General features: G+C 27.4%; 8 protein-coding genes and 2 pseudogenes across 8 annotated transcripts; 5 read left to right on the top strand and 5 right to left on the bottom strand.

Moving 5' to 3' along the window:
* Positions 1 to 34968: 34968 nt before the first annotated feature.
* On the bottom strand, positions 34969 to 35591 carry LOC113561120 (annotated as a pseudogene).
* Positions 35592 to 62097: 26506 nt separating this feature from the next.
* On the top strand, positions 62098 to 65441 carry LOC113549912 (lamin Dm0-like). The gene is made up of 3 exons (XM_026951428.1): positions 62098 to 62655; positions 63111 to 63235; positions 65325 to 65441. The coding sequence occupies exons 1-3, from the start codon at positions 62261 to 62263 to the stop codon at positions 65369 to 65371; spliced, it is 567 nt and encodes a 188-aa protein (XP_026807229.1). The 5' UTR covers positions 62098 to 62260; the 3' UTR covers positions 65372 to 65441.
* Positions 65442 to 66850: 1409 nt separating this feature from the next.
* Positions 66851 to 70713, bottom strand: LOC113561113. Its single transcript, XM_026967340.1, has 6 exons — positions 70633 to 70713; positions 68871 to 68964; positions 68663 to 68775; positions 67978 to 68137; positions 67528 to 67899; positions 66851 to 67024 (listed from the first exon to the last, which is right to left on the bottom strand). Exons 1-6 carry the CDS (start codon positions 70711 to 70713, stop codon positions 66957 to 66959), a joined length of 888 nt encoding a protein of 295 aa, XP_026823141.1. The 3' UTR covers positions 66851 to 66956.
* Positions 70714 to 78936: 8223 nt separating this feature from the next.
* Positions 78937 to 89210, bottom strand: LOC113548922 (erythroid differentiation-related factor 1-like). Its single transcript, XM_026950025.1, has 19 exons — positions 88842 to 89210; positions 88397 to 88608; positions 88218 to 88323; positions 87840 to 87986; positions 85639 to 85779; positions 85384 to 85559; positions 85048 to 85307; positions 84755 to 84978; positions 84475 to 84688; positions 84280 to 84404; positions 84021 to 84226; positions 83726 to 83961; positions 83045 to 83224; positions 82728 to 82960; positions 82523 to 82660; positions 82298 to 82452; positions 81978 to 82147; positions 81651 to 81912; positions 78937 to 79466 (listed from the first exon to the last, which is right to left on the bottom strand). The coding sequence occupies exons 1-19, from the start codon at positions 88842 to 88844 to the stop codon at positions 79343 to 79345; spliced, it is 3312 nt and encodes a 1103-aa protein (XP_026805826.1). The 5' UTR covers positions 88845 to 89210; the 3' UTR covers positions 78937 to 79342.
* A 4152-nt stretch (positions 89211 to 93362) lies between these two features.
* LOC113560392 (inhibitor of growth protein 5-like) lies at positions 93363 to 94970 on the top strand. The gene is made up of 6 exons (XM_026966245.1): positions 93363 to 93664; positions 93721 to 93953; positions 94016 to 94118; positions 94187 to 94288; positions 94357 to 94607; positions 94788 to 94970. Exons 1-6 carry the CDS (start codon positions 93628 to 93630, stop codon positions 94887 to 94889), a joined length of 828 nt encoding a protein of 275 aa, XP_026822046.1. The 5' UTR covers positions 93363 to 93627; the 3' UTR covers positions 94890 to 94970.
* A 1973-nt stretch (positions 94971 to 96943) lies between these two features.
* LOC113550221 (small ubiquitin-related modifier 2-A-like) lies at positions 96944 to 99997 on the bottom strand. Its single transcript, XM_026951930.1, has 3 exons — positions 99861 to 99997; positions 98902 to 99024; positions 96944 to 97079 (listed from the first exon to the last, which is right to left on the bottom strand). The coding sequence occupies exons 1-3, from the start codon at positions 99876 to 99878 to the stop codon at positions 96954 to 96956; spliced, it is 267 nt and encodes an 88-aa protein (XP_026807731.1). The 5' UTR covers positions 99879 to 99997; the 3' UTR covers positions 96944 to 96953.
* An 8037-nt stretch (positions 99998 to 108034) lies between these two features.
* On the top strand, positions 108035 to 109609 carry LOC113560243 (inhibitor of growth protein 5-like). Its single transcript, XM_026966013.1, has 6 exons — positions 108035 to 108279; positions 108336 to 108568; positions 108631 to 108733; positions 108802 to 108903; positions 108972 to 109222; positions 109403 to 109609. Exons 1-6 carry the CDS (start codon positions 108243 to 108245, stop codon positions 109502 to 109504), a joined length of 828 nt encoding a protein of 275 aa, XP_026821814.1. The 5' UTR covers positions 108035 to 108242; the 3' UTR covers positions 109505 to 109609.
* A 2101-nt stretch (positions 109610 to 111710) lies between these two features.
* LOC113549851 (small ubiquitin-related modifier 3-like) lies at positions 111711 to 114689 on the bottom strand. Its single transcript, XM_026951331.1, has 3 exons — positions 114342 to 114689; positions 113383 to 113505; positions 111711 to 111867 (listed from the first exon to the last, which is right to left on the bottom strand). Exons 1-3 carry the CDS (start codon positions 114357 to 114359, stop codon positions 111742 to 111744), a joined length of 267 nt encoding a protein of 88 aa, XP_026807132.1. The 5' UTR covers positions 114360 to 114689; the 3' UTR covers positions 111711 to 111741.
* A 315-nt stretch (positions 114690 to 115004) lies between these two features.
* Positions 115005 to 116695, top strand: LOC113561103 (annotated as a pseudogene).
* A 5532-nt stretch (positions 116696 to 122227) lies between these two features.
* Positions 122228 to 123822, top strand: LOC113560321 (inhibitor of growth protein 4-like). The gene is made up of 6 exons (XM_026966107.1): positions 122228 to 122500; positions 122557 to 122789; positions 122852 to 122954; positions 123023 to 123124; positions 123193 to 123443; positions 123624 to 123822. Exons 1-6 carry the CDS (start codon positions 122464 to 122466, stop codon positions 123723 to 123725), a joined length of 828 nt encoding a protein of 275 aa, XP_026821908.1. The 5' UTR covers positions 122228 to 122463; the 3' UTR covers positions 123726 to 123822.
* Positions 123823 to 144179: the final 20357 nt, after the last annotated feature.

The following is a 144179-nucleotide window of genomic DNA, read 5'->3' as shown; positions in this document are numbered from 1 at the left end:
TATCATTTATATTCGATTATATTTTTAGTCTTATCGAGCGGTCGAAGCACCGCATATTATGTCATGAGACCCTGGTAGTCAAGACGCGGTTTTGTTACATAAAACCCGCGGTGCGGCAGAGATCGAACTACAGCAGTTGTCGAGCGAAGTAAGTCATATCAATGGCCATACTAAGAACTGTATTGTTATTATAATGATGTAGTAACCACGGTAGCCTAGAACACGATAGAAGCGACAGCTATCAAAATCCCATTATTCACCGATAAATGTTTCATTCGGCCGTAACATCATGCCGAGCCACCGGCAAAATGAAAACAAATCGACCAGCCGTTTGACTGTCACTTCTATTGTGTTCTATGAATGATGATGATGGTGGTAGACTTAAACTATACATTACGCGCGTGACTACGAGTGTGCGACATTAAATAAACCACAATGTAAGTATCAGGATTGTATGGGGCACGGTGGTTGGAATCCGCGTTCAATATCAAATCATTTACTGTGTGCATATTCCAACGCTTTCGTTGTACGTACGATTTGAAATAACCCCGGGAACTTGTCCTCGAAAAAATAACCAATATAATAAATTGTGTTTTGTGGCGCAACCGTGGGGAGGGGGGGAGGTGCGAAAAGGTCTTTAGCGCCCCTTGTTTTTTAAACCTAACTATTATTATTTGATTGATACCATCAATTAGTAAACTGTCAACAGTTTTAGCACCTCGCGTTTGAGATTAATTTGCAAGATCTTACAAAATCTCATTTGTGGTTATTTTTTTGCGGTACCACTACATACAGCCAGTGGTCTAAATGGCTTCGGCGCATCCCAAACGGCTCCCGTCAAAAAATATATGATTTTTTAATATAATTTTTATAATTTACTTAGTGTACACTAACACATTTTTATCCAAACCTCTTTTGAGACAATCCTGAGTCTGTATGAAGTACGAAGGAGTTTGTGTTGTAAAAAACAGGAGGCATTTGGAAATTTACCTTTTTGTAAAAAGGAATCCGAATAGGCAGGCTACGTCCAATGGCTCAAAATAAGCGGAATGATGCCTAAAAATTCAAATTTTCTCATAACATTCTTCACATTATTTAATATTTTTTTTTTTTTATAAATTTAGCAATTGATTACTCACACATCCATTTATCAGTTATCAACAAAATATTGCTAGAAATTAAGTTTAGATATTTTAGCATATAGCTACGTCCTTTATTATCATTAATTTCGTTATTGTTCTGTGATATTTTATTTTGTTTTTATTTGTAAAAACTTAATTTTTTACATTTTAAACGCCAATCGGCATTAGTTAGAATATATTTATTAATCATATTACAAAAAAAAATTAGTTACACTGTAAAAGTTATAAATTATAAAAATATGCATTTAAAAGGTATTAAAATAAGTGAAAAACTTCATTCTGGAGTCTGGGTTAATTTAAATTTTATAGAAATACTATTATAATATTCAAATTAAAATAGTCACAATTTATGATAATCTTCAATCGTACAAATTATTATTATTAAATATTAAATAATATATAAAAACTAATGAGGTTCTAAGAAGCCCGCTATTATTCAATATAACTTTGTGGGCTCATAGCTATTGATATATTTTATATGGTCATACGGGTGACTAATTGTCAAATTTTTACTAAGTACCTCTATATTGTTATTTATTATTTTATTAGTACTTAATTAATATAAAATAAAGTTAACATAAAATATTTGACTATAATTTTTTAATTAATTATTTAAACCAGCTAGATAAAATTATGAATCAAGACATTTTATTCAAACAGATACCTGGCACGCTGATTATATAACGTTTTTATAGATAAAAAAAGAAAACAGATGACCTAAGATTTCAAACTTAAAAATAATCATAATAATTTCCACTATAGATAACTATAAAACATTGTTAAAATCTAATAAGAGTTACATAATCTTGTGAAGTTCTAATCATAGATACATTTTATAAGTGGCTTTGAACTATTTCTTTAAAATTATAAACTAGTTTAGAAGTATTCAATCTTTTTTCTTTTAAAAATCTTCTAATATTTAAAAATTACATGTTGATAAAAATAAAGAATTTTATAACTAGAAATTAAAAAATATTTTAAATAAACGATATTAAAATATTTAGTACATACTAAATAAATAAAAAAGGCCTCAATTGTTGAAAGGTTTAATTGTGCATTAGATGATAAATTTAAAAAAAAATGTATCATAATAAATCATGGTTTATTAAGTTACCCAAAATGCATTTAAAACAAAACCATCTGAAATGAATAAAAACAATGAAAATAAATTGGTTACAACCATTTATAATTATGATATTATAAATTGTAAGTCTAAATTTTAAATTAACAATATAGTTAGATTATCTTCATTCATAGAAGTGTATAGAAATATTTACAAAAACTTAAGTTATTAAATCAAATATTAATTATAATAAATTAAAATATATTATTGGAGGTATCAACAAATAAGAGTTACAACATAAGGATTATATGGCCACAGAAATTGTAATATTAGTTTTAATGTTGTTTTTAAAAATAATTTTATATTAATTATATATATTATGTTTAATTATATGACCATAAGAGTGTTATTTCTCAAAAATAATTTTTTTTTATCATTATTAATGGATGGCTCATTGAGTGTTAAAAATCCTGTATAATGATTAATGACCATCTATCTAAAGACTATCCCGTGTTTATAGCCACATTTTTTAGGAACTTCATGACATTTCTGAAGGAAAACATAAAAAATTATCAAGAACTCCGTATTTTATGTAATAATCAGTTAGGTGTATTTAACCATATAGAGAAAAATATTGTGATCCATATATTTTTCAGCAAAATCTACTATATTCATACTACTGTGAGGTAATAATAGAATCCTAAAGGGCTTTAGGAAAAATAATGATAATGTATTCATCTATTATTACTTATTTTATAACAATTGGTTTTACATACACTAGCATACATTTTAAACCATTTTCCATATCAAAGTGATAATATAAACTAGAATGAATATTGAATAGTTTGAATTTCCCTAGGTTGATTTTGGTTATTTGTTTTTAAAACTGTTATTGAATTTACAGAAGATTTGTTGAAACAACTATGCCTTTTTTAATATTTTTAAAAAACTAGAAAAATATTTTGATGTACCTAGTTGAACAGGTGTAGTAACACATCCCTTCAACCGTGGTATACTCATAGATTTACATTTCTTTTTTTATTAATAATCATAATATTTGAATTTTTTTTATTAACCATTATCTATTCACTTGTAATACGTTTGTAAGATAAAGTATACATAGAGTTATTGATTTTATGTGTATAATTTTTTTAAATTAATTTTGAATAACACCCCCTCTCCTTGTAATTCTTAGCTACGGGCCTGACACTATTCACAGTTTATCATGTTAAACAATTTAAGTATATTAACTTTTGTTATATTTAAAAATTAGAATCAGAAATTATTGAAAAGAACCATATTTAAATCATTTTTCTTTGTAGCATCATCAGATTTATTCAAAATAAAATTTTCAATGATAAAGATATTATGTTGGAGGAATATGTAAATAGCATTAGTAATTATTAATTAAACGATGATAAACTAGACAAAGAATTAAATCATTTTCCATTAGAGAATGGAGAACATTGGTTGCAATAGATAATTGAAATCACACATAAGATGAAATCCCATTTTTATCACAGTTAAGTAAATGAAATAACTTTTAGTACTTTGGTTAATAAATGTTGAAACAAATAATGTAAATCAATACCTATTAAATTTACTAACCTATACTTATTAAATATTTACAGTTCTTATCAACTTCTCGTCAAAGCCAGTTGTGCATTATAGCGTGTTCATTGTATATTCGTATTATTATGCCGTGTGCTAAATTTAATATCATCGTATCACCTAAAAAAAACCATAATTTGTAAAATTTCATGTGAAATGTACAATTCTCGAATCGCTTGCTTAATATAATAAGATTAGTACTAAGTGGACTTGTGAATATTGTAATTATAATACTTAAAATATTACGCAAAGAAAGAAATTTAATAATATTGAAGATATGAGCCGGAGTGATAAGGAAGATTATGATTTTGGATCAATAAAAATTGATATGAAAAAAATGTTCAGAAAAATTTAATTACTTACTACTAACGTCACATCAATAGAAAGTTCATTAAATTCTATGGTTAATCACTTGATGAAATCAAGAAGAAAACGGACACTGTTGTAAACATTGTTAATGGTATGGAAAATAGGGTAGTGGAAACAGAACTTAGATGCTCTAAACTTTAAAAAGAAATTGATTACTTCAAAATTATGTTAAATAACAAAGAACAAGCTTCTCTAAATCAATATGTTGAAATTACTGGTATTTTAAAAATTTCTAATGAAGATATACCTATTATAATTATATCAATAGCTAATATATTTAACATTAGTATTAAAAATGTAAATATTGCTGATACTTGAAGGTTGATACCATACTAAAACACTGATAGCAAAATAATAGCTTAATTCAATTCCACGACCTTAAAATACTGTATTATAAAATCAATAAAATTATGGTATAAGAATAAAAATCCGATAACTGCGAAAAATGTACATACTAACTTTCCTGATGTTAAAATATTTATCAACGATCAATTTACTAAGGAAAACAAAAGATTATTCTAGTTAGCAAAAGAAATTTCAAAAACATATAGTTACAAATTTTTCTGGTCAAATTCTGGCGGTGTTTACATAAAAAAACAAGAAGGGAAACAAGTTATTAAAACACAAACTGCACAAATTCTTCAAAATCTTGATACAGATAAAAAAGTTAGTGCACTTTGGGAATAGTATAATATTTTTTATTTTGTTTTGTTTTAAGTTGCTTATTTATTCATTTATTTTTTTTTGTAATATTAAATATTTTAATGTCATTTAATGTTTAAATATAAATAGTTATAATGAGTCTCATAATAACTTTGATCTAAAATTTTTATATAATGATAAAAATACTAATTATGAAACGTTTGTTATTAACGACCGTAACAATTTTAGTATACATAATAATGATCTTACTGTCTTTTCACTGAACATTAGAAGTGTCAGAAAACATTTTAATAAATTATTAGTGGTTTTAAGTTTAGCTAATATTAAATTTGATATTATTATGTTATCTGAAACATGGTTTGATGATAACATTGGTAACTTTGATATAAAAGGTTATAATTGTTATAATCACTATAGCTCATTAAATATATTTGATGGAATAAATGTTTACATTAAAGACTCAATTATAGTAAATGATGTCGCTCATTAGATTTCTCAATTTCCTAAAATATAATATTAATTAAATTAACATGCATTTATAGATCACCCAGTTTGAATAAAATTGATTTTATTAATAATCTAGAAGATTTTTTAAACAATTACTTTAAATCCCAATCACATATAATCTGTTGAGACATAAATTTAAATATTAAGATCAAAGACATGGTTTGTATAAAATACCTTAATGTACTTAGTAGCTATAGATTTAAATTATGTATTAATACATATAGCTTTGGTAATAGTAACACATATATTGATCATTTATTCATCAAAAACAAACTGCCTTTTAATAATATTTATGGATACATATACCAAATGCTATTACGGATCATTACAGTACTATTATTGTATTATCTACAAAACAATAATATAACTACAGTTGATAATAATACTGATAATATTAATTATAAATTTGTTAATATAGATAATTTAAATAATATCTTAAAAAACATAAAATGAACAGAAGTTTTAAAATCAACTGATGTAAATGTAACTATTGACTTATTCACAAATGTTATTGGAAATAGTATAAATAAATCACAAGAAGCTAAAATAATTAAATTCCAAAAAATAGAAAATGATTAAAACACTAGATAACACTAGGTTTTATTAATTCTATGTGACATCGAGATAGATTATATGCAAAATTAAAAAAATCAACCATTTAACATTAAATTACAAGAGATATATGAAAAATATAGGAATCTACTAAATGTAACCATAAAAATAGCAAAAGACGCATATTACTATAAACAAATTTCTAATGCAAAAGGTGGTACTAAAAAAATATGGGAATTTATAAATGAAGCCTTAGATAATTAATGTAATAAAACAAACTATATACCAACAATCCTAAATCATCAAAATCCAATTTTAACAGATAATATTAGTATTACAAATGAGTTCAACTCTTTTTTTGTATCTATGGGTACTAATATCTCGAATAAACTGAAATCATCTCTTAGCATATGAAAATGTACGTTTTTAAATGATATTCTAGTAAATTATAAAAGTATATTCCTAAATCCTATTACAACTGACGAAATTAAAAAGTATATATTAAATATTAAACCAATATATTCATTCAATAGATGGGAATTAACAAACACGATTTTAAAAGCTATTATTTTTAATATTCTTACTCCATAACAATATATTTTTAACCTAGTTCTTACTACTGGTGTTTTTCCATATTCATTCAAAAATAATATCATTATTCCGTTACATAAACAGTTTAATAAAAATGATCGACAAATGATCGACCAATAGCTCCTACAATTACACTATCTAAAGTCTTAGAAAAGTGCATCAAGGATAGGCTTTATAACTTCTTAGAAACATGCTCAATATTTTCTAATAACCAATTTGGTTTTAAGAGAAACAAAGGTACCGATAAAACTTTAATGGCTGTAATTAGTTATACTTATAACAAATTAGACAAGAACAGAGTAGTAATAGGACTTTTCTAGATGTTAAAAAAGCTTTCGATTCTGTTGACCGATCAATATTGCTAGCCAAATCAGAAAAATACTGTATCAGGAGCGATGGAAATAACCTTATATGTAATTTTCTAGAAAATCGTATTCAACAATAGTTAGAGTAAATGATAGTTTAAGCGATTATCTGATTTCAATTCATGGAATACTTTAAGGTACTGTATTGGGTCCTCTTCTTTTTATTGTTTATATTAATGACTTATTGAGTATTAAATGTAACGGATCAATTTTCAGTTTTGCTGATGACACAACCTTATAGATGACATAAATAAAAATCATAATCATAATAAATCTACTCATGTATTAAGTACCGTCAAAACATGGTTTGATAATAACACCCTGGAACTTAATTTAACAAAAAAATGCTTTATAAACTTAAGTATAAACAAATTGTCACTTACTGGAAATAATTATCTTATGGCACATCTCAAAAATTGTAATGAATTTAATATAAATACAGTGTCCGCTATTAATAATGGCAGTCAATGTAATTGCACTTCTATTTCTTCAGTACAAAAGGTAAAATACCTTGGTGTTACTATAGATGCTAACCTTATATGGTAAAATCATATTATTAATACAACTAGAAGAATCAGATTATTGTTCTTTAAATTTAAAACTCTATTTAATTCCTATGTGGAGAATGGAATTTGGAAAAAGAAACCCCATTAATGTTGGAATTAAGATAGCAATGGAATTAAATATAGACGTTTGTTTAAAATCTTTAGATTATATAAGAAAATGGTAAATGAAAGAAATAAATTACTAGTATAGATAATTTTGTTAACTGTATTCCAGTCAGATTGTTATTTTTATTATGTAATTCTAAAATATTTAAAAATATATAGTTATGATAAGCTTATAATCACTTTATCATCCTCGATCGACTTATGTGTTAATTAAAATATAATTTAATTATTTTTAGTAAATGTATTAGATATAATAAGAACCCTTGTCTCCACAACAAGCCTAGCTTACGAAGACAATCATTTATGTATAATAAGTATTAATATTTGTATAAATTTACATGTATGTATACCTTAGATTTTTAAATGAAAATAAATAATAATAATAAGAATTTATAAGAATTAAAATCTCAATTAAAATTAAAACAAAAAAATAAATCTCAGAATATAATTATAATATATTTAGTAATAATTGGTGCAATTATATAATCAATAAAATAATTAGTTCAATAATATATTTATAACATTAATAATGAATATTATACAAACAAAATCATACATAATTAAAATAAATTAACATTATTTGAATTTGATTTATATTTTTAATCATAATAGCATAATATTTAAGTTTAATAACAAATAACAAATATAAATCTAAAATATCTATTACATAATATACATAAAAATTACTTATATGATTGATCAGTAGAGTCCGGATTTATATTCTGTTAAAACTTTTGAAATATTATGTTTATATGCGCTTAAAATTGATAAAATATTCCCAAAAATATTCTTAATATTCACAAAATATTCTGAAAAATATTGATAATATCAATTAAAACTAATAAGTAAAAAAAAAAAAAAAATGCAATATGAATAATATTGATTATTGATTATGATTATGAATTTATAATTTATTATTATTTATATATAATTATATCTTATTGTACATTATGCAATACATTAACATAAAAAAAGAAAAATATTATACAATGTTTTTAAAGGAATGTACAATAATATTCCAAATTTTTCGGAGTAAAGTGAGTATGGCAGTCTGTGATTATTGTCTTATATATACTGAATATCCTTAATATAATCTAATATAACAGAAATATGCTAAAATATTCTATAATATGTACCATAAATTAAAATATTCTGAAATATTCTCTGAAGTCATAATATGCACTAATATGCAAAAAAACTATTCTACAGGTTTTGAAATGCAAACATTTCTTACTCCCATCAAACAGTATATGCTTGTTAAAAATATGTTTTTGCATAAAAATCCGGACTCTATTGATCAGTATTAAGATCTAGTACTAAATCAAATGTATACTTAGAATGTTCCAGTAATTTATTTCCTAATTGTAATATGTCCAGTGTTTCTTTGTTGTTTTGTTTTTCAAGTCATTCTACTTGAAGTTCCAATTTCCAGCGTTTTAATACTTTTATTGTATCCATATCACTATATTGATTCGAAGAACTGGCTTCACCACTCTTTTTTTAGCTATAAAAAAACAATTATAGTGATGCAATATAAGAATAATTTAGATTACTTAGACTTGGCTATTAACCATGATGCAAACTTACATTTTTCAATATTTTTAACATTATCTTTTGGTGATGCATTTGTAATGACATTTATGGTTGATGTGTCTACTGGTGAATTAGGCTGATCGAAATTCAACAGTATCATTAAATGTATTTGAATGAGCCACCACACTCATCTAGACCCTGTACAATTGGCGATTGTCGACCAATGATGTCTAAAACCGATTCATCGGTTGTGGTAAATGCAATTTTTTCCTCTTGCAGGGCCAGTTTTAGGTCCAATTTTGAGCTACAATAAAAAATATGTATAAGTAATCATCCAGACTTATATTTCCATAAATAAATATAGATAAAACAATGAAGTAGGGAATACAAATATGCAAGTTTATTAAATTGTATAATAGTGATGCACAACCAAAGTTTAAGGGTCATCAATAATTTAGCACCAAATAAAAAAGTAATATAATATGTACTATAAATATTCGAATACCATTATGTTTTCAAATAAATCTTAACTTTATAATGTACCTAGATATATAACTTACCATTGCTTTTTTTTTATGGTTTTGCCAAAAATGTATCACATACTATAGATCCAATAATTTTCTTTATTTTCAGGTAATTTGTGACTCACATTTTTAGCAGTTTAAAACTTTTTTCCAAGATTTTTATTGTCTTGGTGAGTAAGTTAACTTGAAAAAGCATCAAACAACACAACTTTTTATGCTCTGTAATGCATTCAAGAAGTATTTTATTGGTTATTTTGGTCATATTAAAAAAGTTATATTAAAAAGTTTAAATATTTTCTTAATTATAATTTTTTGTTCCAAATTTTGGATTGATAAACCGAAATATTATCATACATTGCTTATCAGTATATAAAACAGATAACTTGTAAAACGCTATTAATTTGACAAGTCATTTTCATACTTGATTACATTTTTATGAAACACCTATTCATTGGACTTGTCTGTTTTTACTATATGTTACTTGTCATTTATAATTTTACAACTTGTTTTTTTTTATGAAACAGGCCGTAGGTCCTATTCCCATTAATTCTTGCTCAAAAATGTTGTCTTCATATTTTTCCCTAATGAAATGATAACGAACATTTTTTTTATCGGCATTTCAAGAAAAAAAATGTAGAAAAATCGAAAATAAAAAAAAACATACATCATTGAAAAATCAATACATTCTTCACCCAGTTCAGAATCTAAAATAATATATTTTTTAAAACTTTAATTAGTTTGGCGGGCTTATTCGAAAACCTGGGTGAGCCTGAACCACCTTGTGGACCGTAAGTTGGAGACCCTGTTGTAGGAGATAATAAAATATTCAGTATACGCAATACGCAAATCGGTCATCTTCAGGGGAAGTTAGGGTCGTATCTAGGCTTGATAAGGTAAACCAGAGTCTGCTCATTTCCACATTTGAGCAAGTTGAGTGCTTTCGTGGAATAGTTGTTTTGTAGTATTTTCATCTACATAGGCATCGTAACCGTTCGTGAATAAGTCAAAATGATCCCAATCGAACAAGTAAGTTTTTATAAATTCGCGTTACACGCGCTAAACCAAAACAAAAAAAAAATAAATACCGTGATATCGGTCGCGTCTGATTTTCTTCTGTGTGGCTACCGGAAGTCATGTCATCTAGCATAATAATACCTACTCTGACATTGTGTCTCAATCTGTAACGTGCCCATGGGATTTTTTGTCGAATTTTCCGATTAAAAAATTAGTATTTTAAAACATCGACTCCTTAACTGGGTTTTTGACGGGTTTTATTTAATTTGGGTTGATGATCGTTTGTTTAATAAATCTTTTGTAAAACAATCAACATTTTCTAAACTGCGGCAGAGCTGTATAAAGTATATCCATTGCGTCTAGTTTTATTGAAGATCGTTATATTTATGGTCTTAAAATTAGTTTTATTATAGACCTATGTGCCAATGAACAATATTTTTTACTTAAACCTGCCATTAATCGGTTGGATCTATGTTGGGATAATTCCCAGCATTCCAAATCCATATTATGCGTGTGCCAGAATTTAAATTGTGAGAACATAGTTCCTTATAACCTTATCAATGTTGTCTATACCTATCAAAGTTTTGAAAAATAATTATAATAATTTCACAATATTATTCAATATTCCTATTTCATTAGTAATAAATAAACATTGTACAATAATACAAAAAAAAAAAAAAAAATACAAAAATACAAAATAAAAGGTAATATGTATAATAAACATAAAAACGTGATATACTAATAAGAGCTCTCTTAGTTACTCCTATGCTTGAAATGGTGCAATAATAAATCAGTAATCAACATTGAAACACAATTTTTTCATTGATCGTAGTTCTACTGTTTTTTATTACTTGATATTTTATCTCTTTAACTCCGTATCGTCTCCAGACTCATCTCTCTTAATTTTTCTTGATAAGGTATAGGTCATAAGTTTATGGATGGTACCATTATGTATCACTTATGAAACTACCTCAAATTTAAAATTTACCACCATGAGTGACATATTTAAATACTGTTAATAGTTATAGTCATTAACATTAGTTATGTTTAACACGATAAATTAACAAACTTAAAGCGACCACTTGACCAACTGATATTATTATTATAATCATTAATTTGATTCATATAAATATATATATATCAGTTATGGATTCAATAGAAAAAAATGTTTCAATATAAAACAATGTCTTGATAATATGTTTATATCATTTAACATTCATCAAGTCTATATGCAAAAATAGAACATTTGATTAAGAACTTATTTGTTACAAATTTTAGTTAGTATTTAAGCTATAATTAATAGGTATTTAATACTTATAAATTTATTTTGTATTACAGGATACTATATTAGTCATACACGTTTTAACAAAAAATAAAATGTTAACATTTTATCAAGGAAAAACTGCAAAATTCAGTATATTAATGGAGATGTTTAGTATATTAACTGTAAGTATAATAAGCTATTAAAAAGTATTTTTTTGTAATTGTAACCATTATAGTTCTAATGACTGAACTTTAGATATAATAACCTTAAAATTATTTACAAATGAGATTTATTTAATCAAAAAATTACTTAGACATCAATTATATTGTACAAATTTACTAACTAAATGTTAGCAAATTAAGTCATCAACTTTATTTCTGTCCAAAAAGGCAATTACATTAAGGAAGTTAGGTAGCAACGAATAGCAAGTACATTTTGTCCAAGGTAACTGAGGCTTAATATTTTTTTGGAAAAAATAAATGTATTAAGAAGTAGTAAATATAAGTATACTATAAGCAATATTTGTATACTTGTATCAATTATATTTTTAGTACTTCCACATTATTTGAAATAAATACCAAAAATCAATATTAACGGGTACTTTGCTTTACTTTGTAGTTTTTATCTTTAATGCTTCTACCATAAACAACTGTTCTGTTTCTAAAATAGTTAACAAAGTATAACTTTATAAATACATTTATAATTTAGTTAGGTTAATGGTAAATTAGTTCATAATATTTTTATATAAAATTCTATTAATTTGTCGCATTCTTTAAATTGTTCACTGCCACTGTATTTATTGCTTATAATTAAAATTTGTGTAACATTGTAACATTTAGCAGTTCATATTTAGTTTTTATTGTTTTAATGTAAGTTTTGATTGACATATTATTTTAAAGGTAACAAACATTGTTTATATTTTGCTGAAATGGTTATTTTTATAATATAGATTTAAAGAAAATATTATGATTATTTAAAAATGCATTATAATATTTTGATACACTTATGATTTAGTTTAAAATTAAAATATCAAAGTTAAGTGTAATAATATGTTATTACACAATTCACCAACGTTAAAACTGAGTACATTATAAGTAAATTGCTAAATGTAGTATAGTTCCTATGTAAAACAACTTTTTGACGAATAAATGCGGTAGTCTGGCTTTTTCTTAAATAATGTACCATAATAAAGTAAACATTATCTATAAAAAACAAATTAATAATCATATTTAAAGAATATATGTTATTTCGGTTCTAATTATTGGTATAGCTGTTATTCTAAACTTATGTGCTACTTTAATATTTGTATTTTAAACATTTTTAATTTATTCAAATTGTAATATTTTAGGGTATTGATTTGACAAATATCAAATTTGTATTTGGAAGAATAGTCATTGATCCTGATGATACACCAGAACAATTTGACATGCATAGCGGAGATATAATTAAATGTTATGAATTCCTCAATGTTGGAAATATTTTGTCATAATTGTATACATTTTATTGAATTTTATATTTTATTATTAAGGTTGTATTTGTAGCTTCTAAGCAGAAGTGATAATTTAATAATCTATAATGTTACATATCATCATTTAATTATAAGGATTTAAATGTAAAGATGTTAGAATAGTTTTGTGAATTTATATCATAACTCTTGATTAAGGTTATTTTTGTTGCTCCTAAACAAAAATGATTATTTAATATGAAATAATATAACTGTATGTGATAATTAAAATATAAATATTTCAATATAATGCTGTTACAATAATTTTGTTAATTTATCTGTAATAGTTGGTACTTAAACTTAAGAATCTAAAAACCTGTATTAATTCCTGTTAATCATTATAATATAGGTACAAACTCTTATGTCGTTGGAGTTTTTATGTTTCTTGGGCTTTTCTTGGAAATATTTAGAAAATTAATTATATTATATTTAATAAATTTTCATTCATTTTGACTCTGAACTGCCTTATGTTATATGTTTTACATAGATTCTAAATATGACAAACTATGTACTCACACATGCAGTCCCATATATTATGCCTTTATATTTTAAACGTAATTTCACATTATGTGGCATATAGATAAAATTTAAAGTCACTGTATATTCAAATCGGTCAAATGTTGTTAAATTTTACGAACTAGGCAATAAGAGTTTATGCAGAAACTAGCAAAAATAAGCAACATATTGCCGTGATAATAATTGCCAAAGCATATGAATTGTTACCAGTACATACAACTCACTTGAATGTTGTTATAATGTTATACACTTGTTTACACCGAATTGTAGAAAAATTAAATGCTTATGTAGTCCTTACTTTTTTTTTTAAATAACCAACATGTTGAGAAATTATCTACATTTTATCCATTAAGTGACTATACTGAATATAGCAAGTAATTTACCTCCTTTATAAGTTATAACACTCTTTAATCACAATACATATACTAAATTACAGTAAGAATTCATCAATACACCAATATTTCAAACATAAACCAAAATAAGAATAATGTAAAAAAAAAAATTATAATTTATTAATATAATAGTAGTTCTTGTTGAATATTATACAACATCATTAAATAAAAGTAATAAATACATGTGCTTAAAACAGTTAAAACCAATAAAACCAAACATAATATTTAAATGGTAAACAATTTACTGTTTAAAGTGTTTAAATTTCTAGTGAATAAAATATTAAAAATTATGATACCAGTCATATCTAATACATACATTCCTGCATATACAGATATAGGTAAGGTAACATAAATCATCATTGAAAATGTATAAATATTTTTACAAACATTTAAAGATGTGTATATATTCTAATACAATTGTATTGATAAGAATTGTTCTCCAAGCACAAGTATTGCTTAAAGAGAGAGCTGCTTTATAATTTATACTTACTTTTATGTAATCAATGTATCACTTTGTTAATTTTGCAAAATATTATATTATTATTATTATTACAATTATAATAATAACAATAATTATTATTATTATTATCATCATATCTAGCTTAAAAATTAATGCATTGAAAAAAATCCGACGCTACGATACTGATAATGTTCTATCTTTTAACTATGATAAAAAGTAAATTCACTGTTATATTGAAGCTGACGACGCACAATGGATTGTATTGAATGCTGAATGGCCATTCAATATGTATTAAAGACTGAGAAAATACACACAGCCGTGAATGCCTATACCAGTAGTCGAAACAGCCCACAGGCCATGCAACCCTGTTACATAGACAGCGGTTTATAAAATGGTATGGTCCTAATCCAATTGTTTAAATTGTAAGTATATTCTCTTATTATAATAACAATATAATTTATATTATACTTTGACTTCGCTCGCGCATCAACTGCGGTTTGATCTCTGCCGCACCGCGAGTTTTATGTAATATATCCGCGGTTCGGGTACCAGGGTCACATAGGACTACTGCTCTGTCGGAGAATAATGTATTGTGCCATAGCGCGGTTAACGTTGTAAGCATTTGACTACTTTCGTACTACTGTATGTATGCTACACGATGGTGTAAACGTTTGGAAATATTTCCAACCCCATCATAGTATAGCGGTTTGTCTGATTAGTTTAAATAACCTATATCGTGATATGTAACAATATAATATCATAGTTATTATTTTACTATCACAGACTTATCGCAGAGAATAATTATTTATTAATTTTTTTTTATTTATAAACGCCCACAGCAAGTATAAAGATCTGATATCTTATGGTATTTTAGAATACATAATAAAAATAGGTTACAACGAACAATGTTTGTGGAGGGGGCGGGGTTATTCAATGATTTTGTCCATGTCTCTTTAGCTTACAGTTTATATTTTTTATTTGAGGTGACTATAACCTACAATGTAAAGTTACACTTACCTAACATTACACCATAATATATGCACTTCTTTACTATTATTCTAATATCCATAATATCAATGCACATGGGCGCCACAAGTGGGTGCATTTTCAATCCATGGCCTATCAAAAAAAAAAAAATAATAAATAAATAAATTAGGTATTGAAAATATTTAAATTTGCAAAAGTATCTATAAGTGTTAATTCTATTATGATATTTATACTATATATTTCTTTAATCGTAGCCACTAGCCTACATTACTTATTAGCCGTTGAAAAAAACTAAAATAACTTTTTATCGTCCTATAACAAATATTTCTACGTATTGAACTAAAATAATTTATTTATGCGAATGTATATTATATATTTAGATATGATTATTTAATAATTAAACAAATCCAATTAGTTTAACCTTTTTTAAATGTAATACAAGTATTGTGTAATCGCCAAGGCTTATGAATTGTTACAAGTACATACAACTAACTTGAATGTTGTTACAATGATATACATTTACATTGCATTAGAAAAATGAAATGCTTATTTAGTCCTTATTTTTTTTTTTAAATAACCAACAAGTTGAATAATTATCTAAATTTAAACTAAGAAGTGATATTCTGAATATAACAAGTAACCTTCTTAATAATGCTCATAAATCACAATACATATATTGAATAACAGTAAGAATTTATCAATACACCAATTACTCAAACATAAACCAAAATAAAAAAGATTGCAAAAAAAAAAAACATTATTATTTGTTTATATCTAATAGTAGTTAGTGTTAAATATTGTACAATATAATTAAATAAATTTATTAAATGTAATTAATAATATGTGCATAAAACCAATAAATCCAAATATAATGTAAATTGTTGGAAAAACGCGTTCGTTCTTATTTAAATGGCAACAATTTAATATTTAAAGTGTTTAAACTTCTACTTACTAATAAAATATTAGTATATAAATAAAATTTGAAAAATTAAAAACCCTCATATCAGTTATATCTGAGTAGTAACTATTAATTAAAATATATCTACTTATAATTAATATCATTAAACTTAATTAGATAGGTACTATATATTTATTCTATAGTCTTTACTTTTTTATGTATTTGACAATTATTAAAAAAAAATGATGCATTCTAATAATATTGTATTAATAAGAAATGCTCCTTTAGAACAAGCTTTGATTATAGAGATTGCTGCAATATAATTTTCACTTAATTTTATATATATTTAATGTATCATATTGTTTATTTTGCAAAATCTTTTATTATTATTATTATCATATCTAGCTTAAAAACTAATGCATTGAAAAAAATCAAACGCTATGATACTGATAATGTTCTAACTTTTAACTTTGATACTAAGTAAATTCACTGTAATATTGAAGCTAACGACGCAACATGGATTGTATTGAATGCTGAATGGCCATTCAATATGTATTAAAGACTGAGAAAATACACACAGCCGTGAATGCCTATACCAGTAGTCGAAACAGCGCCACAGGCCATGCAACCCTGTTACATAGACAGCGGTTTATAAAATGTTATGGTCGTAATCCAATTGTTTAAATTGTAAGAATATTCTTTTATTATAATAACAATATAATTTGTATTATATTTTGACTTCGCTCGCGCATCAACTGCGGTTTGATCTCTGCCGCACCGCGAGTTTTATGTAATATTTCCGCGGTTCGGGTACCAGGGTTACATAAGGCTACTGCTCAGTCGGAGAATATTGTATAGCGCCATAGCGCGGTTAACGTTGTAAGCATTTGACTACTTTCGTACTACTATATGCTACACGATGGTGTAAACGTTGGGAAATATTTCCAACCCCATCATAGTATAGCGCTTTGTCTGTTTAGTTCAAATAACCTATATCGTGATATATAACAGTATAATATCATAATTATTATTTTACTATCACAGAGAATAACTATTTATTACTTATTTTTTTATTTATAAACGCCCACTGCAAGCATAAAGATTAGATATCTTAGAATACAAAATAAAAAAAAAGTTACATCGAACAATGTTTGTGGAGGGGGCGGGGTTATTCAATGATTTTGTCCATGTCTGTTTGGCTTACAGCTTATATTTTTGATTTGTGGTGACTATAACATACATTGTAAAGTAACACTTACCTAACATTACACCATAATATATGCACTTCTTTACTATTATTCTAATATCCATAATATCAATGCACTTGGGCGCCATAAGTGGGTGCATTTTCAACCCTTGGCCTATCAAAAAGAAAGAAAATAATAAATAAATTTTAAGGATGCAATGAGTGCTTATAAAGTGATACGCTTACATGGGAGACGTAAGTAGATGGCAGTACTTGTAGTGTCAAATGCTGTAGCAATGCTTATGTATAAGGGCCAATTATGTGATATCAATAAAAAAGCATTTGAGCTTCTGAAAAAACATTATACCCACTATGCACCTATAGCATCCCGAGTGGTAGTTCGACTATTGCGTCCGGTCTCGGGGACACCCAATCATTATTTCCTATATACAACTACTAAGAGGGCCAAACGTGACACAGGCCATGCAACCCTGTTACATAGACAGCGGTTTATAAAATGGTATGGCCGTAATCCAATTGTTTAAATTGTAAGTCCATATTCTGTTATTATAATAACAATATAATTTATATTATACTTTGACTTCGCTCGCGCATCAACTGCGGTTTGATCTCTGCCGCACCGCGAGTTTTATGTAATATTTCCGCGGTTTGGGTACCAGGGTCACATAGGACTACTGCTCTGTAGGAGAATATTGTATTGTGCCATAGCGGTCAACGTTGTAAGCATTTGACTACTTTCGTACTACTGTAAGCTACACAATGGTGTAAACGTTTTAATTTAATTATTTATTATAAAAAATAATTCATACATTCCTGTACATACAGAGGCAGGTAGGGGTTACATTATCATTGAAAATTTAAAGCTGTGTATATGTTAAAAGTAACCGCTATTATAAGTTATTATAGAAGAAAAGTTATAATTTAAGGGGCCGCTGCACCAACATTTGTTTTCTCTGTTTATCTCCCACATAACATAGGAATAAAGATATTCCGTATTTCCACGATTACGACTCTGGTTTTATTAAAAATAATTTTAATTTTTTTTAACCATTAATAATTTTTTCAAAATTGTAAATATTAAAAATCTTTCGATCAATACACAGAAAATACTCTTCTTTATAAAATATATTATAGGGGATTTCGCCCTAAACTGAATCAGAGAGTCGTTATCGTGGAAATATGGAGTATTTTTGTTCCTTTTTTATGTAGCAAATAGACAGAGAAAACAAATTCTGGAATAGCAGCCCCTTAATACGAAATAATATCACCACATGTAATTACTAAATTATAAGAGTTTCAATAAAACATTGTGAGACTAGTTTTATTAATTGATGTTTAGACTCTTAATTAGGATCATTGTTGTGACTCCAAGTAAAAAAGGTTATTTAAAAATATATAGTATAACATATTATAACTAAATAAAATGGATTTATGTTATAAAATTACATTTATCCTGCCTACAAAATTAAACTTAAGTGTTTAAATACCAGTGTTAGTTCCTTGTCTATTATTTTAATAAGTGTACAAACTTTTATGTCAATGAGGATTTATGCTTCTCAGGCTTTTCTTGCCAATATTTTTAAATATCAATTGTATTAAATTTAATAAATTTTCAATCATTATGACTCTGATCTGTTTTATTTTTAATGTTTTACATAGATTTTAAATATGATACACCATATACTCACACATGCAATTACATATATTATGCCTTTATATTTTCAATTTTTAAAGGTAATTTCATATTATTTATTGTATAGATTAAATTTAAATTCACTGTGAATTGTAATCGGTCAAATGTTATTAAATTGTTTGAACTAGGCAATTATATTTAATGCAGAAACTATCAAAAATAATCAACTTATTGCCGTGTTATTAATTGCAAAGATTATGAATTGTTACCAGTACATACAACTCAATTGAGTGTTGTTACAATGTTATACACTTCTTAACACTTAATATTAGAAAAATTTAATGCTAATGTAGTCATTACTTTTTTTTTAAGTTACCATCATGCTGAGAAAATATCTAATTTAAACCAAGAAGTGATTATTCTGTGTATAGCAAGTAACTTACCTTCTTTATAACTCTCATAAATCACAATGCATTTGAAAAATTACAAAAAAAATTCATCAATACACCAACATCTCAATTGAGTTAATTATTTATTATTAATTGTCACAAATCCGCGAATGAGAGCGTGGTATACGTAGTTTATCAAATCACTCAACAGTTACTGCTAACCTAACCGAACCTATTTTATGTTTATTTTAAGTGGAATCACGTAATTGTATTTATATCCTGTGGACATTGCACCAAATCGGATCGACCACATGGCCCTTCGTTTCCATAACATAACCAGGTACCATCCTAATTACCTTATCCATATATATATAAATTATGTCTCATTCCCTCGTGTCGTAATCGATCATAAATAGTTGCCTACCTCCCAAAAATCAGGCGCGCGTAAAAGTTTACTTATCCATTATAATAGACCTACTGTTATAGGACTAACCTCGTTCTCAGCCTTTCGGGCATCCCGAGTGGCTGAGTGGTCATTCTACTGTTGCGTCCGGTCTCGGGGACACACAATCATTATTTACTATGTACGACTACTGAGAGGTCCAACCGACGCTACAGGCCATGCAACCCTGTTATATAGACAGCGGTTTATAAAATGGTATGGTCGTAATCCAATTGTTTAAATTGTAAGTATATTCTCTTATTATAATAACAATATAATTTGTATTATACTTTGACTTCGCTCGCGCATCAACTGTGGTTTGATCTCTGCCGCACCGCGAGTCTTATGTAATATTTCCGCGGTTTGGGTACCAGGGTCACATAGGACTACTGCTTTGTCGGAGAATATTGTATTGTGCCATAGCGGTAAACACTGTAAGCATTTGACTACTTTCGTACTACTGTAAGCTACACGATGGTGTAAACGTTTGGAACTATTTCTAACCCCATCATAGTATAGCGCTTTGTCTGTTTAGTTCAAATAACCTATATCGTGATATATAACAGTATAATATCATAATTATTATTTTACTATCACAGAGAACAACTATTTATTACTTATTTTTTTATTTATAAACGCCCACGGCAAGCATAAAGATCAGATATCTCATGGTATTTTAGAATACATAATAAAAACAGGTTTAAACGAACAATGTTTGTAGAGGTGGCGGGGTTATTCAACGATTTTGTCCATGACTGTTTGGCTTACAGTTTATATTTTTTATTTGAGGTGACTATAACCTACAATGTAAAGTTACACTTACGCAACATTACACCATAATATATGCACTTCTTTACTATTATTCTAATATCCTTAATATTAATCCACATAGGGGCCACAAGTGGGTGCATTTTCAACCCTTGGCCTATCAAAAAAAAAAAAAAAAATAAATTTTAAGATTGCAATGAGTGCTTATAACGCGATACGCTTACATGGGAGACGCAAGTAGATGGCAGTATTTGAAGTGTCAAATGCTGTAGCAATACTTATGCATGAGGGCCAATTATGTGATAGCAAAAAAAATACATTTGATTTTCTGAAAAAACATTATACCCACTATGCACCTATACCATCCCCAGTGGTAGTTCGACTATTGCGTCCGGTCTCGGGGACACACAATCATTATTTCCTATATATCACTACTGAGAGTGCCAAACGCGCCACAGGCCATGCAACCCTGTTACATAGACAGCGGTTTATAAAATGGTATGGTCGTAATCCAATTGTTTAAATTGTAAGTATATTGTCTTATTATAATAACAATATAATTTATATTATACTTTGACTTCGCTCGCGCATCAACTGCGGTTTGATCTCTGCCGCACCGCGAGTTTTATGTTATATTGCCGCGGTTTGGGTACCAGGGTTACATAAGGCTACTGCTCAGTCGGAGAATATTGTATAGCGCCATAGCGCGGTCAACGTTGTAAGCATTTGACTACTTTCGTACTACTGTAAGCTACACGATGGTGTAAACGTTGGGAAATATTTCCAACCCCATCATAGTATAGCGCTTTGTATGTTTAATTCAAATAACCTAAATCGTGATATATAACAGTATAATAGTTGTTATAATAGTATATATATAATAGTTATTCTGTTAGTATCACGATCTTATCACTGAGGATAATTATTCATGACTTATTTTTCTTTTTATAAAAGCCTGTTCGGCATAAAAACAATTATTATTATATTATTTCAGAACACATAATAAATACAGATTACAACCTGGTTTTTGAATGGTGAACTGAATATAATAAAATAATAATAATAATGATAGCACAATAGTAATAACAGTTAATAATGACAGAATAATGATAACAGATAAGTTGACTGTAATATATATATATATATATATATAAGTGAAAAATGTCCAAACAACAATTTAAATGTACACATATATTATGGCACATAAAAAATAATACATACATTCCTGTATATACAGAATTAGGTTGGGGTTACATTATCATTGAAAATTTAAAGTTGTCTATATGTTATAAATAACTCCTAAAATAAGTTATTATAAGTAATTATCTAAATTTAAACCAATAAGTGATTATGTTGAGTATAGCAAATATCAATATAGATAACATATATTAGGAGTTACTTAAAAACATATATACAGCCTTAAATGTTTGTAAAAATATTTAATATTTAAGTTGAACTTATGAATGTTACACGTGTTTAATGTATCTCCAATTTTATTAGACTACCTATATAATATAAAATATAAATTAAAATAAATGTTATAAAACATGCATTAATGTTATATATTTAATCACAACATATAAAATACCTACCGAATGCTCCTTCTATACAGCGGAACACTTACAATATACAATGCGGTGTTATACATATTACAAAACAAAGAAAGAACACCCAACAGCTACCTCGTAATAAGTGACTCACTCAGTAGCGTTACAGGAATCCAAAACACTAAACATCCATCAGACATATCTAAACTAATCATGATGTTTGCAATATTAACCCTCGTTTACAATCGTTTAGCATACAGTAGTCCAAAAGTAATCAAACGCTTACAATGTTAATCGTCCTATGGCGCTATACAATAATCTCCAACTGAGCAGTAGCTCTATGTAACCCTGGTACCCGAACCGCGGCAATATTACATAAGACTCGCGGTGCGGCATAGATCAAACCGCAGTTGATGCGCGAACGAAGTCAAAGTATAATACAAATTATATTGTTATTATAATAACAGTATATACTTACAATTTAAACAATTGGATTACGGCCATACCATTTTATAAACCGCTGTCTATGTAACAGGGTTGCATGGCCTGTGTCGCGTTTGGCCCTCTCAGTAGTTGTATATAGGAAATAATGATTGTGTGTCCCCGAGACCGGACGCAATAGTCGAACGACCACTCGGGATGGGGCATAGGTGCATAGTGGGTATAATGTTTTTTCAGAAAATCAAATGCATTTTTTTGCTATCACATAAATGGCCCTCATGCATAGGCATTGCTACAGCATTTGACACTTCAAGTACTGCCAACTACTTACGTCTCCCATGTAAGCGTATCGCCTTATAAGCAATCATTGCATCCTTAAAATGTAATTATTATTTTTTTTTTTGATAGGCCAAAGGTTGAAAATGCACCCACTTTTGGCGCCCGTGTGCATGGATATTATGGATATTAGAATAACAGTTAAGAAGTGCATATATTATGGTGTAATGTTAGGTAAGTGTAACTTTACAATGTATGTTATAGTCACCACAAATAAAAAATATAAACTGTAAACCAAACAGTTATGGACAAAACCGTTGAATAACTCCGCTCCCTCCACAAACATTTTTCGTTGTAACCTGTTTTTATTATCTATTCTAAAATACCATAAGATATCTGATCTTTATGCTTGCTGTGGGCGTTTATAAATAAAAAAAAAAAGTAATAAATAATTATTCTCTGTGATAAGTCTGTGATAGTAAAATTATAACTATGATATTATATTGTTACATATCACGATATAGGTTATTTAAACTAATCAGACAAAGCGCTATACCATGATGGGGTTGGAAATATTTCCCAACGTTTACACCATCGTGTAGCATATAGTAATACGAAAGTAGTCAAATACTTACAACGTTAACCGCGCTATGGCGCTATACAATATTCTCCGACTGAGCAGTAGCCTTATGTAACCCTGGTACCCAAACCGCGGCAATATTACATAAAACTCGCGGTGCGGCAGAGATCAAACTGCAGTTGATGGGCGAGCGAAGTCAAAATATAATATAAATTATATTGTTATTATAATAAGATAATATACTTACAATTTAAACAATTGGATTACGACCATAACATTTTATAAACCGCTGTCTATGTAACAGGGTTGCATGGCATGTGGCGCTGTTTCGACTACTGGTATAGGCATTCGTGGCCGCATGTATTTTCTCAGTCTTCAATACATATTGAATGGCCATTCATCATTCAGCACAATCCATTTTGCGTCGTTAGCTTCAACATTAGAGATAATTTAATTTTAAAAAATCTGAATACAATAAGACAACATTAAATGAAAAACGCCTAATTTAATAATTAATATTTTTTAGTCAATTAATTTTTCTATTAGATATTATTTTTCATTCAACTTGTTTTGTTATATAATCGATTTTTTTTTTTATTAAATTTCAATTGTTAAGTGAATAAATTTGTAATTATATTCATATTTCATTTTTTTGTATTCTGCCTTTCGATTAGCCAGTTTAGGTGGATGAGATAACGTTACCAATGCTACCCCACACAAAAATGAATTACGGCGTTTACCACTATGGCACAATACAATATTCTCCGAATGAGCAGTACTCGTATGTAACCCTGGTACCCGAACCGCGGCAATATTACATAAGACTCGCGGTGCGGCAGAGATCAAACCGCAGTTGATGGGCGAGCGAAGTCAAAGTATAATACAAATTATATTGTTATTATAATAAAAGAACATACTTACAATTTAAACAATTGGATTACGGCCATACCATTTTATAAACCGCTGTCTATGTAACAGGGTTGCATGGCCTGTGTCGCGTTTGGCCCTCTCAGTAGTTGTATATAGGAAATAATGATTGTGTATCCCCGAGACCGTACGAAACAGACGAACGACCACTCGGGATGCCATGGGTGCATATGTGTATAATGTTTTTTCAGAAGCCCAAAAGCATTTTTATCGCAATCACATGATTGATCCTTATGCATAAGCGATTCTACAGCATTTGACACTTCAAGTACTGCCATTTGCTAAAGTCTCCCAACAATTTTTAACCAATAATATTTTACTTTAATGTCAGCGTATCGCCTTAGCAGCACTCATTGCATTCTTAAAATACATATGATACACTTGTTCCACCATAACCAACAAAACTATTTAATTTAACATATATTTTAAATTTCTAATATAATATGCATATGATAAATTTACTCATCTTAATATATATTACATTAAAAAAATTATTATATTTTAACCTTTCCAATATGTGCCTATGTAATCATTTATTTAAAATAATACAAATTTCAACTTAAAATTCTAAAACAATATTTAATATGTTTTTCTTTTAATGTTACATATTAGTTTTGTTAAATGTAGATAACATATGTTAGGAGTTACTTTAAAACATATACACAGCATTAAATGCTTGTAAATTCATTTATACATTTTCATCAATGATGATGTAATCCCTACTTACCTTTGTATATACAGGAATGTATGTATTATATTTTACCTACCGTAATATTTGTGTACATAATAATACTTGTATTACATTTTTTAAAGATTGAACTAATTTGATTGGTTAAATTATTGAATAAACATATACATATAAGTATATACACATATATTTAACATATTATATGTACATGTGTGTTACAGGTGGTGTATAATACATCCTTAAATAGTAAAATATTATCAATTACCTACATTATTTTTTTAAACATAATTCGGTGATATTATTTTTATAACTTTTGGGAGGTCTTAAATTTGGAAAACCCTTATAGTTTATTACGATAAAGTACATAAATCAAGCATGACGCTATGTCGGAGTTCTTGATGTGCTATAACCCACCACTATAAACATGTATAAAAAATTATAATACAACAGCAGTAAATTCAATTCTCGATTGTCTCTTTATAATAATTTATGATATTGTTGTTAAATTCCTGTGTGGTATCGGCTAGTGGAACGCGTCCATGTTGGACGTAGCGTTGTTCATTGTTGCTCGCCGTGGCGGGTGGTATGAGGCTGGAGTTTCATATGCACGATCCCCTAACTTTCGTGGGTAGCGGTCGACAGCGGTAACTGCAGGGACAACCGGACAGAGTAATCGAACGGATTCAGGTACAGCATACTGGTGACTGATGGTCTCCTTGTAAGGCATACCGGAGGACACCGTCGCGGTGATGGTGCTACGGGCGGATACGATTTGGACCCGAACAGCGAAACGCTGTTGGCCGTACGACGTCAATACTCACGTTACACCTGTGCTGCTAGGATAAGTGTATCACCTTCGTCGTCACCCGTATGATACAGGTAGGTACTGCTGATACCTGCGGAGGCCGGAGAGAGACAGAAAAAAGATTTTGAAATGCGCGTTTCGTGGAGAGGCGTTATTCGGGAAAAAACGTGTTGGGGTCGCGTTATTATTATATTATATTTTTTTCCCCCGGATTCTGAACAACTGGCACAATGCATCCATCAGGGCCCCGTTGAAGGGGGGACGTTATAGTACATACATATATCGATATATTATATTGTTACATATCACGATATAGGTTATTTAAACTAATCAGACAAAGCGCTATACCATGATGGGGTTGGAAATATTTCCCAACGTTTACACCATCGTGTAGCATACAGTAGTACGAAAGTGTCAAATGCTTACAACGTTAACCGCTATGGCACAATACAATATTCTCCGACGGAGCAGTAGTCCTATGTGACCCTGGTACCCAAACCGCGGAAATATTACATAAAACTCGCGGTGCGGCAGACATCAAACCGCAGTTGATGCGCGAGCGAAGTCAAAGTATAATATAAATTATATTGTTATTATAATAACAGAATATGGACTTACAATTTAAACAATTGGATTACGGCCATACCATTTTATAAACCGCTGTCTATGTAACAGGGTTGCATGGCCTGTGGCGCTGTTTCAACTACTGGTATAGGCATTCACGGCTGTGTATTTTCTCAGTCTTCAATACATATTGAATGGCCATTCAGCATCCAGTAAAATCCATTGTGCGTCGTTAGCTTCAATATTACAGTGAATTTACTTAGTATCAAAGTTAAAAGTTAGAACATTATCAGTATCGTAGCGTTTGATTTTTTTCAATGCATTATTTTTTAAGCTAGATATGATAATAATAATAATAAAAGATTTTGCAAAATAAACAATATGATACATTAAATATATATAAAATTATATTGCTGCAATCTCTATAAACAATGCTTGTGCTCAATGAGCATTTCTTATCAATACAATATTATTAGAATGATCATTTTATTTTATTTTTTTTTTTAATAGTTGTCAATTATGAAAAAAGTAAAGATTATAGAATTAATATATAGTACCTATCTAAATAATTTTAATGATATTAATTATTAGTAGATATATTTCAATTAATAGTTACTTTTAATATATAACTGATATAAGGGTTTTTAATTTTTTAAATTTTATTTATATATTAATATTTTATTAGAAAGTAGAAGTTTAAACACTTTAAATAGTAAATTGTTGCCATTTAAATAAGAACGAACGCGTTTTTCTAACAATTTACAATATATTTCGATTTATTGGTTTTATGCACATATTATTAATTACATTTAATAAATTTATTTAATTGTATTGTACAATATTTAACACTAACTACTATTAGATATAAACAAATAATAATTTTTTTTTTTTGCAATCTTTTTTATTTTGGTTTATGTTTAAATAATTGGTGTATTGATAAATTCTTACTGTTATTTAGTATATGTATTGTGATTTATGAGCATTATTAAGAAGGTTACTTGTTATATTCAGAATATCACTTCTTAGTTTAAATTTAGATAATTACTCAACATGTTGGTTATTAAAAAAAAAATAAGGACTACATAAGCATTTAATTTTTCTAATGTTAAGTGTTAGCAAGTGTATAACATTGTAATACCATTGAAGTGAGTTGTATGTGCTGGTAACAATACATAAGCTTTAGCAATTAATATCACAGAAATCCTAATCACAAAGCCATATAATTTAATTATAATATGTAATATTATATATTTTTAATTATCTATTTTGCTTGGAGCCACAACAATAACCTTAATTATGAATCAAATCATCAATTAATAAAACTAGTCTCACAGTGTTTAATTGAAACTTTTTTAATTTAGTAATTACATAAGGTGATATTATTTCGTATTAAATTATATCTTTTCTATTGGATACAAAAAATCAATATTAATAAAGAGTTATGACATAGATTAACAAAATAATTTTAACAACAGCTTTAAAATTATATACTTAAATTATTACATGTTATATTCCATAGCAGGGTTACATTTTCAAATTACATCATACAATTTCAAATTCAATTGTCTACACTCTATGCTATGTCTATTCTAAATAAAAATGCATATTTTTTTTTTGCTCTCTATTCTTTGGCCAGCTAAATTTTAATTTTCTAAAAATTGGCCCTCTAATAACTTTCAGTTGCTTATCCTTATTCTATAGTATTAAATAATAACTTTTACTTAAAAGCCACAAAACCTAATTTAAATAAGAGTTATGATAAAAATTAATAAATTCTATTCTAACAACATTATATTATAATCCTTATAATTTAGTTATTATATTAGGTGTTATTATTTTATTTTAAATATACACTTTTCATTAGGTGATACAAAATCAATTTTTATAAAGAGTAATGGCATAAATTCATTAAACTATTCTAACAGCTTTACATTTAAATGCTTTTATAGAAAGTATTATGTGTAATGTTATATATTATTCAATAATTACTTATGATTGTGAGACACTAAACCAACCTTAAATAAGAGTTATGACATAAATTAATTAAAACTATTCTTACAGCATTATATTGAAATCCTTCTAATTTAGTAATCACACAAGGTTATAATTTTTTATAATTAACTATCACATTTGCTTAGGAGCCTCAAAAACAACATTACTTAAGAGTCATGACATAATTTAATAAAACTTTTCTAACATTATTTTATTCAAATCCTATAGTTGAATTTTAACATACAATATAATATATAATTAAATAGCCACTTTTGCTGATAAGTAACAAAAAAACCTTAAATAACTCATGACATAAATTTACAAAATTATTCTAACAGCTTTACATTTAAATCCTTTTGATTTAGTAATCACATGTGGTGATATAATTTCATATTTAAGTATAAGTCTTCCTTAGGAGACACAAAACCAACCTTAAATAATAAGTCATGACATAATTAAAAAAAAGTTATTTTAACAGTGTTACATTTAAATCCTTATAATATTATAAATTATTAAATTATCACACAAAAAAATACTTAAATCTGAATTTTACAATATTAATTAAAATTCTCAATATGTCTTGAGTCATAAGGATTTATAATTGTTTATAGTTTAAGTTGTTATGGTTTTAGAAAATCTGTTAAAATACATTATATGCACCTGACATAACTTTTGAAATAAGTCTATTTGACACAAGTTAATAGTGGAATATCATGAAGGTTGGCATTTAATTATGAGGTTTGGTATCACTAAGATGTTTATGCTGTCATTCTCTTTATAAATTTATTGCTCCTATACTTATGACAAAATACATATTTTTAAGCAACACAATCAAACTTACATTATTTTTTTTTTGCCTATTGTTTATATACATAATTAAAATTAAAAAATGTAAGTTGATTGTTAATAATTTTAGAGAATGGCTTAATAAATTGTAATTTCAGGTATTCCAAAAGTGTTATGTTTAGCTATTCTTTAAAATTATCCCTATATACATACATAGAATGACAAAATACAATAACGTTTTTACAGATATTAACTATTAATTAGATATCTTTCTATCTTATATTGTTTTAATATTAATAATTATTACAATTAGCTTAATACTTAAAACCTTTTACAAAACATAAAATCATATTTTTTTTGGATAGTACATCATATTATGAATATTATATGTGTATGTATTGTTAGTGAATCATGGAGAATGATTTTATTTAATCTTAAATAGTTACCACTTCTCACAGAGATTTTGATCTACCTGTATAATTACTTATTCATCATTATACTTAAGAAATAATGTAGGTTCATATGGTATGAGTATCTATTAAGTGTAAAATATCAATGTAGTTTGTACATATAGATGATTCATATTTAATTATTGAAATTATTTTAGAAAAATCAGTTAAAATAAACTTAAAGGTAAGAATATTATCTATACAATGATATATGATTTTATTGATATTATCATTTTAAAGTTGTAATATTTTACATAGCTGTAACTCACTTTAAAATAATAATATCTTTAAATGCATATGTCATTGTCTAGATAATATTTATTTAAATCAAAAAGATTATTATAATATTCTTACCTTTACATTTGATAATAGGTAAATTTACTCTAATATTAAAGCTAACAATATAACATCACAAAATGTATTCTACTGAACGAATATATGTTATGATGTACGTTAGTAAGACACAGACAGCACATGCGGGTATGGCGTCCTCTTAAGAAAATCTTAAGATATATTATTGGTGATTACTGATTAGTATCAAGCGGGAATAATGTAATACAAAGCACGCGATGTATTATTTTCTAGGAGACAACAATAGAAAAACAGAAAAAAAGGAGAATAAAAAAAAATTACGAGAAAAAATAATCGATCTCTTATTTAAAGGTACCTTTATAGTCTATGGCTATATTCATAGATAATATTATTATAATATACGTGAGTGAAATACACATTTGTGTGATCTTCGTCGTCGGGACAGCAGATGATAACGTGCCCCGTATTATTATTAATAATATAACTAGTATAAAATGAACCTACGGGTAAAGTGCTCAACGCAGAAAAACGTGTCCGACACGATAAAAATCTCGGCGAGAGAAACATTGTTTATCACTCAACTTGCGGCGGCGGCCGCCGGCCGGGTAGATGCCGAGGAGACGATTTTATTTTATGTTTTTCACACATACTCGAGCGCGAATCGCAATCGTATATAGTCGAGCACGCGTGTGTGCATGAGAGAGAGTAAATAGCAGTGGATCGTGCAAGACAGTGCAAATATAATAAATGGAACCACTATAATCCAGAGACGACGACGGTTGTATACTGCGTATACACAATAAGCATTATTGGCAAAAGAAAAAAAGAGACGCTTAATTATTATCGTCACGCACAAACCACGATGACGATCGAAATCGGATAGAATCGTTGCGATTCGACTGTTCGAGTGTAGGTTAGTATAGTGTCATGCATAATAATTGCCGTGTATTAACACATTTGTGTTGTAACTTTTAATATCGCCGTTTAAGGAAATAGGACTCGCTAATATTATAATATGCCGGTGACAGATGGGCGCGTAAACAAAAAGCCTTATTTATTAATTAAAAACAGTCGTAAGGGACTCGAGAACGAATGTTTTCTACTCTTATTATGCTTCAAGATCGCGTAAAAAAAAAATTACAATATTCTTCCGTACGAGCGGATAAAAACGTTTCGATAGAACACAACCGGTGTAACATTCTTATTCGAACGTCTGCCGCCATCATAGCACAGACGACGATGCGAGTGTACAATATTATGTGACCTATTTCCTGTATAAATTTACTCACGGTCAACACACGAAACACACCGCCTCCGTAATAACATGGAGCGATAGTTATACGGTACGCGTGTGTTTGACTAATACCCGTTAGCCGTTAGCGGTTCGTCATGCATACACACATGCGTACATGGGCGGATAGGCCCACCGGGAAATCGGGATTTCCCTGGTAGGCCCTCACCTATGTTTAATGTTGAGGCCCCTCCCTGACTTTAGCTCCATGATATACTACTTTATACAAATTACAAACATAACCTTTAGGTACTGTTAAATGTAACTACTATTTTAGTGTGTATCTACTTTTTATAACTTTGTTCATAAAAAGTTTTATGATAGAAATTTTAACCACATACAAAGAATATGACAATAAGTCAATGATCAATCACATTCTAAATCAGCTGAAAATCAATTGAATGAACTCAATAGTGGAACAATTATTGTAGAAAATAAACACCCTACTATAAACAGTAAGATATAAAACATTTTTACCTACACAAATTAATGTATAATACTTGGACAATTTTTAACTTTCAAAAGCATCTAAAAATTAGGTGCATATATTTAATGATGATTCAATATTTGAATTTCAAATAATAATTGATCGAAGTAGTGTACATCGTTTAATTAGATTTTTGCTAAATCAAATAACAGTTATCCAATCTTCCTATTTTATTTTATTAGATATTTTAACCACAGACAAAGAAAATGATAGTGATGATTCACATTTTAAATGAGCTGAAAATCAATTTAATGAACTCAATAGTGGTACAATTTTTTGTACACAACAGCTTAATGATAATAATTAATATTGTATCAAATTTTATTAAGTTTCTTATTTTTTTTAGCATTATCTGAAAACTATTTTAAAAAACCAACACTAGCAAATTTTTCAAAATTTTGGTCATTCCATCATATTCAACCGAAGATTAATGTTCCTTTTGCACCAACAAAAGCTTTTAATCGAAATGATTGTGGGAATCGTAAATGGATATTTTATAGTTTCAAACATAAAGCTTCATTTTGTTGTATTTGTATTTGTTATAGTGATGGAACTGGTCCATTTTCCGAAGGGTTTATCAATTGGAAACATGTTTATACTCGTATAAGTGAGAATGAAAATTCAAAAAAAGCATAAGAATAAAGTGTTATTTGGACTACATTAAGGCTTGGTAAAAAATTGTACATTATAAATTCTGTAATATAATATTTTAATAGATTATTTGAAATGTATTTTCCAACAAAAGTAAGAAAAGATTGTTTGCTTAAAAAAAATACCTCTATATATATATATTTCATTATGTATATTATATGAGGCCCTTATAAATATTTCCCGGTAGGCCAAAACTCGCCTATCCGCCCATGCGTGCGTACAATCATATACCCAAAAAGTCTACAACCCTTCTTAGCCATATACGACTCAACGGTGCGCCGACTGATCGAACTCCGCTGTAGTCGCTATATATTATGTTAGGTTAAATCATGAGGATGAGGTTAGGGTCAGATTCGTTGGCACTTATTTATTATTATACAGTATCCGCTAGCTATAGTGTTTCGATTTTTAAATCTACATTTTTAGAGCTAAAAATATCGTTACCTATGACCTTATAAAATAGTTAAAAAATGATAATTTTTATTTGTTTGATTAAATTATTGTTAATTATTGTCATTAGGCCTCCAAGGGATGTGGTCATGTTGGGTATTACTGGTATAAGGTACCTAACCTCTATATAATAGGAATATCGATTGTTCTACGGTAAAATAATCATCCTGCCGTACAAATCGTATAGCCAACATTTCGTGATTCTACGAAAAATAAAATTATCACGCGCCACGTTACATAATAATTTTTTTATATCGCGGGTTATTCTTCTTAATTTTCATTTGTTTCCGTTATAATTCACGGCCAATGAGAACTGTGTACGCACGTATATACGCGATAATATAGTGAAATAGGTACGCTTTAAAGCTTATTTAAAATGCAAATTTGCCAAAGAGGCTACACTACACACATTTATACATAAAGTATATTATATATATATATATATAATACCCACATGCACTCCTTACGCGGTTTTTTCTCTCTTAGTTCTTATCCACTCGCATCCAATTATGGTTTTCGCATATGCGATATCTTTTTGTATGCGTCTGTGTGTGTATTTGGACAAATTTTGTTTTATTATATGATAATAAAAACGAGCCCATAAATCGTGTGCACGACCGAGACACGTCTCGCGTTTCCCATTAGTGATGAATTAAAAAATCGAATAAAACCGTGCTGGCGCGCATAGTAATTATAAATCGCGACGGCATAATTAAAACGCTGCGTCGATGATAATATTATATTAATCTCGTCGCTGCAGCTCGACGGTTTGGCTCCCGCGCACTATACATATTATTATAATAATATTCGCATATATAGGTACAGAGGAAGTGGGGAATATTATTAAATTATGTATATTTTTTTTTACACCGAAGGACGACGGCGACAACGGTAATAAATGCCACTTTACTCGCGTAATTAAAATTATTATTATGACTCAAACTTTAATATTCTAAAAATGTACTAAATATAGTAAAATATGAATTCTGCATTTATATTCGTTTAAAATATCAAATATATATATATAAGTATTTAAAATAAATCAAAATTTACAGGTGATCAATTAATTTTTTATTTCTTGATTTCCGTAGTGTTTGTCATTGAAGATTACAAAATAAAGTTATAGGTACCTCCTGAGTTTATTTTACATTTCGGTATGGTTTAGATAATATCAATATTTACGCTAAGTGTCTAAGCACAAATTTATTTCAAAATATTTACATTGAAATTTGACATTAAATGACATTTTAAACTATTATGCCGCACAATTTATGCGTGGCCAATTATTTTTTCGATACGCTTAATGGCATAATAATATACAACAATAATCGTACATGTAATTGATATAATATATTCGTGCGTAATGTGGTGCAGTAGAATATAAATACACGAACAGCGTTGCTTCCCAGTTTTGGTTGTTATAATGTATAGATATTATTTGTGCGCATGACCGTATTATAGACGTATCAAATCGGTCAAAAGCGCGTAATAATGGTAATAATAGTACAAAAACAACAGTGATAGAGAAGCGAAAAGAAAAATGTATTTTTTTTTTACATAGTTTAAACAAACAGTAGTCAATGACAATTAACTAAATTACTATCGTTATATATATTATAAGAATGAACATAATTTTATATATTATTATGTGTATCTATTATGATTCGCGTCTTGAACATTGCTGTTCCACATTATCATAGACATCAATTTTTTTGATTAATTGTCGTACAAAACTAAGTCCGGATTTTTTAATTTCAGGTGAACGTTTGCAATCCTTGCTACTCCACAATTTACTCGTGTAATCTAATCTAGTTGCCTTTTTATCGAGGTCACAGTTGGCGTTGTTCGCAGTAGCTTTATTGCAGTTACCATAATTGGGCGCACGATTAGGTAAGTAATGAAGATACATAACATTTAGCGACTTTAACTTCTTTTGTAAGTTTTACTTTTATGATACGTTTAAACTGCGAACCCATTATTTCCGGGACGAATATTTTCTGTAAAATATATAACATTAATATTGTTATATTATTATATCGTTAAGTCCTATATAATGAAACAGTGTTTCGTTGTTATGCTTTGTTTCCTTACATTTTGAATACCGTTAACTTCTTTGTCGAATGATTTTTTAAGACAATTATGACTTTTTGAAAATTTAGGGATTTCATATGAATCAACAGTAATATCATTAGCGTTCCAATGAACACGGACATCACGTTTAAATGTTATTACAACAGTAGGAGATGATATATTTACATATAAATTATCATTTACTGCCATGTTACCATAATCGAATCCGTCTTACAACTGCAACATAACATAACATATACATATTTTTTGGTTAATATTGAGTAGACACTTACATTTTTATTTCATTCAGTTTCGAATTACCTTGTCATTTATTGAATAACCGCGATAAAAAATTTTGACAAAACCCGTCGAAATCTTGCCATTTGTTGCACGCCGACTAAAAACGACTTATTACAATAAATACAAACGTGTTATTGTCTATGATAAAAATGTCTATACTATAGATGTCTAATCGTTTGTAATTTAGACATAGTACCTACTCCGGACCGACACTGATCTGCTACAGATATCTTAGGGTTACTTTTTGGCGACCCAGGAATCCATGATTTAATCCTCATACCTCTGATATAGTTTAAGTATTTTTTAAGTTCATCTAAAAAAATAATACCATTATATCGATAAATAAAATAAAATATTACACATGACGTTGATATGAACCATTTTTATTTAAAAAATAAATAAACATTACTGGCATACAAGATTTGCAACCATAGTGATTAATATCAAGTTAATATCAAGTATGAACATTTTAATTAATTTATAAAAAATTAAGTCATACAAGTATTACGTAATACAATGTATTATCTTTACGTAACAACATATAAATGCATACGGCTATAATGCAATAACAAAGTATTAAGATTATATCACACCGAAAAATACTAGTTAAGCTTGAATAATAAAAGTCAAGCCGAAGTCAATGAATTCCGAACTTATTCCTGATTCTGTGTGACAATTAATTCAAAGTTTTGACGGCTGTGAGAATGCGGAATAGCAAAAACCAAGCCAAAAAACGCTATTAAAAATGTATTTATTATTATTAATAAACATAAATATTATAACTGATTGGATATTTGGGTCTATAATAAATTTATTTTTAATTTAGTATAATATTAATTATTTTAAATGATTATTGGTCGAACCCCAAATGTTTAAACATAACACATGTGTTAACAACAATGTTATGAAATATTATATTTAAAAATATTCTACTTACTGGCAGCAGATTCAACTGGAAAAAAATTAATTTAAGATATGTAGTATGTAGAGTAGATCAACATATATAACACAGTGTAACTGTATAATTAAACAATGGATAAGTTATTCTAATTTTTGTAATTAATGGAGTATTTTTTTTTTATGTATAAAGCAATATTTAATGATAATAAGTGCAAAAGTGTTGAAAGAATTAATAAATTGATTTTCGAACGGTTATTGGGTATTTAAGTTGAAATCAACTGAGAAAACTTAACGGATGATAGGTGTCTTTTACATAATTTTACATGTTTGATTCTGGCAAGACGTCAAATTGAATTAGTTGTACGATGTTCTCGTGTTGATGATGTTCGAATATAATCAATTACTGCACGGTATTCTGATACTGATGATATCAAGCATAGATGTTTCTCTTACCAGTGGCGTAGCGCGGGTTTCAGCTTAGTGTATGCAGTGATGTAGTGGAGGGTATACGCGGGTATACGGCGTATGCCCAAAATGCTAAAATTCTTAAATGCGTATAGGAAAGAAAATAAAACAAATACGCGGATATACGGTCATAGCTTTTTGGATGATAACCATATTACCACAATTTATTAATAATATACTTATAATTTGAACATTTCTAATTATTTTTTTTTTATTCTCATAACTCCAAGAGAATCGGTGTACCAGAATAATTAATTATGATTAATTATAAAATGATAAGAAATAGGAAAATTTAAAATTGTCCAAACGTTAAAACAAATATTTAAAATTAAATTAATATTATGAGTTTTGACGACGGCAATATGGTATATAGATATAAGATATGAGTAAAATGAAATACAACAATTGGGCCGTAGATTTTTATTAAATACTTCTGTACTACTACAAGGAATGAGAAACTTTATTCATAATAATACAATGAATGAAGAAATACAGGAATTAAATATACTTATAAAAACATTGCTAGTTACTATACAGCAGAATGTGAACGGGGATTTAGTTTAATGTTTAATGAACATAATATGTTCAGATCTAAGATCTAAATTGACAATAAAAAATATAACAAATCTTATGTTTATCAATATAAATGGGCCACCTCTTAGTATATGAAACCCAACCAAATATGTTGGAATTATAAGCTCGCTGTTGCAGCACAGATCGGCCGATGATAACTGTTCAAGGAAAGTGGAGCTATTAGAAAAACAAAGTGGAAAATTTTTTGAATTATAAATAAATACATATGCTATAATGGAATTATATATTGTTATGTATTTAAATATATTTGTAATAATAGATAAATTTAAGTTAATTAGTATACGGGGAGTGTGGGGGGCTCTACCGCCCACGTATTACATATTTCTTAATTTAGGTGTATACCCAAAAAAATTGGCAATCACCAACGTGCATACTGCGTACATAATGAACATGATAGGTATTAGCCATTAGATATAACGGACTATAGCGCGGCGCGGCCGTAGTGTTGCGGATTAATCAATCCCAATGAACTTAGAAGAAAATTCACAAAATATTATATTATCAAATACTAAATTAATACAATAAAAAATTTTTTTATAAAAATATTACATTATTGATACAAAAAAAATTATTTTTTCAATTTATGAAATGTATGCTGTGCATACGAGTACACAGCATACGCACACGCTACGCCATTGTCTCTTACCTTCCAAAATATCCATTTCCAAAAAAATATTTTTAGTTAAGTTATAATATTATTTATACCTACTGCTTACTTAATTTTCTTCTTTCGCTATTATTAATTGAACAACCTGCAGCATATATATAGATTTCCAGTGCATTTTTAATTTTAGTTACACAAGAATTGTTGCGTTTATATAATTTGAGGATTATTCTAATGATTCGTAAACATTTGCATCCAGTCACCTGATGATGATACCATAATATATACCAATATCCAATAAACTTATTGCTATTAAACTATCGTATTAAATTATTGAAATAAATTTGTTAAAAAATATATGATCATATGTCATAAATATATTTTTTTTAAAGAAGTTCGAATATTAAGTACCTTTTCATAATATTTATGTAATAGTGGATTTTTTAATAATTCTGCATGTAGTGACTGTGATTCGAAATATTAAACACAGTTGACTTGATTTTATACCATTGATTAAATTTCATCGAGTAAACACAATAAAAAATGTGTTCCTATAACTCCTTTTCTCATTAGTGGAAACCGTTGTTTCAGAACCAGATTTTTTTTTATTCTTGTTTCAGATTTTAATCTATAAAGATCAGATGAATGTCTATTGGAATAACAATGATATTTAATTTTTACTATATTACAAACAAAATACATACAATTTTTATACTTTGTTCCTCGAGAATTATTTGTTTCTGTATAATTTTATTCTTGAAAAATGAAGTTCTATAAAGGTATAGTTTTTATACAAACAACACAAATAAAGCATTTTCTAAAACAATTATATTTTATACTTAAGGGTGTTTTTAATTTTAAAATAAATGAATAAACAACAGAAGGAATGATTGTTTATAATACTATACATACATAGTAGTTTATAATTTTAATCGACACTAAAATAATTTTTAAGATTGAAACAAATGTTTTAAATATTTTATTTATTTTCGTATAGTTAACGTAAATATATAATAATATAATATAATTATGATATCCACCGCTAATAATGGTTAAGGAACAATCATATTATAAGTCAATCAATTTAAATAATTTGAATGTGAACAAGTTAATTTTTATTTTATATAGAACTTTTGTAAATGGCCCATTGCAGATTATAATATGGAAAATAGTAATAATTAAATAAATACTTTTTTTTAGTATACAACGTTTAAATAAATTCCAATATGCGTGATAATTGGATTATTAATGCTAGTCATAAAATATATTTGTAGAATATGTATGTAAATTGAAATTGAATCGATAATTGCCGTTAATATTTCATGATTTTACGTTGCATTGGTATTTTGAAAAAACAGGATTTAAATATTTATGATCGTATAGGTATTTGATTTTATAATTATTTTCATTTATAATAGTCAACTATTTGTGAAATAGTGTTTGTCATTTTGTATTACACTAGTTGCTTTAATAAAGTAGTATAATACCAAATCATATTTGCATTTATTTACAACTATATAATATTATACATTTTTATTAATGTTTTATTTAATTTAGTTTATTGACATCTGCTGTAGGATTACACTTTAACAAGCGTTTTAGATGCGAAATCAGTGAATAAAATAAAAAAAAATTAGCACTATGAATGCCATTTATAAATATAAATGTCTACACATAGCTTATGTTAATATAGTCTATAGTATTTGTAGACTCTACATAATACCATTAATACGAGATTGTACGATACGCGCCGAGAGCTAGACGTGATGTGTGCAGCGTGTGATAGAGTTACAGATATATAGGCTCAAGATATATTATTATTATTGTTGTTGTTGCCAGCAGTCGAATTTCAACTATGCCAAAGAAACAAAAGGAAACTCGCGCGTCGGGTAATGTATATACCTGCATAATAATAATAATAATAACATAACGAATACAAACGCGCATCCGGAGCCGGACCAATGGTATAATGCTTATGCGTGTGTGTGTGTGTGTGTGTGTGTGTTTGTATTATAACACATAGGCACCGACGCCGACGACGCGGTGTATTGTTCGGATTCGAATAAATAATAATAATAAAAAAAAATCGAAAATGGTTCCGACTGAGAAAAAAAGATAAAGAAACGACGAACGATAGGAATTCACCACAATCCATGGCGCGAGCACATGACGCCTTAATTACATTTACGTTTTCGACGGCGGTAATGACTTTATTAGTAGCATAATATTGTTATAATATTAGTTCCACATGCGCGTACATTATATATGTATTCATTTCATATTATACGTCCTATTTTATGACCGCGACATACCTATAGATAGATATCTCTATACATAGGCGAAACTAGTCAGATCCCCCCATTGGATTTTTATTATATTTTGTTTTTGCTTACATTATGCAGTATGCACTAAAATGCAATATTTTGTGATATTATAATCTATTGAGCTATTGAATCATGAAAATTTTCTCAATACTAAATACCATTATAATTTTATTTTATTTTATTTGTAGCAAAGAAATGTTTATTTAGTCGGAATATTCAATAACGACTATGTTTATACTTTATTATAGCTTATCTTATTATTTATAAAGACAATACTTTATACATAATAATATGTATGTATGTTCGACTAAAAGGGCTATGCTTCCACTGTGAGCCTGTGTTTAAAATATTATCAGATATTATCGTTGTTTTACATTATGAGAAATAACTAATGAGATTATTATTGCTTTGGGTTTAGTTCACCCCGTATACGTAGTACCACTAGTACATAGTACGTACTACGTACCTACTATTATTTTTCTGAAATCTAAAAAAAAGAGACTCACGGAATTGTTGAAAATGTGTGAAAATGTATTTGTTACAGGAACGGCTAAACGGCCTAACACTTATGCCAGTTTATAGAAATATTTAATTACAGCAGAAGTTTTAGACTAACTAGCAAAAAAAAAAAAAAAAATAGTATTTTATTTATACATTTAATGATGTAGCATTTTATAGTACAGAAATTTACAGATTTTATGAAGTATTGGAGTGAATAATCTACCATATTATGTTTAATGTGAATTTTGAATCAATTTAAATTATATTCATTCAAATTTCATTGTTCATCACTTGTTCTTATATTTTACTATCCGAGTAAAAAGTTTTGGGATGGCGGGAGATTTTTCAATTTTCCCCTCTCATTTAGCTTTTTTTTTCGATTCCCCCCTTTCAGAAATCATGTCTACGCCACTGAAAATGTATGGGAGTGCTAAAACCTATAGTACAACAAAAGAGCCCCCCCATTATTTATGATAAGCAAAATTATTATACACAAAAAAATTTTTAATATGGTATAGACTATAGAGTATAGCATATAATATCATAATACTCATCTATTGTTATAATAAATTAATTTTTTCTGTTATTAGTTAATGCAAATTTATTTAAAATGTTTTCAGTATTTATGTTATTTGTAGTTTCTCTTTCAATACATATTGAAGCTAGATTTTTAAAACGATTGTTAGAAGCCTATTCTTCATTCTTTGCATTACAGAAAAAGATCTTTCACAGGCAATTGTTAATTGCAAGGATCTAATAGTTATGATCATTTTAAAATGTACAGTTTCAAAAAAATCATAACTTACTTAAAAATAATAATATCATTAAAAAGCTACGTGGGGCTCTGGATAATAATCTTACCTTTAAATTTTATAATAGGTAAATTCACTGTATTATCAAAACTAATAGTACAATACTGAAACTGGTGAATAAAAATTTGCCATGTCGTACGTGTGTAAGACGGAGACAACACATGCGGGTACTATGTCCTCTTAAAAATAAAACCTAATTCTACGTATTATTGTGTATACTGTACACCTTACAGCCTACAATAATAAACGTATATGAAGTTTCCATTTATAATATTTTGATAAATTATCAATTTTACTGGTCAATACTCGTAAATTATTAATTATCAAAACAAAAATTTTACAAATATTGTAAAAAAACAGTATAGAAAATTTGGGAGTGCTAATTTTGATATTGGGAGTGCTTAGCACTCCCAAGATCCTCCCTAGTTGCGCCCATGGTATTAGGTCAGGCCATGGCCTAACTGGCCTGACCCGTAGTTTCGCTTATGTCTCTATACAATACAATATAACCGTAACCTACCCACCTAACTCTACATAATGTACAAATACATTTTATGCATCGTGTATAATATGTATACGAGGTTATGACGTTTAGGGTACTATCACATAATATATATATATATTATATAACGAGTTGGTATATATATATTTGTAAAAGGCCATCGATATATGTATGTACTATAACGTCCCCCCTTCAACGGGGCCCTGATGGATGCATTGTGCCAGTTGTTCAGAATCCGGGGGAAAAAAATATAATATAATAATAACGCGACCCCAACACGTTTTTTCCCGAATAACGCCTCTCCACGAAACGCGCATTTCAATATCTTTTTTCTGTCTCTCTCCGGCCTCCGCAGGTATCAGCAGTACCTACCTGTATCATACGGGTGACGACGAAGGTGATACACTTATCCTAGCAACACAGGTGTAACGTGTGTATTGCCGTCGTACGGCCAACGGCGTTTCGCTGTTCGGGTCCAAATCGTATCCGCCCGTAGCACCATCACCGCGACGGTGTCCTCCGGTATGCCTTACAAGGAGACCATCAGTCACCAGTATGCTGTACCTGAATCCGTTCGATTACTCTGTCCGGTTGTCCCTGCAGTTCCCGCTGTCGACCGCTACCCACGAAAGTTAGGGGATCGTGCATATGAAACTCCAGCCTCATACCACCCGCCACGGCGAGCAACGATGAACAACGCTACGTCCAACATGGACGCGTTCCACTAACCGATACCACACAGGAATTTAACAACAATATCATAAATTATTATAAAGAGACAATCGAGAATTGAATTTACTGCTGTTGTATTATAATTTTTTATACATGTTTATAGTGGTGGGTTATAGCACATCAAGAACTCCGACATAGCGTCATGCTTGATTTATGTACTTTATCGTAATAAACTATAAGGGTTTTCCAAATTTAAGACCTCCCAAAAGTTATAAAAATAATATCACCGAATTATGATTAAAAAAATAATGTAGGTAATTGATAATATTTTACTATTTAAGGATGTATTATACACCACCTGTAACACACATGTACATATAATATGTTAAATATATGTGTATATACTTATATGTATATGTTTATTCAATAATTTAACCAATCAAATTAGTTCAATCTTTAAAAAATGTAATACAAGTATTATTATGTACACAAATATTAAGGTAGGTAAAATATAATACATACATTCCTGTATATACAAAGGTAAGTAGGGATTACTAAATAAATGTATAAATGAATTTACAAGCATTTAATGCTGTGTATATGTTTTAAAGTAACTCCTAACATATGTTATCTACATTTAACAAAACTAATATGTAACATTAAAAGAAAAACATATTAAATATTGTTTTAGAATTTTAAGTTGAAATTTGTATTATTTTAAATAAATGATTACATAGGCACATATTGGAAAGGTTAAATTATAATAATTTTTTTAATGTAATATATATTAAGATGAGTAAATTTATCATATGCATATTATATTAGAAATTTAAAATATATGTTAAATTAAATAGTTTTGTTGGTTATGGTGGAACAAGAGTATCATATGTATTTTAAGAATGCAATGAGTGCTGCTAAGGCGATACGCTGACATTAAAGTAAAATATTATTGGTTAAAAATTGTTGGGAGACTTTAGCAAATGGCAGTACTTGAAGTGTCAAATGCTGTAGAATCGCTTATGCATAAGGATCAATCATGTGATTGCGATAAAAATGCTTTTGGGCTTCTGAAAAAACATTATACACATATGCACCCATGGCATCCCGAGTGGTCGTTCGTCTGTTTCGTACGGTCTCGGGGATACACAATCATTATTTCCTATATACAACTACTGAGAGGGCCAAACGCGACACAGGCCATGCAACCCTGTTACATAGACAGCGGTTTATAAAATGTTATGGTCGTAATCCAATTGTTTAAATTGTAAGTATATTCTGTTATTATAATAACAATATAATTTGTATTATACTTTGACTTCGCTCGCCCATCAACAACGGTTTGATCTCTGCCGCACCGCGAGTCTTATGTAATATTGCCGCGGTTCGGGTACCAGGGTTACATACGAGTACTGCTCATTCGGAGAATATTGTATTGTGCCATAGTGGTAAACGCCGTAAACGTTTTGTAAGCAGAGTAATTATTCGGACTACTGTTTACTCCTTTGTTAGGTTAAAACATTTAGCAAATGTTGCACTTAATCATGATAAAGTGTTTCGTTTGTTTAGTTCAAATAACCAATATCGTGATATATAACAATAAAATATCATATATTTGTTACTATCATGGAGTATAATTATTTATGGCTTATTTTTTTATTTATAAAGAACAGATATCTTATGTTATTTCAGAATACATATAACAACAATTCACAATTAAGCAGTGTGTGTGTGTGGGGGGGGGGGGTTAATGTGTATAGTCTAATAAAATTGGCGATGTATTATACTATACACCACCTTTAACACAAATTAACGAATATGTTAAATATATATGTATATACCTATGTATTGTCGCCAGGTTTTAAAAAACATAATGGATGCCTTGACAGCCTTGGTATAATATGCATAAATACATAATTTGGAGGATGGGGCTTAGCCCCTGGTCAATAAAAATGCCCCCTTAAAATTTAAAAAATGCTTTGAAATCGCTTTAGGGACTAGTTACAATTTAATTTTCTAAACTTTGAATTTTGGCTCTCCAAATTGCGCCTATTGATGTTATGATTTTACTATTTGACTAAAAACGTTAACATTTTTTTTATTGATTTTATTACTATATATAAATATTAAATAATACAATATAATAATATTAACCATGTTGTACACTGAAAATGCAATTTAATTATTGATAGTAAGACATTATATTAATTAATTATCGTGAACAATATAAATGTATACCAATTTGATAGCTACTTTATAAATAATAAGTTAAACAAAAAAAAATATGATAATGTTTTCAATATTTAATTGCACTTCTTGAAAACTTAAAGATATTCTTTGAAAATTGTTGAAACTTGAATATTTGGATATAAATACACGTTATAAATATCCAATATTCTAATGTGTGCCACACCCCCCCCCCCACTAATAACTCAAATGGGTGCCATAGCCCCCGGGAATCCATGCACATAGCGCCTATGCATATATGTATATGTTTATTTAATAATTTAACCAATAAAATTAGTTCAATTTATTTAAAAATATAATACAAGTATTATTTACACAAATATTAAGGTAGGTCAAATATTATACATACATTCCTGCATAAACAAAGGTAACATCCTCATTGAAGGTGTAACAATATATTAAGAAACATTTAAAGTTGTGTATATGTTTTAAAGAAACTCCTAATATATGTAATCTATAGAACGAAGTACCAAACCAATATTCATAAATTACGGTTTTTAATATTTGTTTACTCCCTTAAAAATTTAATTAGTTACTTTTGTTTTAGGTTTTTTTTTTTAATTTTACGGACTTGTATCGACAAAATAACCTTATTATTTGTTGGTTATGGTGGAAGGAGTGTTTTATATGTATTTTAAGAATGCAGTGAGAGGTGATAAGGCGATACGCTTACATAAAAGTAAAATATTATCGGATGAAAATTGTTGAGAGACTAAAGTAAATGGTAGTACTTGACGTGTCAAATGCTGTAGCAATGCTTATGCATGAGGGCCAATTATGTGATAGCAATAAAAATGCATTTGATTTTCAGAAAAAACATTATACCCACTATGCACCCATGGCATCCCGAGTGGTCGTTCGTCTGTTTCGTACGGTCTCGGGGACACACAATCATTATTTCCTATATACAACTACTGAGAGGGCCAAACGCGACACAGGCCATGCAACCCTGTTACATAAACAGCGGTTTATAAAATGGTATGGTCGTAATCCAATTGTTTAAATTGTAAGTATATTTTCTTATTATAATAACAATATAATTTATATTATATTATATTATATTTTATTATTTATATACTTTGACTTCGCTCGCGCATCAACTGCGGTTTGATCTCTGCCGCACCGCGAGTTTTATGTTATATTGCCGCGGATCGGGTACCAGGGTTACATAGGGCTACTGCTCAATCGGAGAATATTGTATTGTACCATAGCGGTAAACGCGGTAATTCATTTTTGTGTGGGATAGCTTTGGTAACGTTATCTCAACCTCCTAAACTGGCTAATCGAAAGGCAGAATACAAAAAAATGAAATATGAATATAATTACAAATTTATTCACTTAACAATTGAAATTTAATAAAAAAAAAAAATCGATTATATAACAAAACAAATTGAATGAAAAAGAATATTGAATAGAAAAATTATTTGACTAAAAAAATATTAATTATTAAATTTGGCGTTTTTCATTTAATGTTGTCTTATTGTATTCAGATTTTTTAAAATTAAATTATCTCTAATGTTGAAGCTAACGACGCAAAATGGATTGTGCTGAATGATGAATGGCCATTCAATATGTATTGAAGACTGAGAAAATACATGCGGCCACGAATGCCTATACCAGTAGTCGAAACAGCGCCACATGCCATGCAACCCTGTTACATAGACAGCGGTTTATAAAATGTTATGGTCGTAATCCAATTGTTTAAATTGTAAGTATATTCTGTTATTATAATAACAATATAATTTGTATTATACTTTGACTTCGCTCGCGCATCAACTGCGGTTTGATCTCTGCCGCACCGCGAGTTTTATGTAATATTTCCGCGGTTTGGGTACCAGGGTCACATAGGACTACTGCTTTGTCGGAGAATATTGTATAGCGCCATAGCGCGGTTAACGTTGTAAGCATTTGACTACTTTCGTACTACTATATGCTACACGATGGTGTAAACGTTGGGAAATATTTCCAACCCCATCATGGTATAGCGGTTTGTCTGATTAATTTAAATAACCTATATCGTGATATGTAACAATATAATATCATAGTTATTATTTTACTATTACAGACTTATCACAGAGAATAATTATTTATTACTTTTTTTTATTTATAAACGCCCACTGCAAGCATAAAGATTATATATCATAGAATACATAATAAAAAAAAAGTTACATCGAACAATGTTTGTGGAGGGGACGGGGTTATTCAATGATTTTGTCCATGTCTGTTTAGCTTACAGTTTATATTTTTGATTTGTGGTGACTATAACATACATTGTAAAGTTACACTTACCTAACATTACACCATAATATATGCATTTCTTTACTGTTATTCTAATATCCATAATATTAATCCACATGGGGGCAACAAATGGGTGCATTTTCAACCCTTGGCCTATCAAAAAAAAAAAAAAAAAAAAATAAATAAATAAATTTTAAGGATGCAATGAGTGCTTATAAAGCGATACGCTTACATGGGAGACGTAAGTAGTTGGCAGTACTTGAAGTGTCATATGCTGTAGCAATGCTAATGCATGAGGGCCAATTATGTGATAGCAATAAAAAAGCATTTGAGCTTCTGAAAAAACATTATACCCACTATGCACCTATAGCATCCCGAGTGGTAGTTTGACTATTGCGTCCGGTCTCGGGGACACACAATCATTATTTCCTATATACAACTACTGAGAGGGCCAAACGTGACACAGGCCATGCAACCCTGTTACATAGACAGCGGTTTATAAAATGTTATGGTCGTAATCCAATTGTTTAAATTGTAAGTATATTCTTTTATTATAATAACAATATAATAATATTATACTTTGACTTCGCTCGCGCATCAACTGCGGTTTGATCTATGCCGCACCGCGAGTCTTATGTAATATTGCCGCGGTTCGGGTACCAGGGTCACATAGGACTACTGCTCCGTCGGAGAATATTGTATAGCGCCATAGCACGGTTAACATTGTAAGCGTTTGATTACTTTTGGACTACTGTATGCTAAACGGGGGGTAACACGATTTCCTTTTTATCTGAAAAAACACTACACGGTTGCACACTTTTTACCTTTTTTCTTTGTTTTCTTTGAGTAAACACAACTATTTAATTTAAAAAGTTTATAAATAATTAATAATAACATAATATGTAGTCAAAAAAAAAAAAATAAATAAATAATAATAACACACAGCAATAATTTATTATTAAGACACGTCAAAAATATAACAAAAAATTAGTTGTAACTTAAAGGTTTCTAACTTTTTAGCATCAAAACGTAGTTTTAGGTTAAAGGTTACGATTATAAACCATCCAATCCCGCGTTTCTACCAATTGTATGGAAACTGAACCTTCATCAGAAGCAAGATCAAATGCTCAGTTTTATAGAATGTCATCTCGTATATCTACTTACCAACTTATGAACATTTTATTTGATATGCAAAGCGAATAGTTATTAAAAAATATATAATATAAAACATCAAGTCAGCAAAATATTAAAAAGACAAAAAAAGAAAATATTACATTTATAATAAATACTCGGAAAAAAATATAAAAATAATGAGATGTTTAAATAATTATTTTCTCTTATTAAGACAATGTTTTTGTGATAAAAAGTTATAAGAACTTGATTTCTGGTATATCCATGTATTTTTTTTTACGCATTGTTTTAGGTTATTTTTTACTATTACAGACGTTTTTCGAAAAATTATTTAATATTATTAATTTTACAACTAGAATATTCAATTATATTTTTGTTATACTCAGCATTCTGTCAATATAAGTTGTTTTATGATTTTTTTATGGATTACATCTCAGGTAGTCAACTAGTTTTTTTTAATAAATATATATGTTTAATAATATACTTTTGTATGTGGATATAGTAAAGCACTAAAGCTATATAGAAACATTTAACAAAACTAATATGCAGCATTAAAAGAAAAACCTATTAATTATTGTTTAAGAATTTTAAATTTTAATTATGTATAATTTAAGAATAATATGATTACATTGGCTCATATTGGAAAGACTATTATGTTATTATAATTTATTATGTTAATTTAATATCAAATTAAATAATTTTGATTGTTATTAAATAGTGGCACAAGTGTTTCATATGTATTTTAAGAATGCAATGAGTGTTGCTAGGACGATACCCTCACATGGGAGACTTAAGTAAATATCAGTAATTGAAGTGTTAAATGCTGTAGCAGTGCTTATGCATGAGGGCCAATTATGTGATAATAATAAAAATGCATTTGATCTTATAAAAAACATTATACCCACTATGCACACATGGCATCCCAAGTAGTCGTTCGACTGTTATGTCCGGTCTCTGGGATACACAATCATTATTTCCTATATACAACTACTGAGAGGGCCAAACGCGACACAGGCCATGCAACCCTGTTACATAGACAGCGGTTTATAAAATGGTATGGCCGTAATCCAATTGTTTAAATTGTAAGTATATTCTTTTATTATAATAACAATATAATTTGTATTATACTTTGACTTCGCTCGCGCATCAACTGCGGTTTGATCTCTGCCGCACCGCGAGTTTTATGTTATATTGCCGCGGTTCGGGTACCAGGGTTACATAGAGCTACTGCTCAGTCGGAGAATATTGTATTGTACCATAGCGGTCAACGTTGTAAGCATTTGACTACTTTCGTACTACTGTAAGCTACACGATGGTGTAAACGTTGGAAATATTTCCAACCCCATCATGGTATAGCGGTTTGTCTGATTAGTTTAAATAACCTATATCGTGATATGTAACAATATAATATCATAGTTATTATTTTAATATCACAATGTTATCACAGAGAATAATTATTTATCGCTTATTTTTTTTTTATAAACGTCTACAGCAAGCATAAAAATCAGATATCTTATGTTATTACTTATTTTAGAATATATAATAAAAACAGGTTACAATGAACCATGTTTGTTGAAGTGGGGTTATTAATTGATTTTATTCAGGCTGCTTGACTTACAGTTTATATTTTTATTTGAGGTTCTTAACTCAGGTAACCACAACACACAATTTAATAGTTACACAGTGTAACTCCTGGTTAAATTTTTTTCATTGATCTTTGTACAAAACATTGGAATTTTTGGCCATTAGTTTAACATTAGCTTAATATTAATTTACATTAGTATGTTTATCTTATATTATTGTATAGTTTAGATTAGCTTATATAGCTAAATTTCTTTTATGAATTGTATGATGTTGGTAGTTGATTGAGAATCCGAGCACTTCTCCTTTTTTTTGTAATTTTCTTCATATTTTTGGCATTTGGTGATTATGTGTTTGACTGTACACTTAATTCTTATATGGGTGGGTCATTTTTTCTACGTGGTGCCTATGTGTGATGAATGTGTGCCATATTCTTAGTCGATATAGTATGGTTTCTTCATTTCTCTTAAGTCCTGTGATATGCCATGTATCTATGGGGTTAATTATTTGGGTTAACTTTGTGTTCTTGTTTGTTCATTGTTTGAGGAGGCTGCTTTTGACTTTTTTAAGCTGCTTTTTTGTTGCTAAGTATACCTCAGTATTCGGGTGATAGGTACCCATAAACAACATGTTTGTTGTAGTCACCTAAAATAAAAAATATAAACTGTAAGCTAAACAGCAGTGGAAAAAATCAATTAATAACTCCCCCACCACAAACATGGTTCGTTGTAACCAGATTTTATTTTGTATTTTGAAATAACATAAAATGTTTATACTTTAGGCTCACCGGGAATTTATAAATAAGAAACTAAATAATAAATACATATACTCCATGATAGTAAAAGAATATGTATGGTATTATATTGTTCTATATCATGATATTGGTTATTTGAACTTAACAGACAAAAAGCAATATCATGATGGAATTTACAATATTTGCCAACATTTACACCATCGTGTAGCTGCTAAACTTAACCTAAGCATACGGTATTCAGAGTTATTACTTTGTTGTCAAACGGTTACAAAGTTAATGGCACAATACAATATTCTCCGACAGAGCAGTAGTCCTATGTAACCCTGGTACTCGAACCGCGGAAATATTACATAAGACTCGCGGTGCGGCATAGATCAAACCGCAGTTGATGCGCGAGCGAAGTCAAAGTATAATACAAATTATATTGTTATTATGATAAAACAGTTTACTTACAATTTAAACAATTGGATTACGGCCATACCATTTTATAAACCGCTGTCTATATAACAGGGTTGCATGGCCTGTGTCGCGTTTGGCCCTCTCAGTAGTAGTATATAGGAAATAATGATTGTGTGTCCCCGAGACCGGACGCAATAGTCAAACTACCACTCGGGATGCTATAGGTGCATAGTGGGTATAATGTTTTTTCAGAAAATCAAATGCATTTTTTTTGCTATCACATAATTGGCCCTCATGCATAAGCATTGCTACAGCATATGACACTTCAAGTACTGCCAACTACTTACGTCTCCCATGTAAGCGTATCGCCTTATAAGCACTCATTGCATCCTTAAAATTTATTTATTATTTATTTTTTTTTTTTTTGATAGGCCAAGGGTTGAAAATGCACCCACTTATGGCGCCCATGTGCATTAATATTATGGATATTAGAATAATAGTAAAGAAGTGCATATATTATGGTTTAATGTTAGGTAAGTGTAACTTTACATTGTAGATTATAGTCACCTCAAATAAAAAATATAAACTGTAAGTTAAAGAGACATGGACAAAATCATTGAATAACCCCGCCCCCTCCACAAACATTTTTCGTTGTAACCTGTTTTTATTATCTATTCTAAAATACCATAAGATATCTGATCTTTATGCTTGCTGTGGGCGTTTATAAATAAAAAAAAAAGTAATAAATAATTATTCTCTGTGATAAGTCTGTGATAGTAAAATAATAACTATGATATTATATTGTTACATATCACGATATAGGTTATTTAAACTAATCAGACAAACCGCTATACCATGATGGGGTTGGAAATATTTCCCAACGTTTACACCATCGTGTAGCATATAGTAATACGAAAGTAGTCAAATGCTTACAACGTTAACCGCGCTATGGCGCTATACAATATTCTCCGATTGAGCAGTAGCCTTATGTAACCCTGGTACCCAAACCGCGGCAATATTACATAAAACTCGCGGTGCGGCAGAGATCAAACCGCAGTTGATGCGCGAGCGAAGTCAAAATATAATATAAATTATATTGTTATTATAATAAGAGAATATACTTACAATTTAAACAATTGGATTACGACCATAGCATTTTATAAACCGCTGTCTATGTAACAGGGTTGCATGGCCTGTGGCGCTGTTTCGACTACTGGTATAGGCATTCACGGCTGTGTGTATTTTCTCAGTCTTTAATATATATTGAATGGCCATTCAGCATCCAATACAATCCATTGTGCGTCGTTAGCTTCAATATTACAGTGAATTTACTTAGTATCAAAGTTAAAAGTTAGAACATTATCAGTATCTTAGCGTTTGATTTTTTTCAATGCATTATTTTTTAAGCTAGATATGATAATAATAATAATAAAAGATTTTGCAAAATAAACAATATGATACATTAAATATATATAAAATTAAGTATAAATTATATTGCAGCAATCTCTATAAGCAAAGCTTGTTCTAAAGGAGCATTTCTTATTAATACAATATTATTAGAATGCATCATTTTTTTTTAATAATTGTCAAATATGAAAAAAGTAAAGATTATAGAATAAATATATAGTACCTATCTAATTAAGTTTAATGATATTAATTATAAGTAGATATATTTTAATTAATAGTTACTACTCAGATATAACTGATATGAGAGTTTTTAATTTTTCATATTTTGTTTATATACTAATATTTTATTAGAAAGTAGAAGTTAAAACACTTTAAATAGTAAATTGTTGCCATTTAAATAAGAACGAACGCGTTTTTCTAACAATTTACATTATATTTGGATTTATTGATTTCATGCACATATTATTAATTACATTTAATAAATTTATTTAATTATATTGTACAATGTTTAACAATAACTACTATTATATATAAACAAATAATACATTTTTTTTTTGCATTCTTTTTATTTTGGTTTATGTTTGAGTAATTGGTGTATTGATAAATTATTACTGTAATTTAGTATATGTATTGTGATTTATGAGCATTATTAAGAAGGTTACTTGTTATATTCAGAATATCACTTCTTAGTTTAAATTTAGATAATTACTCAACATGTTGGTTATTAAAAAAAAAATAAGGACTACATAAGCATTTAATTTTTCTAATGTTAAGTGTTAGCAAGTGTATAACATTGTAATACCATTGAAGTGAGTTGTATGTGCTGGTAACAATGCATAAGGTTTAGCAATTAATATCACAGCAATCCTAATCACAAAGCCATATTATTTAATTATAATATGTAATATTATATATTTTTAATTATCTATTTTGCTTGGAGCCACAGCAATAACCTTAATTATGAATCAAATCATCAATTAATAAAACTAGTCTCACGGTGTTTAATTGAAACTTTTTTAATTTAGTAATTACATAAGGTGATATTATTTCGTATTAAATTATATCTTTTCTATTGGATACAAAAAATCAATATTAATAAAGAGTTATGACATAGATTAACAAAATAATTTTAACAATAGCTTTACAATTATATACTTAAATTATTACATGTTATATTCCATAGCAGGGTTACATTTTCAAATTACATCATACAATTTCAAATTCAATTGTCTACACTCTATGCTATGTCTATTCTAAATAAAAATGCATATTTTTTTTTTGCTCTCTATTCTTTGGCCAGCTAAATTTTAATTTTCTAAAAATTGGCCCTCTAATAACTTTCAGTTGCTTATCCCTATTCTATAGTATTAAATAATAACTTCTACTTAAAATCCACAAAACCTAATTTAAATAAGAGTTATGATAAAAATTAATAAATTCTATTCTAACAACATTATATTATAATCCTTATAATTTAGTTATTATATTAGGTGTTATTATTTTATTTTAAATATACACTTTTCATTAGGTGATACAAAATCAATTTTTATAAAGAGTAATGGCATAAATTCATAAAACTATTCTAACAGCTTTACATTTAAATGCTTTTATAGAAAGTATTATGTGTAATGTTATATATTATTCAATAATTACTTATGATTGTGAGACACTAAACCAACCTTAAATAAGAGTTATGACATAAATTAATTAAAACTATTCTTACAGCATTATATTGAAATCCTTCTAATTTAGTAATCACACAAGGTTATAATTTTTTATAATTAACTATCACATTTGCTTAGGAGCCTCAAAAACAATATTACTTAAGAGTCATGACATAATTTAATAAAACTTTTCTAACATTATTTTATTCAAATCCTATAGTTGAATTTTAACATACAATATAATATATAATTAAATAGCCACTTTTGCTTATAAGTAACAAAAAAGCCTTAAATAACTCATGACATAAATTTACAAAATTATTCTAACAGCTTTACATTTAAATCCTTTTGATTTAGTAATCACATGTGGTGATATAATTTCATATTAAAGTATAAGTCTTCCTTAGGAGACACAAAACCAACCTTAAATAACAAGTCATGACATAATTTAAAAAAAAGTTATTTTAACAGTGTTACATTTAAATCTTTTTATATTATAAATTATTAAATTATCACACAAAAAAATACTTAAATATGAATTTTACAATATTAGTTAAAATTATTAATAATCTTGAGTCATAAGGGTTTATAATTGTTTATAATTGTTTTTGATACATGTGTTAATAATTATTAACATGGCCTTTTTAAGTGTGAGGTGAAGGTCTTCAATTTTAATGACACTTTTTTATGCTTAATGTAATTTAGTTTAATCTGCCTCCCATTATTATTCCTTTATTGCAAGAAAACACATTATATACAAATATTATGATGGTTTATCTTTTATTATTTAAAATTTAAGTTGTTGTGGTTTTAGAAAATCTGTTAATATACATTTTATGTACCTAGCATACATTTTGAAATAAGTCCATTTGACATAAGTTAATAGTGGAAAATCATGAAGGATGGCATTTAATTATTAGGTTGGGTATCACTAAGACGTTTATGATGTCATTCCCTTTATCAATTAATTACTCTTATACTTTAGCTATTCTTTAAAATTATCCCTATATACATACATAGAATGATAAGATACAAAACGTTTTTATAGATATAAACTATTAATTAGATATCTTTTTATCTTATATTATTATAACATAATAATTATTTTAATTAGCTTAATACTTAAAACCTTTTACAAAACATAAAATCATATTATATTATGGATAGTACATCATATTATGAATATTATATGTAATATGTTTGTGTATTATTAGTGAATTATTGACAATGATTTTAGTTAATCTTAAATAGTTATCAGTTATCACAGTTATTTTGATCTACCTTTATAATTAGGTACTTATTCATTATTATACTTAAGAAATAATATAGGTTTATAATGTTTGAATATCTATTAAGTTAATCTCTTATCAATGTAGTTTGTACATTTATATATAGTTTATATTTAATTTTTGAAATTATTTTAGAAAAATCAGTTAAAATAAACTTTTTTAATTAATTAGAGATAAATTAATCATGATTTTTGGAATATATTTGTTCAAGTATAAGTTAGTTTTTATTTTCTATTTATTAGTTCATAGTTGGTAATTACAGAGAATGGCTTTAATGATGTTAAGTATAGTAAAAAATTTTATCTATAATCGTCCTCTATAAATTTTTTTATGAATGTTTAATTAATAAAATATAATTTATTAAGCATTTATTTACTTATTTATATTTTTATATTTTATTATCTTGTTGCTATTTTTTTTTTTGTGTGTTTCAAATTATTCAAATTAAGTTACTTAAATTTTGAAAAATTAGTTGAACTAAATAGTATGTACTTATGATTGAAGAATCTATTAAATTGTTAATTTGAGTATAAATATATTGACTTATAATGTTGATTATTATAGAGAATAGTTTTTACAATAATGTTAGATATCACAGTGCTTCATGTTCAACCATTCTCTATGATAATTTTTGTTATGAATGTATACCAAAATATGAACTTTGAAAACATTTAAGTACTGTACTTTTTATAGTGATTACTGTAACTAATGTTTATTATTATATGATTATAAATAAATTAAGTTTTTTTAACATATATATAATTATATGTGTGTGTGTGTATTAATTAATTAATAATTTGCTAACAATTGCATAACATGCATATTAGTATTTTATTACCTATTTATAATTATCTAGTTAGGTATCTATGCGACTAAGGTTACATGATAAAGAAATACAATTGATAGTTTGTATTACCTATGAATTATCACATACTAATACATTAATTTGTTAATACATTTTTAATGTCTTACTATAATTAATAATAAAATATTTCTAATAATACCAATTCATTATACACTAGTTATTTATATTATTCTAAAGAAATTAGAACAAATTAATTTAACCATGTTATTTCTACCATATTGTGTATCACTAATAAATAATAGTTATAAGCATAGACCATTATTTTAACTCTATATTTTATTGTGTCCTAAGCATTTACATGGTCAAGCGTAATTGAACATGTTTCTGTTTATCAGTTTCATTCCCATAAAATAGTTTGACACGAAACAAGAATTAGTACGCCACTGCAAAATGTGTTGTATCGGAGAAAACCGGCCAAAGATTGTCATTGTTCCTTCTATAAAATTGCAAAAAATTATCATTATGAAATAGGTACTGAAAACTGCACCTTATCATCACAACACCCAGTAACGCAAGACTGTAAATATACATTTGTGTGTCAATACAGCTACTCTACTTTAAAATCAATACCTTGATCAGCTGAATTGTAGTTAAGTGTACTATGCTCAAAGCTTGTATCATCGTGTACTTGGTTGAGAAATCACAAATTTTGACACCACTAAAAGTGAATATTTCTATATATCTTCTATCGGTACATTGATTGTAAAAATCTATGGTTGAGCCATATTTTCGATAAGGTTTAATCCTTACATTTTTCCTGCTGTAGGTTCTCGATTCACAAATACTTGAAACAGCAGACTTCATTGGCGATGTTTCAGTCATGCACTGTAACTAGGCAGGTATCTTAGAATTTAGCTGTAAATAAATAGAAAGAAAATTTAATATGATTAATTTTTATGCATATTTAAATAACCTAACAACCTGAATATCTACTTAAATAATACGCTATATTCAAAAAAATCCCCCTGTATTTTATAAATATCATATATGTAGAAATTCAAGAATACAGCCACGATACAGAGTGTAACAACTATAACATAAGAATTTACACATGACAGAAAAACACCTTCTTAATTACCAAATTGTATTATTAACCACTTATGTAAAAATGTATTTTAAATTTAATTATTATATAATTTATTGTTAATTATATAATTAAAAAAATAATTTTTATTGAAAAAAAAATGAGCTATTGCTTATAGTTAACGCTTGTCATAATTTACATTTGTTAGTCATTTCAGTTAAACCCTGTTTATCTACTATACCTAAGTATAGGTAGGTAATAAATATATAACAATTTAGGTTTAATTTATATACCTAGGCTGTTTTATTATGAATATTAAAAAAAATTAAATTCAGGTATTTATACTAATTGATAAATTATCAATATACATTTTAAGTATCTAAGCCAATTATTGGTGATCAAATTACTATGGTTCAGTGGCGTATTTATCGGGAAGTTTTCCACCAGGGATTGATGTTTAAGCAAATAAGAATAGAAAGATTGGTTTCATTTTATAATTTGACTATATTTATACATATAAATATTTAATATAATAAACTTTTCAGATCATCCTCCTACCACAAAAAAAACTAGTTGTAAATACGTCACTGATATGGTTTATTATTTACTACATTTCGAAAACAAATGAGTGATGTCATTAAAATTATTGAAAAAAAATAACAATATGTACGATTAATTTTATACTCTTATCGTAAAATGCTAGTTAAGTGATGTGCCTATTTATATGTTTGATGTTCAAATTAAAAGGATTGTAAAGGACGTCGAAAAATTATCTTGAAAATTAATAAACGAGGTATATATGATCTATGTGAAGGGTTGTGTGTAAATTATCTTCATTGTATAATAGTGATATTTATTTAATAGTTATTTCTAAAAATAAATTATTTTACAATAATTTAAAATAAAACATATTAATATTGGTGGGTGGTCGTGCGGACACCTGGGAAAATAGTATATGCACTTGTATATAGGTTTGATGATATTTTAGTTGGTCATTAAATCAGGCAATAGCCATAGAAAAAGGATTCTCAATAAAGTAACGCGTATCTATAAATAAGGTATTATCACTGCGTCTAAGTTTGGAGGGTGCTGTAAGAGCGCATGTCCGAAATGGTTGGCTGCAGAGTGGTATTGCATTCTACAGTATGTGAAATATATAATATATATATTTATATATATTCGTATATCTACAATATATTTATGGGTATTATGTAAATGTAATGTTATTAAATGTTTTTATCGTTTATATAATTATTAAATAATATTATTATGCAGACATAGGCGCAATACTTTCATTTTAGCTCAAAATAAGCCGATGGTGCTAGTTTAAGACTTGAGGTGATAAGCACCCCCCGTATGTGCGCCAATGTATGCAGTCATGCAGAGTAGTTATCTACACTTCTACCTACACTTCTCGGTGGTCATTCAAAAACAAATGTATCTCAACGCACTTCTATCGTCCTACCTGTAGTATACATAATATGAGTCTCTTTATAGATTATTATACTTTCTAATAATATTTTTCTCCGTATTATTTATTTAGGTATATTAATTATTAATATTATAGATCATACATATTATTTAATATTTATCTATTGTAATATTACTTATTAAAAAATTATAATATTATATATATCTATTATTTATGAACACTAAAAAAAACGAGTGGCGATTAATTTTTTTTACATTTTATAATATTGATAAAAAAATAAATCATATTTTTACAAAGATACTCACTACAGCAGCTGCAGCAGTTGTAGTTCACCGAGTCCGTGGCAGTCGTATTATATTATATTGTTATCGCGCTATAATATATATAAGTAACTCACGTCTTTAACAACCGTAAGTTTGTTCGGACGCAAGTCCGATTCCCGATCGATGTATCTGTTTCAGGCATTGTTGACACGCTCTTTGAGCAACGTCTCTGCGCGAAACGACTACATTTTCACTGATGGCGGTGTTAACGTGACGGTCAAAACCTAGGACGACGGTAAACGAATGAGTAATGAATCGCGAACTAGGTCAACACTACATGAAGTACTTATTACCTACGGTCCTTGCGCATACGTTTTCGGTCGCGGTATTTGGTATCCATAGCAATGAACACACCCGGCCGTAACGGACGGATCGATGGAGCTTTTGCAAGTGGTTCCAGCTACATTCTCAGCCGGTGCCAACACCTCAATATATTCTCGTGTTAATAATAATAACAGTTCTATACCATTATTACTTATAGCTGTACATATTAACTACTATTATTTTTTATTATCTCAACTGGGCTTGCTGAAAAGTATACACCCAACTTCCTCGAGGATAACTAAAAAATTATTTATGTATAAGGTAATCATCTACTATTAGTGACTATTCCTCTGTCTACTGCTTGCCTTAAGTATGGCATATCCAACTCAACAGTTCCATGGTTATGTCTTTCGGGACAAAGATCTAAATTATTTCCCTCATAATTTATGTGGACAATATTACTCCACTTTTTTATTTCTTTGTTTTTCACAAATTAAGTACCTATTTTATGAATAAAATATAACTATTAAAACATACAAAATATAAAGGATTAGTTTAATAAACTAACATTTTATTCCTTATAACACTTCTCTTATAATATTTATAGTAGTAATTATCAATGTATAATATATATATTTGAGTTATTTTGTACTCCTGGTATGATTCTATATGTACGATTGAGTTCTAAATTTTCTAAAATAAAAAAAATTAATTAAAATTAAATACCAATGTCTAAATAAATAACAATTGTTTTTATAACATATAAATACAAATTACTAGTATCATTATTAATTTTATTCATCATATTCTTAAATTACTAAAATAAATTATAGTTATGTATAGTATTTTGTAGTAAGGACAATTATATTTATTACTTACTTTCATCCAACTCTGAATTTGAACTATCTTCAACTAAAAAAATTTAGTTTAAGTTAAACTAACCTAATTACTATTATATTAAACATTATACATATATGTAGGTATATATTTTTAGATAATATAAATAAATGAGTATTTTTACAAAGTAATATATTTTTATGTTTGAGCAATAAGTTCAATCATTCTATACAAACATATTAATAATAAATTATTTACTGTATTAACTGTAAAAACACTGATTTGTTAATTAATATATTTTAATGTTATGTATAAGCATATTATAGTTAATCAAATTTATTTTTTAGTAATTGGAAATAAAAAGTTAAATTGATTTACTTGGTATGTAATAATTGTGATCAACTAAGTGATTATCTACTGCTATTTTATCAATATCAACATATGTGTGATTATTCAACACATCATAATTGCAACTTTCCATTATTTTTTTAATATAATATGAAAATACTGTGTTTACAATATAAATTTGATGATGTATAAAGTATGTACTAATATGTACAATTATACTGTCTACACTGGTATGTGTTGAACATTGGAGATACTTGAAAGAATCATATTATCTTGTACTCTATATATTATGTATGTAGTCTATCAATTAAAATATAAAATATAAATGATTTTTACTGTCTACTATAACAATGAAAATTCACTTGTGATTGGGATAGTGTAATCTTAATGGTGTTATTCATACTAAATATTAGGTCCCAGAAATTCCTATCAAAATCAAGTCTTACAATTTTAGGTATCTCATTTTTTCAATACCTATATAAAAATACAAATAAAAATATCCTTGTGGCTAAACGAATGTAAGGGAAAAAAGTCCCATATCACACCTTGTATAAAAACTAATTCTTAATCGTTAATTAAATAATTTCTATTATTGATCGATACTTAAATCCTTTAACAGTGTATAAATCAGTGGAGGTCCTTATTACTTTTTTAGATTCTTACAATTCGTATAATGTGAATAATTCGCTTACCTACCGATGTTTGGGTACTTAGCATATTTGAAAAAAAATATCATTATATTATATTTTTTTCCATCATTGCTATTAATTTTTTTTTTTTTAATAGATAACATTTTTACTTTAAAATATTATGTTTTAATAATATTAATTATTCAATTATAAAATTGTGATTATAATATCATAATTAATATTAAACGCGGCAATTTTTGATATTGTTAAGTTGGTGTTACCATTGAGATGGAATTGATGGGATTTTAATTTTTCAAAGCTGGCTACAATGAATTCCAAACTTCTTTTTATCATAAAAATGTGTATTTGGGAGAACACCATCCCTCTCCGACATAGAGTAAGTACTCAATTACACCAAGTTACACACGCTGCTTTTAATACTAAAATACTAACCCTTTCCATCAATAAGTTGGAATCACTGAAAAATTCGAGTCGGCATCTCCCGGTTTGAAGGCGTGGGTTTCCGACCACCGTTAAAATTGTTGTGTATGTACTAATATTATAGCTTTCCCGGCGGTTGATTTATATTTTATGGTAAATATTAGTGTTTTATTCCTTTAGTGACCGTATTATTTCGTTTATAATAATTGTACCTAATTATAAAAATCGATCTTCTTCGCACTTTGATTTCGAAGTGTTAATATCATAAATTTTATTGTGTGTGCGTTTTATTCGAATACTAGAATAGTGGTGGTGATCGAAGACCAGCCATTGAAATGTCGCAGAGTGCATCAAGAAAAGATGGTGAGAAACAGGGGGCCAAAAACATTCCGCAACCGAACGAGTTATGTAATAAGAGCAGAAGGACAGCGACACAAAACCCTACCAAGTTCAGCCGTAATCAGGAAAATCACGAGCTACAGAATTTAAAAGACAGTATCGCCGATTACAGTGGACGCGTTAAGTTCTTAGAAGCCAAAAACTCAAAATTAACACAAAAGCTCCATTTTTCAAATGAGGTGAGAACCCGGGAGGTGTCCAACGCTATGACATTATGTGAATCTGAACTTGACAAACTAAGAAATGCATTAGAATGCGAAGTTGAACAAAAGAACCGCCTCGAGTTAGAGAATAGGCGTCATATTTTCAAAATAAAACAGCTCAATACAAAGTAAGTACCACGACCATTTGTAATCAATTTCTTGTTAATTTTAAATAATTTTAAATGTAATATCAAAAATAATGATAATATTGTAGTAAAAAAATTAAAATTACTAACCTAAACATAGCTTTTAGAAATATAACATGTTTTACGTTTTTCATTTATAAAATTATGTTACACTTGATTTTTAAATTTGATAACATTATATTGATAAAAATTTATTGTCAGATCATAAAAAAATACCATCATAAACATGTTTATTGATTCCTAGTTAATATCAAATTGTTAAAAAACCTTTTTTTCTTACTTGCTTATTAACTTAAAATTAGGTATTATTAAAACAATACTTAATTCGTTATAATAAAATATAAAATATTGTTTATCATTTTTTTACTATTAAGCTATTCAATGTTATTTATAATGTGTCACATTATGAACATTTATTGAGAATTTAATTATTTCAGACTTGACCAAATTTCAAAGGAGTTGGAAGAAACTAAATCATTTGAAGCAAGATATCGCGAAATTACTGTAAAATATGGTCAAGCTTTGATTGACAATAAGAATTTAAAAGACGCTAATAATGCAAGTACGTATTATTTATTCATTGATAATTTTGAGTGGAAACTGGCCACTCAAATTTTAGCTAACGTGTTTATCACTGAAGTTAATCTGTGATAATATGTTTTGTTTTGTAAACAAATGTAAAATGTTAACGATTTCAGCCCTTATAATCAACTCCCTTTCAAACTAATCATCTTTTATGTTTGTTGGTTAGCATCATTCGACGACGAAAGCCGTATTTTGTTATCTTGTGGTTTTTATGATTATTTTCACGTTTTTTTTTTTTTAACAATTTTTGGAAATACTTGTGTCTTGTATTATAAATTTTTTTTAATAATTTTAAAAATGATTATTTATCACTAAATTTTATTTAAAATATTTATTACCAAGTATGATACATAGTACAATGTCCCATTGAGTATGTGGGCATAACATGCTGTGTTACAGGGTGTCAATACTGGTGTATTAAATATATTAAATTAAAAATATTTCTTATAAAATTTTAGGTCAATACCACAGAACTAATAAGACCTTTCAATATTGCCCACTATATATTGGCTGCCGAAGACTCGTGTATTTCCTTATCGGTTTCCATTCTGATTTTATCTGTTCTGTGTCTTTATAAAGGATTTTGGTGTTAGACATTTTTATCAAAGATATTTTAGAGTATAGAGAAAGGGGTTCTTTATCCTTATCAATATACAATTACCAATTTTAAAGTTAATTCTCTAAAACAGAATTATGAGAAGTGTCCTAGTTTTTTCTCGTATCCCAAAGACACCGATCGCCACTCATTTTGGATGACGAATTACCGAACAGAGCACTAGATTGACATACCTGCAGTATAAGGATTTTCCCGTATTTCAACATTGTGTCCCGTTGTCTCGACAAAAGTTATATGGGACGTATTTTGTCCCGTTTTTTCAAGTCTGTCTTGTAATATTTTTTCAGGAAATCAGAATTTCCTTTTTTAAAACATGCTGATAAAATTGGAAAAATATTTCGTACAATATGTGAATTGGTATTTTCTATTGAACATGGTAGACATTTAGACATAATACAACATACTAAAAAAGTGAAAAACCATTTATTGGTATTATCAGCTGCATCAAAGCATGATTGAAAATTTTTAATTATTCATTATTTTAATCAATTTAAAACTGATTTATTTCAATTACATGAAACATAGATTTATTAATACTACATGATTAAGATGACGTATTGTTAACTGGTAAAGACTAGTTACTTAGTTTCTAATATATTATTTTTAAGTATAAATTAATACTGTTGCATCAATAATTAAGATAGAAATAGGTTTATCTATATAATTTTATAGATACTGAGAGGAGTAATGATAATTTAAAAAAGTCCACTTGTTTTAATACTTTAATAATGACTTATTTATTTTTTTTAACTACTTACTTGGAATAAAGTTAAAATATATTGCAGATAACTTTACACCAAGGTTAAATAAAATTACTTTAGGTTGAAGTATAAACTAATTAATTATTGATGCAATACTTCAACATTAAGTACTTTACTGCTTTCCAGAATAGAATTTTTATGTTTTTGATAACAAATCTTATTATTATGATGCATATTTTGGAGGCAAGTTGATAGATTAATAACACAAAAAACAATATTACAGTCTCATATCGTAAAATCATAAAGTTCAACGATTAATATCAGCGAAATATTTTTCAGCAAAGCTTATCCTTTAGGAGTAAATAAACTTGTTTAGGCTTATTGGTCGGTCTTAGTAATAAAATATAATTTAGCTTAAATTATACAATAGTTTTTACATCTATAGGTTCTATTGTAGAATGGATATTTATTGAAATTTAAGTTTTTACTGAAAATTGAATACCTAACTAATTAAATATTCTTTTTTAAATACTTAACTAAAAAGTAAAAATACAAAATATAGTTTAAAAATAAAATATTTAATTACTACATAATTAAAAACTTTTATAAAACTTAAATTTTCAGCAAATGTTATGGATGTTATGTTAATTATTGTATTTAATAAAATACAATCAATATATTTGTTTAACTAATTAAGTAGATATTAATTAAGAATCTCCAACCACTAATGAAATTTTTTAACGTTTTAGTTGAAACAACACAAAATCAGCAAGAAAAAGGATCATTAATGAGTTGATGGCACAATTCAACAACCAATCGAAGCGGTCATTTTTAAATGATCATAACTATTATAAAGAAATTTGCCAAGACTTCACATTCAATCAATAATGAATATAATTTGAAAATTAAATAGTTATAATTATTTGTGAATTTATAACCATTATTTAAATTTAAATTTAATTTTAAAATATAAAAGTATTTAATAAAATGTCTAGTTTTTTAGTACTTGCTAATATAGGAGCGGCTAAAATTTTTTTGGATGTGATCTACTAAAAATATACTTCACCTTTGAGGATTGACTTCCATTTATCGACAATGTTATTAACTACCATCATGGTTAATTTTCGTGTGTTTAGCTTAAAAATAAATTCTAACACGAACGACCGGTCGATCTAGTATTACATTATGTATATATACATATATTAATTAATAATTATATATACAAATAATAAGACTAAAACACACATTCAATAGTCACTAAATACTAATTAATTAACTTCAGTTGGTAAATAATTTGTTTATTGGCTATTATCTATGTGATATAATATTTAAATTAAATGATATACTAATATACTTATTATTTGCATTATAATATTATATTATAGAATAATGACTCATATTTTTGTGCTAGTAAACATCTTTGTCGGATGACCTTAGATTAAAATTGATTTTTATACCTAAATGAAAAAAATGTTTCTTAATAAACAGAAATAATAAAAATACATTTTTTATAACACACAAAAACATATATTATAATAAATTGACATGATAAGTTTTTTTTTTTTTAATTCCTTCCAAATAGTTTATATCAAAATATCCATGTAATGATTCTGAAGAGATTCAGTGAATGTAATATTTACAAAGAACAATTAAAAAAAAATTCAATAATATTACGATTCAATTTATAAGAATAACAAATTTATCAGGTTAACAGTCGCAGACATCGCGTAAGTTGTGTCCTTTATTGTATATTTTTATTTATTGATAGGTACCTATATAGTTGATTGAATCAACAGAAATAATTTTTAATTTGGAACATATATAGTATACACTATACAGCTTAGAATAATAAAACTAGGTATACAAGTATACAGCCACATTAAAACAAATTCATTGTCATTAAATCCTAAAATGTTTTTAGATATATTTTCCTATCTTATTGTTTATAACTTTTGGAACAATAAATTATAGAGTATTACTAATATTATAGAAAATTGATACTTTATTTGTATTTTATAATAGATTTTTTTATAGTAATTTTCAATTTGTATAAATGTAAATTAGATAAAAACATTGTTCTGCAAGTCACAATCAAATAATTACAGTACATTATACATAATTTAACAACTCAATTGCTCGGTTGCAGACTGTATATTATGGTTATACAAAAATTAATTATCATAATTATTGTGTTAATTTATTAATAGTACTTATATTATGTCAAATATTGATAATGATAATTAAATATTTTATAGTTAAAACACGCTGTCAAAAAACTACATAATACAATTGAACTATCAACAAGAAATAATACTGCTTAACTTAGTGTTAGCAAACAGAAAACAGGTAAAATAGTATTGAGCGTTCACATAGTTGTCAGTTTACAACGGAATAAGCTTGTAATGGCGAAATTTGTTAGAGTATTCATTCAGATCAGACATTCCCCAAGCTGAAAAATATATAAAATATACATCAAGACAGAATTTACAATAGAAATTGTTAGTGTATATTTACACATATCATAAAATGTATTATAATAATTAAAAACAAAAATGACTATTAATGAAAAACGAGTAAAAAAATAAAACTAATAATTTTAACTATATTGACTGAATCTTATGATATAATTATTATTGACTGATTTTATTATATTTTTATGACATTATAATACTATTATAAACCTAGGCAGTATAATAATCATTCACATTTATTTTAAATGTCAATACTAACAAAAAAAAAAATTGTATAAACTTACTCTATATTAAAATTAATAGAAACTATATTTAAATAAAATACTTTGAATATGATTCATCACTAAACATCATATTACAATAAAATATATAATTATTTCAATTTAACATAATTTTACTCATAAATAGCCAATAGGTATGTTATTTTACCCACTGAAGTTTATAAAAAGATCTATTAAAGTAAGTAAGTTTGAACACGTACCAAAAGTATCTGGTTGATTATAAGAAGTATCTGAGCGGACAATCCTAGTGGATTGAAGATATTCACCTTCACAATCTAGGGACTGAGATGTCTTCAAGGATGTGAATCGATGATGATTATTATTTAAGCCTTTACTCACTAACTGATGGCTGTTTAATCTCGGATCTTGTGGAGCTAGTTGAACAATTTTTTTTTTTTTTTGAGTAATTTCCTTTGTTTTTCTAAGACGCCAGCGTATTGCTAAGTTAGTTACTATTAAATATTTTTTATCTTTAAATACAATGTGATTAACGGTAGAAGTGTAGGTATGACACTCTGAATATATGTACTTATCAAACCAATCTGTTGTGCAAGCTGTGTAATAAGCAAAATCTAAAAAAAAACAATTAATAATTTGCAATTATTTTTTTATTTTGCTACCTATGTATGATATATTTATATTATACTTACAACTTAAAACTATCAAAATAACAAATACTAATTTTTCAAATGTAGTGTTTGGTATTATAATTAAGACTGTACAACTCAAAATTAAAACTATTATGAAAACTCCAATGTATGATCCAACAATTATGAAATTCTCTAGCCATTTATAACTTAGCCATTCACGCTAAAAATTAATACAAATGATTAATTAATATTTTTAGAATTATATAAAACATGGTACAATACTTACTTTACTATTAATAAAAAATGTATGTGAAATAGTCATAACTATTAAATAGAATTTCTTTTACGGAAACTATAACTGTTTATATTCAAATATCGAGATTAATATTCATAACTAAGAATTCAATTAAAAAAATTTTTAAAAATTGCCATCAGTAAATAAAATATTAAAAATTTAAAACCCATTAAAAAATTTTACAGTTTAAATAAAATATTTTTAATCATAATATATTAGTTTTTTTGGTCTTAAGTTAAAAGTTAAACTTGAGTCTTATTATAAATAAAATACACAATGATTCATTGTTTTGAGTAAGAACAGAATGCCTATTGCATTTTTATAATTATAACTGAATCAATACAATTTCTACTAACAAAACTATACATATTTTATTTCTATTACCAAGACTTATCATAACACAATAACACATTATTAGAGTTTAAATTCAGAACTTTTTTTGTAACTTACTCGATACATATAATATTTTAAGTAAAAATGTAAGAATAATATGCATAGACTAAGTTTGAAGATATCACAAATGCTCATTGGTACTTCATGATTTGACAAATTATAACAAACTCCTGCAACAATAAAATATAGTACAATTATAAAATTAATAAAATTATTTACTATTTTGCATTTTTAAAACTAGTTTATTTACCATTAATAAACTTACCATTTTGAAATAAATTTAGTTTTGGTACCAATAAATATAAATAGTAAGAGTCAATTAGTACTGTAAGTATTCCCAATACTTTCCAAAAATATTTCTGAAAAAATAAATAAATTAGTACCTCAGCAAAGCTACAATAATAATCACACGTATTAAGATAAGGCAATAATTTGTAAACAACAAATATTCAGTATACATATTTTTACATAAATGTATTTAATAGAAATATTGGATTTGGGTACACCGTATGTCTTAAATTAATTAACAATAGCTAGTTAGCATAAAAATAAATATAGTATTTGCAAATAATCAAAATAATTGAAATTGAAAATTCTACTTTATTAGATGATAAGTATTAAACTCTAAGATAAAATTAAACCTTTCAATTGTGTATAATCATGATTTAAGTTTAATCAATAAAAAATAAAATTTACGTGGAATCTAAAATGATAACATAACAATTTTATCTTGTATATTCAGACTTTATTTTAAGGAATTTTTTTAGCTGCATAATTAATAAATTAATGTTATAGTGACCTATGTCATAGTTGTCTATGTTATAGGGGCTTTTCACAACAACCTCACCTCCCTCCACCGAAAAAATTTACCTATACAAAATATATATTTAAATGAATAATTTAAAGTGCATATTATTCTAAACAGTAAGCTATACTAAATTTTAATTTCAAAGTTATGACTTGTCGCCATGTATATTTTAAACAAACTGAACGATGAGTTATACCTACTGTGATTATAATAGTCTATATATTTTGATATACTGAATAAAAAAGTACATTTTAGCTGTATAACTTCCAAAAACCCTCACAGAGGTTATTTTTCTTTTAGGGTTATTATTAATAGAGAATTTAAAAATAGAAAAAATAAAAAAAATAATAAATAAGCGTCATATCTAGAGTTTTTAGAAATTAAAATAGAATTTTACTAACTATATCGCCATTATTTGAATACTCAATAACACAATAGGTACCTACTGGCAACTATGTATCCTAATAAATTATAAATTATAAGTAAATAAAAACATCTAAACAGTCATAAAGTGAGCAAAACAATAGCTGCGATAACTAAAGCTGTAAACAATCAATACCTGTGTAATAAGCTAGTTTAAGCTATTTTTAATACCCAAAAGTTTATTTTTATTTTAGCAATTACCCAGTTTTTTTTTTTTTTTACAATCATTATAGCAAATAGGTTCAATACAACAAATTAACTTCTTTATATTTTATATATTTCTCAAGAGCATATATTTATTTACTCGACAGCACATTTTATAGTTTCTACTACACACTAGTGTCCAACTGCACCTTACAGTTACAATACTTACTAAAAACATAATATAAACAAAAATATTAAGTAATCCAGTTAAAATACCAACAAGAAAGTTAAATATTTGATTTAATCATTATAATAACAACTGGCAGGTGTAATAAAAATTATTAGTATTAAAGTAAAAAACTGAAAATGGCAAATACTAATGTTAAAATAGTTTTTCACTGGACAAGGGGTATTGATTTTATAATATCAAGCAATTTTTAAATTTAGATGATACTAAAACCTTAATAGTTGGAATAATCTTAATTTTATTATACAAAAATTAATTTAAAAAATAATAAATGTATTAATGCCTGATGATGTGTCCCAACATATTTATAAATAAAATAATTTGTTAAATGTATCTACTGATTAAGATGAAATTAATTAGTTATTAAACAATGTAAATTTATTATTTATAAATAAATATTAATACCTTAATAACATGCTTTATGGATGTTCTTGTTATCCATTCGCGTACATTTTCTTCAGTAATATTGATATAAAAATTATACATTAATAGTAAAAAATAACACTTAGAAACTTTCATTATAGGTATTAATCTGAAAAAATAAAAATAATAGAAATAAATTGAAAATAAATGAGCAAACAGGTAAAAACATTCCTGCACAATAGATTTCAAGTGTACCTATCGAGTAAGTCATGTAATAGTGGTGAAAATAATATATTATTGGAAGAAATATTATTCCGCACAATATACCTTTTATATACCCGATCCTGCAGACTTATGTTAGAAACACCTAGATGTAGCCGGTAAACCAATACCAACATACTACATATTAAAATGTTAAATATACTATAATTATTAAGTCTATAATAGTAACTTATTAATATAATATTGTAATAATATATTGCAGTTTATGAAAAATAATCGTAGGGTATAATAATAAATATTTGAAAAAATACGAGTGTTAACATTGATATTAACAGTAAAAATAGCAATCTACGATATTCAATATACGAAATAATTACAGAAATACTAGAAAATCTACCAACAGTCGCTGTGTCACCAGTGATGTAATTGATTGGCGAAATGGGCGAGCTACCCCCCCTCCTGCCCGCCCCAAAAACAAACATTTTTTTAGTCAATATCAAAACAAATTAACAAAATGAAATGTCTTACTCAATGTAGTTAACGTTAAAACAATTAAGATATAAATATAATAGATATATGAGGTGACTAGGACATTTCCCCCGTGGGACACATTAACTTGATATTGTAATGGATCTCAACTCCCCCCCCATCAATGTTTATGAGGTAACCATGTAGGTATCATATGCGCTTAAATAATCAGTATTTACCATTTGGAAGTAGAATATATAGAGATGATATTAGTTATAGTAACACATGTATATATCGCCTATACAATTCACGTTAATGAGCGAAGAGTATATAATATTTATTTATTTGAATTATTTACGGGCATTTTGCTCAATTACAGCATGCATTTGTAAAGCTAAATACAGTTAAAACTCTTTATAACGAAAAACTTTATACAACGTAAACATTAAATAATAATGGTTAGTTTGCTTTATAATCCATAAGTCAATTCATTCTCTATAACTCTCAATAACGAAACAATATTTTATGTTACAATTTACCAGGTTATGGTTATCGTATTATAAACTATACAAGTAATCGGCAAAAATGCCAAAATTTCCAAGAACGATTACATTCTTTCATTATCTACTTTTAACATCGTAATAATACCGTTATTATCGATATCGAATATATTCATTTTATTATCGACGTAATTTCTAACAAATATTTTGTTTTTTTTTTTTAAAAAACCCTCTCTATTACGAAAACTCTTTTTAACGAAAGAAATCTCTTGGTCCCTTCGTCCTTCAGATTCGTTATAAACAGTTTTCACTGTATTCAGCAAAGTAAATATATATACAGTGAAACCTCCCTTAACGGACACCTCTAAATAGCGGACACCTCCAAATAGCGGACGTTTTTTCGGGGACGGGGACATTTTCACTATTTATGTATAGGAAAACCTCTAAATACAGGACACTCTAAATAACGGACACTTTTATGACATTGCTGTTAATAATTTTTATCTTAAATTAAGAATTATTTTGGAATACCTGAATAAAAACCTCAATTATTAAGTTATCTTGTTTGTACATTATTATACTGTATATGAAAATCTTATCTTATCCGTTCAGTCATTGAAATATTATCGCGTCAACGAAATATTGTAACTAATGCATTGTTCTATGTGCGTTTAGTTGTGATTGTGATGCCAATATACAAACTTTATTGTAGTGCGCTATGGCCAGCAAAAGAAAACGATTAACTCTAAAAGAAAAAATAGAAATTCTGGAATTTCGAACATCAAATACAAATATGGGCGTTCGTGCATTAGCAGACAAATTTAGTGTTAGTAAAACACAAATTGCGGATATTATAGTAAATAAAGACGCTCTTTACAAAACTTGGGCTGAAAATTTCTTCTATCGAGGTACAAAATAGTTCATTGTACTCAAACACAGTCCAATTAGAAAATGCCTTAACATGCGAAATAACTACGCCTGCAATTAGTAAACAAACTAAAGTAATAGATTTTTTTCAGAAATGTTAGTTTTATCATGTATTTAATTAATGTAAAAATAATATAAAATAAAATTATTGAATTTATTTATATACATATTAAAAAAAAAATGTTTCCCTCTAAATAACGGACACCTCTAAATAGCGGACAAAATTTCGGCGACCGAGAGTGTCCGCTATTCAGAGGTTTCACTGTATATATAATATAAAACATTTAATGGTAATATACAAGAAGTAAAATAGACATTTTATATGACATTATTACATTTTAGACGTTGTATTTTGTGTATATATGCTTAGTAATAAATAAAGTTTTAATAATAATAATATAAGTTTTAAATTCTAATTTATCATGTAAAAATTGAGAAAGAAGCCTCGAAGTTTACAATGGCATACAACGCATAACTGGTTTATTTGAACCATAGAGCGTAGAGAGTGGAGAAATATAAAATGGATATATTTGACATGTCCTATACGAGGAGAGGCTTTGAATAATATATACAAAAGTAAGGAATCAACATCATCAGATATAAGCTTTGATAAAAACTTTTTTTTTGGCATGGTCTCTTGCCAGCTAGTGAGGCAAGATTGAGGGATTTGAGAATGGGTGTATAATCGGTAGGGGGGCCATTAATCTTTAGGTTGTAACTGACGAAGTTTACGGCGAACACTTTCTACTAAGGAAGTGTGTTGCTGCTGTCTCAAATAATAGAATATAGATTTAACTAGGGGAGGAGGTTGCTTGGGGGGATGAGGGTGCTTATGCCACCCCAAGATATAATTTAGCACCTTCCGTTCAAAAACACAAAAAAATCGAAAAATAATCTTCTATATGTTCCTACATGTTATAATTATCTAACGTTTAAACATTTTTTTTTAAATAAAATATTTGCTTTATTAAAATATTATCTCTTGTGTTCGTGTGAAGTGTTAAAGTATTTTAAGTTTCAAAATGTTCAGTATTTTTAATTTAAACTATATAAAAAAAAAAAAAAGAATAAATAATTAGTTTGAGGAAGATGAAAATATTAATAACCGATGACCCTGCAGTCCCTTGTCAAAGTTCATCTTGTGGTCTAGATGGAAATATTACAGCAGGATTTCCAATTTTTTTATCACATTTAGGTGCTATTTGGTAAAATATTATAATAAACAAGTTTTAAATCGATATTAAATATTAAAAAATGTTTGCAATAAAATTACTCCTTCAGAAATACTGGAAAAGTATTCAAATTCCACTAGTAATCGCAAAATAAAACTATGAAATACTACAATATTATTATATAAATAATATATATAGTTAATGTAAATATATACATTTATTGAATTAGATAGATTTGGTTATATGTAATGGTTGAAAATTCAAAATAATTTGTATAATTATTTTAACAGAAGTTGACAAACAAAATATATATATTTTTTATCTGTTTATTACTTAGTTCTGTATGACCTTATAATAGTCATTTATGATATTATATTTTAATGAAAAAAGTAGGATATATTACTATTTACATAGGTTCTAAAATATTAGAGTGTGTATGTGTTTAAGGTTTAAGATGCATTTAAAAATAAATATTGAAATTGTGTTTAGGGCTGTGGAAGCTAGAGCCCACGAATTTGTTTGTCTTCAGCAACTCCCCTCAATATTTAGTTACTACTATGATAGTATGGTGTATAAACATATTACTATATTATGTACAGTTATTTAAGTCATTGCGTAGAAAAATGTCGGTGTAAGACTTTTCATACACGTAATACCACCTAGGTGTTTAAGAGTACCTACTGTTTGCGAATATATTCTATTTCAAATGTTTTTATATTAGTAATATCAATATAGCACAAGAAGCAGATAATGATGGCGCGGTGGATAGTGACGGAGTAAATACTTTTCCTTTTATGAGTAAACACTTTTCCTTTTGAGGCCTTATCGATTTTCCACTCGCAGTATACTCGGAAGAACTGTAGGTCAACAAACCCTTCAATATAATTTCGGAAGCCCGTGTTTTCATTATTATTTTGATTTAAATATTGTTAAATATAGCAAAGGGTGATCACAAAATAAAACACCAATTATTATAATGTGTCCAAAGCCCTCAAATATAAATAAGATGCAATACAATATAAATTAGGAAATAAATAATAATTATGTATTACAATATGTACAAGTAAATGTTAAGGGGGATAATAACAAATTAAAAGGGTAAACACGGTACTAGAATGGTTCAGTTTAAAAAATGATTTTATCTGAAGTAATTCCCACCTTTTTACACTAAAGTGAATTAGAAGTTTGTAAAAAAAACAGAAAATATAAATGGACTACACTGAACAAGTAAGGCGGGATGATACTTACTGAAGTATTATTATTCGTCAAAATCGAAATCATATCGTAAACAATAATCGAATCATGATCATTTTTATAAATAAATAAAAATTTGGACCTCGCGCCCAAAAGCCGTAGGAGTCCTGCAGATGACCAGTACCTAGATTTCAATGTTAATTAAACGTAAAATAAAATTTAATTAAGTGCGTAAGTCTGAAGTTTTATAATATAATACTACTTATTAAATTTCTACGCAAACTGTACACAAAAAAAATGAGCAAGCTAGGTTAAACTATAGTTATACGTATACGTATTAATACCTAAATTATTAAAACAAAATAAAAATGGTACACCTATATGTATGTATATATATATTAATATTATTGGTATTACTTACCACCTGTATCAGTGACAATCTTGTTCAAAAACAAACTTGGGCGTAGTATCTATCTATAACAGTATAGCAAGTACATAAAATAATAATTAACCTATGTCTTATGAATTCAGACGACGACAATTGTCCGACACAACGTCCGAACAGGCGCCGTGATCTATCGCGCGAAAAGTAAAAATCTGTGAAAACGTACTTGCCGAATAAACCGTATAGCAGAGAATGGGAGAACGATGCGCACTGTTCCACTATAACAGCAACCTGTGATGGGGTTGCAGCGATAGCGCAGCCTTGCGTCACCAAGTCTCAGGGATGAGTGGAGGGACGACGGGACTGCCACTGTTTGCAAGTTCGCGCGTGTCCGATACTCCGGAGTCATCTTGCTTGATCGATTACATTGGAACAAAAATGTTAATAGTACGGCAGGTATACATTTATTATAATATACCTCAAACTCAAACAATCAAATACTATATAGTAATATTATTTATATACATTGAAAATTTAAATAATAAGAAACTACAATTAAAATTATAATATATTAATATATTGTTAATTGTATTATTAAATAATAATACATTTTTATTTTTGTATTATTAGCATTTTTACACTATTTATTATTATTAATAATATTGTATAGTTTAAATTACGTATCAAGACACAGAAGAAACGAAGTCGAACTATAGAGTTTTTAATATTGTATTTGTAATACCTATATAATGTATAATATAATCATCAAATACTATGATAATCTATTACTATGTCTTTATAGGCTTTACAGCTTTATATAATAATTTATAACATTATCACTTATATAGTTATATTTGTATTATACCTAATAACAAATAACACTTTCTAATACTACTATTAAAATAATTTCCTTTGATTACCATACAATAATATTTCTTTTCAAAGTTAGCTGGATGCTTATAGCAGGTTACCTAATTTAAACTAAAAATTTAGCCACTCTATACATAAATTACAACATTTTAGGTATACCTATTGCTTGAATCTGGAAAAAATTGAAGGGGGATGAAAAAGTGTAAGAAAAATGTGTTATTAAGAAATAATTAGAAGAAATTAGCTTAAATATTTTTTTTTTAAATAAAAACGAACTCCGTTCCCTACATATACCCCCGTGGTTACAACACAAATTTAAGTATTTAAAACTCTCAAAAATTTCATATACATATACCATACATTATGTAAATGAATTGGAAAGTCAATAGCTATAATTCGAAAAATTAATAATGACTAATAGCCTATCTTTTACAATAGTATAAGATTTAAAATCAAATTTATTTTAAAAATACCAAAATAACCATTTGGAAGAGTGTATTTATAATATGAGGCAAAAAATAATTCTGAATAAACGAAAAAACTTAAATTTTAAAAAATGCAGTATATTATTATATTAAATTGTATGGTTTTTAGTGTTTTTACACTTTGATTACTAATTTGCTAATTTAATAAATTATAAAGAACACACAATTCATTGATATTATCTTATGTAAGATTTTTTATTTATTTAGGTACCTACTTTTGAATATTTTTAGGCTAAGTATAATTTAAATACATCATAGATAAAACTATACTTATTTTGATTAAGACCACAATGGAGTTAACTTTGATAGAATTAGCAGTATATTATAGTAAATATATTGAACTATATTATTAAAATAAATACTAAATACAATTTCAATGAATAGTGTATCTATTCTTTATTACCGTTTGGATTATCTAACATTATAGTTACCAAAACTATACAATTTTACAATATTAGACTGTGTTTTTTGAATTAGAAGTTTCTTTTGTTCATTCAAAACTCAAATTTTTTTTTCTCAATATTACAAATAAATAACTATGATATGGCTATTTTTGAATTGTTAGCTATTTTTATTTTTATTGTAATAGATAGTCTTATTGGTTATGTATTGCATTGAAAAAAAAAGCTGCACTATAGTCTAAAACATCTGCATTATATTTTGATATATTGCAGCTCTCGATTTTTCAATTAATTTATATATAATATAAACAATGTATATTATACATTTATGTATAATGTATATTGTATTTAGTATAACCCAACATTTTAAATAGAAATTAGATTTTATGTATTCAGGCTAATAAATTAAATATTTAAATACCCATCATATTCCATAGTAGCATGTATTATATATTATATAAGTTATAACCTATATGCTATATATAATTTACCTTTTTTTATTTCAATAAATCTATTTTACCAGCCACAATTTTGAATAACTTAACAATGTGTACTTAATATAAGAACTTTTTCTTCTTAGTTTTTATTATGGTTTAAAATAAGTAGGCGATGATGATAAAATGTAATAATTAATATTTTTATTTTTTTTATTGCTTTAACAAATTAAAGATACTATACTAATTACCATTAGGTTTATAAATAAATACACATTATTTTATTGTTTTTACATATATGTAGTTAACACCATAAGTCTCATTTATTTAATTTTTAAACATTTTCTTACACTTGTTTGAATAATCTTTTCACTTAAACCTATTAACATTAACAATATAATTCATTAACAAATATTTTTTTGATTACTAGGTTTATGTATATAAATGACATTTACAACTCTGTGTATAAATAATTCATAATATGTATTTAAATATTTTATACCAACTATTGTCTGGTAATAAGATTATTTAATGTTGCTGTTACTATAATAAAATACTTAGGAAAAAAATTATTATTAATTAATGCCTCAAGTAAAAGAAAATATAGGTAATATACACAAAAATAATAAAAGCAAAGAAAGTACTCGCTTTTTGTACATTGTATTTATAAAATTATTTTAATGTGTTTTTAATGATTATCTACAAATATTTTTACTTATTACAATCAATAGATAAATTGATATGGAAATAATTTTTCAAAATAAATTTTAAAGTACTTAAGATAACATCATATCCACATATGTTTTATTCCTCTTAATAATAAATAACATACCAAAATGTACGCTCAGCATATACATTTTTTTTTGTATTAAGCCAACTGCTTAAATATTAAAGTGAATCGGCATAATATTAAGGATAGAGGTAAGAATATTATCTATGTATTTTAGTTAAATTCTTATGGTATTTAAATTTTTAAATTATTTATGATTATGTAAAATAATAATACATAAAATTGCTTATAATTAGCTAAAAATTTAAATATTGTAAAAAACTTAAGAGAAAAATGTTTAATGTCATACTTTTAAGTTTGAAAATGAATTAATTCATTCAAATATTTAAGTCAATAATGAAAAATTGGAACTGTGAATGTATATTTAATAATTATGCATGTTTTGAATTATTAAAACAAAGAAAATACATACAAGTACTATCTTCTCTTGAATAACAAACATTGCTAATAAATAAATGAATAGACCTTAATATACTCATAAACTAGTTTTGTCTATATTAATAACATAAAGCAATATGAGCTGAGATAAAGAGTGTAATTAAGTATATTATGTAATAAACGATGCAATTTATGATAAATAGTTGTAGTTAAAACTATTCTAAATGCCCTTTATTAGAGATCCAATTTGAATTCACAGAGCCAGTCTATGAGTATAAAGTTAATAGATTACATCCACATTAGAATTAACATGGTTCAACAATTCTGATGCGTTTTAATTTTACATCAGTTAGTATTGACAAATTCTAAAACTAACTGTAAGGGGTTTCTCTATCTTAAATCTATTTAAAACAATTTACGGACATATCTACCTTATTTGCAAATAACTTACCAATTTACTTACTATCTATGATGGCAAACAAAAATAATATTACAAATAACATAAATTATACTTTCTTGTCATTAATCATTTAAATGTAGATAATTTTTGTACAGCTATCATTAACTGTGAATAACCATTTTCACCAATGTTATTTCGTAACAATAGACTATACATTGTTTTAAGTTCATCCTCTTTGTCCACCAACCATCTGTATAAACAAATGCATTTTGAATTACTATCACATAATTTTATTTTAAACACTATATCTTTCCTCTTAATAAACAAAATTGTTTGAATCTAGCATTTTCCTCTCTCACTAGAAGTCATCTTTAATCTCTCCAATTTTAAAGAGTGGTAATCCTTCATTGATTTTAAACTATTGTCCAATCTCAAAATTATTTATCATTCTATCATTCCTAACTTTTCTCAAAATTAACATCATCAAAAATAACAATTTATTGCTCCTCATTTTTTAATAATAACCAATTTGACTTTATCCCCAAGTACTCTGCATGCAATTATCTAGCCTTGGTTAAAAATATAATATCATAATCCTTTTAATGCTGAGCTAAACAGATATAATATTATAAACTGACTTTGCTAGAGCATTTGATAGAATTAACCATGATATTTTATTTAGTAAACTAGTTATTTGGCTTTTGTAGTTCCCTGTTGTTATAGTTTCGTTCTTATCTTTTTGATCGTCATATACCTATTAAATAAGGCCAACACTTACATGCATTTGCATATTTTTATTGATTGGTCTAAAAACTAGTTAGTTTATATCAAAATCTGTTTCATAACTCAACGATGCTGTATAAGAAATTTTATTTTGAATAAAATGATATTTTTGCATTTTCAGGACATATTTTATGATTTTGTACATTTTAAGAGAATATTTATGATTTTTCAGACTCGACGAATTGAAAATCACTAAATATTTTATATAATATATAATATAAAATTATTTAATTTACTTCATTCATAAAAGTTATTATGGATAATTGAACTTATTAATAAAAATAGGTAAGATAACTAATCTTAATTGATAACCGGAAATGTCCAATTGGTAATTGCATAACAATATCACATAAATACATTATGTTATATTTTATTGTATCTGTCGTAATCATCAGTCGTGGTTCATACTGGTGTGATGTGTTATTAAATTGATAAATAATTTTAAAATGACGAAAGTGAAAACTTTTTCCACTTTTTTTAGAGCCTATTTTAGTCATTTTTAGGGCATAACTGCATACATATTTTATTGATTTTTAGGGCATATAATTGTTAGCCCTACTTATTAAACACCAAAATTTGTATCTGTTTCCTTCAAAGTCCTTTTGGGCAACCCCCAGTTGACTCATTTGTCCACTTTGCTTTTTAATATTTATGTAAATTATCTTATGCCATCAAACATTCTCACTTATTTCTATTTGCTAACGACGCAAAACTTATAAACGTTATAAAAATAAGACAGGACACAATTAATTTATAGGATATTGATAACCTAGTGAAATAGTCTGAAAATAATTGCCTTGCTCTAAATATTAAGAAATGCAAATCTACGTGTTACACCTTAATAAAGAACTAGATTAATTTTAATAACTCTATTTTAAGAATAACACTCAAATTGTTATATAATTTTAAAGAACTTGGGGTAATGTTCAACTCTAACTTGAATTTCTCAAATCACACCACAATGATTGATTAAAAAAATAGATTTAATCTAGGATTTATCAAAAGAACATTGATGACCCAACCACACTGAACAAACTACCATTTGCTTGTCCGCTCTAATTTCAAATACTGCCCTCTAATTTGGACCAACAAATACAAATAAACAGAACAGAACTATTAAGTCAGCACAAAATAATTTTTTACGGTTTATCTCAATTCATAGGTGAAATCAAAACAATTTTAATTTTTTTTTTCCCTTATGACATGTGTTCATTTTTACTATAAATATTTGAACGCAATTCAATATTAAGTTTTAATAACTGCTCTGAACTCCTTGCCCTAATCCAATTTAAAATAAATACTTTAATACCAGAGATTCTAAACTATTTTATTAAATTCATTCAAACAGGAACTATATCATGAATAGCCCTGTCAATCTTTTAATGATTGCAAGTTATAAATATGTATTTGACTATGAATAGCTGTCCTTGAATTCTATATATTATTTAAATTGTAAAATCAAGATCAAAAAAAAAATCTTTTTAGTATTAAATATGTTCATAAATTAGCTTGTAATTACACTATACATTATCATATTATAATAGGACTTACTGTCCATATATTTGAAAAAGAAATAAAGAAATAAAACATCAGTTATATACTTATATACAATAAACATAATAATTTCATAATTGATAACAAGATCACTTACTTGAGTTCTCTTACTGGTGACTTATTAAAGGCCAAATGGATCATACATTTCAAGAGTTTAAGTACATTTTCTTCTAGAATTAAAAAAAAATGAAGTTTTCTCATTTCAAAGTGTAAGTCGTCTTCAATAGCCAACTCCTCGGGTTGGTCAGTACTATGTAGATATTTTATTGTGTCCTTATTTTCAGAAAACATTTGAAACACAGCAATACATTTTCCCAATGTTCTTATAATAGATTCAACATTTTTAAGATTCCATAGATCTAAGAGATACAATTATATTAACTAAATGTGCTATTAGTTATCAAATAAATTGAGTACATTATACCTATCATTCTATCAATATATCGCATATCTAATGTTATCATTTTTATGAGAACTTCAAAAGACTCTAACGGACGCTTTATTTTAAAATACATTTCAAATGCAATATTACAGTAAGACATAATCTGAAGGAAAACAGGATGCAGCTCTGAAGACTTCTTAGTAATATATTTTCTAGTGAATAAACATAAATTAGTTAAAATAAGTTAATAACATTTGATAAAAATATTTATTACATAGATTACTATTTAAAATAATGATAATTCACTATATGACAAGATACAATTACTACTAATATATTATAAAATAACATTTTATACATACTCTAGACGATCAGAAGATAACGATGCTAAACCTAAATTAATATATGCTACTTGATATTCATATACAAATCTATTTGGTGAATCATTTTCCAAATCGCAATATTTCAAAGCTTCCATGAATAAATTAATACATTCCCTATAATTATTAGAATTGCGCTAAAATATAACAAAAAACAATTTTGATTACAAAATATGTATTATATAAACCCAAAAACTGTTTACTCACTCGACAAATGTCTAAATATGCATGTACAGCTGCATAAAATAAGGTTGAAGATAATTGATAATAAACTTTATCCCACAACTGAGGATTAGAACTACGATCACCTAACTTTGATAATCTCTTCTTGTAAGCATTTCCATTCTTTAATTTCATACAATAATATATATTATTTCAACTGAAATTTAATCATTTAATTAAGGAAACTAACCTTGAAATTGAAAATCTCTTTTTTTATAAATTCATTGATAGGAACTTTATATTTTGTTGAATAATGTTCTATGTATTTGTACAAATTGGCTGAGTTTGAATTTATCAGTGTCAAATTATCTTCATCATTAATTTTTTTAAATATATCACTTCCCAATGTAAAAAACTGCTTTGATTTTTTTGTAAATAATTTTAACTTTAATGGATTTAGAGGAATATTATTAGTTATAGCCACTAAATAAAAACAAAAATTTAAACAATGTAATAGAAATCACAACATAAAACATTTTATACATTGTAAATTATACTTAAACTTACCAAATATTTCTTCTGTGTACAGTATAATGTATTCGTTGTAAACATTACCTAATTGTTTATTCAGATTATTTTTATTCTCAATATTACTTTCTAATGCTAAAGCACGTAAGTAACAATGTTCAGCTGCGTTCAACATGCTTTCTTTTGAATTATTGAGGATTGTCGGTATTAAATTTAAATCTATAACATTAAAATTAAAGATATTCCTATAATATAAATTGACTAACTATTGAAATATTAATATTAGTATTCTATCATTGTAAGCACATTTGTAATATTATATTTTACTATTAACTTGCTGTTTTAATATCACCTGGTTTGTCCTTAGGATTTATGATAATATCATTATTTATTAATTATATAATACATACATTTCAAATGTCACAAAAATAATACAATTTTACTTTTTTTATTACAAGCATAAGTCCTCAAATTTAAGCAAAAAGTGAAGCTCAAGATCTGAGCTTTCGATGTATGTAAGGACATTCATTCTCTTAATGTCAAACCATGTATATAATCCCTAATGCAATCCACTTGTATATTACGTATATATTAGAGTTACATACTTATATGTATTATATAACATAAAATAATGTTATTTATTCATATTAAATTCCTAAATTCTAAGTTTCTAAGCTTCAATTTAAACACTATTAATTAACAACAATATTATTTGTTTACCTTTGTAAGTGTGATCAGAATTATTTAGCAATGCTTTTCTTAGTTCAAAATCATACATTTCATCAGTCTTAAGCTCAGTCATGTACTGTTCTAATTTATCCCAATATTTAAGAATAAACATACAACAATTGCCGCAAAGGTCTAAAATAGACCCAAATAAATGGTTGACATCAGTGTTAGTAACACATAGTTGACATTCAAATGATCGGCGGAAACATTTTAATGCTATTCCAAACCTAAAAAAAAAATATGTTTAGCATTTAACAATTTAAAATTTGTTTTTCATTTAACTTACTTTTTGGATGCAAGACAATTTTTTCCAAAATTAAAATATGTATCAGATGCTTTTTCATAGAATATAGGCCTGAGGAGATTTTCCCAATTATTGTCATCAAAATTAAGTAAATTTTGCCAATTTGGTATATCGTTCTTTCTAAATATTTCAGAATCAAGATACTGCATAGGTTTATTCTTGCTCTCGGACAACGATGCTCGTCCCACCTTTTTTAAAATGAATTTTAAAATTGTTTATAAGTTAACTGTTTGTTACATACCCTAATATTTTTATCATTCTTGAAATATTGTAAACAGCTCAAACTACTACCAATATAATACAATGCCTTGTAATAACATTCTTCTATATTTTTTACTAAATTCTTTGACTTAAAGTAATCTGGTACTAAAATAATGTATAATATTGTATTAAAAATCATAAATTATCTTCAAAGAATAAAATAACTAAAAATTACTTTTGGGTGTAATTTCTTTCTTGTGTGATACACATAAATTTTGTATGTCGACAGAATAGATGCCATAATCAAATTCAGTTGATGAAATGGAAAAATCATTGTAGCAATTATCAGAGTCCTTACCCACTTCGGTTGAATTTATTACGACTGTCGATGGATTATTATAAATTGATATGTACATATCAGACAACATACAATTTATAGATATAACAATCTAAAAGTTAGAAAATATTATTTAGCATTAGAATTGTAACTAACACTATGAATCATTAGTAATTACTTCAGGATACTTAGTTTTATCTAATAACTTTAGACAATTGTTTAGTAAAAGTTGAATAGTAACTGGATTATACAATTTTCCATCTTTCGGGTCATGTTTTAATTTATAAGCAACACGATATAACAACACAGCCAATGGAACTGCAAAAGGATTTGGGCTATCAATTAATGATTCCGAACACAATGTTGTCAAATCATAGAGTTTAGCCGCATAGTCATTTTTTCCTGTAATTTAATTGATAAAACTCATAATAATCTCTAGTTTTAAATAAAACTCTGATAATTAACTTATACCTTTAAATAACCAGTATGTATGTCCAACACTATTAGCATTTGATTTTAAAAATGATAATGTATTTTGCATAATATCACTGATATCATTTGGCGAAAATGTTGATTCATCCAAGTATGGTATATCTTCAGTTTTTACCAACTCATACTTTTGAACAATACCATTTTTATGATAACAAAATTCTATTTCAGGGATATTGCACATTACATTTTCTAGCCAATAATCAATCCCAGTAAACATACTAAGCGATTTAGACATATCTCTAAAATTAACAAAATAATATTAATATTCACTCACTCGTTTAAATCATAAAATGTATTGCTAAATAAATATTAAACCTCAATCTTGTGCATAAAGATGAATTATTATCACTTCTGAAAATTGGTAAATTTGTACCTATTAACATTTGCAAGTCTTCAAAATTCCATAAAAAATTTCGGTTAAATAATTGTTTGATTTGGGGAAAATCTGGAAATACTTCTTCTGGTGTAAGTCTTGGTAGAGAAGAAGCTAACTTTACATAATTTATACGCAAATTATTATGTTAAGTATGAAACTAAATTATAATGGTATTGTTTTAAAGTTAAACTTACTGGAGAATTTTCATTATGAAAACTTTTTATTTGATTATTATGAGAATCTAATCCTCCAATGGTATGATGCAAAAATTTTGAAACTAAAATTTCATTTTGAATTTTTCTAAAATTATTATTTTTATAAGTAATGCATTTCACCTATTATTAATAAACAAAAATACAAAATATTAAATTCAACAAAACATTATATACAAATTAAAATTAAAAACTTGATATTCAAGTAAACTAGTATTTTTAACTCTGTAATTTCAGAGTTAATATTTTAAATCATTTTAAGTAATAAGAAATCAGTTAATAGCACATTGGCCATAATTAACTCGTCATTGGTATTATGGTGAGCACCTCTTTAGTATTTTGAGAACCACTCGTTTATTATTTACTTGATTCATCTGATACTATTTATACTTTTAATTGGCATGTGTCTAAATATACTTCTGTAAATATTTTAATAATTTTATAAATATTTCTTGATTAGATATCGGCATGCAATGTTAGCAATGTAGCATTATCCATGATATGCGTTCACTCGGTAATATTGACATAATAATTATTTTTGAATAATGAAAAACAAATTATAATGACAATATTATTATATTATTATGTATAAAAATGATTATATATAATAAAAATCAAATAAATATTTTTTTTTGAAATACCTATGTTTATGTAAAAAGTCTTAAAATATTGTAGTTTTTAATTTTTTTGGGGGTAAAATATTAATAATTAAGAAAAATCGTAGACAACTAAAATATAAAGAATTTGATGTTAGTTTTAATATTCTATGTTTACTATATAATAAATAACGATAAAAAAACAACGAGGTGAGCGCAGTGCTCACTCAATACCAATGACGGGTTAATAATTATTCTGTCTTTTAGGTTATATTATTTTTTTCATACAAAAGAGGTAGTTGACTGTTTTTATTAGAGAAACAATATTTTTAGCACCCTAGCATAATACAAAATAAATTAAAACATTGATATTATGGTGCTTACTAATAATACATAATTTACTTAACTTGAATAATATATTAATTTATTACATTATATCTTAGAAATTGTATATGTTACATTTTAATATTAAAATAAAACACTATAAAAAATTTAAAAAAATTATCAAAACCTATACTAAAATTTAAATTTATATTTCTGTATATTATAAGAGAATAAACTGGTTAAAAATTGTATAACCTTTCACTCATAGTAATAATTGAAATTAATTAGTATATTTAAGTGAAGATAGATATTGAATACAAATTGAATATTTTATAAAATAGTTTACATTCTGTTGTAATTTAGCAGAAATGCACAAAAAAATTTAAATCCTTGTATACATGGCAATTATTGATAATAAAAATATATTTTATAACTTAAAAAAGCATAAATAAATTGAAGTTTGATGAGACAAAAATGTATTTAAATTGATAAAAAAAAAAAATTATTCTTGACAACTCTTAAAGAAGACAAAATGACATTATTGTGGTAGTGTGATTTATAAAAAAAAAACAATATTATGGCTTGAAGTTATAAAGTATTTTTTTTATCTTTGTTTATATTATAGTATTATGTAAAATATAGCCTGATAAATTGATGTGCAAAATTTAATTTTGCATATCGGGAATATTTTTTATTATGAAACACATTACAATGAAAAATAATATTAAGTTATACAATTAGGTTCTTGATTGATAATATACTATTTATTAAAAAAACTTTTTATTATTAGATAAAAATTTGCTGTAGGTACCACAACAATCATGTTAATAACAAAAAATTTATTATAATAACCTATCTAGTAACTAGGTATACCTTAAGTATGTCTTAATATCTTCGACTCTTCAGTAAATACAGAGTGAAGTTTTTCTCAATTCAAAAATATATTTGCAGAAAACCAGCATGCATTTATATTTGTAAATTTTAATATTTTTACTTTTTTTAGTATCAAAATGTCAATTGTAACTTTGTAGTTAAAACAAAAAAATATTATACAAATAAAGTTTTATTTAAATTAATTTTTATTCAAAATTTTTTAATCAGATATATTTTTTAATTATTAAATTGATTGCAAAAGTATTTGTTTTGTTTTATTTATAAAATTCAATAATATGAGTGTACAAATACATACAAATTTTGTAAGATTTAGTGCATAAAAAGTATTACTTGTGGCAATTAACTCATTCTAAATACGTCTAAGCTTACCTTAATATCAGAAGATTTTACAATATTTTTGTAAAAGAATTCTGTCAACCAGACCCATTTTTCGAACTCATTTTGTATCAAGTATTTTTCAACATCAAATTCATCTAATAATAATGTTTTATCAATGTTATGAACCATAATGCTAACCTTTAAAATAATTTGGATAGTTAAATTTTAAAAGCAATATTATTAAAAGGAAAATGTTTTATTGACTAAAATAATTAAATTGTACTTAAATACCCAATGTAGATTTATCTATTTGTATTTAAAGCCTTTTTAAATATATTAATAATAAAATAATTTAGCATAGCAGAGTATACATGTTTTTTAATTTCATACATTTAGCAAAAATATTAAAAAATAATAATATTAACTTACAGATTTGTTATTATATGGTATCTTACACAAGTTCATAATATTTTTTGCATCTGACACAATATCCACATTGCCAATGCAATCAAGATTCATATTAGCCATTTGAAAACTAAACAATTAAGACAATACGAATTGAAAGTTTTGATATTTATATCAAGATTAATTTCCTCTGTATATCTTACCTAGATAAATAATGAAAATCATCAGACGTGTATCGCACGCCCAATGATTCGGCCTCAAGACTAAACAAATTTTGTGGTTTCAAATTTAAATTAGTATTAACTTTGTGACGAATAAAATTAGGCGTTAGAACCGTTGAAACCTTAACGACAGATTTAGATTTCAATTGAACATGCTTATCTTTTAAAGTATCGTGCTGAATATTTTGTTTGTCCTAAAAACAAAATATGCAAATCACACTTAAACAACTGAAAAATAATTTGTTATAGGTTCTACTTAATATATGTATAAACGACAATAATATTATATAAGTATTCATGTCAGTTGAGTGGTACAAGTAAAGTCGTATAAATACGATTATTTGATACACACTATTGAAAAATGAACACTTAATTCGTTTAACAATAACAAATTCTATTGAAAATGTGGAAAATTGTTGTAACTCACCATGATAGTCGAAATTTAGATATCTAACCGAAGAAGCAGAGAATTTTCTACTTCGTTAACACGCGGCGATGGTTACTAATTACCGACGAGTGATTTACGGTAGTCTCGTCTCACAACAATTTAATAATAATATGATTACTACGATTATGCGATTGACGAATACCTATATAAGTTACCTATACTAAATCACGATCAAATAAGACACGACGGTAACGGATAGAGGTCTAAACACCGTACGGTTCAAGCAATCTCACTGCACGCCACCGACATTTCAACAATTGCAGTCCAAGCAGTAAAAGAAGTAAGAACGTATAATTTATAGGTAGGTACTTAATATAATATTTAATATATTAATATAGATTTATTACATAAGAGTATAGACGGTAATGAGATATTTGTAAGGTTCTTAAACAGCGTCACGAGTTCTTGACGCATCGTCAACCACGACTATCAGTATCTCATCCTTTATCAGTTTAACTCACGATTATCTGGCAGGAAAATAGATAACCGTAATTTTACCTACTTCAACAAGTAGTGAACAACACTGTTTTTATCATCAGCTGACTAACCATGACATCGATCGGTAGCGGTGGCGGCGGCGTTTGAAATTTGCAATCGGGACTGCGGCTTAGAAGAGAACAATGCGCAAGCGCTGCCATACAAGGTACAGCTAATGTACACCTGCGCTCACGACCGCCCCTTGCGAAGGCCACCATCACGTATTCGCTTTTTTTAATGCAAAGCCGTAGTGAGGCACATCTGTGGTCCTAACCATTTTATCATATTTCCGCCCTTGTAAATAATTAATCCTCTCCACACCCAACTTTTTTATAAATAAGACGTTTGAATATTAATTCGATTTCTTTTTTTAATTATTGTTTTTCAAATGTGTCAACAAACTTATGTTTTTATATTATTTTAATTCAAATTTAATCGATAAAAAATAAAAACCAACAAATGGAAATGACAATTTTTTAAATACCTACTAGATATTTTCATTTTTATATAACTAAATAATCTTATTTATATTGGAATATAATAATATGAATAGGTTACCTACCTATTAATACATATTTATTTATTATTTTTACTTCTCAGAAAAAATAATGTTACCCATCAAAGATTTAAGTGGACATATGCAAGAGAGTATTTCCCAGAAAATAAATGATCTTTTTAAACATTATAATTATTGTTATATTTTTATAATTGATACTTGTAAGTATTGTAGAATGTAGATAAATATAGATAGTAGTGATAGTATACGATTGATAATATATTAGTAAAATCCGAAAATACATAACAACAAATTATCATAATGCGGGAGACGATAAAAGACGATAATGTCGATAATAATTATATAATAATAATTATTATTATTATTTTTAGTTATTAAAAATAATGCAAAACTGATTAGTAGGTACTTAGGTACTTAATAAGAAACTTTTAATAATTATTTAATATTTATTAAGTATGCAGATGGCCGACGTCATATGAATCGTATATAATATGTGTCGTATGACTCGTATGTCACCTCGATATTTGTGTATCTTGTTAATGGAATGTAATCATTTGCAATTAATCATAGTAATATACTAATTTAGGCAATAAAGACATTGTCGCATTGCAAGGCATCACACCTTCTTAGTTCCCCCTGCGTGCAATACGTACTTACTAGATTGTTTTTTAAAAAGTTAAAATATTATAATTTATAACTTTATAAGATACCATAAATACAGCGCTGTATATTATTACATATTATTATTGTATATTATCTATATTAGCGCTAATATAGATAATCGGATCCGGATTATTATAAAAAATTATAAAAATTTATAATTTTTAAATAAAATACAGAGCCCGCAAGATTCATTCTATATGCAGATTTTAAATAATAGTAATGATAATTTATACTTTATAGTATATTGATAATTAATGCATTATTTAATTATCATCTATTATAATTTATTAGTATATTTGAAAATATTAAATGAAACCAATGTTTCCCAATTTTTCTGAGAACCATTTATTTTTTCGGAAATTTTAATCCTTAGTTCTGACTGTACCCACTATGTTGTAAAAATTATAAATGTGACCAATACAAAAAAAAGCCATAAGAATATATATGTACGTTGTATTATAAAGTTCCTTCGTACCACTTGTTACCACAACTGTACGGCTGTACTTGTTATTGATTGTAAACAAATTGTGTGGGGCGAAAAACGAGAGTTCGTGGACTCCTAATCGATAAAGATAGAAACCATCCCACACGATTTATAGGGTGGTGGGTAAGGGTGTAGCTGCCCTTAATTTCGCCCGGGTAAAATGGAAAGTACGTATGGTACCCGTGTTCAAAACAATTTTTCACTGCAATTGGAAGACATTTTTACTACGGAACACAACTAGTAGACACCGATAAGATTTAAGGTACCTACCTGGCTACCTATTTCGGTAGATAACTCACAGGTTACTGCATACGGGAGATGATTCATAGAATAATAATAGACCTTTTTGACTTCGCAAGATAACTATAAAATGTGAATCTAGGTAAAAATGTCCGAGGCAAAAATTTTCACGGTAAAAATGTCTGGAAAAAAATGTCCGTGGTTAAATTGTCCAAAACCAAAAATGTTCATGATAAAATTATCCAAAATAAACTAAATAAAACACCTCGTTACAATTATTTCATTATTGCAGTAATCAGATATAAAAAGTGTATTTACAACATTGATTATAATATTTAAAAATTTTACCATGGACATTCTTGGTTTCAGACATTTTCACCTCAGACATTTTTACCAAAAATATTATTAAATTCGGACATTTATACGGTGGACATTTTTGTATAACATCATAATATGTACTATACGTCCACATTTATTTACTATTAAAGTACTAAGTACAAACCTAAATATATAAATATAGATACGAAAAATCACAATATATACACAACAGTTATAAAAAAAAAATATCGAAAATCCAGAGTTAACTTGTTTATGTATAATATCTATTTTATAGTTCTTAAATTTTTCTCACTTTATACGGTAACAATTAGCCTATAATTATTATACCTTGAACATTTGGTGTTCGTTAATTGCCCCGAATTTATGATGACGCTACCTGCAGTGTAATAAATATCTATCATGCTAGAAAAAAGGAAAATATCATTATGACCTCAAAGTATTTTCGACAAACTGTAAAGGCACATTTGGCATGATTTGCGCCATTTAAAAATAATAGTTATCCCATACTGTTTTAGTTAATTCATTTTTATAATTTTAGTTTATATAAATAGTATATATAGTTGTACAATTTATCTTTTCATTTTATATTTAATTTATAACTCGTTATACTTATATATTGCTTAATTAATAAAACAATTTTTTAAAAATTAAAAATTATATTATTCATTAAATTACCTCCTACATAATCTAATTATCAAACTTCGATTTTAATTATTTGCGTATAATAGTATTCTTAAGAACTGTGATAATAATTGATAAATGTCACAAGATATTATAAGTTATAACTAAATCTCGGATTTATATGCGACTAAAATCTTAAATAAGTATAAAATATTTTTATGTTTTATAGATTCATTAAAATAATCTTTTAAAATCAAAAATTATTTTTTTGAAAAATATATAATACATCGAAAAAAAAAATATAAAAGTATTCTAAAAGTATTTTGAAGTAAGTATTTTGTCAAGCGCAGCACATACGAAACACAATATTATGGACGACAATATTTTTTTATTATTTACACAACGATCGATTGCGTTGACGCTAAGCGTTTCATACGCCCGATTGTGAAACAACGACGTACCTCTAAGTGCCCCTCTCCAACAGAACATAATATAATCACATAGGTCATAAGTACGAGGAATTTTTAAGTGTTAATTAAAAATTGGTCGATAAATACGAGTGGATATAATAAATATTTCAGTGGAATAATCAAAAATAAAATATTTGTAATGTTTACGCTATGCGTGCGCCAAGACGGTTTATTTTATATACAGGTCAAAGCAACACTATTTTACGAAAAGTACTTCTCATAATGTAAAAGACGCAACACGTTCATTAAAAAATATATTTAACCATAATAGCTACATGTATTATTTTCCAAGTATTTTAAAAAGCAATTAGGTTATAAATGTAATTCGAACTATGCTGTACAATACATCGTATGGTCTGTGTAATGAAAATATTATTTAAGTAAACGGGAGCTTAATTTAAGAAATAGTTTGTGACTCGCGAAAGGAGTGAGGGCGCTGTGTGCTAGTACACGAATTACCATGACAACTATTTGGTCAAGCGCAGTACATACGAAACACATTATGGACGACATTATTATTTACGCAACGATCGATTGCGTTGATGCTAAGCGTTCCATACGACCGTTTGTGAAATAACAACGTACCTCTACGTACCCCTCTCCCACAGAACCGCGACTACGACCCGCAGACTTCATCACCAAGACATTGGATGAGACTACAGCCTACCGAGGAAACGTCGATACGCGCGGAATGCCATCTATCGAGCGTTGTATACGTTTCGTTTTGGGTGTAGCGTCCCCTTAAAGTTTATTGTGTGTGTGTTCGTATCTGTTCTTTGTTTGTGAACGCACGTCGGGACGAAAACCGAAACTCAGCAGAAAAAATTTTTAGTGAACAATTCGTATTCTAACAGTTGATTAAACACAAAAAATTTCGCGTTTTCATTAACAGTCGTGTTTTATTTACTCTTTTCTACTATAATTCTCGACTACCTACACCACAAAATAACAATAATGGCATCAGCACCGTATCTTGATCAGTACCTTAAATGTAAGTTCTGTTTCGGTTTTGGATTTCAACAAAATACTAATAGAATGATATTTTAGCTTTGGAGAATCTTCCTATTCAGTTGCTACGAAACTTCACTTTGATGCGAGATCTCGACTCGAGAGCTCGGGAAGAGATGCGCGACATCGACAAAATGGCGAACAACTTTATGTCGAATATCAATCTGTACTCGGGAAATAAAAAAAATAAAGCTATCATGCAACGTAAATTTGACAAAATAAAAGAATACAGCGATGACAAAGTTCAATTGTCTATTCAAACTTATGAAATGGTATGTTGATTTTGAAGATTTCACGTAATGCTAGAACTGTTCTACTCTATTGTATCTTACAGGTGGATAAATGTATTAGGGACTTGGATCCAAACTTGGCTCGCTTTGAATCTGAAATTCAAGACAGAGCCATTGATGCTAAAAAAAATGCAGAGGAAGTAAAACGTAAGTGTTCTGAAATATATTTTATTATGATACCATTGTATTTGACTATTTCTTTATGCGTGTTTCAGGTGGACGTAAGAAGAATAGAGGCAGCGAAATTTGGTTGAGGATTACAAGTAATGAAGAAGCGGCTCGTTACAAAATACTGAAAAAGAAACAACCTAAGAAAGGTTTATGGACAGCATTATTTGAGTCTTGTTTAAGTATATAAATTATAATAATTACCAACATTTTTCAGGATTTTCAAAAACGTCGAGTGCGGGACCGAGCAAAACATCTTCGGTCAGTGTTGTCAATAATCCGAAACACCCTACAAAAAGTGTAGCCAGCGCTGCATTAAAGACTGCCCCCCTTACTGGTGCATTAGTTACTGCTGGAGCTAAACACTCCCCTGAAGTATTGGACATGCCTGTTGATCCAAATGAACCAACATACTGTTTGTGCAACCAAGTTTCCTATGGTGAAATGATAGGCTGTGATAATCCCGATGTAAGCATACAAATTATAATTTAATAATTATATATCTATGTATAACCCACTTACACGGACATTTATTTAATATTGTGACCATTAAACAATTATAAACATTCAATTCTAATTGTAAATATTGTTTCAATGTTTTGTATTTGTATAATTTTTTTTTTAATCGTTTCCTTTTATTTATTTTAGTGTCCTATTGAATGGTTTCACTTTGCATGTGTCAAATTGACTACCAAGCCAAAGGGAAAATGGTTTTGTCCAAAATGTACAACAAATAAGAAGAAAAATTAATATACTTTAAATATGAAATAAGTTTTTTTTGTTTTATATATATACAGTATACTTACACATATTATATATATATATACATGTCAATGTGTATATAATATATATGTATGTATGTATGCATGTATGTATGTGCAAAGAATATAATATGGCGTTTAATTTTATGTTAATTTTCTTACAGTCTTAGACTATTAACAGAAATTGTAGTTTGTAGTATTACTATTGTCGTAGAATTAGAAATACGTGTAGTATTTGAAGTACATATTCAAGAATAAAATTATAATTAATTAGAACTAAATTTGGATTCTTATTTATATGCATTTATATTTATGTAATTTCATGTTAGTTTTCTTACAGTGTAAGCGATTAATTGCAATTGTAATTTGTAGTATTACTAATGTCGTAGAATTAGAAATACATGTAGTATTTGAATTACATATTCAAGAATAAAATTATAATTAATTAGAACTAAATTTAGATTCTTATTTATATGCATTTATATTTATGTAATTTCATGTTAGTTTTCTTACAGTGTAAGCGATTAATTGCAATTGTAATTTGTAGTATTACTAATGTCGTAGAATTAGAAATACATGAAGTGTTTGAATTACATATTCAAGAATAAAATTAGAATTAAATAGAATTAAATTTGGGTTTTTTTTTATGCATTTATATTTATTTTATTCAAAACTGAAAGTAAAATCCTTATTTCAAAGAAATTAAATCAAGAATTATACCAAACCTTTTATGTTAAAAAATATATTTATGGAAATAAAAACAAACGATCAGTGCAATATTTAGTTGGACCAATCATTTTCCTACAAAGCAATATATTTTATCATACATTTTTCCAGTCCGATTAGGTAGTGACCAGTGTAGTTTCATCAGTTTAGAACTACCTTTATGTGTCATAAAATAATTATTTTGACAACTATAACTACCATTCTGTGGTAAATCACTTATCATGTTTACTAATTAAATTTAATATACTTACCAAATACCAACAGAAACATCTACTCTTATAATGAAAATGTAGAATAAAAAGGTGGTCAAGTGAGTATTGCTCTGCCGTATAGTTGGCGGTGAGTGGATATTTCAAATTTGAATTCAATGGTATATCATTGTGCATAAAAATGTTTCTATGCAAATACAGTCTGTCAGCCTATATCACTTAGTAAATATTGAGGTAAGTTTTTGTTATTGTTATCTAAGTAATCTATTTTACTTTTAGTAATACTGTACTAACAGTAAGTTGAATTCATTTTTACTTAAAACATTGTATTTGAAAATGTTATTGCAGTGTGTATAATATAATATACGCAAGAGTTCAGTGTCTCCCACAAATAATGTTTTTGAATTATATTGAATATTATTATTTATAGTTTAAATTGAATACATGTTAAAAGTATATTATGCTTACAATTTTTTGGTTTCAGTATATGGACTACTAAGCATATTTTTATGAAACATTATATTACATTTTAAGCTTTAGTTAACACATTTTCTTTTAAAATTAAGTTTATATTTTTATATATATGAATAAATTTAAATTTAGTGGAATAGGTGAAAAGGTATCTATTGGAAAGCTCTATGATATTGACATTATATTAACTATATTTAGGAATCCTGACAATCATTTAGAAATATATAATAATATAAAAGAAGTTTAATAAGTTTAAAAATCATTCTGGTAATGTCATTTACATATTTTATAAGATTTTAAGAGAAAGAAGTAGTATAATAACCACATAGGTATACTTAACAGTGGTCGATTTATGAGTGGGGGTGGGTACTTGAGAGCTTAAGCAATACTACAATAATCGTATTCAATAAATAATGTCAATGGATTGGTGACAATCTTATGGGTATATTATAATGTATAGAATTGTTTTTTGATTTACACAAACATAGCTATATAGCAACAATATAGCTATATTTCTAAAGGTGCTCTCTGATTAAGTTTAAATTGTTTTATTAAACTTATTTTATTAAAATATTCCTAATCAAAAATTATTCTAGTTTTTACATTTTATTTAATATTTATTAGTAATACTTTTACAGTTACAGTTTTCAACCATTTAATACATTGGTGACATCAATGGTATCATCATTTACCATCCCCATTGAGGATGCAGTATCTACATCCCGAATTTGGTTACCTTCAAACTGGAAACATATTTTCTCCATATCTGAGCCCTAAAACATTACAGTTTTTAATGAATTAAATTATAAATGTTAAGCTCATACATATATTTTAGTTAATGCTAGCTATATAAATAAAAAAATATCTATAAAAACATTTAACATATAATTTTAATTATAAGCATTTTTTTGAAACAATGGTTCATCATTAACTAACATCTTACAGTGTTTTTTTTTTTGTTTACTATACTTATGTTTATTGTCTTCATCTCATAAATATGTCACTTTGATTATGAACATTAAGAAATTTGTATATAAATTATTTACTCATTATCTATACTTAATAACATAAAGAGAAAATATTTGATTATTTGTATTGAATAGGCTCCAAAACTACAGAACCAATTTAAATGAAATTTGGTACATAGATAATTTAGTTACTGAGAAAGGACATGGTCTACTTTTTAATACTAAAATGGGCTGTAAAGAGTTGAAATAGGGGATAGTATATACTATAAAAAATTAATTTAAAAATTTAAATATAAAAAAAAATTAATTTTTATATATTTTAGTATCCCAGCAATTGTTTAGAAGACATAAACATAATTAAACAAATTAAAAAGCACATATACGATTGCCAGGTTAACTATTAATGTAAAAAAAAATCTCAGTTTTCATCTGAGGTAACTTTTGCCCGGGCAACGCCGGGCGGGACAGCTATTATAAATTTCATTAGGAGCTATCAAGTAGTGGAAATGTGCCAATTTGAGTAAAATAGAACTAAATGTGAATTTGTCAAACATTTATTAGGTAACTGTCACAATGTAAGTGTGGCATCATTGCTTTTCTTAAGAGCAAACAAGGTATGCATACAACTTAAACCAAGAAGTGATAATTCTGAACATATAGCCACTAGGCAGTAACCTTGCACATTTTTGGTTATACTATTAATGTTGAGGTTGTACGTCATTGTAAAACAATTTAAATTCCAGATAGATAACTTAGTCTTTTTTTAAAAGGATGCTTCACCTGAATGTCTTGTCTCTATTTTACTAATGTACAACATATTCAAACTGAATCACTCAGACAAGAGCCACAGAAGCTGTAGTCTGTTAAAATTAAGTAACCACATTTTCACACTGAAAGAACACAATGCAATATAGTTTTAAATGTTTTAGCACAGTAAATGTCCTTCTTTTTATATTGTGAAAATATGGTTGTTAACTTGGACTACAATGGTACATAAAATTTTGTAATAATGTTACTTTACTTTTTTTCTGCAACTATGAGTAATCTATAATCTAGATTGTCTTATAAAAAAAATCTAGTATTTTAAAATGTAGACAAAACTAGAAAAACAAGACCTAAATAGTTTATTGTTTTATCTCAGTTGTGATGAAAATACTAGGGTTTCTATTTCTAAAATCTAGACACTATGAAAAATAGAATTTATTATTTTTAAGTTAATAATACATTACAAGGTTATTATTAAAAAAACATGACACTAAAGTTGTATTTATGTAAATACAATTGTATATGGTAAGATACAATACAATTCAAGCAATTTCACAAGATCATCATTAGACTTAACAGTGTGATAGTAAATAAATGCTTTTAATGAATATTTCACTAACTTATGCTTCCATATACATACACAAATAAAGTTGATGATCATCTTATTTTTCCACTACTTGTTAGTAATTTTAATCTTTTAGTTAATAGATATGGTCACTAAATACATGTTAGCAACTACAGTTGCTAAACAACCATGGTTTTGTTCACTGCCAATTAGTGAGTAAATAAGCACAATACAATTAAGTTATTTTTACTAATAATAACATTTACAATAAATTACTTCTTAATAACTTATACTTACAGTTCTCTCGCAGTAACTTATCATCAGCCTTTTTAAAGGAGTATCTTTCTTGATCTTGAAGCGGAAATGATAAAAATCATCTACATCCCTAACATAAAGCATAATTGGGAGTTCAGGGGCATCCTAAAATAAAAGATATTTTGAATAATGATGGATGTTTTAAAAACTAACAAAATTAAATTTTGTATTTAATATTTGAATTTTATAAAATTATATAAATTGATAATTCAATAAAAACCTATTGTTATCGTATCGAATACTTTTAACACACAATCCAAAATTGATTTTTAATAACAAAACGATTATGAACTTAAAAAATCTGAGATAAGTCAGAAGTCAGACGACTTAGCGTCCTAAATATAATCAATATAACCAATAATAATGGTCAACAGGTCAGGTTCTAGGTAAATAATTAAACTTATGAATGATACATTTAATAATGATACCGCCACTTCTAAGACTAACAACATAACGACCTTCAATATGACATAATGCCATGGTTGTCAGTACACACTATGCAGCACTGTCGAATTTTAGGAAAACTTGATTGTTTAATGAGACGTGTATGAAACAAATGAGCGTGTGTGGGAATGAAATAAGACGTCGACAAACCAGATCGGGAACCAATGTCTGGGAAGGGCGCGATAGAGTATGGGCAATTTTACTCTTATATAAAAGCTAACATCACAAAATGTATTTTGTTGAAAGCAAATTTGTTATGCTGTACGTCAGTAAGACAGAGACGGCACATGCGGGCATGGCGTCCTCTTTAAATACTAGACAGATATTAAGAAAAAATATGCACGGACACGACGCCGAATTGAGCAGCAGATGTCAACACGTACAGCGCGCACGAGCAAACGTCGAAACGGGTGAGAAACTGACGCGATCGGCGCTATTACGGAATGTTAACTTGTGTATTTATTTTGCGCGCGTTACGCTAACTTGCAAATACTTACTGCTTTGTTTTCAGCCATTTCTGATTTGAGTTAATAATTTGGTTTACGGTGTTGAAGCGAAGAAAACACGGTAGCAGTGAAATGTACCTGCAACAATAATGAATAGTGTGGTTCACGACAAATTAAATAGGTTACCTATGCCTGCAACTCGTGATGCGCATGTCAGTAACGCAAGCATTTCTCCCACTCGAATAGCGTTGGTGTGGTGGTAGTCATCGGTGGCGTTGGCGAACTATCGATTAACGGAGAAATGCTAACATTACATTTATATGATTATTTATCCGGGGTTGGTAGATATGAAAGTAGGTTGGTCACCATGTTTTAAGTGGCACAATCGCTCACCGCGTCGGGCGGCGACCGGTCTTCTGCCAAGTACCCTTTTACCAAGGTGTACCAACTATCCGCACGAGCGACTTTCGTTCAACCGCCATTTTGTCACATTTATCACACCGACTAAATTCTTGTGACAAATGTCATCGCATCCCGTCGATTGTTGTTGCATTTAAAAAATCGTTAAATCCTTGTGTTGTTCGACATCGAACTTGTTATTTTGTTAAGTCTATAAACGTATATTCACGATATTACACTGTAACCTCACTGTCGTATCCTTCCTCCATAAAGATGGAACGTGGAAGTGATTGTTAGAGGTAAATACGACATCGGTAACCATTTGACCTCCATACGGCACTACTGAGTCGTTCGTAACAACGTTGAAGATAACGAGATGGATATTGGCCATTGGAGCTTATCATGCGTTCATGTATTACTATCAATTTTGAGGGTATATGGCAGGGGTGGCAAACCTTTTTGGGGTTAAACGCCAAATTTTCCCGATGAAAGTTTTGAAAATATTTCACGTGTCCAAAAGAAATTACATTTTCTAAGTTTAAAAATAAAGTTACTTATATACTTTATAATATTTTATTAAGTACGCACACCTTTTTATTGATGTTATAATTTTGAAAATGTATATCATTTGTTTCTTTGAATTTCTTATAACAGTTATAATCAATACATAATAAATAGCATAATACTTAATAGTTTAAATTTGTTCAACGTGCCACTCTTGGCATGCGTGCCGTAGGTTCGCCAACCCTGGTATATTGTGTAAATATTTTTTGCACGCAAACCTTTATTATTATAATTACAATGCGACTTTATTTGAAGTTTGAACATAATAGTAACCCACGTCAGAGAGAGGACATTCTTAAAGATATTTTCTCTGGAACAAAAATGAACGCCAGCTGGTACAGTATTAACATAGCCATAGTCTATCCATATATCCATTATCTATGTTTACGAATACGTAAGGCTCTTATAGTTGCAGTATTTACCTCAAAAATTAAAAGTTACGACTTTCAATTACACCGAATTTGCATTATCATGCAGTTATTACGAAAATCAGTTACTACCAATAAAAGCAATCCACAAAAAGTTGTATCGAATTTATAAAATAATTGAATTTAAAAGGTATTATCACGAGTCTCTCAGGGGAGAGCTAAGTAATTATCAGTATTATCACTACGGGTTTGGCGAACCCAGGGCTCACATGATTCCAATAGGAAGATGGTGTAGCGAATGAGACGTACCCATCGTCTACACACTTTGGCCATGTTTGTATCGTTGTTGAATGACGTCACAAGTTCTCGACTCACCGTCAACCAAGAACTATCAGTATCTCATTCTTTATCAGTTTAACTCACGATTATCAGGCAGGTAAATATATAACCGTAATTTTACCTACTTCAACAAGTAGTGAACAACACTGTTTTTTCGTCAACTGACTAACCATGACATCGATCGATATCGGTGGCGGCGTATACAATTTGCAAACGGGACCGCAGCTTAGAAGAGAACAATGCGCAAGCGCAGCCATACAATGTACAGCTAATGTACAGCTGCGCTCACGACCGCCCCTTGCGAAGGCCACCATCACGTATTCGCTTTTTTTAATGCGAAGCCGTAGCGAGGCACATCTGTGCTCCTACCCATTTTAACATGTTTCCACCCTTATAAATAATTACTCCTCCCTACACCCAACTTTTTTACTACAAAGACATTTGAATATTAATGCAATTTTTTTTTTTTTAATTAATGTTTTTCGAATGTGTCAACAAACTCATGTTTTTACATTATTTGAATTCAAATTTAATAAATTTAACCGACAAAAATAAAAACCAACAACTGGAAATGACAATTTTTTAAATACCTACTAGATATTTTCATTTTATGTTTTATAACAAAACAATCTTATTTATATTGTAATATGATAATGTGAAAAGATTACCTACCTATTAATACATATTTATGTGTATATTTTATAAACGGGAGTTGAATTTTAAGTCATATCTTTAACTTTGACATGTAACTTATATTTAATTTAATAATAATAATTGAAATTAATTTAAAAATGTTTACTGTCACTCAGCGTAATATTATAACGTCATATATTTTATTTGATAAGCATTTTGTATTATTTGAATACTAAATATATTGTGTGTTATGGATTCGTAATATATATTGTATAGCCTACAATAGCGCTGTGCACTTATATTTATGATTTATATTAATATTATATAGTACAACTACTTGGCGCATATTCTAAGTAAAATGTATATTTTATATTATTGATATTATAATAGATTTATAATAATAAGATTATCATTTTTTGTATTTATTTTGCTTTTGTGTCCCTAGGTCTGATTAAGCCTTAGCTACGGTTTTAATTCAATGCCATTACCGCCACCACTGCCATCATCGCTTCAAGCTAAGTATTGTTGCGGTGAATGGGGGGGGGAACTATATTACTGCATGGTGTGAGAGTGTAGGACAACCCACTGACATTGAGTGGTAACCATCCCCTATCACTTTTAGTTAAGCTATTGGGTCGCTATAAATTGCGTCTCATTTTTAATTTTTTTTGTAAATTGCGGTACAGGTATATTTTGTACATACATAAATTTATTGCGGCCTGGGTATAATTTTGTATGTATGCCTAATACCTATACCGAAATAATTTTTATTCATACGTAATTTACACCTGAGACTTTTTTTGCAAAATCTATATTTTCCTTCTCATTTTTCAGACTTCGAACTGGCAATATACTTATGTATAAATATTGGTATCATTAAAGATATTGTTTTTGCTGATTTTTGTTTAGAATTAAAAAATATATTATTAAAAGTAAAGTTTAAAGTGTCTATAAAAATTTTACGATTAAAAAATGTAGTATTAAGTGTCTGTAAAAATGTGATGATTTATACAACCAAAATTGTTTTGTCCGTGGATGTATAGAAAAATATACAATAAAATAATATCGATAAATTAAATATAGAGTCTGCAACATTCTATGCAGACTTTAAATAATAGTAATGATAATTTATACTTTATAGTGTATTAATAATTTATATATTATAATTATTTATTGGTATAATTGGAAATTTTAAATAAAACTAATGTTACCCAATAATTTTTCTATGATCCATTTTTTTTCTCGGAAATTTTGATCCCTAGTTCTGACTGTACCCGCTATGTTGTTGCGAGCTAGTCGTGACAGTTTTGTGTGGGACGAAAAACGAGAGTTCTCGGCCTTCTAATCGATAAAGATAGAAACCATCCCACTCGACATAGGGTGGTGGGTGAGGGTGCAGCTTCCCTTAATTTTGCCCGGGTGAAATGGAAAATTCGTATAGGTACCTGTACCCAAAATAATTTGTCACTACAATTGGAAGATACTTTTACCGTTGGTCACAACTAGTAGACACTGATAAGGTTTGAGGTACCTACCTGGGTACCTAGTCGGTAGATATAATTTATAGGTTACCGCATACGGAAGATTATTCATAGAATAATTATAGACCTTTTGACTTCGCGAGAGAACTATAATGTGTACTATACGTTCACATTTATTTGCTACTTACCTGGCTATATACATAAATATAGTTATGAAAAATCATAATATAAACACAATAGTTAAAAAAAAAATTATATCGAAAATCCAGAGTTAACTTATTCATGTGTCATATCTAATTTAGAGTTCTTTAACCTTTCGCTACTTTATACGGTAACAATTACCATATAATTTTTATACGTTGAACATTTGGTATTCGTTAATTGCGCCGAATTTATGACGCTACCTGTAATATAATATATAACTATCGTGCTAATAAAAAAGGTATATATCAATATGTCGCTAAAGCATTTTCGACAAACTGAAAAGGTACATTTGGCATGATTTGCGGTATTTAAAAATAATGGTTATCTCATTCTGTGTAGTTAATTTAATTTTTATAATTTTAGTTTATATAAATAGTAGAAAGAGAAACAACTTTTATTTTCAATAAAGCGAGCTGCTCACAATGTGAGTTGCCAGTAGACACTTGCAGCATACTTAATCAATACAAAAATACATAGAAAAATAGGTCCTCCATAGCGAGGTTGTGTGAACGGAAGTATGAGTTTAAGAATCCGGAGCTGTACTGCGTGAACCAAACCAAAGTCCAAACACCTCCCAATGTCCCACTTGGTTTTTATCAACTTTATCTGTAGATAAAATAATATTGTGTTTAGTATGTTATCTACGTTTATTGAGAGTAAGCTGCCAATATATATATATATAATTAATATTATTTATTCTATAGATTAAAAAATAAAAAAAAAAAAAGGTAATTTTTGGCATGTAGTTTTCAAAAGATTTACCACCCCAGATATATTCCATTAATTCATTATTTGCGAATACGAAAAGCGATTCTTAGCGGAAACAGATGAAACAGTTTATAATATATATCAGCATACAATATTACCAAGTGGTATGTTATTAAAGTGGTTTATTATATTTTTAGTATTAGATATAGTAGGTATTGATATAATTTTTTCGAAAACATTGTAATTATATAATTATTATTAGTATTTAATTATTAAAATAATAATATATATACATATAACTCATAATGTAACAAAATGTTTCTGTAAATTCGGTAAAACAATAAAAACCTATAAAAGATAATATTTAAAATTAATAAAAATCTTAGGTACCTATTGCATATGGTAAAATTAATTATAATATAATATATTACATTTAAGATTAAGTTCTCATGACTAATATTTTTAAATTATAACAATACAATTAACATATGGTTATTACTTATTTAAACGATAAATAAGTAACTTCATCCAAATTTGAACTCAAAATGTCTATAAAAAATATTTATAATATATATTTTTTAGATTTAATGGTTCAACTATACTTGTACGAGGAAACTCAATGTATTAAAATTTCAGAGCTGGGATACAAAAAGATTTTTTTTTAAATCTATATTGTGGAATCTTGAATTCAATTTTCATGCAGTTTTAGTTTATACCAAGTTAATAATGTTTAATCAACATTTATAAAAAAATTATAAATGTCTTATGCCAATAAATAAATCAAAGAGTATCATCTCAACAATTGTATTATGTAATAATGAAAATAATAATAAAAACATTTGGTAACAACTCAGCTGCTGTTATTATTTATTTATTTTTGAAGATAAAAAATTAGTTTAGGGGTGAAGATCAAATGTCTAATATTCTAAGATAATTTTTTTTTATATATAAGTTGAACCTCGAATTAAATTTTTAAATTTTAGATATAAAAACAAAAATTGTTATGAATTAATAAATTATTTACAAAATAAAATAAATTTAATTATTTTCGTGGTTTTTATGAATTTTGTAAAAATTTTAACTTTAAACACTTAAAAAATATATTGTGATAATAGATTTGATATTTTTTAATTGAGAAATAAACAACTTATGAGAAGCTATGTATTAAACATTTAATAAAAATTTCAAGTTTCTGCTATTATTTGTTTTTGAATTAAAAAAAAAATTAAGAAATCGATTTTATCAAAATTTTAGTCAATCTACCTATAAATTTTAATTCTAGAGTAAATATACCTATTATAAAATTAAAAGATGACATTATTTTGGAGGTCAAAACGATGGTTTTTTTTAGAAAAAAATTAAAATTTTAAAAAGTTAAAGGTTATTTAAATATGTTGAAATTTGTTGCTATTTCTAAACGATATAGTGAACGAATTTTAGGAATAATGGAAAAAAATCTTCGTCTTGCCCTTCAAAATATTGACATATTTTCATTTTATAATAGGTATATTTACTCTAGAACCAAAATTGAACGAGTATTACTCAGTCTGCGTAAACGCGTTTTGTCTATGCCATACGTGTGTGCAAGAAGGAGACAACACATGCATGTGCGACGTCTTCTTAACTTTTTATTTGTTTTCCCAAAATTCCCAATTATCAGGGTCGGACTGGCGTCTAAAGGTCCAGTTTGCAATCTGATCAAGGGGTACTTAGGTTATACTAAAAATTGTTAGCCCCGCTCTTTACTTGTTAATTTTTGTATTTAATTAAGATAACAATTAAATGTAATAAAAAAAAAAATTGAAAAATTATAGAAAAAAAATATAATACTTTATATAGGTACACCGTGCACTTTAAATAATACATATAGGTCGAATAAAATTATTATTTATAAATAAAACAATTTTTAAAAATTTGTTCGATCTTAACAAACATGAAACAATTAAAACAAAAGACGTAAATGGCTAATTAAAATTTAAAATTATTTATTTTTCATAATTCAAATTAAAAACAACTAGTATTAAAATAATTCACTAGACCTCTTTCTAACAGAATCAATTATACTTTCTTTATCAATTTTAAAATTTCTTTCAATATTTATCAATAACAATGCTTCCATTATTTCTTGAGAAATAGTTAATCATAATTTTGTTTTAATATTTTTTAATTTCGAAAACATTCTTTCACAAGTAACTTGGGTACATGGTAATGTTAATACAAATTTATATTTACAATATATATTGTTAAAGCAACCCGAGTGTTGAACTATTTTATGTAATACATTGAAAGCACACCGTAAACATGCAGTTATTATCTACATGTTTTACAATTAATAATTATTGGATGAATCAACAAATTATGCTTGGTCTTGGTCTAAATCTAGTTCATATTCATATTACAGTTTTTCTATAACTTATCACTTATCATTTATCATTCGGTGTAAAAGATTGAAAATTGTAATTGAGTGTCTAGCTATTAGTCATCAATACGTGTAATACCATGTCCGTCGCATGCTCAGTTTATTTTTGATATGATTTAACAACTTAAATTTGAGACAGTAAAACAATTAGCGACGACGCCAATCATATGAATCGGTCGCACGCACACTACTAAACTGAACCAAATATATAATAAAAATAATAACAATAATAGTGGGAAATGCAGGGTGGCTCTTGCTGGAATATTACTACATTATAAAATCAATGGTACCTAATATATTTAATTTTAAAATATAAAGTCTGAGGGCCCATACTAGCCGGAGCTCCAGTCTGCGATCGTGGACCTGCGGTCCGGGCCAGTCCGACACTGCCAATTATATAACATAGGTCATAAGTACGGGGAATTTTAAAGTGTTAATTAAAAATTGGTCGATGAGTACGAGTGGATATAATAAATATTTCAGTGGAATAATCAAAAATAAAATATTTGTAATGTTTACGCTATGTGTGCGCCAAAACGGTTTATTTTATATACAGGTCAAAGCAACACTATTTTACGAAAAGTACTTCTCATAATGTAAAAGACGCAACACGTTCATTAAAAAATGTATTTAACCATAATACCTATAAGTATTATTTTCCAAGTATTTATAAAAACCAATTGGGTTATAATTGTAATTCGAACTATGCTGTACAATAGATCGTATGGTCCGTGTAATGAAAATATTAAGTACACGGGAGCATAATTTAAGAAATAGTTTGTGACTCGCGAAAAGAGTGAGGGCGCTGTGCGCTAGTAGACGAATTACCATGACAACTATTTTGTCAAGCGCAGTACATACGAAACACATTATGGACGACATTATTATTTACGCAACGATCGATTGCGTTGATGCTAAGCGTTCCATACGACCGTTTGTGAAATACCAACATACCTCTACGTACCCCTCTCCAAAGAACCGCGACTACGACGCGCAGACCTCGTCTCCTAGACATTGGATGTGGCTACAGCCTACCGAGGAAACGTCGATACGCGCGGAACGCCATCTATCGAGCGAAACGTTTCGTTTTGGGTGTAGCGTTCCCTTAAAGTTTATTGTGTGTGTGTTCGTCTCTGTTCTTTGTTTATGAACACACGTCGCGCCGAAAACCGAAACTCAGCAGAAGAAATTTCTAGTGCACAATTCGTATTCTAACAGTTGATTAAACACAAAAAATTTCGCGTTTTCATTAACAGTCGTGTTTTATTTACTCTTTTCTACTATAATTCTCGACTACCTACACCACAAAATAACAATAATGGCATCAGCACCGTACCTTGATCAGTATCTTGAATGTAAGTTCTGTTACGGTTTTGAATTTCAACAAAATACTAATAGAATGATATTTTAGCTTTGGAGAATCTTCCTATTGAGTTGCTACGAAACTTAACTTTGATGCGAGATCTCGACTCGAGAGCTCGGGAAGAGATGCGCGACATCGACAAAATGGCGGACCACTTTATGTCGAATATCAATCTGTACTCGGGAAATAAAAAAAATAGAGCTATCATGCAACGTAAATTTGACAAAATAAAAGAATACAGCGATGATAAAGTTCAATTGTCTATTCAAACTTATGAAATGGTATGTTGATTTTGAAGATTTCACGTAATGCTAGAACTGTTCTACTCTATTGTACCTTACAGGTGGATAAAAGTATTAGGGAGTTGGATCCAAACTTGGCTCGCTTAGAATCTGAAATTCAAGACAGAGCCATTGATGCTAAAAAAATTGCAGAGGAAGTAAAACGTAAGTGTTCTGAAAAATATTTTATTATGATACCATTGTATTTGACTATTTCTTTATGCGTGTTTCAGGTGAACGTAAGAAGAATAGAGGCAGTGAAATTTGGTTGAAGATTACAAGTAATGAAGAAGCGGCTCGTTACAAAATATCGAATAAGAAACTACCTAAGAAAGGTTTATGGACAGCATTATTTGAGTCTTGTTTAAGTATAATAATTATAATAATTACCAACATTTTTCAGGATTTTCAAAAACGTCGAGTGCGGGACCGAGCAAAACATCTTCGGTCAGTGTTGTCAATAATCCGAAACACCCTACAAAAAGTGTAGCCAGCGCTGCAGTAAAGACTGCCCCCCTTACTGGTGCATTAGTTACTGCTGGAGCTAAACACTCCCCTGAAGTATTGGACATGCCGGTTGATCCAAATGAACCAACATACTGTTTGTGCAACCAAGTTTCCTATGGTGAAATGATAGGCTGTGATAATCCCGATGTAAGCATACAAATTATAATTTAATAATTATATATCTATGTATAACCCACTTACACGGACATTTATTTAATATTGTGACCATTAAACAATTATAAACATTCAATTCTAATTGTAAATATTGTTTCAATGTTTTGTATTTGTATAATTTTTTTTTTAATCGTTTCCTTTTATTTATTTTAGTGTCCTATTGAATGGTTTCACTTTGCATGTGTCAAATTGACTACCAAGCCAAAGGGAAAATGGTTTTGTCCAAAATGTACAACAAATAAGAAGAAAAATTAATATACTTTAAATATGAAATAAGTTTTTTTTGTTTTATATATATACAGTATACTTACACATATTATATATATATACATGTCAATGTGTATATAATATATATGTATGTATGCATGTATGTATGTGCAAAGAATATAATATGGCGTTTAATTTTATGTTAATTTTCTTACAGTCTTAGACTATTAACAGAAATTGTAGTTTGTAGTATTACTATTGTCGTAGAATTAGAAATACGTGTAGTATTTGAATTACATATTCAAGAATAAAATTATAAATAATTAGAACTAAATTTGGATTCTTATTTATATGCATTTATATTTATGTAATTTCATGTTAGTTTTCTTACAGTGTAAGCGATTAATTTCAATTGTAATTTGTAGTATTACTAATGTCGTAGAATTAGAAATACATGTAGTATTTGAATTACATATTCAAGAATAAAATTATAATTAATTAGAACTAAATTTAGATTCTTATTTATATGCATTTATATTTATGTAATTTCATGTTAGTTTCCTTACAGTGTAAGCGATTAATTGCAATTGTAATTTGTAGTATTACTAATATCGTAGAATTAGAAATACATGTAGTGTTTGAATTGCATATTCAAGAATAAAATTAGAATTAAATAGAATTAAATTTGGGTTTTTTTTTATGCATTTATATTTATTTTATTCAAAACTGAAAGTAAAATCCTTATTTCAAAGAAATTAAATCAAGAATTATACCAAACCTTTTATGTTAAAAAATATATTTATGGAAATAAAAACAAACGATCAGTGCAATATTTAGTTGGACCAATCATTTTCCTACATAGCAATATATTTTATCATACATTTTTCCAGTCCGATTAGGTAGTGACCAGTGTAGTTTCATCAGTTTAGAACTACCTTTATGTGTCATAAAATAATTATTTTGACAACTATAACTACCATTCTGTGGTAAATCACTTATCATGTTTACTAATTAAATTTAATATACTTACCAAATACCAACAGAAACATCTACTCTTATAATGAAAATGTAGAATAAAAAGGTGGTCAAGTGAGTATTGCTCTGCCGTATAGTTGGCGGTGAGTGGATATTTCAAATTTGAATTCAATGGTATATCATTGTGCATAAAAATGTTTCTATGCAAATACAGTCTGTCAGCCTATATCACTTAGTAAATATTGAGGTAAGTTTTTGTTATTGTTATCTAAGTAATCTATTTTACTTTTAGTAATACTGTACTAACAGTAAGTTGAATTCATTTTTACTTAAAACATTGTATTTGAAAATGTTATTGCAGTGTGTATAATATAATATACGCAAGAGTTCAGTGTCTCCCACAAATAAAGTTTTTGAATTATATTGAATATTATTATTTATAGTTTAAATTGAATACATGTTAAAAGTATATTATGTTTTTTTTTTTTGGTTTCAGTATATGGACTACTAAGTATTTTATTTATAAAACATTATATTACATTTTAAGCTTTACTTATAAATATGGAACATTTCATAAATTTTTATCTGCAAGTATTCTTTTATTTTTGAATTTAAATAATATAGATATTCATATTATTATTTATCTATTTTCTGTGTTTTTCTTTATTTGGCTTTAAAATAATATAGTTATCTTATAATTTACTACTAAATAACTATATAATAAACATTGAGTGAAATATTCTGTTTTATAAAAAAGAAGTTATTGTGAGAACACATTTCCTTTTTAAATTAAGATTATATTTAAATAAATATGAATAAATTTAAATTTAATGGTCATTCACTTTAGTGGAATAGGTGAATAGGTAACTGATGGAAAGCTCTATGTCATTAACAGTTCATTAACTAATTACTTATAAACAGTATGGCATAGTTATTATTACTCGTAAAGATATATAGGTACCTGACAATTATTTAGAAATATATAATAATATAAAATAAGTTTAGCAACTTTAAAAATCATTCTGGTAATTTCTTTCACATGTTTTATAAGCTTATAAAAGATGTAGTATAGTCAATGGATTGGTGACATTCTTATCAGTATATTATAATATATAGATTTTTTTTTTTGATTTACACAAACATAAACATTTTTTGGAGAGTGAATATAGAAGCTATATTTCTAAAGGTGCTCTATGATTAAGTTTAAATTGTTTTATTAAACTTATTTTATTAAAATATTCTTAAACAAATATTATTCTAGTTTTTACATATTATTTAATATTTATTAATAATAATTTTAGTTACAGTTTTCAACCACTTAATAAATTGATGACATCAATGGTATCATTATTTACCATCCCCATTGAGGTTGCAGTATCTACATCCCGAATTTTTTTACCTTCAAACAGGAAACATATTTTTTCCATATCTGAACCCTAAAACATTACAATTTTTAATGAATTAATTAAATTATAAATGTTAAACTTATACATATTTTTTAATTAATGCTAGCTATATAAATAAAAAAAATATTTATAAAAACATTTAAAATATAATTTTGATTATAAACATTTCTTTGAAACAATGGTTCAACATTAACTAACATCTTACAGTGTTTTTTTTTTTTTGTTCACTATACTTATGTTTATTGTCTTCATCTCATAAATATCTCACTGTGACTATGAACATTAAGAAATTTGTATATAAATTATTTACTCATTATCTATTCTTAATATCATAAAGAGAAAAGATTTGATTATTTGTATTGAATTGGCTCCAAAATTACTGAACCAATTTGAATGAAATTTGGTACATAGATAATTTAGATACTGAGAAAGGACATCGGCTACTTTTTAATACTAAAAAAGGTTGTAAGGGGTTGAAATAGGGGATAGTATATTTTATAAAAAAATTAATTAGATATATTTTAATATTTTAGCAATCGCTTAGAACAGTGTTTTTCAAACAAGCGTACCCCTTATGGGTACTCAAAATTTTTTAAGGGGTACAAGTCAGGCCAACATGTATGTAAGTCTTAAAATTTTTTTATATATATTTTAGTTTAGTAACTAAGAAGGGGTACCCAAAAAAATTTATTGATAAGAAAAAAGTTTTAGAATCTCTGGCTTAGAAGACATAAATATTATTAAACAAATTAAAAAATACAATATGTTTGCCGGGTCAGCTATTAATATAAAAAAAAATCGCGGCTTTCATTTGAGATGACTTTTGCCTGGGCAACGCCCGTTGGGACAGCTAGTATTATGTATGGACATTCGATAATTATATATTTCAGTAGGAGCTATCAAGTAGTGGAAATCTGCCAATTTGTGTAAAATAAAACGTAAATATCCTTCTTATATTGTGTAAAAATGGTTGTTAACTTGGACTACAGCAGCTGTAATGGTACATAATATTTTATAATAATGTTACTTTACTTTTTTTCTGCAATTATGAGTAATCTTTACTGTCTTATATAAAAAATATAGTGTTTTGTTTTATCTCAGTTATGATGAGAATACTGGGGTATTTCTACAATCTAGATAATATGGAAAATAGAATTTATTATTTTCAAGTTAATAATACATTACAATGGTGTTATTAAAAAACATGACACTAAGTTGAATTTAATTGTTTTCTAGCAAACCAATTTGGTAAATTGTATTTATATAATCTTTAATGGACACAAAAATATTCTATAGAATAAGTTTAATTAATGGAATTTAACTAAATATACAAGTATATTATGAAAACCATATTTAGTTACTACTTCATAGTAATTTTAATCTCTTAGTTATTAGATATGGCCACTAAATTCATGTTAGCAACCACAGTTGCTAAATTAATTCTTGATTAAATATCTTCTATTTAAAAAAATGTAGTCTAAAATTAAGTTATTTTTACTAATGGTAACATTTGCAATAAATTACTTCTTAATAACTTATACTTACAGTTCTTTCACAGTAACTTATCTTGAGCTTTTCTAAAGGAGCATTTTTCTTGATATTGAAGCGGATATGATTAAAACCATCTAGATCTTTAACATGAAGCATAATTGCGCGTTGAGGACCATCCTAAAATAAAAAATATTTTGAATAATGATTGATGTTTTAAAAACTAACAAAATTAAATTTTGTATTTAATATTTGAATTTTATGAAATTAGATAAATTAATAATTCAATAAAAACCTATTGTTATCGTATCGAATACTTTTAACACACAATCCAAAATTGATTTTTAATAACAAAACGATTATGAACTTAAAAAATCTGAGATAAGTCAGAAGTCAGTCGACTTAGCGTCCTAAATATAATCAATATAACCAATAATAATGGTCAACAGGTCAGGTTCTAGGTAAATAATTAAACTTATGAATGATACATTTAATAATGATACCGCCACTTCTAAGACTAACAACATAACGACCTTCAATATGACATAATGCCATGGTTGTCAGTACACACTATGCAGCACTGTCGAATTTTAGGAAAACTTGATTGTTTAATGAGACGTGTATGAAACAAATGAGCGTGTGTGGGAATGAAATAAGACGTCGACAAACCAGATCGGGAACCAATGTCTGGGAAGGGCGCGATAGAGTATGGGCAATTTTACTCTTATATAAAAGCTAACATCACAAAATGTATTTTGTTGAAAGCAAATTTGTTATGCTGTACGTCAGTAAGACAGAGACGGCACATGCGGGCATGGCGTCCTCTTAAAATACTAGACAGATATTAAGAAAAAATATGCACGGACACGACGCCGAATTGAGCAGCAGATGTCAACACGTACAGCGCGCACGAGCAAACGTCGAAACGGGTGAGAAACTGACGCGAACGGCGCTATTACGGAATGTTAACTTGTGTATTTATTTTGCGCGCGTTACGCTAACTTGCAAATACTTACTGCTTTGTTTTCAGCCATTTCTGATTTGAGTTAATAATTTGGTTTACGGTGTTGAAGCGAAGAAAACACGGTAGCAGTGAAATGTACCTGCAACAATAATGAATAGTGTGGTTCACGGCAAATTAAATAGGTACCTATGCCTGCAACTCGTGATGCGCAGTCAGTAACGCAAGCATTTTTCCCACTCGAATAGCGTTGGTGTGGTGGTAGTCATGGGCGCCGTTGGCGGACCATTGTTTAACGGAGAAATGCTATCACCACATTTGTATGATTATTTATCCGTGGTAGGTATACATGGAAGTCGGTTGGTCACTATGTTTTAGGTGGCACAATCGCTCACCGCGTCGGGCGGTGACCGGTCTTCCGCCAAGTACCCTTTTACCGAGGTGTACCGACTGTCCGCACGAGCGACTCCCGTTCAACCGCCATTTTGTCACACTTATCACACCGACTAAATTCTTGTGACGAATGTCATCGCATCCCGTCCAAAATTGTTGTTGTATTTATAAAATTGTTATAAAATCCTCGCGTCGATCGACGTCCAACTTGTTATTTTGTTAAGTCAATACACGTATACATATTTTCACAATATTACACTGTTACCCCACTGTCGTTAACTCCCTCCATACAGCTAGAATGTGCAATTGATCGTTGGAGGTAAATATGACGTCGGTAACCATTTTACCTCCATACGGCACGACCGAGCCGTTAGTAACAACGTTGAAGATAACGAGATGGATATTGGCTATTGGAGCTTATGTATTGCGTTCATGTATTACTATCAATTTTGAGTGTATATGGTGTAAATATTTTTTGCAAGCAAACCTATATCATTCTAATTATAATACGACTTTATTTGAGATTTGAACATAATAGTACCCCACGTCAGAGTGAGGACATTCCAAAAGATATTTTCTCTCCAACAAAAAAAGAACACCAGCTCGTACAGAATTAATATAGCCATAGTCTATCTATATATACAATATCTATGTCAGTGGCGGCTCTTGGGGAGAGGCCCAGGTGGCCATGCCCCTCCCCAAAATCCAAAAAAATACTTGCAATTATAATGATAATATAACATGTATAATATGATACGCTTATATTATTACAGTTTATAATATTATATTATATTAGTTTACTAGATATCATTTAATTGTAAATTCTCGTTAGTCGTTATTTTATGTTTTCGCGTAGTACACTAGTATGTAGTATTGTGTATGAAAAATATTTTCCGATAGGGACTCTCGGATTTCCCATATGGTATATTTCTAATTTGGTTGATTTCTTATTGTTAATATGTTTGACCGTTTGACGACTGTTGTGTTTAGACGTTCAAATTAATATCGTTTTATATGTTTTAATTTTTGTAGATTCATTTTACCACAGCCATTTTACGTGAACAGACGACCAAAAAAGTTACCATTGTAAAAAATTTAACCTCCGGCTTGCAATTTTCATTGTAATGATACGTATTATTTCAGCGTATTAAATTAAAAATTATTTGATAAATTTCTTTATTCTAAACTCTTTATTTCATTTCAATAAGTGTTTACTAATCTATAACTTTAGAATTTAGATTATAAATTAAAAAAAAAAAAAAAAAAAAATGTTTTTTTAATTAATGTTTTCAATGATTACACTAAACAATATATGTTATATATGTTAACAGTTAAAGTGTTGAATCAGTTAGTTTATGAAATAACTAAAGCTTGTTGGTAATTTATATAATTTATACTTTAACTAGTTATTTTATACACTCCTGGCATCACTTCGTTAATGTGTCAAATTGTAAATAACAATATATCATGATGAATGAATATAGTTCTAATATTTTCAACAATTTAATATAACATATTAAATCAGATAAGATTGACGTCCTTTTTGTCGGTAACCGCAATGTACGTTTATCGTGTTATTAAAAGATTTTCATTGTTAATATTTGGTATATGTATCATCTATAAAGGTTTAAAGTTTGCGGTCGCTAATATTGGCTCTACAGTGCATATCAAAATTCCCGATGTTGATAGAGGAAGGAGTGATCCTCGTTCAATTATTGTAGTTATTTTAAAATTACCTGACGAGGGGTTTTATTAACTGGGATGCAATAACGGTAAGATAAATTTAAATAATACAAGTTATTTTGTATTTACCTACCTACAAATTATAATTACAGGAGTGTTAAAACAGTTATACTCTCGATCACAATGCACACTATGTTCAGAAAATTTGTTAGCTGTAGAAACTGTTCCAAATGAAAGTGTTACATTAAATCTGCGGCAACTACGCAGTCACTGGGAACTGGTCAGGGTTTTTTTAAGAGCACATATACCAAAAAATATGACACAAAGTTATAGATAGATTTTCTAAAAATAAAAATCGAAAATTAGAATTCGTTTTATAAAATGTAATTATTATACATATATTTATTTTATATAATATTTTGCACTAATGATTAATACTGGTAATATATGGCACTAATTTAAATAAATATACTATAAAATATTTTTAAAAAAATTAAGTGATGTATATGGCCAACACCCCTCACCCAGAATCAAACTCTAGGGTCGCCACTGATTATGTTTACGAATACGAAAAGCTCTTATGGTTGCAGTATTTACCTCGAAAATTAAAAGTTATGACTATCAATTACACCGAATTTGTATTATCATGTAGTTACTACCAATAAACAAAGTCAACAATAATTTTAAAGTTATCTCGAATTTATAAAATAATTGAATTTAGGAGGTATTATTATAATCCTCTCAGAGGAGAGCGAAGTAATTATCAGTATTATCACTACGGGTTTGGCGAATCCAGGGACCACTTAATCCCAGTAGGAGATGGTGTAGCGAATGAGACGTACCCATCGTCTACACACTTTGGCCATGTTTGTATCGTTGTTGAATAACATCACGAGTTCTCGACTCACCGTCAACCAAGAACTATCAGTATCTCATTCTTTCTCAGTTTAAGTCACGATTATCAGGCAGGAAAATATATAACCGTAATTTTACCTACTTCAACAAGTAGTGAACAACACTGTTTTTTTCGTCAGCTGACTAACCATGACATCGATCGATAGCGGTGGCGGCGTATAAAATTTGCAAACGGGACCGCAGCTTAGAAGAGAACAATGCGCAAGCGCTGCCATACAATGTACAGCTAATGTACAGCTGCGCTCACGACCGCCCCTTGCGAAGGCCACCATCACGTATTCGCTTTTTTTAATGCGAAGCCGTAGCGAGGCACACCTGTGGTCCTAACCATTATAACATATTACCTCCCTTGTAAATAATTAATCCACCCCACACCCAACTTTTTTACAAAAAAGACGTTTGAATATTAATTCGATATCTTTTTTTAATTAATGTTTTTCGAATGTGACAACAAACTTATGTTTTTACAATATTTGAATTCAAATTGAATCGATAAAAAATAAAAACCAACAAATGGAAATGACAATTTTTTAAATACCTACTAGATATTTTCATTTTTTTAAAACTAAACAATCTTATTTATATTGGATTATGATAATGAGAAAAGGTTACCTATCTATCAATACATATTTATGTGTATATTTTATAAACGGTTAGATTGTATGTAATGTATATTTTATATTATTGATATTATAATAGATAAATAATAATGAGATTATCATTTTTTCGTATTTATTTTGCTTTTGTGTCCCTAGGTCTGACTAAGCCTTAACTACGGTTTTAATTCAATGCCATTACCACCACCACTGCCATCATCGCTTCAAGCTAAGTATTGTTGCGGTGAATGGGGAGGGGACTATATTACTGCATGGTGGAGAGTGTAGGACAACCCACTGACATTGAGTGGTAACCATCCCCTATCACTTTTAGTTAAGCTATTGGGTCGCTATAAATTGCGTCTCATTTTTAATTTTTTTTGTAAATTGCGGTACAGGTATATTTTGTACATACATAAATTTATTGCGGCCTGGGTATAATTTTGTATGTATGCCTAATACCTATACCGAAATAATTTTTATTCATACGTAATTTACACCTGAGACTTTTTTTGCAAAATCTATATTTTCCTTCTCATTTTACAGACTTCGAACTGGCAATATAATTATGTATAAATATTGGTATCATTAAAGATATTGTTTTTGCTGATTTTTGTTTAGAATTAAAAAATATATTATTAAAAGTAAAGTTTAAAGTGTCTATACAAATTTGACGATTAAAAAATGTAGTATTAAGTGTCTGTAAAAATGTGATGATTTATACAACCAAAATTGTTTTGTCCGTAGATGTATAGAAAAATATACAATAAAATAATATTGATAAATGAAATATAGAGTCTGCAACATTCATTCACTATGCAGACTTTAAATAATAGTAATGATGATTTATACTTTATAGTGTATTAATAATTTATATATTATAATTATTATCTATCATTATTTATTGGTATAATTGGAAATTTTAAATAAAACTAATGTTACCCAATAACTTTTTCTATGATCCATTTTTTTTCTCGGAAATTTTGATCCCTAGTTCTGACTGTACCCGCTATGTTGTTGCGAGCTAGTCGTGACAGTTTTGTGTGGGACGAAAAACGAGAGTTCTCGGCCTTCTAATCGATAAAGATAGAAACCATCCCACTCGATATAGGGTGGCGGGTGATGGTGCAGCTCTTTTTAATTTCGCCCGGGTGAAATGGAAAATACGTATAGGTACCTGTACCCAAAATAATTTGTCACTACAATTGGAAGATACTTTTACCGTTGGTCACAACTAGTAGACACTGATAAGGTTTGAGGTACCTACCTGGGTACCTAGTCGGTAGATATAATTTATAGGTTACCGCATACGGAAGATTATTCATAGAATAATTATAGACCTTTTGACTTCGCGAGAGAACTATAATGTGTACTATACGTTCACATTTATTTGCTACTTACCTGGCTATATACATAAATATAGTTATGAAAAATCATAATATAAACACAATAGTTAAAAAAAAAAATTATATCGAAAATCCAGAGTTAACTTATTCATGTGTCATATCTAATTTAGAGTTCTTTAACCTTTCGCTACTTTATACGGTAACAATTACCATATAATTTTTATACGTTGAACATTTGGTATTCGTTAATTGCGCCGAATTTATGACGCTACCTGCAATATAATATATAACTATCGTGCTAATAAAAAAGGTATATATCAATATGACGCTAAAGCATTTTCGACAAACTGAAAAGGTACATTTGGCATGATTTGCGGTATTTAAAAATAATGGTTATCTCATTCTGTGTAGTTAATTTAATTTTTATATTTTTAGTTTATATAAATAGTAGAAAGAGAAACAACTTTTATTTTCAATAAAGCGAGCTGCTCACAATGTGAGTTGCCAGTAGACACTTGCAGCATACTTAATCAATACAAAAATACATAGAAAAAAGGTCCTCTATAGCTAGTCATGACAATTTTGCGTGAGACGAAAAACGAGAGTTCTCGGCCTTCTAATCGATAAAGATAGAAACCATCCCACTCGATATAGGGTGGCGGGTGATGGTGCAGCTCTTTTTAATTTCGCCCGGGTGAAATGGAAAATACGTATAGGTACCCGTACCCAAAACAATTTTTCACTACAATTGGAAGATACTTTTACTGTTGGTCACAATTAGTAGACACTGATAAGGTTTGAGGTACCTACCCAGTCGGTAGGTATAATTTATAGGTTACCGCATACGGAAGTTTATTCATAGAATAATTATAGACCTTTTTGACTTCACAATGTTTTAAATATAAATAAAAACTTATTGTTTGTTAATAAAATTGTTAATTGAATTAGTTATCAATTCATAGACAAAAATAAAGCATTTTCTAAACCGTCTCGCATAATAAACAACTACAGAATTAGGTACTTCAATACAAAAATAATTCAAATCCTCTAAGGATGTTATCACTAGAAAATATATTATCAAAAAATTAGCTTCTCTAAAAACAAGAAAAAATTATTTTTAAATATATTAAGATAAATGAAAACTAATAAATTATAGAAACTGTAGTTTTATTTTTATAAAATAATAAAAAATTTTAATTAAAAATAAAATTTTTTTTACGGGCACATATATAATCCGTGCCTTGCATTTGATTAATAAAAACTATAGATATAATAAGGGAAAGTTTCAGAGCTGGGATACAAAAAGATTTTTTATAAATCTATATTGCGGAATCTTGTATTCAATTTTCAAGCAGTTTTAGTTTATACCAAGCTAATAATGTTTAGTCAACAATTATAAATAAAAATATAAAAAAATTATAAATATCTTATGTCAATAAATAAATCAATAAGAGTATCATCTCAACAATTGTATTATGTAATAATGAAAATAATAATAAAAACATTTGGTAACAACTTAGCTGCTGTTATTATTTATTTATTTTTGAAGATAAAAAATTAGTTTAAGGGTATATATCAAATGTCTAATACTCCAGTATTATTTTTTTTCATATATAGGTTGAACCTTGAATTAAATTTTTAAATTTTAGATATAGAAACAAAAATTGTTATGAATTAATAAATTATCTACAAAATAAAATAAATTTAATAATTTTCGTGGTTTTTATGGATTTAGTCAACATTTTAACTTTAAACACATAAAAAATATATTGTGACAGTAGACTTGATATTTTTTAATTGAGAAATAAACAACTTATGAGGCGCTATATATTAAACATTTGGTAAAAATTTCAAGTTTGCTATTATTTGTTTTTGAATTAAAAAAAAAAATTAAGAAATCGATTTTATCAAAATTATAGTCAATCTACCTATAAATTTTAGTTCTAGAGTAAATATACCAATTATAAAATTAAAAGATGACATTATTTTGGAGGTCAATACGATGGTTTTTTTTAGAAAAAAATTATAATTCTTAAAAGTTAAAGGTTATTTAAATATATTGAAATTTTTGATATAGTGAACGATATATTAGGAATAATGGAAAAATATCATCGTCTTGCCCTCCAAAATATTGTCATCTTTTCATTTTATAATAGGTATATTTACTCAAGAACCAAAATAGAGCAAGTATTACTCAGTCTGCGTAAACGCGTTTTGTCCATGTCGTACGTGTGTGTAAAAAGGAGACAACACATGCATGTGCGACGTCTTCTTAACTCTTTGATTGTTTTTCCCAAATTCCCAATTATATAAACTCATAGTTAATGGGAATTTTTATGTGTTAATTAAAAATTGGTCGACGGGTACGTTAGGATATAATAAATATTTCAATGGAACAATCACAAACAATATATTTATAATGTTTACGCTATGTGCACGCCACATTTTTCTATACAGGTCAAAGGAGGTTAATACTTTTTTACGAAAAGCACTTCTTCTGGTCAGTTATAAGTTATAATGTAAAAACGCAACACGTTTATTAAAAAATATATTTAACCATAATAGCTACATGTATTATTTTCCAAGTATTTTAAAAAGCAATTAGGTTATAAATGTAATTCGAACTATGCTGTACAATACATCGTATGGTCTGTGTAATGAAAATATTATTTAAGTAAACGGGAGCTTAATTTAAGAAATAGTTTGTGACTCGCAAAAGGAGTGAGGGCGCTGTGTGCTAGTACACGAATTACCATGACAACTATTTGGTCAAGCGCAGTACATACGAAACACATTATGGACGACATTATTATTTACGCAACGATCGATTGCGTTGATGCTAAGCGTTCCATACGACCGTTTGTGAAATAACAACGTACCTCTACGTACCCCTCTCCCACAGAACCGCGACTACAACGCGCAGACCTCGTCACCTAGACATTGGATGAGGCTACAGCCTACCGAGGAAGCGTCGATACGCGCGGACCGCCATCTATCGAGCGATACGTTTCGTTTTGGGTGTAGCGTCCCCATAAAATTTATTGTGTGTGTGTTCGTATCTGTTCTTTGTTTGTGAACGCACGTCGCGCCGAAAACCGAAGCTCAGCAAAAGAAATTTCTAGTGCACAATTCGTATTCTAACAGTTGATTAAACACAAAAAATTTCACGTTTTCATTAACAGTCGTGTTTTATTTACTCTTTTCTACTATAATTCTCGACTACCTACACCACAAAATAACAATAATGGCATCAGCACCGTACCTTGATCAGTATCTTGAATGTAAGTTCTGTTTCGGTTTTGAATTTCAATGAAATACTAATAGAATGATATTTTAGCTTTGGAGAATCTTCCTATTGAGTTGCTACGAAACTTAACTTTGTTGCGAGATCTCGACTCGAGAGCTCGGGAAGAGATGCGCGACATCGACAAAATGGCGGACCACTTTATGTCGAATATCAATCTGTACTCGGGAAATAAAAAAAATAGAGCTATCATGCAACGTAAATTTGACAAAATAAAAGAATACAGCGATGATAAAGTTCAATTGTCTATTCAAACTTATGAAATGGTATGTTGATTTTGAAGATTTCACGTAATGCTAGAACTGTTCTACTCTATTGTACCTTACAGGTGGATAAAAGTATTAGGGAGTTGGATCCAAACTTGGCTCGCTTAGAATCTGAAATTCAAGACAGAGCCATTGATGCTAAAAAAAATGCAGAGGAAGTAAAACGTAAGTGTTCTGAAAAATATTTTATTATGATACCATTGTATTTGACTATTTCTTTATGCGTGTTTCAGGTGGACGTAAGAAGAATAGAGGCAGTGAAATTTGGTTGAAGATTACAAGTAATGAAGAAGCGGCTCGTTACAAAATATCGAATAAGAAACTACCTAAGAAAGGTTTATGGACAGCATTATTTGAGTCTTGTTTAAGTATAATAATTATAATAATTACCAACATTTTTCAGGATTTTCAAAAATGTCGAGTGCGGGACCGAGCAAAACATCTTCGGTCAGTGTTGTCAATAATCCGAAACACCCTACAAAAAGTGTAGCCAGCGCTGCATTAAAGACTGCCCCCCTTACTGGTGCATTAGTTACTGCTGGAGCTAAACACTCCCCTGAAGTATTGGACATGCCTGTTGATCCAAATGAACCAACATACTGTTTGTGCAACCAAGTTTCCTATGGTGAAATGATAGGCTGTGATAATCCCGATGTAAGCATACAAATTATAATTTAATAATTATATACCTATGTATAACCCACTTACACGGACATTTATTTAATATTGTGACCATTAAACAATTATAAACATTCAATTCTAATTGTAAATATTGTTTCAATGTTTTGTATTTGTATAATTTTTTTTTTAATCGTTTCCTTTTATTTATTTTAGTGTCCTATTGAATGGTTTCACTTTGCATGTGTCAAATTGACTACCAAGCCAAAGGGAAAATGGTTTTGTCCAAAATGTACAACAAATAAGAAGAAAAATTAATATACTTTAAATATGAAATAAGTTTTTTTTGTTTTATATATATACAGTATACTTACACATATTATATATATATACATGTCAATGTGTATATAATATATATGTATGTATGTATGCATGTATGTATGTGCAAAGAATATAATATGGCGTTTAATTTTATGTTAATTTTCTTACAGTCTTAGACTATTAACAGAAATTGTAGTTTGTAGTATTACTATTGTCGTAGAATTAGAAATACGTGTAGTATTTGAATTACATATTCAAGAATAAAATTATAATTAATTAGAACTAAATTTGGATTCTTATTTATATGCATTTATATTTATGTAATTTCATGTTAGTTTTCTTACAGTGTAAGCGATTAATTTCAATTGTAATTTGTAGTATTACTAATGTCGTAGAATTAGAAATACATGTAGTATTTGAATTACATATTCAAGAATAAAATTAGAATTAATTAGAACTAAATTTAGATTCTTATTTATATGCATTTATATTTATGTAATTTCATGTTAGTTTTCTTACAGTGTAAGCGATTAATTGCAATTGTAATTTGTAGTATTACTAATGTCGTAGAATTAGAAATACATGTAGTGTTTGAATTACATATTCAAGAATAAAATTAGAATTAAATAGAATTAAATTTGGGTTTTTTTTATGCATTTATATTTATCTTATTCAAAACTGAAAGTAAAATCCATATTTCAAAGAAATTAAATTAAGAATTATACCAAACTTTTTATGTTAAAAAATATATTTATGGAAATAAAAACAAACGATCAGTGCAATATTTAGTTGGACCAATCATTTTCCTACAAAGCAATATATTTTATCATACATTTTTCCAGTCCGATTAGGTAGTGACCAGTGTAGTTTCATCAGTTTAGAACTACCTTTATGTGTCATAAAATAATTATTTTGACAACTATAACTACCATTCTGTGGTAAATCTCTTATCATGTTTACTAATTAAATTTAATATACTTACCAAATACCAACAGAAACATCTACTCTTATAATGAAAATGTAGAATAAAAAGGTGGTCAAGTGAGTATTGCTCTGCTGTATGGTAGGCGCTGAGTGGATATTTCAAATTTGAATTCAATGGTATATCATTGTGCATAAAAATGTTTCTATGCAAGTACAGTCTTTCAGCCTATATCACTTAGTAAATATTGAGGTAAGTTTTTGTTATTGTTATCTATGTAATCTATTTTACTTTTAGTAATACTGTACTAATAGTAAGTTGAATTCATATTTATCTAAAACATTGTATTTGAAAATGTTATTGCAGTGTGTATAATATAATATACGCAAGAGTTCAGTGTCTCCCACAAATAATGTTTTTGAATTATATTGAATATTATTATTTATAGTTTAAATTGAATACATGTCAAAAGTATATTATGTTTTTTTTTTTGGTTTCAGTATATGGACTACTAAGTATTTTTTTTATAAAAGATTATATTACATTTTAAGCTTTACTTATAAATATGGAACATTTCATAAATTTTCAACTGCAAGTATTCTTTTTTTTTTTTTGAAATTAAATAATATAGATATTCATATAATTATTCATCTATTTACTGATTTTCTTTTTATTTGGTTTTAAAATAATATTGTTATTTATAATGTTGTTATAATTTATTACAGAATAAGAATAAGAAATTACTATGTAATAAATATTGAGTGAAATGTTTTGTTTATAAAAAAAAAGTTATTGTGAGAAAATATTTCCTTTTTAAATTAAGTTCATTTTTTAATAAATATGAATAAATTTAAATTTAATGGTCATCTACTCTAGTTGAATAGGTGAATAGGTAGCTGATAGAAAAAAGTTCTATGATATTGACTCTACATTAACTAATTAGGTAGTTATAAACCGAATGGCATAATAATTATTTACCTGTAATATATAGATACTTGACAATCATTTAGAAGTATACTATAATATAAAATAAGATCATTAAATTTAAAAATTATTCTGGTAATTTAATTTACATATTTTATTAGTTTATAAAAGTAAGATGTAGCATTGTAACCACATAGGTATACTATATACCTTTATTTTAATATATAACTGATAATGGTACCTACATTTTATTTTTAATAAAATAATGATTGAATATGTCGGTAATCAGAATTTTATGATAATATTTGCATAGAATTCATGCATTTTGTGTCCTAAGTATCGCAATTACCATTAATAGTTTCATGCTAATAATTTAAGTTTATTAGACATTTTAAGTGACTTATGTCATCTCAACTAAATTATATATTTTAATTCCCAAGATATATATACCGTAGGGGTTGTTTTTGTTCTACAGTTATCAGTGAAAGTTTCCTTTCCCTCAAACCTTTTTAAAGTTTGAATTCAAATTTAAGTATAGACATGACATGTTTGATGATAAAGAAAAAACAGTAAGAGTACATAAGTTGCCTACTATATATTTTAAGCTTTACCAAATGAAGAAAGCGATTTATCAGATGTAGTTACCTACTACTACACTTACACATATCACATACCAAATATGTCACCTACCTGTAGATTGCATATAGAATCTATAGATCACACTTTACAAAGGCCACGTATTTACCGGTACAATCGGTACTTACTAGTGTCTAGTTGCCTCCCAAAATATACGAATTGCCTCTCATCCTTATCGTAAATAAAAAAGGTTAATATACACACTAGTTGTCTCCGATGACCAGGTACTAGGTAGTTCATAATTAAATACGAGTTTTTTCCCAAGAATTTTCACATTGGTTGACTCTCGTGTACTGTACCTATACAATTATATCGTGGTTCATACACCACTAGAATACGCATTACCGTCACTATCTATTTGTATAATTATTACAAAAATTAAATTTACAGTAACAATAATTTTTATTATTCTATTATTTTATTATATATTACATTTATATATAATAATAGTTATTTAAAATAACCTATTTTATTTTTCTAATTTTTTAAAATTATTTTATGTTTTATTTTTATTACCAAATACATCAATCTTATAGGTATATGATTTATATTATAGGTATAGGTACATAATACATTTATATAAATAATAACATGTACACAATTAAATTAAAAAATATTAAATTTGCTATGGAAAGATTCGTATGTGTTAATTGTACGCTAAATGCTTGAATTTTTTTCTGCCCATAAATGAGTAGGAAAAATTGAATCCTCTGATTTAAAAATTACAAAATTTTATTGATATATAATGTTTGAAAAGATTTGGAAACATTTATATATTTATTACCAGTCCATTAGGAGGTAACTAGTACTCGACCCTTTTTATTTACAATAAAATTTAGGCTATATCATGAGAAAATTTATGTAAAAATTATTGATCTTTTTGACTTCGGGAGGCAATAACTGGTTTGCGTCCGAATGTACAATACATATACAAAATAGTGATAACGTAAAAATTATAAACGAAAATACTAAACATTTGGAAATTAATCTGTTAAATAATATCTAATAATAAGTACCTTAGGTATTTAAGAAAATAAGGACTTTTCAATAACTATTTCTAAGCTTCTCAGTTCTTAATGTCTTTACTAAATTGGCAATATGGATAATAATTAGAATGTTAAATAGATACTTATATTGATCTCATTATATTATTCTAATAACATGCTAAAGGCTAAACCTATGATCGTTTTACCACCTGTACGTTTTGAGCTATAGTGACTTTCTCCAAAATATTTCGGATAAATGTTATTAGCTTTAACGAGATATGATAATATAAGTATAGTGTGTTTTAGGATCGTTATTCGTTATAGGTTCCTACTTCCAATGCCAAATAACTTAAGACTTCATGTACCACAATGCTATTCAGTTTATGCAACTTCCATGATCCAAAGTAAGATGTCCCTTCACTGTTCCGCAATTAAAAAGGTAAGAATGTCAAACGATTATAATAAAATTCAGTTACACTTTTGGTCAAAAACGCTTTTATTGGTTTATATTGTTTATAATCAAACATAAAATAAAATACTTAGCTCACGCTAAAGTAGTTAAATAGTAATATTTTAGTGTCACCTTAGCACATATTGCTTCTCTGGTCTGACATTTCTATAACATATGTATTATCTTAAAATAATGTTCACGTCTACAATAAACGACAAAAGTAATTCATTATTTTATGAAAAATGCTGTTGTTACGTTCTTCCATTCGAAATGATATCACCAATAATAGGTAAATACAATAAATACCTAAAACCGATTAGGAGTAATATTATAAAATTATATTGTTAACAATATTTTAATTATTACTCAATACTTACAAGCATACATAGAATAATAATAAGTAATAGTAAAGACATCGATACACAATAATATGTACAGAAAATGTATTCCATGAAGCGCCAACCACGTATCGATGCTTAGAATATCTTTCTGAAAAATAAAAATATATAATGAACGATAATATATTAATATTATTGTCATTAATCGTATGACGTAAGTATACATAATATAACAGGGACGGCCATGCGATCGAACGCGGATGATTTAAAAGTAGATCATGTCAGGATTTATTTATAATACATTTTATCAAATGTCTAGCGTTAGACAAACTCGATAATCGGTGATAAATTAAAAATGTAAAGTGGTTCGAGGTCGAACAAGTATTAAAAAAATTGAGAAACGATAAAAAAATAAATTAAAAATTATAACCGATTATATCGCATTATGTCATTTTCACAATATCGAAAATATTTATAAATAAGTAATTTATTTGACATGGATTCTATAAAAATCGAAGCTGAGATTATAAAAATAAAATCAGATATATTATTCCTTAAAACTCAAGATTTAATATTTGAAGTCTGCTGAATGAAGAAAAATAATCTTGTTAGAGAATTATAGCCTTATAATTACATATCTATAGTATCGGGTATTACCTACGTCCTACATATTTTAAGTAAACGTATTTGTGTGAAATAGAATTTTCTCACATAAAATGTATTAAATAATAAATTTGAATATCGAGGTAAACTTTCCGATCATCATTTAGAGAAAAGTCTTCATTTAGCAGTAAGCGATTATTCACTATAGATATTATGCTCAGTTTACTAATGTTATGCAAAGTCACATTCCACACCAACAAAATAATAAATATTAATTATTTAATTTTTATTTAGATTTTAGAAATTTATTGTAAAATATATTTTAATTTTATTATTTATACAAGTAGGTACCTATGTTATGTTTGTTAATAAGTAAAATAGGTAAAATAGGTGAAAGACGTATTCACCATTCAATATTTCAATATTTTCAATAATAAAATTTTTTTATGGTAGTCTATCGTTAAGAGGACGTTATATAGTGTTATACCCGCATGTGTTGTCTCTGTATTACTAATGTAGATCATAACAAATTTTCGTTCAGCAGAACACATTTTGTGATGTTAGCTTTAATATTAGAGTCAATTTACTTATTATCAAACTTAAAGGTAATAATGTTATCTAGGTCGTCTCATAGGCTTTTATTGGTAACTTAATTTTTAAGCGAGTTACGAGCATTTTAAAGTTTTAATATTTCACATAACCATTACTCACTTAAAAATCAAGATATCAAGCCTACGAGATGCCTTAGATTCTTACCTTTATATTTGATAATAGGTAAATTGACTCTAATATTAAAGCTAACATCACAAAATGTGTTCTACTGAACGGAAAGTTGCTATGATCTACATTGGTAAGACAGAAAAAACACAATTTTATCTTTTCTGTGGTATAATATAACGTCCTCTTAAAGGAAAAAATATGTTTTCAGTGAATCTCTCAATCTCTGGCCACTGTCAAAATAAGTTTGGCCGTCCCTGGTATATATGTATATACTATGTGATTATGTATGTTTATAGTATACAGTAAAACTTCTAAATACCGGACACCCTCGGCCGCTGACATTTTGTCCGCTATTTAGAGGGAGAAATATAATATTAGAGAAATAAAAAATTTTAATTATAAAATTGATTGATTTATTTAAATTTGTTTATACACATATATAGGTACATAATAAATATTTATTTTTATTTTTATTATTCTTATATGTATTTTTAAAAATGCAAAGGTAAAAAGATAAAAAAAAAATTGATAGTATAAAAATTAAAACGAACATATATTAAAAAAAAAATCAGTTGGATACTTTAGATTGTTTCATATTTTGACGCGGTTATTTCGTATGTTAATGCATTTTATAATTTCACAAAGACGATAGAAATGATTAAAATCAAAATTTATAAAAATGTCCGGTATTTAGATGTTTTTCCTACAGAAAAGTAGTGAAAATATCTGCTATTTAGAAGTATCCATTAAGGGAGGTTTCACTATATCATATAATAAGGCTATAAGCATACTGATTATTAAATGGAAAAATGTATAATATATTGAGCATTTACTATTCACAGGTTTGCTTTTATCAGACATGCAAATATGCAATAAAGATAAAACTGGTTGTAAGTGAAAAATATGTAGGTATTAATGTATTATTATAATGAATAATGATTATTAATTTATAACAAAGATTAAATTTTTAGAGCGGATGAATAAATTGGTTGCAGAAAAATAGAACTTATTGAACTATTAATGAATACAATTAATTACATAAGATTTTTCCTAATGGAAACTAAATAGGTTTAATGTTGTTATACGTTACGAATTGCTAAAATTAATATTATAATGACGTTTACACAATAAATATTTGTTAAATTTAAAATGTGTTTATAGGCACTCAAATTATTTTACTTACTTTAAATGTTGCTTTTAGCAGACAAAAGTTGACGACTAGAAACAAATCAAGAACAAATGAATGATACCATTTACATATCAAGATAGTTGGGCGTGGGCCATCTGAATTTTGGCGTAACAAGATCTGAGCCTCAATTCGAAGAAAATGAAAAGTCAAATCTAAAAGTATACAAAATTGGTCAAATTAATAAGAAAAAAATAATATGAATTATAGTTAAATTAAGCCAATATTAGTTATTAACTTAAATATTAACGTTATAAATGTAAATTAATTGCAGTCTTGTTAAGTTGTAAGATACTTTTAAAATTGTTTTTAAATACAGATTCATTTATCCATTCAAAAGGTATTTAAAATACATTTCAAATTCAAAGTATTTAAGAACAAATACAAATATCTGTTACGTATTTAAATACTTTTCAAATACTTTTTTTTTTTTACTAGTTACCTTTCCAAATTAATGTTGTAATAACTAATTTAAAATTGTCATGTTACATTCAACTAGGTATTATTAGAACTTTTTGTACCACTTACTTAATTGTATACTAAGAAATGAGAATAAATAAAACTTCTTATATTATAGCAATTTTTTTAATATTATAGGTAGTAGGTTGTTAATGAAATAAAAATAAGAGGATATAAAAAGCAATTAAAAAAAAAATCATTCCCAAAATATTTTGTTGCATTTAATTATATTTATATTTTGTAATAATCACATTCACAAATGAACGAGACATCAGCAATAGAGGCAGGAGTTCTTAACATTTATGAATGAAAAATATAAATAAAATAGACAAATACTATAATTATTTCGAAAAAAAAAACATGTGACAATTGACGAATAATTCGTTTATCAAAAGTAGTTGTATAAAAGTATTTGATTTTTAAATACAAATAGGTACGTCCTAGAGAGTATTTAAAATACTTAACAGATACTTATATTAAAAAGTATTTAAAAAGTATTTAAGTACATGTAATCAAATACTTTTCCTCAAATACTTTACAAGACTGGTTAATAGGTACTAATGTAATCAATATATTTAACTATAAAGATTTTATGTTAATGTGGATACAAATATTATTTGGTTACACACGAATAGCGTACTAAAATAGGTAGACGAACCTTTTTGAACTATAGTTACTTTTTCATCTATAGTTAATTATTGTAAGTAGCACCTAAAGCTAAATTACCATAATAATTAATAAAGATATGCTAGATTATATAAAAAATTGAAATTTAATTGTAAAAATATAATAATATAAATTATAAGTCATAATAAAACACATTAGTTAGTTGTTCTTTGTTGATTGGAACTTTTTTCTGTCCATAATTCCGGAGGAAATATTGAATTTTTATTTATGCGTGTATCTACTAATTAATAAATAGTTAGCAAACTCTCGTTCTAGGAAATATAATTCAAACGCCGCGGAATACACAAAGTTTAAAACGCCTAAAAGTACAAATTACTAAAAATAAGTTTTCATTTAATAATATTATGTTAATGATTAATATTTAAAAATATCAAAATTAAAAATAAATTTGAAAACCACTGTAAACCTAAAAAAAATGTTAAGTTAAAAGGTAACACGAATTGCGTCCAGGACGCAATTCGTTCAAAAAGGTTCATCTACCTGTTTTGGTACACTATTTGTGTGCACCAATTAATTTAGTTTAAAAAAAAATACTTAAATTATTTTTTATTTACCACCTGTTACACATATGCAACTTTCTATTTTTTCTTTTAGTACTTCATGACAAAATATTTTAACGAGCAATATGCACCGTATAATCTATATACTCTATATTATAGGATATATTCCTTATAATTGTATTATTATATAGTCATATAGGAAGTGACTAATAAACTAGTGGTTAGGCACTAAATTATACTTTGTGCATAAAAAATAGTAATTAGTATTTAATATTTATTAATATACTGGTCGAGAGATATATTTTTTTCGTTTTATTTTGATCATTTATATATGTTGAACGTGTACCTATTTACTGTCGATAATATTATAATTTAAAAAAAATATAAGTACAAATAAATAAAATAAAAAATATAATACATATTACTAATAATTATGTATTAAATTCTTAAAATTTAGAAAAGCTATTTTACAAAGCCTTATTAATAGTAAAATTAATTTTAAAGTTCAAATATACTTTATAGATGAAAGCCAGTATTATTCTTTTCACTATGAACTAAATCGTTTGGGAAGGCAGAATATTTTGACCAAATTATTGATTATTTAGTAAATTTATTTTTTTTTTGCTAATAGCAAACATGTTCACTGTTTAATCGAATACTTATTAATTTAAGATGTAAAAAAAAAAAAAATAAGTTAATTGTTACGACATATTCATATTATAATTACGATTTTCTTTGGTAATTAAATTAAAATATAGACTATGATAATTAATTTGTATGTTTATTTATAAAATAGCACACTTACTAAACTTGGGAGACAATCCCAAAATCCACAGCAAGCACATATTCATTATCTTATATATTTTGATTACGTCCATTGTTCCTAGATAACACTAAAGCATAAATATATAAATAAATTATAAATATTAAAAATTATTTATAGGGTAGTTATGATTATAGATCAGGCCGATCTATGGGCATATCTAACCTAACCTAACCCACCGATCTATGGGTACTTGTTTTTTGGCAACGTTCCAAAATAATTATTGCTCCCACCCACCAACCAACCGGGCGTCGATAATTGTGACCCAAAGAAACCTTTTTATTTACCTGATTGCGGCCTGTACATTAAAGGTAAAAAGTACTATTTTCAATGGTTTTTAAGACTAAATAAATATCCCAATTTACGTTCAATACATATATTTTGATATGAATTTAATTATTTTCGTATTAACATTAGATTTTCAATCTATTAAAGATAACTAAAAACAGATAAATTGATGATTCTGATTTTCCACTTGAAATATGGGACGCACTGTAGCTCCACATCATAATAATATTTTCAACACCAAATGCCCGCATACTATAAAATAAATGATGATATTGCTATATCGGCGTAAAAGTAAAATTAAGTTGCAATGAATCACAATGATCACTAATCAGTTTCTAACTAGTAGTTGCTTAAAATATTATTATTTAAAATTATAAGTTATTACAAATCTATTTAATTAAGTGACTCTTTTCACGTAAAATTTAGTGATTATTTACTTATATATATTTACTTCAGCACATCTAAATATTGCAGTTTTTATTAAAAATGTATTGGTTACGCAGACAGATTCTTACATACGAATGAATTCTGTCAATAATAATGAAAATAAAATAATTAGAACTTAAGAAAAAACTAGTATGAAATTTATAAATAAAAAAATAAAATTCTATAACGACAATCAAATTGATAGGTATAATTTTGTAAAAAGTTTAGTTTCATTTAATGAACTTATATAAATATAGTTTCGAATATCTCACCTATATTTAATTATAATTTAAATTAATTTAATTATACAATGTACAGTGAAAACGACGATGTTTATTATATGTATTGTTTATCATTATTTTTATTAGATAATTAATTTTTAGTTATAACTACCTAAAGATTTAATTGTATTATGTTAGTGATTCATTTTATTAAGATCAATCCCTATTTTTCATAAAAATTCACAATACACATTTTGTAATGTACAATGTTATGATACAGATCTGTGGGGAAAGTCCCCGCTCTCTACACTACTTCCATATGATTATAATTTTTAGTACAATGTGAACTTTTTTTTTTTAGTAATCAAATTGCATATTATTATTAAATAATTGCCAATCTGTTATTATTTTATAAACTGAAAATATACTTATCTCTGGTTAAAAATTTGAATAGTGTAGTGTAAGTGTAAGTACTACCTACTATCTAGCCAGTGCCCAGTAATCTTATTTATTAGTATTTAGTATGTACACACTTTTCGAATTCGTTGTGCATACTTAAATAAAAATAAAAACTTATGCTCGGATTTAAGATGATAGATTATAAAATGGCCACGATGCTTGCGCAGTTACGGCGGACCGAAAATATGGAATATATGTAGTTCTAGTATGTATTTAACAACGAATGCGTGTAAAAGTTTTCATTTGAAATTCAATCTTTTATTTTATAATGCTGCACATCCAAGTATACTTCAGTTTTTAGAAAATTTTTAAACAATGCCAAATAAGAAATTCTAAAATAAAAATGCAATACATAGTCTGTACTCTTATGTAAACAGCTAATCATATTAATAACAAAAACATGTGTACAAATCCAAGTTTAAAAATTAAAAACAAGGTAATATGTAATTTTTAGTTTGTAATGATAGTAAGTTATAAAAATCTACCTATATGACACTATAATCTAATTTTTTTTTATTCGAATATTTATTGATTTGATTATTTGACCATTTGTATATTATTAATTTGTACTATAAAATTAATATTTTAATATTATTGCTATGTTTATTATGGCATTGTTTTAAAATTTCCAAAAATTGAAATATATTTGGATGTGAATTATCAGATAAAGAATTGAATTTTATACTTATTTTTTATATATTTTTCGTTTATTAACATTTAATAAATTAATATGAATTAGATTATATTTTATATGTATAATATACTATTCATGAAGCATTTTAATGAAAATAGAGTGGAACCTCAACAACTTGCATAAATCTGAGGAAAAAAAAAATTGAGTTATTGAAATTATTGTTTTGTACCACACAAATTTAACTTTAAAGTTTTATTTATTTATTTATTCCACGAATGATGTATGCATGTATGCATTATCAATATATAAAAAGTACTCTATAGTAAAATAAAGAAATAAATTAATGTAGTATTAGTTTTCAAAGAAATCAGATATTTTTGATTGTTTTTTTTTTGTTTGATAAATACCTATCTGTAAAGTTTTCAATTAAGTTGAACGCGGAAAATTCTCGTCTGTAATATCTCGTTGTTCACGAATACAGTTATGTACTACCTGTAAACCATCTATTATTGTATATCGTATATTTATTGTATTTCAGAAATGTTCTGTAATGTATATCGAACAATACGTGTTACAGAGGACGCCATTTATAAGACTCACGAATATAAGGTTCAATCGTTTATTAGACTCAAAATCGTCTGAAACGGTACGGACTTATCCAAATACATACATTATATAAAAAAAATCGGATAAGACTCGAATTTCTTTTAAAAAAATGGTAGAAAATAAACATTTTTAGTTAAAATTTAGGAATAAATTGGTTTTCAGAAATTACATATTTTTGTTGGTCATTACTGGTTTTGATTCATGCTTTATAATGTGAGTTATACAACGAATAGTTAATATTAAAAAAATAACATTATACGAAACAAATCAAAATTACAAACTTTTTACTAACAAATAAAAATAAAATACAGTGAAAACTCTTTATAACGAAACTCCTTACAACGAAAAACTCTATATAACGTAAACATTATAATATAATAATGGTTGGTTTGCTTTATAACCCACTCGTCAATTTATTCTGTACAACGTATAGTCACTCTCAATAACGAAACAATATTTTATGTTTCACAACACAATTTACTTGTTAAGTATTATAAATTATAAAAGTAATTGTCAAAAATGCTGAAATTTCCAAGAACGATTACATTATTTCATTATCTACTTTTAATATCGTAATAATACTATTATTTTCGATATAAAATGTATTCATTTTATTATAGACGTAATTTCTAACAAAAATTTTGTTTTTTTAAACCCTTTCTATTACGAAAACTCTCTTTAACGAAAGAAATCTTTTGGTTCCTTCATATTTGTTATAAAGAGTTTTCACTGTATGTAGTAAAATAAAATTCTTAAATATGTAATTCTCACTGCCTCTAAGATTCATTCGGCGCTGGTCCCAAAGTGAGTCTCATAACGGTGTCCACTGTAAAAGCCAAAAGTCATCTTTATTTTTATTTAACCTATATATACCTATTTTATTAATTTTACGTTAATTTGTGAACCAATGTGTGTTTGGACGCAATCGGAATACTTATATATTTAGGACAAAATACAACTAGGTATCTGGATTCGGGCCGCGATTGGGCATCTCAGGACCCACCGTTAGGTGACTATCGGTTAAAAGTTCAAAATTTATGATCGATATTTTTCAGTATTTCAATATCAAAATGAAAAGAAAATTATGATTTTACAAAAATTTTTACAAAATTAGAAAATCGTAAATTCTTAAGATAATACTGGAAAAAAACAATTTTTTTAAACTACCTACCATATTTTATGCAAATACAAATAAAATATTATGTATTATACTAAACAGCGTATTAGTGTTCCCTTTTCTTCTACCGCTCATTAATCTCACTAAGACATTATATATACTCTTATCTCTTTATCGTGATATCTGTTACGAAATCTAAGTGGCCGACCAGTTATCTCTTAAATATACTATATGGAGCGGAAAAAATATGAAAAATTCTTTTGGTGTAAACTAAATATAATTATATTATATTGTACAACTATGTGAACATTGTGAACTATGGATCAGTTTTAGTGATGGGTTGACTTTTGTTTAATATACTGTAAACATACCAATATTTCACACTTTTACAACAAACAAATCAATATTACCCTATGAGTTTGTTATAACCAATATTCACTGTTTACGATTCGAGCCGGGTTGGGATGGTAAGGGTGGAAGATGAGCATAAACTAATTTTTTTTTTAAATTAATTAATATAACTTTATTTTTATAAAATGTAAGTAAAATGCCAGTGACGTATCACGGTCGAAAAATAAAATAAAATTGTCAATGATGCAGGGTTAAAGCTATTTTTTGATGGTTTTTTTTTATTCGATGAGCGTCCTATCATATTGAAGTGAATATATGTATGTTTATAAGAAGGGTTTCACCAAACATATTCAATGTTCTATCCATTTTTTCCCTTAATAATTATAATGAATTCCGATAATTTGAATTTTAAACCATATACTAAGGTAATTACAAACCAAATTTTCAAACACTTAGTTAAGATTTTTATATACCTACCATTTAAGGAATTCTTTGTGCGTACATGAAATTTGGATTTATAATATATTATTTAGCTTAAAACAATTAAAATGTTTTGAATTATCATGCGTATTTATTTTAAAAATAATTTATAACATACATTTTTTTTTAAGATCACTAAAATCTAATTAACTACAACTACAGCTACTGCAGTAAACTATAAACATATTGTGGTTATCTGCTAAGTATTTGTATTTTCTATTAAAAGTGAAAAAGATTGATTTATAGGATATTAGTGAACTATTAAGAAATAAATCATTTATCATTTACTTGACTATTTACTGTTAAAAAGGTCGGTTCTCATTTGAAAAATACAAGTTTGCATGGTCATAAAATATACTCCTTAAATTATGGTAGAGAAAATTCTTAATATAATATAATGCTTATTTATAAGTATAATTAAAAAAATAATAAGAATTTTAATACATTGATTACTGATAGAAAGAATGGAAGTAATCGTGCTTGATGATTCATGTTTGGTGTATTATATAAAATATTATCGACTATTTATCATAGTTATGAATCGTTAACGTTATATTATAATTAATTATATATTTAAGTATAAATTAAAACTAGGAAAATATTTAAATATAACGTTTATAATATTATTATTAAATGAGTACAATCGCATACTTACAACGTGTATGAAAGCCATGGATCTAGTGAACTTTCGTTGAACACTGATACCGTTATACAACCTTTCCAAAAGGGACATATTTTGCAACTCTATTATGCGTTGAATGTATGACCAGAATATCTTAATAGGATGTCCTGTAAATTTTAAGTCGTTTGTCGTCGAAAGTGAATACACGGTCAGAGTCGAAAGCGAAATGCAGGCGCCGTCCGTGCCACGGTCCGGTGAAACATCCACCCTCTGGATGCTCGCCACAGCCTCACCGTGTTCAAGGACGTACGATACGTCAGTATAGTGTTCGACATACCTCGACAGACGTCAGCAGCTCGGTAGGAGATGCAAAAGTCTCCATCGCCTAACCTATATATTCCAGGAAAAGAGGTGGTGGGTTGAATAGAAGGACAGCCGGGAGACCCGTAATAATAATGTTACATTATTATTACTACGTTATTATTATCATCACCGTCATCGTCATTTCGTGTATCTGTAAACATGGTCCGAGGAACGTTGATTGATCAACGAAAACGACCGAAGACCCCGCTGTAACCCGCCACCGTCATGTATAATATTTTTCGCTATTTTGTTATTTATTTTTATCACGTATATAATTTCATATTTTTGTCGTCAAATATAGTAGTTTTCAAGAACTTATAATATTATTATATACATTTGGATTGAGGGTATCCGTCATATCGTTTGAAGTGTTTCATTTCTTTTTCACCAGTTCACCACAACTGACTTTGTACTAAGTATATATACTATTATAATATTATGTGGGGGCATGCGGGGACAGATTCATCATACTAGAAAAAATAAGGATTTCCCAGGAGGTCCGGTTTTTGCAGCACAATATTATATATTTATATGATTATAATATTGTCTTTAAGTTGTATGAAAATAGACTATAATATTATATGGAATTTTTATTAGACACTTATGAAAATATTAGTCACATTTACACATTATGGTATTACACACATCATGAAGTCAAATCTTCATTTTTCTAGTGTCTAAATAGCACGTCATGGATAGATACTGTATGAAACTTGAATATTTAGTTATAATAGTCATTTTCGTGCATTTTGTCTACTGAGTGACATTTGTATACAATACATGTTGAACGTGTATTCGATACCAATAAAAAGGCAATAAACGTGGCTCAACATGTACACTGTATACCTCGTACCTACTCTGCAGTAGTAATAGCATATTGATTAGAACAATTCCGTAGTGGCGAGACGTTTGTACGCGTACAGGTCTAACTCTAGTTATTTAAAAAGACTATAGGTTAAAATAAATGCCAATTTTAAAGAAATTCTACCAATTATTTTTTGAAGTTTACTTCATGGATAGGTCGTAGGTACTAAAGTTAAATTAACACAATATCACATTGGTGACTGGTGTACCTACATGATCGAGATATGAAAACATTTTATTTTATTTTTATTTCATTTTTTTAAATATTAAATTTACTTATTTGGTCTATATAAATATTTGCCATATCTCTCAGTAGAAGTTTGGATAAAACAATGACATGTTGTGAATCTAAGTATGTGAGTATTTTATAATGTGTTAATAGATACTTTTTACACTTGGTGCAAGTATGTAATATGCTAATATTCTGTGTGTACAAAATACATGTATAATATATGTAGGTAAAAGTTCTATCTCCAAAAATAATATATTTAAATCCTAAAGAAATAATAAAAATCATTATTTATAACTTAAATATTATGCAATTTTATCCAAATTGAAATTTAAAATATCAAAAAAAATAAATGTTTAGGTATACATTCTATACATTTTTTGGTTTCAGTATATGTACTACTTATGAAGAACTTTAAGTTAAATGTTCAAGCTTTGGCTATAAAAAGTGAGTATCGCTCTTCTGTATAGTAGTAACGGAGAGTAGATCACTATAATGGGTGTGTTAAATTTGAATGCAATGACAGTTATCGTTTATACACGAACAACGATTCTGAACGGATATGATTTGTCAATTTAGGATAATTAGTAGGATATATTATATATACATTATATTATTAGCAATATTTAAATTGTAATATATCGTTATGTTATGTGAATTCGTAAAAAATTAAATTTCATATTCTCATAAAATATTTTATATAAAATAATTATTTGAAGAAAAAGTTATGGAGAATCTTGTGCTGGGTAACCTTAGGTAAAAATTTTTTGGATTGCATATTTTAAAAAACTTAGAAAAATCAAAAATTTCAATTGCCTATAAATAGCTTAAAAAAAATCAAAATATTTTGAAAATTTAATCGTAAATAGATAATGTCAAAAAAAACATTTTGTGAAAATTTCAAGTATTTACAATGATTCGTTTTTGAGTTACAGCAAAATAAAAAAATCGATTTTGTTAAATATTGATTTATACGTAAAAATTTCCGTTTTCCGTTACTATTTTAGAGTTTTCCCAGACACTTTTGAAAACTACTGGACATTTTCTACTTTTAATCCCCCAAAGTACCAACTAGATGAATATTCTTTTTCAAAGAGGCTGAAGTCAAAAATCAAAGCATTATTTCTACTCAAAAACGTGATGACAGAAACAAAAATCAAAAATAAATTTAAAAAAAACACACATCATTGTGAAATCAATACATTCAACTGAAAACAATATGAAAATTTTCGTGATATTGACGAATTTTTTTAGCATTTGAATTTCATATAAAAATACTTATAAAAATAAATTGAATCTATTTGTTTTAAATTTTATATATCTTTAAGAATAATTTATTCGAGTTTTATATTATATTTTTGGGCTTTTTGATAAAGTGAAAATCGTTGCCATTTACAGAAAAATAAAAAAAAATTATAATTTGAAATGTTTATAAATAGTTTAAAAATACAAAAATTATTTTGAAAATTATATTCAGTATATATTAAATTACCATATAACCATTTGGTGAAAATAACATCAAGTATTTATTGTAATTCGTTTTTAAGTTACATACAAAAAAAAAATCGATATTGTCAAAAAATGAATTTTTATAAAAACTCTAGTTTTTCCTTAATTTTAAATTTAAATTTTTCTTTATTATTTTGAAAAATATTGGGAATTTTTAATTTTGACATCTTTAAAGTATAAATTAAATCTAATTTATTATTCAAAATCACCCTTGAAGTGAAAAATCATATTTTCGACTACTTATCATGTACATAATAGCGTAGGAAGACTCGTTAACACCTCCGGTTATCTTAGAAAAAAAGCACCTTTTTAGTATTTACCAATTAAAAAAAAATTATTTATATACACGTTAATGACAATAATTATTAATGGAACAATTTGGGGTTTTTCCCATGCTATTTACATAACTTTGTCATTAAATTCATACGTAGTGTGTATAAATAAACAAAAAAACATACACATTTCAAAATGGTTAATGAAACAAAAGTCGTTTTGAAGGTAGAATAAAAATACTATTTTCAAAGCAGAATTTTGCGCCTCTTCGCAATTAGCACACTTCGCCATACCCTTGTTTGGCCAGTACCCCACTACATGTACACATACTACACATAAAAAAAAATAACAACATTAAAAACGCACATTGTAAAATCAATATGTTCATTGCTCCGCTCAGAATCTAAAATACACCTTCCAGATAAGAATGAACTACGCAGAACATTATAATATGCAACACTTCGTAAGATTAAAGATCGACACGTATGCGCTATAATATTAATATCGTATTGATATATTATTATGTACAAAAATCTGACCTGTGGTGTCTACTTACTAACACTACCATTAAATATGCGGGTACAATATTATTATAATTGTCTATAACATCATGCTTATTTTCCTAAAACTCGTATTGCAATATTACATGAATTAAATTATTTGTGTTTATTAATTTTAATCTACTTGATATTTCAAAATAAGTTCCATGCGATATAATAAACATTTTGGTTTAAAATTAATTTAAATAAAAAATTCCAGAATAATCTTTTCACAAAATTCCTAAAACTGTTGAAAAACGTGACCTAGAGCTGAGTCATATTCTGATAATGAGTAAAAAATAATAAAAACAATTAATTAAATAGTTACACGAGGATCGACTGTTGGCGGTTGTTCAATTGTTGACCTGCACTGTTCCATAGATAGTTTAAAGAGATAATCGTCTATTTTAATTTTAGTATTCAGAAAGATAACCTAATTATACTTTTCAATGTTTAATTTTCTATTTTTTTTTTTTTTTTTTTTTTAATAAACTTAAATATAATTAACAATTTAATATAAATATTATAATATTTTTATTTTTATGTGAATTGTAAATACACTTTTATTTTTTTTTTTATTTTTAAAAGAAAAGAATACAAAATGTAAAAAAGATAGTCATATTATTTTGAATTATAGTGAGTTCAAGTCAGGAATACTTAATAATAGTAATATCAATAATAAAAAAAGGTTTTTGTAATATTGTCATATCGGGAATTCGGGACTATATCGTTTTGCTCTCGAGATTTATCATTCACCGCTGTAGACGTTGTAAATAATATTCCATCCGCAGAATGATGATGATAATAACGGCAATAATATATCGTATAAAAATAAATTACGTTCGGATTGATAGGTAATAAAAAGAAACGTGCGACCGCGTGCTATTGCATGGGTATATTATGCCGATTTTTAATAACAATTTATTGATTTTTGCCCGGTTGCCCCGGGTTACGCGTCCGTGGACGTTTGCGTTACGGACTATATTTGGGGAGTTTGTTTGTGGCCAAATGCGGTTGTGGCGGTGCGGTAAAATAATTGTTAATAACGTTTAACTATTGTGTGTATGAGTGTCAGTGACCTCCACCCGTAGAAGTGAAAGCCAGACGAGCGCAAGACCGAACTCGTATAATATAATCGAATATTATAAATTATAATATACGATACTATATAATGCAGTAGTTCTAAACTTGTTTTTGGGAAATGTTTTATTATTTTATTTCGTTTTGATACATTACTTGTTTACATTACTTTTTGTAACAAGATATAATGATTCCAAAAGTTCCTACACACTTTTTTCTATCAACAACTACACCGTTTATCCTTATTTTACCTCTTAAAAACTAATTTACAAATTCGTCCAATAATTTTAAACAGCATATAATTATTAGAAACTCAAGTTCAATTAAAATCTATCAAAACTTTAACACAGTTATCCTAGTTTCCAATGTATTAAGGAGAATTCAAATATCGTGATGTTTATTCCTCGTATATTACAGATTTACAGCAACAGTTGGCGTATTTCCCGATTACAGTACGGCGCAGAGGACGAAGCGAAAATCTCTACGTAGTACGATGCGATACTCCTATCGATCTTAATCTGATTTAACGTTAAGCACGAAATAATTATTGTTCTTACTATAAATTATAGTAGCTTTCAATTAATTACCAATAACTGATGATAATATAATAATAGGTATTTATAATTATAATTTGTGTGTTATTTTAGTACAACTGAATGCAATTGTATGTTGTAAAAATATTAAATAGAGTTGAATTGCTGAACTCATCACCCAAAGGATGGAAATGAAGTCAAACCGTAAGCCCCATTTAATAATGAAACTTACTAATATACAATGGCGGATTCGGAGGAGGGGCACGTGCCTCCTTAATAATTTTCTATCGAACATTTTTTTTATATAATTATACGAGTATTATATAAATGAAAAATACAGTAAATAAGAATAATACCTACTACTAAAACACTACTAAAACGAAGACTTCAATTCGACCTAGAAGGCTATAAATTTAGGCGAAGCAGATTATATTAAACGTCGGCGAAAATCAATGAAAATATCAAAATTACTATGATATGTACCAAATATGTAAAAATATGTATTTATACCTAAATATGTTAAATAAATTTGGGTTTATTTATTTCATTTAGAATGATCTAAATCGTACACATTTTTATCAGATTTAAAATATCTCATTCCAATAAAAATATGTATTTACAA

The sequence above is a fragment of the Rhopalosiphum maidis genome, chromosome 1 (genome assembly GCF_003676215.2).
Source record: "Rhopalosiphum maidis isolate BTI-1 chromosome 1, ASM367621v3, whole genome shotgun sequence".
NCBI classification, from domain to species: domain Eukaryota; kingdom Metazoa; phylum Arthropoda; class Insecta; order Hemiptera; family Aphididae; genus Rhopalosiphum; species Rhopalosiphum maidis.
The sequence above is the reverse complement of the archived record's forward strand: the minus strand, read 5'-3'. Positions and strand labels throughout refer to the sequence as shown.

What these genes read in the sequence shown, in the direction of transcription:
- LOC113550221 (XM_026951930.1), bottom strand. An exon ending in TAAGTTACTGCGAGAGAACT is followed by an intron (nt 97,080 to 98,901) that starts GTAAGTATAAGT and finishes GTAATGTTTTAG; the next exon opens with GGCTCAGATATGGAGAAAAT.
- LOC113560321 (XM_026966107.1), top strand. Translation starts at nt 122,464, where the DNA reads ATGGCATCAGCACCGTACCTTGATCAGTATCTTGAAT. An exon ending in CCTTGATCAGTATCTTGAAT is followed by an intron (nt 122,501 to 122,556) that starts GTAAGTTCTGTT and finishes ATGATATTTTAG; the next exon opens with CTTTGGAGAATCTTCCTATT. An exon ending in AAATGCAGAGGAAGTAAAAC is followed by an intron (nt 122,955 to 123,022) that starts GTAAGTGTTCTG and finishes TGCGTGTTTCAG; the next exon opens with GTGGACGTAAGAAGAATAGA.
- LOC113548922 (XM_026950025.1), bottom strand. An exon ending in TACATACTGGTTATTTAAAG is followed by an intron (nt 84,979 to 85,047) that starts GTATAAGTTAAT and finishes ATTAAATTACAG; the next exon opens with GAAAAAATGACTATGCGGCT. An exon ending in ATATATTGATAGAATGATAG is followed by an intron (nt 81,913 to 81,977) that starts GTATAATGTACT and finishes TGTATCTCTTAG; the next exon opens with ATCTATGGAATCTTAAAAAT.
- LOC113561113 (XM_026967340.1), bottom strand. Translation starts at nt 70,713, where the DNA reads ATGTATAATTTTTATATCAATATTACTGAAGAAAATGTACGCGAATGG. An exon ending in CCATAAAGCATGTTATTAAG is followed by an intron (nt 68,965 to 70,632) that starts GTATTAATATTT and finishes TTATTTTTTCAG; the next exon opens with AAATATTTTTGGAAAGTATT. An exon ending in TAATCAACCAGATACTTTTG is followed by an intron (nt 67,025 to 67,527) that starts GTACGTGTTCAA and finishes TATATTTTTCAG; the next exon opens with CTTGGGGAATGTCTGATCTG.
- LOC113549912 (XM_026951428.1), top strand. Translation starts at nt 62,261, where the DNA reads ATGTCGCAGAGTGCATCAAGAAAAGATGGTGAGAAACAGGGGGCCAAA. An exon ending in ATAAAACAGCTCAATACAAA is followed by an intron (nt 62,656 to 63,110) that starts GTAAGTACCACG and finishes TAATTATTTCAG; the next exon opens with ACTTGACCAAATTTCAAAGG. An exon ending in AAAAGACGCTAATAATGCAA is followed by an intron (nt 63,236 to 65,324) that starts GTACGTATTATT and finishes TTAACGTTTTAG; the next exon opens with TTGAAACAACACAAAATCAG.
- LOC113560243 (XM_026966013.1), top strand. Translation starts at nt 108,243, where the DNA reads ATGGCATCAGCACCGTACCTTGATCAGTATCTTGAAT. An exon ending in CTATTCAAACTTATGAAATG is followed by an intron (nt 108,569 to 108,630) that starts GTATGTTGATTT and finishes TGTACCTTACAG; the next exon opens with GTGGATAAAAGTATTAGGGA. An exon ending in AATTGCAGAGGAAGTAAAAC is followed by an intron (nt 108,734 to 108,801) that starts GTAAGTGTTCTG and finishes TGCGTGTTTCAG; the next exon opens with GTGAACGTAAGAAGAATAGA.
- LOC113549851 (XM_026951331.1), bottom strand. An exon ending in TAAGTTACTGTGAAAGAACT is followed by an intron (nt 111,868 to 113,382) that starts GTAAGTATAAGT and finishes GTAATGTTTTAG; the next exon opens with GGTTCAGATATGGAAAAAAT.
- LOC113560392 (XM_026966245.1), top strand. Translation starts at nt 93,628, where the DNA reads ATGGCATCAGCACCGTATCTTGATCAGTACCTTAAAT. An exon ending in TCTTGATCAGTACCTTAAAT is followed by an intron (nt 93,665 to 93,720) that starts GTAAGTTCTGTT and finishes ATGATATTTTAG; the next exon opens with CTTTGGAGAATCTTCCTATT. An exon ending in AAAGAAACAACCTAAGAAAG is followed by an intron (nt 94,289 to 94,356) that starts GTTTATGGACAG and finishes AACATTTTTCAG; the next exon opens with GATTTTCAAAAACGTCGAGT.